Genomic DNA, 144,179 nt, shown 5'->3' with positions numbered 1-144,179 from the left:
CAGTTCCTGAATCAACCCATGCACGGGACAGCATTGCCCCCTTGTGGAAAGGCAGTTAGAGAGTTGGAACATACATATATTTAAATTGGGCATAAAACAGAGGTGCAGACGGACAAATAACAGTGTCATCAAAGAAGAGAAACCGTCACAAAAGAGCAAGTGTTCTCCAGTATGTACTGTACAGTGTAATGGATGTGGGTTAGGGATAAACCCTGAGCTTGGTGCCCTCAGCAAACAGACTAAAACTAACATCACAGACTTGGGAGTGATTTTAGACTCTGATTTAGATTTGAATTCTCATTTTAATAATGTCATTAAAAAATCCCTTTTTTTCATTTGCGCCAAAGTCAGACCTTTTTTAACTCAGAAAGATGCTGAAATACTGATTTTATTACAGTACTAGTCGTTGAGATTATTGTTATTCCCTTTTCACCGGATTACCGGCCAGAGTTTTAACTAAAACACATCACCCCACTGCTTAAGACGCTGCACTGGCTACCTGTATCTTTTAGGATCTGTTTAAAGGTTCTTTTAGTTGTTTATAAAGCTTTAAAAGACCCTTCTCCTTTCTTTCAGTCACTCTGCAAACATTTTTAAATGAAAGCTGAAAACCTATTTAATGTGGCTTATAATTAATGTCATTCTAATTATTACACACACATACACACACATACAAAATTGTGTTTATTAATTATTTTTGTATTTATTTTTTTATTGTTGTTCAAATGAAGCTGAGTTGTTCCTGTATTGCAGTTAATGCAATACAGGGAAAAAAAAAAAAAAGAGATATCAAAACAACATATAAAAAAGTCCCATTCATATTTATACAAAATATATTTTTTTTACATCATGTTTGATTAACAGTGTCTGTGTATTAGACATTTAAGTATTGTGTTCTGGTCTCTTTGAAGACCTTTTTTTGGTAATCCTTTCTTAAAATCAAATTTATTTTGAAAATATACTGTATTTAGCAATTAACTTAAACTTTGGGTTAAAGAGAAATATATTTTTTAACCAAGACTGAAATCACCCCAAAGCTTTTCTGCTTCCCTAAATAACAAAACTCTGGAAACAACAAATGAAGAATGCAGAAGCTGAATGATTTTTCTTCCTATAGTTGCATCATGTTAGTCCAACAGCATTTTAAAGAATGTGTGCAGTTCACATGATGTTTACTGTTGTTACTGTAGACAGATGCAGATGCATATTAGTGTTGAAATTATATGACTTACATGGTGATGGGCAGCTTACAAAAACATGTGTTCTCCTCTTGTTTGCCGTTTTGTCATCATGAGGGAGCTGCGGTGGTTAGTCTCAGTCCGCTGATGTGATGATGACCATGTGCTCTGTGACAAAATGAAAGAGAAAGCGTGATGTGGTCAGCAGCCAAGCACTGAAAAAATGCAGTCATTACCAGGAAGTAACTTGAAGAATGAAGAAATAACTCCATTCTGTTCCAATTAGTTGGTCACATAAGGAAATACATTAGATGTTATTTCATCTTTGATTGAAAAAAACAACATAATGAAATGGCTCATTATTTCTCCTTCTCTTCTCAAAGATTATCAAGACCATATTGAGAATGTCTATCAATGTTGAAGTAGAGCAGAGTAATTAAAGCAGCATTTAATTACTTACTAACATTACATAAGCAAGTCATAACCTGTTTTCCCCGATTCGTCCTTGGCCTGGTTACAACAGAGAGGTGTATGTATCTGTGTGGCTGTTATAACAGCACAGAACTATATTCAACATCCCATCCAAGTCCATTAAACATGTCTTATGGTTGAAAACATACTTTAGTCATAAGCAGTGACATAAAGTGTCACATGGTAGCACGTACGGCGTCCCGTGGTGACACATTTTTTCGTGACATATGGATGACATTTTGTGGCAGGCTCTTGTGACAGCTCAGTGGTTTCCGTGGTGACTCATCGACATTCTGGAAATCAGACATGGATGGATTCGGGAAAAGGTCAACTTTTGGTACAGCTGGTTCACAGTGAGCATGGAGGTTCTTTAGAAACTCTGCATTGTCACTGGCAACAATAGAGAGGTGCAGGGATGACGTATTTTTGTAGGTCAACCAGGAAGTTAGAATTGCCCTGGGTTCCCTCGACAAAAAGCCAATGGGATTTTTCCATTGTGTTTTGGATTATTGGAAAAAATAAACTCTGTGGCAAACAAACGTTTATGATACTTACAGGTTTTGTTCCGTAAGATAATCTTCACGAATGAACACCATTTTTATGATTTTTGAAGTGTGAATGCAATCACCAGAAGTAGAGAGCTAACGTTAGGCTATAAACGAACTACACCACGGTCGCATGAGCGCAAGTATAAACAACAAGGCTGTAAAGCTGGACGAGTCGGTGTGATGACGTTTTATAATCTCATTTAGATACTCTGTTAGCAACTGTCTTTATTAAGACATATTAAAGCTTCAAAATTCCCGAGTGGGATATTTATTGGCGTATATTATATTGTAGAACAAAACTTTAAAATCTCTTCAGCTTGTGTTAACCACAGACCTTATTTCAGGCATCTAACTAAAAACCCATTCAAAGAACCCATTGACTTGGAGATGAGGGAACCGGAAGTGCTAAAATGATAACTAATTTCCGGGTTTTAGGACTCATTCCTGCACAGCATTTTTGGCTGGACCGCAGAGGGCCAGCCCTACAAACTCAGTCTGTCAGTGAGTGACTGACTGAGTGATGAAGTTACACGATTGGTCGGTCATGTGTTGGAGTTTCCTCATTGGCCGTTGCTCTTTCAATATGAAAAGGCGGGGAACAGTCCTTTATGCAACTGAGCCCATCCAGCGCGACGTCTCTGGCTCACAGAACTTGGACCAAGCTGTCAAACTAGGCGATGTAGTTCTAAAATTAAACGAGATTCAGCAGTGGCATCGCCTATTTCTCGCTTAAAATGTTTTCAGAAGTAGATTTTGGTGGATTGTTTAGACGGAATAACAGAAATTTACGAGCAGGTCGCCATGGTGTTTCCTGTTTGAAACAGCAAGCTGAAAACCAGGGAGCAATCAGGTGCATTCCTCGATAGGGTACATCACCGCTTAAACAGCCAGTTGAGTGGCTCCTAGTATACTTGCCGGACCAGGTCGGACATGTAGCGCTGAATTTATCATTATAGACATGACCGTTGACAATTTAGCCACAAATTCACAGACTGACCATACACGGTCCAGACAGATACTCGGTTTTGACTGAGTCTTGTTTTTCTCTTATTTGCATACAGGGAGAATGATTACCATTCTCATCTAGCCACCCTAATGCCCCATGCATCACCACCATCATCCCACACAAACACCCATATCTCACAGCAGAATGCTGGGTTTGTTCTGGAAAAACGTTGTGGACTGGTCAGCTCACTGCTACCCGGCAGCATCTGGGAGTCGCAGGTTAACAAAGCTCTCCGGTTGAACCTGCTCCTGGATATGCCACAGACAGTCCACAAGTCTCCATCCTCTTAGAAATGACTGCAGAATGAAGAGGGGTGAACGCAAATAAAAAGCCTGCTTGTTAAAGTGTAAGAGAAGAGAACAGGGTGAACCTCTGCACACTGTAATGAATGTTTACAGGACTCGGTTGTATTGTCTTCAGCGTGTCTGCATTCCTCTGACTTTCTGCTCTATCTTAAGCAAAGAGAGTCCATGAAGCACTGGAATGTAACTGAACCACAGGCTGAATAATGAAGACAACCATGGTGGAATGTGTTACGGGTTCTCACATAGCACATTACAGTAACAGCCTAACAGACCATACCACCGAACATACAGTACACTTCACGGTAAATATGCCACAAACGAGGGGGAGAGAGAAATACCATTGGCCATTATAATCTCGGTTTCACTTCTGCCTTTCATCACTGGGAGCATAGATAGTGGCAGTGCTGCCTGGGTCATGGTTCAGTGCCCAGTTCCCCATGATGCACTGCAAATTCGTCTCTATTATCTCCACATCCAGAACATGTCCATAGTGCACAGTTACATGAAATCAAGATTTGTTCTGGAAAAAGATTGGCATACTTTACACGACATACTAAAGCACTACATTTATATCAAAACAGTACAAAAGCATGCAAAGTTTTCACTTAAAGGAACAGTGTGTAAAATTTAGGCCGCTCTCTCTCTCTCTTGCTTCACTACTCACTTCCCACGTATACACACACTCTAAGCACTCCACTCTTACAACAACTGGCTCTAGAGAGGGCTGTTCACGTTTTCGCGGCAGCCACATTAGTAATCCTACACTCTTGGCACATAGGAGAAGTTGTAATCTGCAACCTCACTGCTAGATACCGCCAGATCCTACACACTGTTCCTTTAAAGGTGCTTGAATAGACACACCATGTTTGTGTCTTACTTCACTTAAGGTCTAACCAACAGATGCTACACTGCTGTATGATGCCAGGACCAATACACAACCACAGACCCCCTCCACATGCACGCAAATACTGATATACATGGTGTGTGTTGAGGCAACTGTATTTGCAAAAGCTTCCTTCCCAATCTTCAGCAGTACCCTGGTATCTTTAGTAAGTTCCTCATTTTACATCATACAGCATTATAGATTCCTCAATATACCCCCTTTATCCTGTAGACATTAATGTACCCATAAGTTATTTAATTAAAATATAAACAGGGTACTTCTTATCAAAAACGTTCAAACAAAACTTTTTTCCAGTGTTTATTTTTTGCAGAGCATTAAAGTTTATTTTTGACCTTGAAAATTGTACTTTCACAAACAACAATCCCAACTCAAGGTTCACTTACTCCCGTTCTCTGGAGCTGTCAGCCATAGCACGCAGTATTCATGGTTCTTTATTTTTCAAATTTCCGCTGTTATGATTTCATCCACAGCACTCTTAGCACTTCTCATCTGTGTTGTGAAATGTCTGAAGAAAAAGTTAGTAAGTTGACCTTCAGTTGGTATTATTTTCTCAAACTTTTATCTCCAAGGTCAAGAATGAATTTCCGCTCAATCCACTGATAAAAACCATATGACATGGCTGGAGACTTAGGAAAGAAAACTAGCAAGTTGACCTTGAGTTGGGATTGTTTTATCAAACTATTTTTTTCCCTACACTTTTTCAAAGGAACAGTGTATAATATTCTAGGGGATCTATTTGGAGAAATGAAATATAATATTCATAACTATGTTTTCATTAGTGTATAATCACCTGAAACTAAGAATGGTTGTGCTTTTGTCAGCTTAGAATGAGTCCTTCATATCTACATAGGGAGCAGTTCCTCTTCATGGAGTCCGCCATGTTGCTCCGCCATGTTTCTACAGTAGCCCAGAACGGACAAACAAAACACTGGCTCTAGAGAGAGCCTTTTGCGTTTTTACGTTACCTGAAGGCCACCGTAGTTCTCCGACACTCTTGTGAAACTGTAGTAACATTCAATTCAATTCAATTCCATTTATTTTTGTATAGCGTCAAATCACAACAGAAGTTATCTCAAGACGCTTTATATATAGAGCAGGTCTATGACCGTACACCATAGTGTAGAGACCCAACAGAATCCACCAAGCGCGCTGTGGCCAGGAAAAACTCCCCGATTACTGGGAAGAAACCTGGAGCAGAACCGGGCGCAGGGCGGGTGGTCATCTGCCGACACCGGCTGGGGGGATAGATAGATAGAGAGAGAGAGAGAGAGAGGGAAGCAGCCACAATAATAGCCTAGCAGCTGTAATAGCTAATACAAGTAGGACTAATAACACAAAACCAATAGTGGTGGATGGAAAGAGTGATAATACAACTATCGGAATTGATGTCATTGGGTCGTCCTCAGACGGGCTTTCAAGCGGAGTTTCCAGGTGTCTCAATCCACCATACATCTGGCTAGCTCACCAGCACTGTCCAGCATCTCTCCTCAGGACGTCCATGTGTGTTGGTGTGGGACGTCCTTGTGATCGATGCCCGTGCGTTGGTTCCCGCAGCATCGGCATGCTTGCTGGGAGTTCTTGATGTCTTTTGGCAGTGACCGAGAAGTGAGCTTCAGAGTGTAAAACCGTGGTACCGCCAGCCGTCATCTGACTTCCGTTGCTCCTAAAGTAGTGTTATTATGGTAAGGATGGCCTCTGGGCGAGGCGAACGGCGTTACCACCGTTTTGCACTCGAATAGTGAGTGTCATTTATTTTTTCCTCTCTAGTAAACGGAAAATTGTCAACCCCTCTCTCCAAGCTGTCTTGTATTCTTTGCTTGTACGGTCGCTTTTTGTAATGGCAGGTAGGTAAACTGGTAAGCATTTCATTGGTGTCCCATATGTAAAAGTTGTAAAAGTAAAACTCAAAACACAGAGTACATACCACCCACAAAGCCTTACAAAAACATCCAGTTGCTCTTTTTGTGAACAGCTTTTCTTATTCACACAAAACACACACAGAGATAAAGACCCTGAAGAAACAGGCGACACAACGAAGTGTACCTCCTTTTATAACCCACTTAAACCCTTTCACTGAGGCTCATTAAAGAGAGGAGGGGAAGAGCTGCTTGTTGATTAACACCTCACATACTGTCCTGATCCAGCCAGATTCACCCAAACCTCTCACATGTTCTCACATGATTAACAGATTAATTAAAGAGGTAATATGGTATATTTTCAGGTGCATTCTCGTATTTTGTGTTTCTACTAGAACATGTTTATATGCTTCAATGCTCAAAAAACGCTTTACTTTTCTCATACCAGCTGTGCTGCAGCATCTCTTTTGTCAACCGAACCAAACTCTTCAGACTCCGCTCTAACTAATTTTGTTTGAGGGAAACTAGCCGCTAGGCAGGTATTATGCAAATGTGTTACTTGGTGACATCACCACCCTATCGAAAAGAAGGCGGGACTTCAAGCAAGGTGTTTCAGGCAGTTCAGGAGCAGTGTTTCTGTTAAAACAAAGATACTTTTGTACAACAGCAATGTCAAGTCCGCTCTGCTATATGGCTCAGAGAGTTGGCGAGTGATCAAAACCGAGGAGAGTGGAAGTTTTTCACAATGGATGCCTCTGACCAGATCTCTTGGCCAAACAAAATCTCCAACCACCAACTGTACAAAAAAAACGGTAGCCGGAGCATCACCAAGGAAATTACACACAGACGTCTGACATAGCTAGGCCATGTGCTGAGAATGGAGCAGGACTGGATCCCGAGAGTCGCCTTAAAATGGACACCACCAGGCAAAGAAAACCCAGGAGGCCCAAATTCACCTGGTGCAGAACTGTGATACAGGAGCTGGACAAGATTAACGTGTCTTGGGTAGAGGCCCAACATGCTGCCAAGGAACAAATGCAATGGAGAGAGCTCATTGAAGCCTTATGTCCCATAGGGGATGAAGAGGAGTGAGTGAGTTTCTGTGGGGGAAAGTAGCTCCCTTTGGCGTGAGCTTTGTAACTTTGCAGATCTTTTACATGCACAAAAAACTATATAACACACTAAAGGAAAGGGTAAAAGCACAATAGATCCTCTTTAAAGAAGCAAATATGTGGTGCATGTGTTTGTATGTGACAGTTTTTGTTATCTAAAAAGTCCATGTTTGTCTCATGTCTACACAGGTCAGCAACTTTTTGTTATCCCGTCGGCTACACACCGTGACAATTGTGTGGCTCTGAATTGATTTCCAGTGGGTTTACATCTATTGTTCTCTACAGTATATCCTGTTTATCCTTTAGTGTTGAAATCCTTATTGTGCAATACTCTAAATGGAAAAACCTACTAACCGGCTACAATTCTTTATTAATTTATTAAACAGCCATTGTACCGAAGAATGAAAGCAGAACAGCTCACCTCCAAATTGAACAATTACAGCCACACACCCAAAAAAAACGTTCTTAGATGGTACAAACCTTCTCGTGACATTCATAAATGTCTACATACTAAAAGTAGACCAAACCCAGAGCATGCAGTCACACTACTACTAACAATACAATACTAACAAATGTGCTTTGTTCAATTTTCTCTGTGTGCTTAGTCTTTTGTTGAGCACAAACCCAGTTCTTTTCTCTACAATAGGCTACCTTTTGACACATAGTGACTGAGGTGATGTCAACAGCTGGAAAGTTGGAAAGCACTGAGTTACAACTGGTCTGATTTGAAGACTAGGCCCATTTTTAACTGTTTTAAAAGTGTGATAGGGAACATACATAGAGTATGTAAATTGATTGTAATGTATGATGTTGTATTATGCATTTTTATTTTTTAAAAGTCTAACCAGGAACAAGGTCTTCAAATTAGCTACGGCTAGAAGTACATACATCGGTTGCACTTTATTTAAATGTAATAATGCCTACATACAGTATATTGTCCCTGTCATATAAATTAATAAATAAAATAAAATAAATAAACACTTAAATAGGCTACCATAAATACAAGACTATACATAGACACAAAAAAAACATCTTCCGAATGAAACATGGGTTATGTGAAGTTATTTTGTAAAGTGCACAGTCCTTATTTAGTTTATGTAATACAACTTTAGTGAAGCACTATTAATTTACTTAAATTTCCAGACAAACCCTTTAAATTCAGTAACATCAAGTTGAAGTATAAGTACAACTACATGAGAAAGAGGAATGCTCAGGCCTGTAGCTTTGATCTATATGGGAACAAAAACTACTGTATCTCCAAAATAATCTCAATTTCCCCCCGGGGATCAATAAAGTATTTCTGATTCTGATCAGATCCAGATGTAGTGATGCCTTTTCTTGGCTTCTCTACGTCTTTCATTTAAAAAAAAAAAATTATTTATATACAAATCAGTAAACTTTATACATGTATCAGTTAACTTTGGCAAGTCATCATAAGGAAGAAGAAACTCCAGAAATGAGTCCAGAAAGTTTTAACGACATTAATTTCTTTAATGCATCAATGCAAGTAGTGACATCAACTAGCTAGATACTGATATCATATGAGACTAGAAAACCTAAGGAATCCATTGGTACCAACCATGTCATACTAGCCCGTCGCGAAGGAGGCTAAATAACGCTCCGAACTTGCGCAAAATTTTGGCGAGGAAAAACTGTCATGGCCATTTTCAAAGGGTTGCCTTGACCTCTGACCTCAACATATGTGAATGAAAATGGGTTCCATGGGTATCCACAAATCCCCCCTTTAGAGACATGCCCACTTTATGATAATCACATGCAGTTTTTGAAAAGTCATAGTCAAGTCAGCACACTGACAGCTGTTGTTGCCTGTTGGGCTTCAGTTTGCCATGTTATGATTTGAGCATATTTTTTATGCTAACTGCAGTACCTGTGAGGGTTTCTGGACAATATTTGTCATTGCTTTGTGTTATTAATTGATTTCCAATAATAAGTATCTATACATACATTTACAGAAAGCAAGCCATGTTGATAAAAGTATTAAATACTTGACAAATCTCTCTTTATTTTCAACAGAAAAATGTGCGATTAATTTGTAATTCATTTGCGATTAATCGCGATTAACTATGGACAATAATGCGATTAATAACAATTAAAAAATGTAATCAATTGACAGACCTAAATATAGAATATAATATACTATAATGTAAATTACCACAATACAACATAATATAATATACATTTTTTAAGCATATGTTTTGCATAAAGCAAGCCATGTTGATAGATAAAACAAAATGTGCAATTAATTTGCGATTAATCACGATAAACTATACTCATGCGATTAATTGCAATTAAATATTTTACATTTATTGCCAGCCCTAATTATACAGTAAAACAAAATTACAGTGGGTCACCTCTAAGAAATGCTATCATTTATATCAGTGTTGGGTGTTTAACAAGCAATCTTCTAAAATAAAAAAATATATTTTTGTAATATTTGTGCTTTTTTCACATTGTTTTTTTCTTTATTTGACTTTGATATCAAAAATTAGTTGTAGCCTACAGTATACTATACATATGGGACAGATTAACTGAATCATCATCATATGATCTAGCCTATTTTGTTTGTTGTGGCTGAATAATGTCACATGTGGTCAACATATACATTAACCCTGCCTCTCCTATCTCTTAAGCAGTCATTGGCTGAGGAAAGAGCCTTATATCTTTATCTGCTTTGACATGTCATGTCCCCTCCCTCATTCACTAAAGTCACCATATGTGAACCATATGGACATAAATGACATTTAAATTCACTATTCAGTGCCATCCTGTTGTTTAAACATGCAAAGTTACAATTATAGCCTATAAAATATATATGGAACAATGGAAATAATGGCCATCGTAATATATTAAACATGAGTAATCATCTTCACCTGCCTTTTTACAAAACAGAACATGGCCAGTACTCCCTCAGATTTCGTGGTGTACAACTATGGAACACCAAAATACTTTTTATCAAGAGCTCGTTATCCTTAAAACATTTTAAAAGGAATTTATCATCACATTTAATTCATGATGTCTAATTATGTTTTGATATGTTTAGATACATTTTCTTTTTTTTCTGTACTGTTTTTTGTATGTATTTCATTGTTTTTATTGGATTGTTTTCCACTGTTTGGTTAGGTTTTTTCTGCACTTTTTGTGTACTTGTTGTTGTTGTTGTTGTTGTTTAACTTTTGTTATTCTTGAGAATAAATAAAAATAAATAAATAAATAAATGAGTTGTTTTGAAGTTTGCTTTTAAAAACATTGCACTAAGAGCGGAATTTATAAATGTATTTATTTATTTGCACATATATAAAACCGCACAAAATCCAGTCAATGGAAAAAAAAAACAAGAAATGTTTCAGGAGAGGTCAAGAAGCCACAGGCTTATACAAAGGACCTCCCCCCCAACCCCAGGAGAAAAAAACCAATAACAAAAAAGAAAGAAAGATCTAAACTAACATCATTTTAAAAATACAACAAAAGTTAATCAACAACAAGAAGTACACAATGTGCAGAAAAACTTAACCAGCAACTGTGTGCTACAGTTAGTTAGGTGCACACTCTCCACTATTACTGACTATTTCCAAGTAATTCTGCTATTTTTGTCTGGCATTTGAGAATTCCCCCTTTAGGTTTTTTAAAATCTCCCTCCTCCACTTTCGGTATCAGTTTATGTGTTTATGTGTGTTTATATATAAATATATGTTCTTGCCTTCTTCTTTACCATCATCGTTTAGCAACTTCTTTAAATCTAATTCTCAAATTAATTCACATAATACTAGACGGGTTAATCATCTTCACCTGCCTTTTTACAAAACAAAACATGGCCTCAGATATCGTGGTGTACAAATACGGAACACCAAAATACTTGTTATCAAGAGCTCGTTATCCTTAGAACATTTTAAAAGGAAATTATCATCACATTTGAAACATGATGTCTAATTATGTTTTGATATGTTTAGATATATTTTCTTTTTTTTCCTGTACTGTTTTTTGTATGTATTTCATTGTTTTTATTGGATTGTTTTCCATTGTTTGGTTAGGTTGTTTTTCTTGTTATTGTTTAACTTTTGTTGTATTTTTAAAATTATGTTAGTTTAGATCTTTCTTCCTTTGTTGTTATTTTTTTGTTTGTTCTGTTATTGTTTGTTTTTTTTCCTGGGGTTAGGGGGAGGTCCTTTGTATAAGCCTGTGGCTTCTTGACCTTTCCTGACACATTTCTTGTTTTGTTTTTTTCATTGACTGGATTTTGTGCAGTTTTATATATGTGCAAATAAATAAATACATTTAAAAATAAATGAGTTGTTTTGAAGTTTGCTTTTAAAACATTGCACCAAGAGCAAGGAACGTAAACTGATTCATTTCTGTTTGCTACAAGCCAAACGTGTAATAGCTTCAAAATGGAAGGATATTCTGAGACCTAACTCTAGTCAATGGATTAAAGAGATGTCTTCTAGTCTGGCATTAGAAAAACTGACTTTCATAGTAAGAGGTAAAGTTGAGGATTTGTATATGATGTGGAAACCTTTCATTCATTTTATGAACGGCCTGATAATATGTTTTTCTTATATCTATACTGGCTTATTTTATATTAAGATCAGGTTTGTTAAGTTTGTGAATGTTTGTTTTGTTGTTTCAAAATGAACAAAAAAAACAATGAATATAATATTGAAAAAAAACAACATTTTGTTTTGAAGTTTGCTTTAAAAACATTGCACTAAGAGCAGAATTTATAAACTGATACCGAAAGTGGGAGGGATATTTTAAAAATGCCAGCTGTCAAAAGAGAGAAAAATAGCAGAATTACTTGGAAATAGTCGATAATAGTGGAAGAGTGTGTTCACCTAACTAACTGTAGCACACAGTCACTGGTTAGGTTTTTCTGCACATTTTTTGCAATTCTTGTTGTTGATTAACTTTTGTTGTATTTTTAAAATTATGTTAGTTGAGATCTTTCTTCCTTTGTTGTTATTGTTTTGTTTTGTTATTTATTTATTTTCTCCTGAGGTTGGGGGGGAGGTCTTTTGTATAAGCCTGTAAGGCTTCTTGACCTCTCCTCACACATTTCTTGTGTTGTTTTTTTTTCATTGACTGGATTTTGTGCAGTTTTATATATGTGCAAATAAATAAATAAAAATAAATAAATAAATTAGTTGTTTTAAAGTTTGCTTTTAAAAATATTGCACTAAGAGCAGAATTTATAAATGTATTAATTTATTTGCAAATAAATGAGTTGTTTTGAAGTTTGCTTTTAAAAACATTGCACTAAGAGCAGAATTTATAAACTGATACCGAAAGTGGGAGGGATATTTTAAAAATGCCAGCTGTCAAAAGAGAGAAAAATAGCAGAATTACTTGTAAATAGTCGATAATAGTGGAGGAGTGTGTTCACCTAACTAACTGTAGCACACAGTCGCTGGTTAGGTTTTTCTGCACATTTTGTGTACTTCTTGTTGTTGATTAACTTTTGTTGTATTTTTAAAATTATGTTAGTTTAGATCTTTCTTCCTTTGTTGTTATTTTTTTGTTTTGTTATTTATTCATTGACTGGATTTTGTGCAGTTTTATATATGTGCAAATAAATAAATACAAATAAATAAATAAATTAGATGTTTTAAAGTTTGCTTTTAAAAATATTGCACTAAGAGCAGAATTTATAAATGTATTCATTTATTTGCAAATAAATGAGTTGTTTTGAAGTTTGCTCTTAAAAACACTGCACTAAGAGCAGAATTTATTTATTTATTTGCAAATAAATGAGTTGTTTTGAAATTTGCATTGAAAACATTGCACTAAGAATTTATAAACTGATACCGAAAGTGGAGGAGGGAGATGTCATTGTCAAATGCCAGCTGTAAAAAGACACAAAAATAGCAGAATGACTTGTAAATAGTCAATAATAGTGGAGCAGTCAGTGTGCACCACCTAACTAACTGTAGCACGCAGTCAGTCGCTGTTGCAGCAATAAACGTTGAGCTGCTGTACAGACAGAGAGAGCAGAGAGAGCAGAGCAGACCTACAACATCCGGGCAATAGGCAGCTTGCGCAGAAACGGAATGGCGGAGGTAAGTGAGCGAAAACGAGGAATGTAAATGCCTCAAATGATAAAAGAACCGGACCGAATTTAAGACGCGCGTCTCTCCGAACGGTACGCGAGAGTGTCGACGGTTCAACCGGCCGGTGAACTCCGGGAGAAAGAGGGAGACACGAGGGAGCATTTTAACCGGAGAGGAGAAATGGAGAAGCGTATCGCCTCTCTCTCTCTCTCTCGCTCTCTCTCTCGCTCTCTCCGCTGTTCTTAGCTGGTTAAAGAGCCATTCCCTCCAGTGCCTTCATAGTAAACTAGAAAACAATAGAGGAAGCACCGGTGGGGGGAACACTGAACTAGTTCAGGTGCGCAGAAGTGTGGATTGAGTCGGAAAAAGTTTGGGTTGAGGGGGAGAGATGTAACGACTTAGCGGAAATATTGAGAAGTAGTTTATTTCCTTCTTGTTGCTGGTTGGTGGTGAGCTGGTGAGCCGGAGAGAGGAAGAGACGTTCAGCACCAAGTCACAGGAAAGCGCCCCTGGTCAGACACAGAGAGGGAGAGAAGAGATTCAGGTTTACACTGGACTTTATACAACTTATTTACACACGAATGAGGCTTTAAAGAAGTATATTCAATGAGGGGTGCTACTCAATGTGAACTATAGGGTGGGATTGTGTAACATACAACCTACTACCAGACGTTTTTAGTGTTAAACTATTATGTGGCCTCAACTTTGCATGTCTTCATCAAAGACATGTGTCCCACTTTGACCTAATTCTTTCAGCCTTTATTTAAAATCACACAAAATATAAAGAAAGCTGTTATGTTTTGATTTTACAAGGTATATTATATTATATCACACCTTTATCTGTTCAAAATGTACCTTAAAGGGAGATTTGTCAAGTATTTAATACTCTTATCAACATGGCTTGCTTTATGCAAATATATGTATATATTTTTATTTTTGGAAATCAATTAACAACACAAAACAATGACCCTCACAGGTACTGCATTTAGCAGTATTTACACAGGAATGTGTCTTATTTACATAGGAATGTGTCTTTAAAGAAGTATATTCTAATTCAATGAGGGGTGGTACTCAATGTGAACTATAGGGTGTGATTGTGTAACACATAACCTGCTATACCAGAAGTTTTTAGTCTTAAACTAGTACTCAACTTTGCATGTCTTCCTCAAAGACATGTGTCCCACTTTGACCTAATTCTTTCATGCTTGCTTTATGTAAATATATGTATATCTTTATTATTGTAAATCCATTAACGACACAAAACGATGACAATATTGTCCAGAAACCCTCACAGGTACTGCATTTAGCAGTATTTACACAGGAATGTGTCTTTAAATAAGTAATTCAATGAAGGGTGGCACTCAATGTGAACTATAGGGTGGGATTGCTTGAGTTTTTCACTTCTGTGTTAAACTATTATGTGGCCTCAACTTTGCATGTCTTCATCAAAGACATGTGTCCCACTTTGACCTAATTCTTTCAGCCTTTATTTAAAAATCACACAAAATGTGCTGTCACTCCCATATAAAGAAAGCTGTTATGTTTTGATTTTACAAGGTATATTACATTATATCACACATTTAATTGTTCAAAATGTACCTTAAAGGGAGATTTGTCGAGTATTTAATACTCCTATTAACATGGGAGAGGACAAATATGCTTGCTTTATGCAAATATATGTATATATTTATTATTGGAAATCCATTAACAACACAAAACAATGACAAATATTGTTCACAAACCCTCACAGGTACTGCATTTAGCATAAAAAATATGCTCAAATCATAACATGGCAAACTCAAGCCCAGCAGGCAACAACAGCTGTCAGTGTGTCAGTGTGCTGCATGTGATTATCACAAAGTTGGCATGTCTGTATATCTTGAGGTCAGAGGTCAAGGGACACCTTTGAAAATAGTCATGCCAGTTATTCCTCATCAAACTTTAGCATAAGTGTTGAGCGTTATTTAGCCTCCTTCCTGACAAGCTAGTATGACGTGTTTGGTACCAATGGATTCCTTAGGTTTTCTAGTTTCATATGATGGCAGTATCGTCTAGATGCCAGTATCTAGCTTTAAAACATAGCCCGCCACAACCTCCTAAAGATTGATATCACAAGTTGAGAAGAGGAGACCCGTGAGTACCCATAGAACCCATTTTCATTTCCATATCTTGAGGTCAGAGGTCAAGGGACCCCTTTGAAAATGGCCATGACAGTTTTTCCTCGCCAAAATTTAGCGGATGTTTGGAGTGTTATTTAGCGCAACAGGTTAGGTTTTCTAGTTTCATATGATGCCAGTATCTTCACTCTAGTCTGCTACAACCTCAGAAAGATCGAATAGTGGCCGGGCCCGACGGCGGCACATCAGATTTTTAAGAGAGGTCAATTAAAAATCGCAAATTGCGTTAATGCGCTAAAGAAATTAGTGGCGTTAAAACAAAGTTGCGTTAACACGTTGTTATCATGCTAACGTTGACAGCCCTACTAGAAATATTAAAGTTACAACTGAGTGCCGCACATCGATTGCATAATATGATTCTTTGAGTGATACTTGTATCCCTATAGCAGGTCTCATAAGTTTAAAGAGGACCTATTATGCTTTCTCCCTTTCCTTTAGTATGTTATATCGTTTTTGTGCATGTAAAAAGTCTGCAAAGTTACAAAGCCCAAAGTCCACGCCAAGGGGAGTTACTCTCGCCCACAGAAACCTGAACTTCCTGAAACGCCTTGCTTGAAGTCCCTCCTTTTTCTCCCGTAACGTGGTGATGTCACCAAGTAACATATTTGCATAATACCTGCCAAGCGGCTAGTTTGGCACGCCCTCAAACAAAGCTAGTAAGAGCGCAGCTGGAGCAGAGTCCGAAGAGTTTGGTTCGGTTGAGTGGGCAGCTGACTAATCAGAGCAAACTGGGCTTTTCAGGTGAGGGAGGGGGGACAGGAGCTTAAACAGAGCGTTTAAGACAGAGGGTGAAAGAGGTGCTGCAGTACAGCCGGTATGAGAAAAATAATGTGTTTTTGAACATTAAAGCATGTAAACATGTTCTAGTAGAAACCCAAATTACAAGCATTAACCTGAAAATGAGCATAATAGAAAGGGTGGTTTAAAAGTTAAGAGTCAGCTGATCTGTAATGGGATGAGCCAGGATCAGCCACTATGTGATCCCTCATGCTGTATGTGTGTACATATGTGCACGTGCGCCGCAACGGATGCACAGAGGAATGTGCTGCCATGTTGTGGTGCATCCCCCCCATAGTGTTTCACATCACATTGAGTGTCCGTATTGTGTCCGCAGGTGGGTGAAGAGCCCCTGAAGAGGAGTGTGGAGGTTGTGGCCTAGTGGAGAGTGGATGAGGTACAGTGATGAAGGCCCTCAGCAGGAGAAGCAGAAGTCTGAAGAGGCCTTAGAGGAGCTGCAGGAGAAGTTTCGCCCCATGAAGATGGCAGCGCAGTCCCACACTGTACGGTCAAGTTCAGCCCTCGTCAGTATACATTCAATTTATTTTGCTGTATGAAAGCCACAGTCTCTTCAACAACATATTTTTCTTTGATTATGGGACCCTAATAGCTGCTGATCATTGTCACAGTATTCTTATTCTTACTATTAGAAATGTCTGCTTTGATTTGAATTTGCATTGTTTTCACGCAACTTTTTTATGGAAATTGCAGACAGAAAACCCTCGGACTAAAGTTGCATCTAGTCCGTAACAGTTCGAAAGCTCTGTCAGAGCCCACAGTAACACCTGTTGACAGGAGCCGCACTTACATACACAAAGTTGGCTCCACATAGTGTCACTGTCTTTCTTTTCTGTCACTTAACACTTCTGCAAATTAGTGTGCAAACAGAACGTGATCTAATCAGCAGCACAAGCCATAGTCCGTTTGGCTAGTCTGAAACAGAGTTAAATTGATACTTTTGGTTCATTTGGGTTTTTATTTAGTCTGGTTCAGTTTCACAGTGCACAAGTCAAAGCTAAAATGACTTGCCGAGGGGCGTGTGTGGAACAAATTTATCTTTTCCATCTTGCGAGCTGCCACTTCTATGCAAGGCATCGCGGACTTTGATGCTGTCAAAGTTTTTTCACTTTGACACGGCACTGATCTACTGTGAGCACAAATCCCTTTTCCTCCAGTTTATGACTTTATAAACGCCACTATTTTTGTGGACTTTATTTACCATATTCTGTATGTTCTCTTCGGCCCAGATGTCAAGCAAATGTCAGACTTCTGCAGAAGTCCAGGTCAGTCCTCTCCCACTCATGTTTTACCTGTGTCCATCTCAATAAACGCCCACACAGGCAGCCTAAGTCTTGGTTCGCTTGGAAACGGTCCGAGACCAGCTCTCGCAAGCGGTCTCGGTCCGGTTGTTTTGGTCCGCACCAGAGTGCGATTACTGCGTTCACAACTGCCCAAACGAACAACACCAGAGTTCAATTAAAGCGTACCAAATGTTGGCTTGTGAAAGCGCCTTTAAAGACATCACCTTGGACTTTGAGAAACTGGGATAGACATTTTTCACTATTTTGTGATATTTTATACCAAACGATTAATCGATTAATCTAGAAAATAATCTGCAGATTAGTCGAAAATGAAAATAATCGTTAGTTGCAGCCCTACATTTAAAGGAACAGTGTGTAACATTTAGGGGGATCTATTAGTAGAAATGGAATATAATATTAATAAGTATGTTTTCTTTAATGTATAATAAGATGATATGATAATAAGAATCGTTGTGTTTTTGTTACCTAAGAGTGAGCCGATTATAGTATATAGTTCTCCTACATGCTTGGCATACGTGAGAAGTTGCAGTTGGTTGCAATCTGCAACCTCAAAGCTAGATGCCGCAATCCTCTACTCTGCACCTTTAGGACAGTTGAAACTGTTAGTCCTCTTCCCAGGTTGCATGTATCAGAACAAACTTCCTCTAAAAACCAAGCTCAGGGAAAAAATATAAAACACACAGCTGTTGATCATCACATCTGCATCCGCTGTCTCCCTCTGCACCTCTCTGTTTGTAGGCCGGTGAGCTTCCTTTGGAGGAGCTGCTGGCTCTGTACAGCTACACAGTGTCAGATCCAGAGAAGGAGACCTGTCACATGGCTGCCAGCCTGCCGGACATGACACTGGACAAGGTGAGATACGACGGCAAGAACGCCAGAGAACCGTTGCTTTCTGAAATATTATTAGTGTATTTTGTGTTATGGTGTTCTTTACTGTGCTTTGCTGTTCTAATGTTCTTCATCTGTGTTATACAGGATCAGATGACTGAGGATCTCTTTCCTGGGGAGGAGGAGGAGGAGGAAGAAGAATCATCAGCTGATGATCTCACCCCCTCAGTCATCTCGAACACCTCAGACCTGCTCCACCGCCTACAAGGTAATTTACACGACTTATCGTGACTTTTTAAAGAGGACCTATTATCATTTCCAGGTTCATACTTGTATTTTGGGTTTATACTAGAACATGTTTATATGCTTTAATGTTAAAAAAAAACACTTAATTATTATACCCCCGCAACAACGTAGTCAGGGGTATATAGCGCTCCGCGTCCCCGTCCTTCTGTCCGTCCATCCGTTCGCGTGTCACACTTTCGTTTCTGTAGCAGAACTCGAAAGCTATTTAACTAAGGAACTTCAAATTTGGTATGATGGTTGACAGTGTGGTGTAGTTGTGCCTTTTGTTAGAAGTCCAGGGTGCCCAAAATCTTCGAAATTTTTCCAAAGGGGCAAAACCTTTGGCCCTACTTTAGTAGGGGTCAAGCAGTGAGCGGGGTATTGTGAGCCATGCTCACTTTTGCCTTGTTTTTCTCATACCGGCTGTGCTGCTGCACCACCTGAGAAGCCCAGTCTGCTCTGATTGGTCAACCAAACTAAACTCTTCAGACTCCGCTCCAGCTCCACTCTAACTAGCTTTGTTTAAGGGCGTGCGAAACTAGCTACTAGGCAGGTATTATGCAAATGTGTTACTTGATGACATCACTGCGTTACGGGAGGAAAGGCAGGACTTCAATCAAGGCCTTTCAGGCAGTTCAGGAGCAGTGTTTCTGCGGGGGAGAGTAACTCCCTTTGGGGTGGACTTTGGGCTTTGTTACTTTGCAGATCTTTTACATGCACAAAAAAAGCAATGTAACACACTAAAGGAAAGGGAAAAAGCACAAAAGCATAGTATAAAAGTAGGAGAATGGAGGGTTAGCTTCATAAATTCAATTCAAATGGAACAGCTTTCGACTTGTATGCACACTCAGGGCCTTTTTCTGATGAAACTGTATAGTTGTACTGAAAGAAAGGAACATGGAGCCTTTTGTTTTGGGTGGAATATTTTCTCATCATTCAATTTAAAATCAGAAACGTTGCTGAGACTGCAGCATGTTACTTACAGCTACATTTCAAAAACATGACATGCCAGACTTTAAAATGTCAGGAAATTACATGAAAGCTTTGATTTGTTTATTTCCGTATAATGTGATATGGGAACTTCCTGGTATGGCAGCATGCACTGCTTTATGTGTCTATCTCTATATGACTGAATGATGTCAAAGACACTCAAACCGTTTTGAACTGAAAGAGTTTAAATATATTGGTGGCAGTATTGGTGCTGAGCCCACAAAATATCATGAAAACAATATATATGGCAGGTACGCTGTGCTTGTCTCCTTTATGTTTCCAGGAGAGATTAACTGAGCACTAAAAGAGAGACGGTGCCCTGTTCTTCTTTTATGTTTTCATCTTTTCTGGCCATTGCTTCATCCTGAATTGTATTTTATACTGAGTTAGATATATTACGTTTTTATTTTTTATTATGTCCACACTGTCTCTCAATAACTTTCCGTGCTACCAACTGCTGCCTTGGGTGGGTTTTACATGAGAGATTTCTTTTTCAATAGGATTTACTTGTTGAATAATGGTTAATAATAAACTGGAAACATAGAACAAGTTTCAGAAATATTGTTTGAAGTTCCTGTGATTGGACTTTAAGATGGCACCAAGAGGTTTGACAAAATGTTTGACATGTAGTGCGCTTGCTGTCTTTGAAATGATCGCCTGGTCCTCCTCTGATTTTTTTTTTCTCAGGTCGAGACAAAGGCACATTAGTCAGCTCATCAGATGAGGACTCCGACGATGCCTCTACTCCCTCCAATGAAGAGCACAAGGTATTACCGATGGCTCCAACACACATCTCATGATCAGTGGGCCTTTTTTGAAACATTAATTTATTGGTTTTGATTGACCATCAACAGATGCAGCACTTATAAATATTTAATTTATGTAAGCCAGAGAATCCCAGTAGCTTGGACCTGAGACCTGGTTCTTTTCAGGATCTTGTATCTTCAAGTTGGCAGGTCTGCCCGAAGATCTCTACCACACAGCACAGATTTCAACAAAATGTCAGCCTTTATTATCATATATGTCCCATTTCAGAGCTATGACGGACTGTGTGTTTGATTTCATTCTCAGGAGATCATGGTCGGCTCCATGTACCAGGCTAAAATCCCTCCACTCAGTTCAGATACCTTCCAGGAGACAGGTAAGTCACATAAGATAAGGAAAATCTTACGTTGCCAGAGTCAGCCCCCACTGGAGGTATCAAAGAAGACACTGCCGTCTGTTTTTCTGCCTCTTAATCAGTTTCTCTTCTTCCTCCTCCCCTTCCCAACTCCTCCTCTTCTTTATCTGCTGCTTTCACTGCATTTCCCCTCATTCCCTCTACCTTTCTTTGGTCCTCTAGACTGCAGCAGTGAGGACCAGTTGCTGTGGAAGCCAGGTGTTCTGCCGGTGCAGGAAGTGGAAGAGTTCCTGCTGAATGCACAGAGACCATATGGCCAGGGGGGGGCAGCATGCACGCAAACACAAGGACACACTGTCCGAGACAACCAACAGGTATATCCCTTTAAATTGCATCCCAAAAGTCAAATAGTGTATTCCAGGTGTGCTGCAGACTGTAGTTACATGTATGTACTGCCCACTATCTGAAGTCGTGTACTTGCTGATTTAACACTGTCTTGATATTCAGTTGTACTGCTTTTGTCCCAAAACGTGTCCCAATGGTCTCAAGACTTGAAGAAACTTTTCATCTTTGTTAGTGGTCGATTTTGAGTGCATGAACATTAGTTCTTCTGTATTGCACTCAGTATAAACATAGAGATCAGATTTTGCAGCCTTTTCTTGTTGGAACAGTCAGACCCTTTTGGCTCATCCTCGTCCTTTTCTCTTGATTCTCAGGCACTGTATGAACTGGTGAAATGCAACTTCAATCGAGAAGAGGCACTGAGACGATTACGCTTCAATGTGAAAGTGTTCAGTGGTGAGAACCTTCCTGTTGTCCCACAGTACTTGCTATTATAATTATTTATAATCCACTCAATGACTGTGACAATGTCTGATAAAATATTTATCTAATAATAATAATATTGTTTTATGTGATTACATTTCATTTGCCAGTATAGTAGCATATTTCACAACATTATTTAGAGTAACTTCTCACAGCTGTAGAAGGAACTTATCCCTACTTGACTTCACGAGCAAGGATAAACCGTAACCGGAATCAATCCTCCCTGCAGCTATTGATATGGTATAAAGATGAAAGCTGTCCCCCTATCAGACACATATTGTGCATTTTATGCAACAAATAGCAAGGAGCATCTCATCACAAGATCAGAAACTGACATTTAGCTCTGTAGATGGATAAAATAACTGACAGGAACAATGGCTGTTTTTTTATATCATTGTCAGATTTGTTGTTTTGAAATTGGTGGACTGTTTGGGGATCAGCACATACAGGGCTTAGGCAATGGCTAGAAAGCTAGGGGGACTACCAAATGCTCATTAAGTGTGTTTCTTCCAAAGTGCAGTCAGTGGACGTACAGTATGATATAAAAGAGAGGCACTTGCATCCAAGTTCTGTCCCGTCTGAGTCCTGAGTTGAGCAATGACAAACTGTGGGATGAGATCATAATCTCTTTTGAAAAGAAGGGAATGAAATTGCTCAGTAGTTTTAAAGATAACATCCTCATGAAATGACAGGTTTCAGAAACTCAATTAACTAAATTTGCAGTTGCAGGGCACCAACACACACACCTTCCACAGCTTGTGGAATTACATCCTTCACACGGAAATTAGAAATGTGGGGGCAATGAGTAAGAGAGCAGAATGTAGACTCATTTGGGAGCCTGAAGTCAATCATAACTGCAGAACACATTAATCCCACGTGTGAAAACCCACATTTGAGGCCTACGAAAAAGCATTTCTGTTGGAGGATACTGCAAATTATGACTGTATCTGACACCCTGTCAATGCAACACCAGCTGCTGAAGCACTGCAGAGGAGTTCACATCATGACCTCATGACCTCTTATTCAGCAGTGAGGCTTCAGTTAAAGCCAAGACCTTCACTGTAGTTTGGATTGGATTGAAAAAATCTGCCCACTGCTAGGCCAGAGAGTCTTAATGAACTACAGCCCAAAGCTTTTAGAAACTATTTAGAAAGAAAATGATGATAACTATGAATTAAACTGAATGTGTCTTGCTAAAAATACTCCCTGTGCTTTCTACTCTCTTTAGAAGAGCTTTGTGCCTGGAGTGAGGAGGAGTGTAGGAGCTTTGAGCACGGCTATCGGGTTTACGGGAAAAACTTCAACCTCATTCAGGCTAATAAGGTGAGTGCTCAGTTGAATCTTCCCTGACTGATGCTATACCTGCTGTACTCTTTTAAATATTTGATAGAACATATTTTTTGTCACTCTTCCTCCTCCTCCTCCTCCTCCTCCTCCTCCTCAGGTACGAACGCGCTCCGTAGGGGAGTGTGTGGAGTATTACTACATGTGGAAGAAGTCGGACCGTCACGAGTACTTTACCCAGCAGGCCACCAGGCTCAGCCGCAAGAAGTTCAGCCTGCAGTCAGGGAGCATGTGAGTATTGCTGGAACTGTAATGACAAGATTCATGGTCTAGTCAAGCTAAATGTGTAGGATATATATATATATATACTGTATATATATACTGTACGAGCTCTTGTCAGTCTAAAAGTAGTACAGTCTAGAGTTGCTCTATATGAAAAGTGTCTCAAGATTTACACAATTTTACACGTTTACATGTTTACAACTGTGAAATGGTCTATATCTATCTATCTATCCATCCAGCTAGTGAAGATTTCCTGCATGTTCTCATCTGAACTTCTTAATAAACCCATAACAGTCCTATTCTGAGAACCTCTCTCAGTAACACCAGACCTTTTTTAAAGCTGTTTATTTATTAATTCTCATTAGTTGTATCTTTGTCAGCGTTATTCTAAGAGTAATCAAATTGGGCATCTTGTTATTGAAAATGTGGTTTGTTTGTTTTTTTCCATTGCATTGCTTTAAGCAGAAGCATTACTGTAAGCAAATGTTTTTGCAAAGTACCCTGTTGAAGTAAGGCCTCTTGACTGGAATTCATACTTATATTTGTATGGTAAGTGCACCTCTGCTGGTGACCTCACCTAAATTACAAAATAACACGAGCAAACACAGCAAAGGGTGTGTGCCTGAAGCCGGGTTCATGTTTGCTGTAGTGTCCCCGGCACGAGGGATGCGCGAGCCAAATATGACATCATCACGTACTGTGCGTAAAGCGCAAAATGACTGCCACAATGAGATAAAAGCAAATAACTTCAATTAAGAAGTAAAATAATTAATTAGAAAGACGTCCTACTTGTTTTTAAATGCTTTAAAAGCAGGAGATTGTAGAAATCTACATTTAAGTAAATATTTGCCAGCGGAATCAAATTGGTTAATTTGATGATAAAGTATGTCCATGAATATGAGATATGAATATGAGATACGAGTTTACAGTTAATTACAATTCCTCGTTGGTATCGAGGGATTTGGTTTATGGCGTTTTGCCGGTCAGGTTTCGGATAATAGTGCAACGAAGGGCGCCTCGGCCCCGGCCCCGACCTGTGGCCCTTTGCTGCACGTCGTCCCCTGTCTCTCCCCCTTTCCTGTCTATCACTTTGCCCTATCCAATAAAGGCAAAAAATACCAAAAAAATCATCTTGAAAAAAAAATAAATACTGCAATGAACGAGTTGAGCATGCTTGTACTTCGCGCTCCATCTATGGAGGCCCGCACCATGGTGCCTTGCGCGAGCATAAACAAAGCTGAAGGGCTTGTCATTGTTCTGCTCTTTGTGTGTTTAATCTGAGATTGTGTCTTGATAACTTCATGATGCACACTATGCTATGCTAACGGTAGTTGTGTTGTGTGTTGCAGGGAGGATGGAGACCAGGACGGGGAGGTCGGGGAGCTGGAGGGAAGCAACAACTCCTCAGGTTTGTTGTCTCACAGCACCATGGGCAGCGGACAGCTGGAGTCAACATTACCTCCCCAGTCGAGTTTGGATCTGGACAAACGAGGTAAACAAGCACATGATGTGGTAGCTCAGATTACGGAAACTGTTGCCACATGTGCTCTCTTATAGATGACCAACATAACTAATAGTGAAGCAAGTGTTACAGCCATAATACCATGAAATATTATTCCTATTATCTCATGTGTACAGAGAGACAGAACCGTGTGGAAAACAAGCACATGTCCAGTAAAAGCTGCTCATTTAATCAGTTTCATTTGAAGTGGAAGTTGGTCACAGAGCACTTAGCTCTACCATTTGGTGAATAGAGCACATAGTAAAACAATACCCCCACACAGTGTGCCTTGAAGGTTTAGTTTTGTTTCCAATAATGCTGAAATCAGAAAGAGCTGAGCATCTTTCTGTAAGCCATTTACATACCATGTCAGCCACATATTCCAAAATCACTTAATTTTCTGCTATCCATCGTGTTTTACATGCAGTTCTATGGATTTCATTTTTTTTCTATTGAATGTCTTATTTTGACTACATGGTTTGCCTTTTATTTTGACATCACATACTCATTATCCAGGCTGTTCTCATACACCGTTCGTAGCTATACCTACGAAAAGCAATGCACTGTAATTCGTGTATACCCCACAAAATCAATTCTTATGTAATCCACGTAATTGCAAACCAGGAAGTATAAAGAGCGACAAATGCTGCGTAGGGAGGAGGACGGGGTGGATGGGTGGGTCAAAAAACACCAGACATTCCTGTGCAACTTCCTGTGTTATTTTAACCCAAACCACGATCTTTTCCTAAACCTAACTAAGTAGTTTTGTTGCCTAAACCTAACCAAGTTGTTTCCTGTGAAGACAGAAGTTTATTTTGAAAAGACTAGAGCAGAAATTGACATTAGCGTCACGTGTTGCTGAAGATTCATAGGAAAACATTAAAAAAATGAGGAATAACTTTTCGTATTATATTATACGAATCTGTTGTATGAGGATACGTTGCATTATCTTATCTTCTGAATCATTTTTATGTCTCACCTCCTTTTGTTTTCCCCACCATTTTCTTGCTTCTTGTATGTCCTGTGTTGTGTTTGTGCACGTATGCTTGTCTGTATCTGTATGTATGTGTGTGTCTGTGTGTGTGTGCGCATGCCCACCCGTTGACATGGCGCTCCAGATGAGGAGAGCCGTCCCCGCCGCAGACGAACTCCCCGCTTTCTCTTAAAGCCATGAACTTGGTCCAGACAGGCCACTGAACGCAGGCTGGGCCTGCAGGTAAAGAAGGCAAGAAGAGAGAATCAGAGAGAGAATATGAATGATGTGGTGATTGGGAACAAATCTCATTAATCGTGGTAGATAATCAAACTCTAATTAGAGCCAATTAATGGAACAGGGCTACTGTATACAGCCATAAAGCCCCCTCTGGCTATTCAGTAACCACTGAATTCAACCTTTGCCCTCTTGACTTTTATGTGTTTAAATAAAGTTAAGGGCATTTGATATTTACCATCACATCTGCTCAAAGTGTAACTCTGTTTATCAAAATGAAACTTATATTCAAGATCAATATTTGTGTTGCAAACATCTAACCCTAACCCTAGTTTAAAATTCAATTCACTTCTATTAACTAAGAACAAGTTTACCGTTTGCTGTAATGGTTGCGGTGCATAACGACAACTTAGGCTGCATTCACACCAGGTCAGACATTGCATCAATTTGCCGCAGGATAGTGCGGCGGTGTGGGAGAGTTACTTTAATGGACCATTGCCTGCGAACATTAATGTGTTTTGTTCTCTAATGGCTGGGTTGTACCGCTCTGGATCACCGGTTACATGACGTCGGGTTGCGTTTCTCAAAAAGCTGATTTTGTTTCTACTTTTCCGCTGCTGCATTTTTTTTTTTGGCATCTCCCGCGGCCGCCGCAGCCACAGCCCAAACGCACTACCACCTTTTAAAATGAAATGGAAGACTGATCTGGCGTGAATGCAGCGTAACCCACAAACAGTACAATGTATAAGGAATATATAATGCAAATCAACAAAACCAAAGAAATAATCATACATATTGCTCTCGTGCTGAACGATTGAGCAGATAAATTGTTCACATGCATTTGGCAAGAGAGGGCAACTCACAAGGCGTTATGCAAATGAAAGAAATATGTGATAATTTAACACACACGTCAATTACTTCCACAGCTAAAGAGAAACTCACTGATGGCCATAATTTACAGTTTAAGTCATTCATTGTGCAACATTTCTATCAAATATGTGCTTTCATCTCAGTATCATAAAAGTGTAATAATAACCTTTTGAAGCAGCTGTACTGAAGTTTTAGTTTACTGAGAATATTTTGGATTAACTTAATTTTATTGGAAACATACAGTATGGGAACATTTCTGGAACACATAAAGCAAGATTACATGACTGAGTTACAGACGTTTAGTTGATCTGTCATCCTATGAACTCTACATCTGTCCAGATGGTGAGCTGGTGATGGAGCTGTCAGACTTGTGTGGAGACGGATGTCCTCAGCAGCTGTTCGGCTGTCCCTTCTCTCTCCCGCCCATGGACGACCTCGGGGATCCTGGCTCGGGCAGTTGTTGTCCCTCAACTCTAGTTCAGCTCCGGTCCCAGCCCTCCCCCCGGAGCTCCCAGTGGGCCGGCGGGAGCCCCCCGTCCTGCCACGACGACCATCGCCTACCAGGCTCCTGTTTTTACCAGCTGCACATGTGTAGTGGACCTTTTGTTTCCGAGGGCCCTGACTGTGATGCAGCGGGCGGCGGGACCGGCTCCCACCACGGGCTGCAGGTGGAGTTCAGCCTGCCGTCTGCCTCACCTCCCTCATCTTCTGTCCTCCCATCACACTTCCAAGCACTTGGCAGCCTGCTGCACTCCTCTCCCGTCCAGCATCCCCGCTCTCTCACACAGTGAAGGGAAAATCAGAACTGAGTGGTACTCTTCACGGTTTGTGCCGAGATCTTTGATCGGCGTTGGTATTTGAAGAAACCAGGACAAAAAGTGCATTTACCTGACTTTCATGACAAAGGATGGACCTACAGTACTACCTGTGTCGGGTTACTCGTCTGTCTGAAGCCTCTCTTTTTAAACTGAGACACTTGAACCCTCTGTCCATTGTGGAATGATGAGCGTTAATCACTACTTTCAGGTGTTGATCATGTGTTTATTAACAGTTTATTACCACGACCTGCACCAGGGCAGAGCTATTGATTAATACGTACTTGTGAAAGCACAGTGCAGGCGATGAGTGCTGCAGTGACCATGCAAACAAACCAGAAGCAAGTGGCTAGCAGTCCTTTTTTTTTTTTTTCTAAAACCAGATCAATGATTGACAATGTTAACCACTGTTTCTTTGTTTTCTTATTTATCAGGATGGAAAAGTTTAATTGCAACTCAGATTTCATCCAAACTTCTTCCAGCTCGAGCCAATCATGTGTTTCTTTAGGTATTTTCTGCATATTGCTCTTTTGCCGCTGCAGCCATGTGAGATCTGTCTCTGGATAGTTGCTGACAGACGCTGACATGGTTGCTGGAAATATTTAATTAAGCATTAAGTTTAAAGGGGACATATCTGGAAAAACTCACTTTTTCAGTGCTTGTGCTCATACATTTGGGTATCTGGAGAGTCTACCAAACCCACAAACTGTGAAATAAGACAACCCAGTCAGTTTTTTTGTGGGCTGTCTAGATCAGAAAACATGTGATTCAACAAGCCATTCAGATGTGGCTCCCCCTCACATGCAGGCTCATTACAATATATCGCCCACAGTTTGAGAACTACCTTTGCAAAGGTGCACCATATTTTTCTCTCAAGCCAATCAGAGCAGACTGGACTTTTTCAGGAGGGGGGTCTTAAAGAGACAGGTGCTAAAACAGAGCGTTTCAGACAGAGGGTGAATACAGGTATATTCAGACAGACAGTATGAGAAAAATAATGTGTTTTTTTAGCATTAAAGCATGTAAACATGCTCTAGTAGAAACCCAAAATACAAGTATGAACCTGGAAATGAGCATGATATGTCCCCTTTAAACATCAATTAAGTCTGTAATTGTCTCTCTTTTCGGTTCCTCATGTCGGTTTTGTTCGCACTCCTCCACTCCACCTGTCTGAAAACGTTTGGTGGAAGTGTCCGTCTCAAGAATTTTGTTTAAATATGAAGAGCTGAAACTAAATAACATTTTCTGAGGTTGAGATTTGAACATGGTCGGAGAAAAAAGGAGCTCAATATCTTTGCAGGTTTTCTTTTTAAGTTTTGCTTTTGTGGAAGTTTTCATCCTTGTTCTTCATTTGAAGATTTACATAGAGATTTATAAAAGGTGCAGTGCTTTGTCATCGTTTCTGATCACCGTTTCTATCATGTTGAATATTAAGAAACCATGTTTGACATGCAGAATAGGCTTAAAATAAATTGTGTAAATGTAAAATGTACATGCGAATATAGGTATTTCACTGAATGCAAACACACTTTCTCAGGTTCTGCAACTTTGATCATCCCCAACACTGTTAATGAGTGAGAGTCAGTCACAACTCTGGACAAACACATCAGGTAGGATCAGTTATTAGAAGTTTATTGGATTTAGACGCGTAAGAGTAAAAATGTATGTAACTAGAGGCATTCGAAGAGCGCAGACCTCCGCCAAGGCCGTTCCCATAAGTGAAAAGGAATGCGGGTGTCCGCCCTGTGATTCAAATCCACTCCAAAATGTAATGGGTTCTTCCTTGGTCCATGCTTCACCCGTCCACCAAGTTTCATTAAAATCAGGCCAGTAGTTTTTCCGTAATCCTGCTGAAAATCAAACCAACATACCGAACCGAAAATATAACCTCCTTGTTGGAGGTAATGACAGATGTTGGGGTCCAAAGATCATCCTAATATGGAATTTAATTTCTGCTTTTTCCCCCTGTACAACCTAGTAACGTCCAATCAGTGAACAAAGGTACATTAGTGATATGTTTAGTGTCAGAGTGGGACGGTTCCAAACTGCATTGTGGATTTAACAAACAAAATCTTTCTTTTTCCTCTGAAATGTTTCCTTCACTGACCTCTGCCAGACATAATGAAATATAATGATAAATGTCACATATGTACAGTAGATGCATTAACATTTCTAAAAATGATAATAATAATATATTTTACAGTGCAAATCTCTTGTTAAGAAGTGCATAACAAAGTCCCAACATTCTCTTGGCCCCGTCAATTACAGTTGTCAAACGCATATGAATTTTGAGGATAACAAGTTTTTATGATTTCACAGTATTTCATATATTTTCTAAAGCACAAATGAATGAATACAGATATAATTATAAAGGTTATACATACAGTTTCATATCTCAAATGAATCTACCAGTTCCAGGTTGAGAATCATATTACTTGGCTTATAGAAGAGATTATTGCAGTGAATATTATTACATTGATGAGCTTTAAGATGCCGCTCATTAGGAATAAATTCATTATTTTTTAATAATTCAGTCACAAAATCATGTGTTGATTTGTGTATCCATTCATATGTGGTATTTTCTTCTGCATGTCAGTATATTTGAGTCACGCTGTCTACAGAGAAGGAAAGGATTTATCCCCGTGTTCTTCCTTCCATCGGTCCTTCTATTTATTCCTTGTTTCTGTCTGTAAATGTTGGAGCTCTTCCTGTAATCAGATCAATGTTTGTTTTGTCTTTGTTTACACGAGAGGGGGGGGGGGGGCACGACGAAAGGCAGGAAAAGGCGCTGAATCACTGCCTTTTGTTAATTCTTTATTTTATTTTATTTTTAGCAATTTATATATTGTACTGCTTCTGTTATGTTTGTTTATAATTATTATATTTTGTAAAAAAAAAGAAACGATTAAAATGAAAGAGTGAAATATTGAAATACATTACCTTTGTATTCATTATTTTTGAAAGATGATACATCACCTGCACTTGTTTGTGTCATATAAACAGTGGAACTCTTGTGAATAATAACATGATGTTATGTTTGTTTACAAATACAAATTGTGCAATTTTGGCAATTAATTTAAAGGTACTGTGCCTTAGTTACCCATGGATACGTAATACCAACATGTTTACAAAATACCGGCCTGAAAAATGCATTATTTTTTTGTGACCACATTTTTGTTGGTTTACCTTTTTTCCCACTTTTGTATTCATTATGGAGAAGACATTACATGTGAAAAGCAAGTAACTGAAATATTGCGTTGACATTGCATGACAAATCTACATCTATTCACTAAGGTAATCACATATGCATTATACATATAGATATATTTACATTCACAGAGTGACATGGAATGAAATACAAAAATGAATGGTGTGAATAATTCTGAAAATACCCAGGACAACCCAGGATAATTAACTAATATAATTAATAACATTGGTGTGCTATGCCCTAGCCTAAACGTTCAAATATAATTTGCTTGCAGTTTATTATAAATTATTTTCCAACCTCCATTTAAAGAGTGGGTTAAGTTATAAGGTTTAAATGGATGTTAAAAAAAATATTTATTTTGAATTGATGTCATCAAAGTCTGAAATTGAGGTGTGAATGTCTGTTGATGGTTCAAATGGACTCTTGTTATGAAGACAGCAAATACGATTGCACCTGAAGGCACCATTACTAACCTAATGTAGGACTTACTGACACACTCCTCTGATTACTAACACACACACAAACACACACACATCTCATTAAGCAGCAATAAATGTTTGGAAAGTGGAGAGGAAAATTGGAAAAGTGAATGCTGAAAATGGATAAATTACCTTTTTTTATTTTTACTCTTTAATGATAATAAACTTTTTATATCACACATCAAAACAGCAAAAAATATCAAACCGATAAAAACAACGCCTTTAATGATGTATTCAGAGTTATGAGTGACTTTGTCACGATTAGGACTCCATACACAAACCACTATTGTAGCCTCCACCAACATTTTACCAACCCCAGAAGGTGGTGCTAGAGTATCATCCTCTTGGTAAAACTACGACTGAACACAGATGAACAGCAAAGAAGTGGATGCAACAACTGAACAAGTTGTTTGAGAGGTTTCTTTGGATGTTTAGACATTTCTTTCACCTACGTTTGCTTTTTACAGTGTTATTTCAAGGTGAGAATGTACTCAAAAGATACTAGAATCACTTAGTTATGCCATGTTGTTAAATTCAGGGTGAGGTTGGGTGTCATTTTATCTGTAATATGGATGAAATGAGGAGGGAAGTATTCCTAAAGAGGAGCAGGTGTTCTTCAAATCAGATAATTGTACAAATAAAGGATCTGGTGAGGCTCAGTTCATGTCACAGTTTTTGAGATTTAGAAACCCAACCACTGCAACTTGCTCCAGTGTTGCTCTTAAGACCTTCCTTACCAGTTGTGTTAGAAGTATTTAGATCCTTAACTTCAGTAAAAGTACTGTGAAAATACTAAACTACAAGGAAAAGTCCTGCATTCAGAACCTTACTAAAGTAAAAGTATGCATGAATGTGTAAAAGTACTGAATGTGCAGTAAAATAGTCCCTGTCAGTGTGGTGTTTTCTGGATTTATATTACTGCTGCATTCATGTGTATGCTGCATTTACTGCTGTAGATATTTAAGGTTGTGCTTATTTAACTACATTATTTACTGTTAGGTGATTTAATCTACAGCAATGCATCATATTCTATCATATGTTTGTAATATTTTGTCTCTATAATAAAAACAGGCCTGCTTTCAGCTTTGTGACGATGCATTTCCCCGCTATCAAAGAGGCTTTTTTAATAGTTTATTTAGTTTAAGAAGTAGTTACACTTAATCATTCAGTTTATCAGATTTCAAATTCAAAACACCAAATTTGGAGAAACGTGGTTTTCACTGGACAGCAACAAGTATATGATGTATAAAGTTGCATTTAAATGGAAATACTCAAAAAAAATTATATTTATATGTATATTATATGTATGTTTTATTGATAACATTTTTATGTAGACACATAAAATATATATTTAAAAAGTAATACATCCACAGAGCCTTTAGAAAGGTGCAGAATAAAAGTATGGCTTTTCCTGAAAAAACAATGTTATGATTGTGAATTAATCATTTTAAAAATGTTGGCGGGTCCAAAATGAATGTTTTGTTTATCTCTGTGGAAGATATCTGACATTTGGTTCCCACTTCTAACGAGGCTTGTGAGCCAATAGTAAAACAACGTTGGTATCACGTGGTATCTCTGATGGATAAATGGCTGAGATTGATGGTAAATGCCTAGCAACGACTTGTTGTGAAGTGAATGCAATGGAATGGGGGAGGGAGAATACGACATCTAGTGGCTGAATGTTATCAATATCACCGTTAAGTACAGTACTTGAGTAAATGTACTTAGTTACATTCACAATGTTCCTTGCTCCATCAGAGCTCCCAGACTCTGGCCACCTCTCCGAGTTCAGACTGCTTCCTCTAACGTCCACAGTCCAGGAACAGAAGCTCCAGAATGAACAGACCGTACCTTTTGACCCAAATGACACTTTATATTTGCTCTTGTTGTTCTTCTGCTAAAAGTACAGACAGTTCGTCTCTTCAGTATGTAACTCTCTCAACTAACTAATGTTTAACTGTCTTGTTATGATTTTAGTTTTCCTCAAACTAGTGGAATCAAATTACACAGCAACTCTGATGTAATCTTGTATTTATAGCCTGAGAAAACACATCAGATCCTGTGTCAGGCACATTTATAACGTTACTGAAATGTTATTTCTGTCCCCTGCAGAGTTCCTCTGGAGCCCCAGTCAGCAGCCCCTGCTGTGTCTTCATCGCCTATAATGATAAACTGATACTGGACACCGGGGAAGAGTCTAATGTGTAAGATCTATTAACCACTTTGTTTGACCATGTGCTTTGTGTTTTTCCAAAAAATGCTGATTGTTGATTGATTGAGAACTGATTGCTGTTCTGAAATTTGCAGTTAAGTAACAGAGAAAATAGACTTTTCCTCTCTTTTTCACCCCACTGCTTTACAGATGTGTCAGACAGCCCAGCATGTATAGTTTCAGCTGCAGTGCATTGACATTAATTGTGACTGTGCTCATTTATATTATCAATCTTAGTGAAGTAGCCCTTAACTGAAAACATGCAGTACTTTGAGGGCCTGATTCCGGTATGCTGAGTATATTTTAAGTATTTTAATCGTGTACTGATTAAACAAATCAAATAACTGTAGAGAAATGCAATCATTTCTCATTCACAGTTCCTCCAGAGCCTCTAATATGTCCTTCAGAAGGTGCATTTGGTCTCCAGAAAATTGGTCTTTCAGCTAGTTTTCATGTCATGTTGCCCTAGTGTCACTCCCTTAACTTGGTATTTCAGTTCTTTTACTCATATGCTTTTTAGCAGAAAATAGCAAAACAGCTTTTTTTCAGTTTTGATTCCTATTTATGAATTCCTATTTGCTGTATGTTCTTGGTGATAACTGATCCCAGATGGAAAGGAAAGAACAATGGCAGAATGGTCCCACATGTTTCATGAGGTATATTTAATTGTCTTGAAGTGAGAAAAACAGTCGAACAAGCCACGAATCACTCAAAATCATTGCCAGTACGTCTCATCGATAATGCCCACATTTTCCAGATGTTTGCAGTTACAGTTAGTAATAGTGATTAAAGTACATCCATATGAGAACCTTTCAAAGGAAGCTGAAACGATTCGTATAAAGCTGTTACAAGTTTAAGCCTTGACTGACTGTCAGCTCTATTGACGTCATCATTTGATGGAAAACGGTGGTATGACAACACTGTACGGATGACAGATGTTTTTGGTAATTGTCGGATGTAATTACTCCTATGACACATTCAACAATGAAAAACATCTTTGCACTTTTGTGGCCTTTGCACTTGTTTACAAGTTTCGCCCCCGTCCACAGCACTGTATTGTATTGCTTTGCACCGGTGCCGGTACGCCTGTCTGCTTCTCCAAACTGGGGGCGTGCCGACCGTCATCTACTGTTGGTAATACACTGACTATGGATAAGTACCTCACACAACCCCACTTCAAAACAGCCAAACTATCCCTTTAAGTGTTTTTAACATGAAGATTTGCTTCACCTTCATCAGAGAACAAGGGACACAGAAAATATAGTAATTACAGCAACATATTAGATGCTTTGCACATCTTTTTACTACATTTATTGGATGAACAACTAGTTAAAGAGAAATGTAACAAAACATATATACAAAATCTAATTCTGTAGAGCATTATCTGTCTATTGTTAATTCATTTGTTGCAGCACATTTATTGATCTCACCTCTCCCTGTCTGTCTCTGTATTGCCCTCTGCTGGTCCCAGGCTGCAGGTGAAGGAACAGAGCGGCGGTGCCGTCCTCCTGGTGGTGAGGGAGCCTCCAACTGTGGAGGAGCAGCACGGCTTCATCACCTGATACAGCCTGTCAGAAGGAGAACAATGCAACAAGTAGGTTTAAAACAGGGATACTCAAGTTGCTTTGCCTGGGGGCAACTTTTGCAAAATGACAGGAGGGCAGGGGCCAGTTAATAAACAAACATAAATAATATGTGTGAAGTTCCTTCATTTTTCAATGAACTATAAACTGAAATGACTGTGGTAGTTTACTGCTACCTCTAGATGTTACCATGTTACCAGCAGATGTTCCCAGCTGGTCCAACAAATACAACAAAGAGACAGTTGACAATAATGAGAGAGACTCTATTTTGAGTATAGTACAGCAGGAAAAGCCCTCATGTGACATAACTGCAACTGTCCCTCTATCTCCTCTGACCTCCTGTTCTCCAGGCCAGGTTTCACCGGCAGATTAGGAGCTACGCTGCTCATTATGCAAGCTATTACTATGACTATTCTACAGTCAGTTAACAGAAAACAGATCGTATACATTCCTTACAAGACAGATAATTGACAAAGTCGATTTCCTCCAGTTTCTTTTAATAAGTGCAATGTACGAGCAGAGAATTTTAGCAGAGTTGTCTCCACTAGTGTTTGACTGAGAATGTAAATATGTATAATCTCTCATCATTTTATCCGACTATAAAACAACACAGGGCTGGTACTGTTTAGCTGGCTAAACAATGAAGTATAGGCATGTTAAAAAAAATGTCTTCTCTAGAAAACCTGCATTCAGCTGACAATGGCCATTTGTCCCAAAGGTTAAAGTGGCAGTAGACAGTATGTTTTGGCATCATTGGGCAAAAATTCCATATTAACCTTTCAGCATATTATAATTCAAGTGTTCTGAGAGATAACTAGACTTCTGCACCTCCTCATGGCTCTGTTTTCAGGCTTTAGAAAATCTATCCCGTGACGGGAGACTTTGACCAATCACAGGTCATTTCATTGAGAGAGCATTCCTATTGGCTGTGCTCCGGTCACGTGACCGGTATTTGGCGTTCCTTCACCAAATTTCACAATGCGAGTGGCGTCACAAACTTTCTCATTTTACAGCTAAACCGTTCACTACAAGATGATTCTGAAAACATTTGATGGAGGAAATAGGCATTAACATAACATAATATTGATTCATATTTAATCAGCTTAGTTTGACCGTTTGGTCGGAGTTCGCGAGTGATTGACAGCCGGCTCTCATAGACAGCAGATGGACAGCAGACCTCAGATCAGCTCTTACTGCTTGTTTTCCTCCGGTCTGTGAAATCTTGCAGATGCCGTTAGGAGCCCCGGAAGACACCGGAGGACACCGGAGGACACCGGAGGACACAGAGGCACATGATTTTTTTCAGGTTACCCGTTTCATGTACTACTGTCACGATTTAGCGACCGTTTTATACGGTCCAATCTCGCCTACTTCAGCTTTAACGGACAAATGTGGACATTTTTTTGTCACAATGCAATTAATGTCCCGCTGAGCAAAACTTTACATGTCCAGACTACCCCTAAACAGTTTCTGTTTCTTGTTGGATCTCAAACTCTCAACATCAACAGATAACGTGTACTCAGAGGGAGCGGCTCACACTTCAACCTCTAAACTAACTAATGAACTGTATGATGAACAAGATTAAAGCTCAATGTTTTTCCTTTGCAAAAATGTATTTATTAAAAATGTATGTATAAGTATGAGCATGCATAGCTGAAGAACAGCAAGTGGGGTGCTTGGTGAAACTTTGTCTATTGTCATTTGTTTTTACTGTAGACCAAACTGCAAAGTTCTTTGTCCACAATTTACCAACAAACATCAGTAATAGCTTCAGTGTACATTCTGCATTTCTGTGCAGTTTATCTACAAAGATTCAGGCAATTTGCTAATAATAACGTTTCTCCAACCCTGTGTTTTCTATGACAGGGTAGTCTCCTTTTATGTTTCCATTCTTGCCATGACAACAGAAAACAGTAAATCCTGAAAGGAATATATTATTTTCATTTAATTATTTGATTTTTTTTGTATATTAATTGTTCTTTTGAGGACAGTGATACATTATGGAGAGTTTCCTGACATTGAACAGGTAGTGGATCATGCTGCTGAAAGAGGACACATCAGCTCCTTCTTAGTTTTTGGGGAAAAAAATTGTCAAACTTAAAGATATTGAGAATTGATGCATATTAATGGTAATGGTATTGGTTTAGGGTTATGCCATCTGTGCAGAATTGTGTGTGAATTCAGAACTCATGCAGCATTTTTAAATGTCAGGACCAGAGACTATTCTCTTGTCTGTGAGCATATTCAGGATCTTAGTGAACAGATTTGGGGCAAAAGCTTAACACTAACTCCAAAAGTAATTTACCGAAAGATTGTTTTATTTTATTTCACAAAGCAAAATGAGGTGGCTAAAGTAACATCTGTGAAATTTAGAGGCACTGTAATTGTGAAGCTCTTTCATGCAGAATATTTTAATGATTCTTGGGGGGGGAGCAAAGGAAAAAGTTGATGTTTGAGGAGATCAATCTGTCTTTCTACCAGAGATTCTGAGTGTCTGTTGAAATGAGCTTGTCAATGTTAGAAACCACCAGAAGGGGGCAGAGAAATCTCAGTTTTAAATGTATTCCCGTAGTGTTACACATCTCCATCCTGTTCCTTTTTCCCCTTTAGATATTCTTCTGCATGTTATTGATGTCTCATTTGACTATCATCATTGTAGTTGACAGCTGCACAGTGCTAAATAGAATTTTATTTTAGTGCTTTTAATTCAGTGCAGAAAGTCACAAAGCTGCAATTCAGAGTTTGTTTCACGCAAGATTATCTACTCAACTCAAGGGTGCTGAACTAATAGACTCGGGGGTAAACATGGTATTTGTCATGCAAACAGAGTTAACTGTTAATACACACAAGTGGCTCTAAAGTGCTCTGCACGTGGCCGGGTGCTGCCAGCAAGTGGTGACTGCTGGTGAGGAAACATCCTGACTGCCTGGAGCAGAAAAACAGAGTCATGCTGCTGTTAAGTCATGCTAATATTGCTACAGTCCCAGCGGGGCTTATTAAAGTCTCCCTGCTTTTTGTTAGGCTGGAAGTTTTGTCCTCTTGTATTTTTTAATCACCCACCAAGTTTTCCCAGTGTGAGTCCACCTCCCAGTGTGACAGGAAGGTGTTGACGAGTGTGTTTGCACCTTATTTAGAACCTGTTTGCTTTCTAGTCAGCTTCAATAAAAATCTATATATGGGAGAAGAGTGCACTCTAGGAAAAGTTTAAAGGGTCTGTATGTAAGTTTTTACACAAACATTTTCATTGCCAATGTGTGAACAGGTTGTAACCTAACCCAAAAAAAAATTAGACCTTCCACGACTTTCTGGGTTTCCTCTATCAACCTGTAGTCTGCTTTTAATGTGAAGAATGCAGGACGGTTTTTACAAGAAAATCCAACAGATGTGACGTCATGCACGATGCAACGATAGCTAACGTTCGGTCAGAAACGGAGTCCTCTAACGCCAACAAACGTCCAGCTCCCACCACAACTCAGACTCCAACACAAACTTCACGAAAGCACAAAAAAAACAAAGTTATATCAAATGGAGCCCGTCTTGTTCAGAACAGGAATCTGACCGAAGTCGGGGGGAAAAACTAGGATCAACATCGGCCGGGCCTTCGATTCATGGAGGGACTTTTGTTTAGTTTTGGGTATCAAAACGGACCCAGAGCTGGCGAAATTCCTATTGGATAGGTAAGCTAACATTACTGCCAAGCATGTGAAATATAGAGTGATATTGTGGTTTTAGATGTCAGTCACGTTCGGTCTTGTGTGTCGCCTCACTGTTTTGCCCAAATGCTCGCTTGCGTCTCCGCCGTGCGAGCACCAGGACGTGCAACAGGACGCTGACATTGACTTAAAGCTGCAGTGGGTAGAAAAGGAGCAAATATGATTTTAAAAAAGTTGTTTTCATAAAACGGTCACTATATCCTGACAGTAGTGCATGAGACAGGTAATCTGAAAAAATCTTGTGCCTCTGTGTCCTCCGGTGTCCTTTGGTGCTTCTAATGGCATCTGCAAGATTTCACAGACCGGAAGAAAACAACCAATCAGAGCCGAGCTGGAGTATGCCATCTCTGAGCAGCTGTCAATCACTCGCGAACTCCGATCAAACGGTCAAACTAGGCAGCGCTGATCAAATATGAATCAATATTCTGTTACTGTAATGCCCATTTCTCACTTCAAATGTTTTCAGAAACATCTTGTAGTGTACTGTTTAGCTGGAAAAGCCATGTTGAGATAAGTTGAGGAATTACCAAGCACCGCCCACCAGACAGAGCTGGAAAATGACCTGTGATTGATAGATTTTTTTAAAGCCTGAAAACGGAGCCATGAGGAGGTGCAGAAGTGTAGTTTTCTCTCAGAACACTTGAATTACAATATGCTGAAAGGTTATTATGGATTTTTTTGCCCAATGATGCCAAAAACATTCTGCCTGCTGAAGCTTTAACGGCCACAGGTGTCACTGTTAACGGGCAATTTCTAATTCTTACATACTGTATAGCCCCTTTAAGTTTCTCAACAGTTCCAGTGTTTGTCCTGTGGGGTTGTCATGGGGAAATGGGGAGTGCATGATGGGATGTAGGGCTCTCATCTTTGTGAGGATTTTAGAAATGGGGTCAGAGTCCTCAATTGAAGCCACAGACTTATTATGTGGAGCTTTTTAAATCCCATGATTGTGTGTTCTTCATTAAATCCAGATTACTCCAGATAATGAGGTTATGTGTAACGACAGGATATCACTTTATTCCTTCTATTTATAGTATTTATTATTATACTATTTATATTTTTTTACCTGACAGTGCAGTTTGTGTCACATTTACTGCTGCCAGGCGCCTCCTCTCCTCCTGCTCTGATCTGCACAGTGTTTCAGTCCTCTCTACTAAAAAGAAATAAAAAAAAATTTAAAAAAAGTTGGTTTGCAAAGCAGGGAGAAAAAAACTAAGCAAAAACCGCTAAGAGCTTTTTTTCTCTCTCTTGCTCTCTGCACGCCTGTGCGTAAAAGCTCGGAGCCTGGCGCTGATCAGATCAGCCACCAGAGAGGAGCCAGAGACGAGGAAGTCAGGAGGAGGAGGGACCAGTGCGGTGGCGTGGTCTACTGTGTGTCTGTATGTGGAGAAAACACTTTATACTGGATCCTCAGGACGACTCCAGCTTTGTGAAACCCCGAGGATCTCTCTCCAGTTCTGCTTCTAGTACCAAAAGAGCAGTAATGCGCGCAAAAGGACGCAGGACTCCAGCTGCAAACCAGTTTTTAAAGTCGTTTTAAAGAAAAGTTACACACCTTTGCTGTCAATGTCAGCAGCAGCACAGGTAGGGAAGGGAATCCCGGAAGAACTCGTAGTGCAGGTTACCAGCCTGTTTGCGCATCAGCCTGCACTTTTTTTTTTATTTCCAAAGCGAGCGAACAAAAAGTTTGTGATTCTCTCTTCAAAGTTTTGAGCGTGAATGAAAGAAGAGAAGATGAAGGATCTGAGGAAGAAGAAGCTGTACGTGCTGGTGGACGTGCTGTGCGTTATAGTCGGTGAGTAAATGGGCATTAAGTACTAAACTATACGTCAGCATAATCTTAAGCCTTTTATCTGGGAATGGCTGAAAGCATGAAGATCATATCTGTGTGGTGACAGCAGCTTCTTGCCAGTGCGTTTGTGTGTTTTTTCACTCATGACAGCAACTTAGGAATTCCTCCTTTATTTTTTAAAATGACACGAAGACACGTTTTTTTTTTTTTTAATGAGAGGAAAGCTCCTCAGGACAACACAGGAGCTGTTCTATCCACAGTCTATTTATAACAGTCAAATGACCTGTGTTTCCATGCATGAGTCCAATAATGCTATAAAAAGAGCAGCCTGTCATCCAGTTTGTTTATGCGGATCCCAACTTGCAATGTTGTCCAGACTGAAATGTGACATTGTGGTGAAACACAAGAGAAAATCTCCTTCTCCTCTCAGGCCTGCTCTGCTGCATGCTGCAAAAACTATACTCACTAAAAAACTACTGCTTGACTTTACAGAGTCTCAGGAAGCTCAATGTTTGTTTATGGAAATTTGATATGTGTGTGTGTGTGCAGCTTATTCCTCATTTTCTTCAATATTTTGTCTGCCTGGAATCTTCTCAAGAATTCTCCCACATCCCTCATACAGCACATTTCTCAAGATGTGACTTCCCATGTTACTCCACAGACTATTGTTTTACATTAACCTTTAGTTTTCCAGGGTTAGTTTGTTGTTTGTCATTGTTTTAGCAACTAGATCATCACCGTCCATGTGTTTGTCTCCCTCTCTCCCTCTGGCAATGGACAAACAATGAGATAATGTGGTTATAGTTCTTTTGCTATGAATGGAACTGAATGTGATATGAGATACGGAGGACCACAGGTGTCATGTAAATGGTTATAAAGCCTTCCATTAGCTGATATTGGAATTGAATTGGACAATAGAACAAAAATAAATAAAATATTTTACAATTGAACTAATGAAAATATAGAATCTGTAGGCAACGGGACAAGATTTTGTTATCGGAAGTATTCTGATTTTCGTTTGGACTCTTGAGTAGTATTGACCAATCACGATCACGCAGGCTTTGGTTGAATGCAGGTAAACAGTCTGTGTGGAGAGCAAAACAGGCGGAACGCATTGGCCGAAATGCAATCAAGGAACCCACCGGCTATCGTCTGATGATGTTTTAACTTTTTGTTGGTTTAAAATTAGCTTGTAAACTGGCTACTTGTGAAACAATCCAGTTGTAAACATCATTTCTCAACTCCAACTCCAGTCGCGCATCTCAAGTTGCTAATCAGACTGTAAACAATGAGCAGCGCATGGAAAAGGAAATTCTGAAAGAATATCCGCTGGCTCTTTTTTTAAATCTTTACAATGGGAGTGGCACATTTTTACACTTTGTTGACGAGGTGCTGAGCGTCTATTCTGCGCTGAGCGCTGCACGTATGGTGATTTAATTTTTTTGTGGTCACAGAGAGTTGAAAAATGTTAAACTTTAGGTAAAACTCCACAAAGACCAACTGTCACATCCTACATGTAGGCTACAAGTGCTGGACAACAACAACAACAATGGAGGACAAATTAATACACAAAGTCCGCAGGGTCCATCTTTTCTCCCTACGTGCTTCAGCCTTCCCTTCACCTGCCGACATTTTGATATTCCGTATCATAGCAACCAGACGCAACCAAAGCTCAGCTGAAAAAAACGCTGTGCCTCATTGCCCTTCTGAGTTCTGCATTTAACAATGAACAAGTATCTAATTAGTTTTAAAAATGTCATCTTTGTCATTTAAAAAGCAACAATATACCTAATAATAGCCTAACAATAAAGCTTATTTATATAGCACTAAAATCAGGATAAATAAAGTCATTTGCAAATTAAAAAAAAAGAAATTGCAACAGTTGGTGAGCCAACTATTATCACTGCAGAAGAGAACAGCCCTAGCGATGGGATCACACCCCCCTACTTCCTGCACCATTGCTCGGACCCCACCCATCTTCGAACTCTGCCTTCATTTTGATCTCAACTACACACCTGTAAAGTTTCGTGACTGCATCTTGCACAGTTGTGATGCTATCGTGTTGACAAAATCTCTCCACAGACAGACATACAGACATATAAACACCTGGCAACGTACTCAACTACCTGTGGTAGTTCCCACTACAATAGGCATCTCCAGGACTATCTGGCCATGATGACACACCCAGACAAACAAGGTGAAAACAACACCAGCCACAGGCTGTTGCGGCTGCTAACAATTAATAACTGCATCATTTATTTAAAAATATATTAATTAATACATAAATACATTTCAAAATCTGAATGCTTTATAACCATTTACATGACACCTTTGGTCCTCCGCAATAATAATAATAATGATTCTTCTTCTTAATTTTTTGATAATAACATTTCCATCACCAAAACCAACAAAAGTGAGAAGTTGTCACCACCATCCTCTGAATAAGCTGTTTTCAGTCTCAGAGATGGTGTGTGTGTATGTGGAATGTGCCACTGTGGTGGGACTTTGGTTTTCTGTATTAACACCACAAGCCCGTGACAGACGTGTGTTGCGTAATGGTCTGGTGTTTGGCGGCGTGCTCATCCCCTGTTGTGTCTGCTCTGGTGATAGTGGTGGAAGTTGGAGGGAGAATGCAGAAAAGGACGATGGCTCATGCATGTGTGGATCTGCTCTGCTGTGCAGTTTCAGCCCCCCGCTGGCTTTTCACAGAGCTTAGGGGTGTTTTTTTCCGTCTGTGGTAACATCCACAGACTGCTGAACTTGATAAGCCTCGCCATTTCGCTGTCACAAGTCTGGGATTAACGTCTGGGTCGGGTTGGTCGGTCAGGCCTGGGTAGCTGCATCCCACCCTTTTGCCTCTCCCTTCCCCTTTGCCACCCACGTCAGCCACCCAAATAATCGTCAAGTCAACCCCAAGCTTATGTGAGGTTGCCGCAGCCATGTAATAACTACATGGTAGAGCTTGTAATTATGCTAACCATTAGCCTACATGGAAACAGGGTTTTTCCTGCATTTGGGACTGTTTGCATTACTTATTGTAAAAATTGATTGACAACTGCTCTTATCTTCTTTAGCTTTTCTTCAACGGAAGCCATTTCTTCTCTAACTAATCCTCTAAATATTAATCTCCTGTTCTCTACTCATGCAGCGTAGTATCTCATGTATCTCTCTCTAGATCTCTCTTGTTATGTCATACAATCACAGAGCCATTTCTTTGGCGTGCTCTCTGTCACTCACACCCTGCCCTGCCCAGGTCAAACTAACAACTGTTGTTATGGATGACGTGTCTCCCTCTATGTTCATACCAGGCGGCAACCTCCCGGTCTGAAAGGTGAAGCCAATGCTGAAGTGCCTTAAACTTGCATTCTTTATAATATCCAGCAGGGGGCGACTCCTCTGGTTGCAAAAAGAAGTCTGATTGTATAGAAGTCTATGAGAGAATGAGCCTACTTCTCACTTGATTTATTACCTCAGTAAACATTGTAAACATGAGTTTATGGTCTCAATCGCTAGTTTCAAGTCTTCTTCAATACAGCATGATGTTCATTTAGTAAATTATGGTCCCATTTAGAGTCAAATAGACCATAAAGCAGGGTATGCTTTAGGGCGTGGCTAGCTTGTGATTGACAGGTTGCTACCACGGCGCTGTCCGTGTTTTTGTCTTAGAACCTTTTCACAGTGTTGTTTTCTAGGGCTGCCCCCTCTTAGTCGATTAGTCCAGTGGTTTTCAAAGTGGGGTCCGGGGACTCCCAGGGGTCCTTGAGGGGGTTCCAGGGGTTCCCCAGCTTAAAGAGGAATCATTTACTTTCAGTACAATTACACCAATAAGTAACACAATGACAGAATGTATTAATATTTTGGTCATGGTTTTCATACACTTTCTGTGATAAAATATCTAAAAGCAAAAATCCTGTCAAATGGGGGTCCGTGGTATTGTGTCGGTGTAGGGGTCCTTGAAGTTACAAAGTTTGGGAACAGTCATTTTAGTTGACTAAGATGTCTTTAGTCATTCTTTAGGCTTGTTTAATGCTGAATGACTTATTTCCAAGAAACTTTCGAGCTCATCTCTGGTAAACAAGATTTAAAGTGGCGCTTTTCGATCAATTAGTCGACAAAATCGTATGAGTGTTAGTCGACTAAGAATTTCTTTGGTCAAGGACAGTCCTAGTGTTTTAAGTTCATGAAAGTTAATTGTAACGTTTTGGTCGTCTGAAAATGTCTTTTTCAGCGTTCGATAGTACTTAGCTCCACCCTCTCGTGTCACTTCTGGTTCCAAAAAACCAAGATGGCGACGGCCAAAATGCCGAACTTGAGGCTTCAAAGCGGCAGTCCACAAACCAATGGGTGACGTCACGGTGACTACGTCCATTTTTTATATACAGTCTATGATTCATACAATGTCAAACACTATCACTGAACCTCTTAATGAAGAAATCTGACACAAAATGGCTGCTTAGAGCCAGGGAGTGTACTGTTTCCTCAGGTTTGTTGTATTATCTGTCTAGTTTATAGCTAAGAAACCTGTCTGACGCATCACGGTGGACATTGAGTTGTTTTTGCTATTCAAATATCTCCCTTAATCTTGAGTTTATTGTTCATTTTACGCTCTTGGCCTCCCTCCTTCCTCTCCATTCTTTCTTTATTGTATTTGAATCCCTCCCTTCCTCTCTCCTCCTCTGTCTGTGTAAGTCTACACTCGGCACAAATAGACGGTGGGTGTTGGCTGCGAGCACAGAGAGGAAAGGCCTGGGTTTAACCTCTCCCTGCCCACAGCTCATAGTCGTATAGGTGCAGCACTGCAGGTGTTGCTTCATGTAGCTTGTAGCGAGCTGTGTGTTTATGAGTAATGTGCTAGGAACTCCAAGTAATATGTGGCTTAACGGCCTCGAGGCAACGCATTGGAGCAAGACGCGCTCACGCACAACGTCGTTTTTCCCGTGTGTAGACTTTGTGCTGTAATGTAGGTTATGACAAACCAGTTCTGTTAAAATGTCTCTGATTATACACACGAACACGCACACACATGTCTTCATATGCAGAGGTAGCAGCTGAAATTAAATATTCCTGTCATTTGATTCTCTTTATTCATTTGCGAGACACAGAAAGATGACATTGGGTTATAGTATTTCTTTAATTAGTTTTGTGTACTCCTGTGGACTTGAGCTTGCAGCTAGCGGAGGTTTTAATTTTGTATGAGCATCTTGTTATTGACTGATTCATTACCTGATATACAATAGTTTGCTCCCAAAGCCCCACACAGCAGTAAAACTCAACGAGTTGCTACGCATTTCCTCACTTTATTTTCATCTTATTAGCCAGCGGTTGCATGTAAATATCCCCATGCTCTGTTCTTTGACCTCGCTGGATGCCGGTAAGAGTTTGTTGGTGCTGCAGCGTCTCCAGGGAGCCGGGCCTCTTATGCTGTTGTGTTGGGAAGACTGATCGCACCGAGTTCTCAGTGAAAGGCAGCGAAGATGCTTGATGGGAATTGTTTTCCTCCTGAGAGCTCTGTCATGGAAACTGAAGCCCTTTTAACAAACAGGCACGTCCTCCTGAGAAATATGTGCCTGGTTTATTTTCTTCTTTTTATGATCTTAATTGCACAAGGTTTTCTGGTAAACTCTTTTATCAATCATCCTCTAAAGTGGATGAGTATCTTCTGTGGTTGAAAAAAATCATAACCACATTAATTTTGAGACATTAGGGCCCAGACACACCAACCCAACATCAACTAGTGGCAACAAAGGCGGACCTTTGAGTCGCCTCACAAAAATGTGCACTCTAACACACCGCAAAGACTACAGCTGATGGCCAACTACCACGTACGTTCTGCGCCTGCATCAGATGAACTAACTCTCCACACCAGCAGGCGGCGGTAGTCTGTATTCATCATTCAAAAAGGGAAACCGGAAGACAGAGGATGGCGGATACACAAGCCGTTGTAATGATACGTACATGAAACTCTCACCCACCATTTAGCTTCATTCTAGATGGCCCTGTCGTTGTGAAAATAATGTATTGGAACGATCAGATGAGATGAAGATGAAAGATAAGAAGAGCCCTCTCCGCCAATCGGAGTGATTTCTCTCACTGACGAGCTCCGCCGCCGATTCAACATGCTGAATCGGCCGAAAAACCTCCAACACGGGCAGACTAGAGCTAATGGTGTGGGACATACCGCAAAAATTAGGCCGACAGACGCTCACCGACGGGCCCCAAACTGTTCGTCAGCTGTCCATCGGCTTGGTGTGTCGGGGCCTTAAAAGACACTTTCCTCAAAAGTAGAGTCAAGTACACAGAGGAGTTCAAAAAGTTCAATGGTGAGCTTGTTGAAAATTAAGGAATTTGAAGGAGATGTTAGGCAGGAATAGGCACTATTGTGAGTATGTCTGCCTCCTCTTAGTCAATTAATCGACTAATCTGTGTTTTTTGTCTTACTCGGCTAAGATTTCTTTTGTCGATTTGTTGTATTTTATGCTTTTTTCATGTCGAATGACTGATTTCCAAGAAACTTATAAGCACATCTCCGGTAAGCACAAGATTTAAAGTGGTGCTTTTAGACTAAGAATTTCTTTGATCGAGGACAGCCCTGATTGTGAGTGTACCTTTGATGTAATTCTAATAGTTATAATTGTATTTAAGACCCCCTCATGTTGTTTTGGGTTTCATGAGAAACTTCCTTAATTGCTTTGCACGTAAAACCAGTTAGCGCCTGCTGTTCTAATGCAGCTTTCCCGTGTCTTTTTAAAGGCCGATGATTAAAATGCCAACATGTTTATTCTCTCCAGTAAAGTTAGAGAGAAAACATGCATAGAGAGGGAAGCCCGAGTGAGCGAAGATTACTGTTTGATAGGGACCAGGATTTTGGAAAATGTGGTCCTAATTTGGAGAAACACTAACAATATCACTGGTGTCAGACAACAGCTAAACATAGACCCATTTGCATACAGTAATTATACAGAAGAATCACTATATTTAGCAATGATTTGCAGAAGACATTTAGTGACCTTTCGGAGAAGCTCAGCACCATTCATGATTTAACTCCTCCTGCAGACCTTTATGGTTTAGGTTTAAACCTGTGTGGCCAAGGTCTTTGATCCCGTCCTAACCCCAGACTCTTTGATTGCCACATTTAGCCGCCCTCCCACCACTCCTACGCCCTCGCCTGCCACCCTGTCTCCTTCTGCACTGCTTGGGCCTAAGCATGCGTAAATGATGGACGGAGCGAAACAGCAGGATTAAATATAAAGAATGGGCAGCAGCAGCAGCAGCAGCAGCAGAATTTGGTGTGACTGGTGAAGTTGGGCGTTCCTCGTGTGAATTAGAATTCCAGAGGCCAACGGCGGCGGAGGTTGTAGGCTCAGCACATACCTTCCACATTAGTCAGTCCTGCTTGGGGTGAGACAGTCAGAAGGAGGGAGCGTTTAGTTGTTTTTGTTTTGAGCCGCCTTGTAAAGGTCTGTAACATCACATATGTTGATAGAGCTTTGGTGCTTTTCTTGCTGTCATTTCAACAAGGCATGTTTGAATTGGAGGGAGGGGACAAAAGAGAGCAGAGAAGAAGAAGAAAAGTGGAAACATTGACTGCAGCTAAAAGAAGAAGAAAAAAAGCCTTCCTCTGTCTACATCCACAGTGGGAGGGGATGAGTGCTGGAGGCATAAAAGTCAGATGGAGTAAATGACTAAACATTGGCACATGGGTGAAATATATATAAAGAAGGAATGGCGTTAATGTGAGAGGAAACAAGGGCTATCAACAGAAGGAAAAGATGGATTGGAAAAGGGGGGGATAAATACAGAAAGAAGAAACTTGCTGAGTGACCTTGGTGCTGGAAAGAAATTAGGAGGAGCTGAAGTTCCAGCTGTGACCTTGAAGGAAAGTTTTAGCCCAAACAGGGCAGCCCAGGGGCATAAGAACACCCTTCTCACACTCACACACCCACACTTTAAACGCCTTGAAAATATGCATAATGAAAACCCAGACTGTATGTTTTTCAAATTGAGGAGAATAATTGTCCGGCACATGGTTTTGCAGGTGCTGCAGGTTATGTCAGAGAAACCTGGGAAAGTAGGTGTGAGGTGCTCTCAAACCCACTGGAGCCGACTTCCAGATGATCGTTGACTTTCCTTGAGTAGGAAATGTGAGAGAGGACAAAGAAAACAGAAAAACTGTGATAAAAAACCAACAAGACAGACAGGCAGAGAGAGGACGTGACGAGCCTCGAATCTCAGCCCCAGAGTGCTATTGTGGTCCAAATGGTCCTCCGTAATTGCACATCTGCCAGCTAAATAAAGCACCGTCCCGTCGAGGCCTCTATATTTACAACAGAAGGAGAAGTGTGTGGGAGGACGCTGCGATCAAGAGAATGACAGACAGAAAGACGGAGCTCTAGAGAGAAGAATGAATGACTTTGAATAAGAGAGAGAAAAAAAGCAGAATGGAGGATGTGAATCAGCAGCGGTGGAAGGAATGGAGGAAAGAGAGCAAATCTCCTCTCACACTGACATCTTTGTTTGCCCGTATCAGTTAATGCTAAATTTTTTCCGTGACGCTCCTCCGACTGTTTTATGCTCTTCAGTTCAGACCCTCTTGACAGTCATCATCAATTACTCAGCTCTCTGTTGCACTAAAGCCCTTTTATACAGGAGGGGGGAGACACTGAGGTGCCAACGCGGATGAATGCTAATTTGCGGGCAGGTAAATGAGAAGCCTTAAACTTCCCAGAATTCAACCAAAGCCTCTTCCTTAATCTGAGAGAGGAATACCCAAGCCTGAGCCCTGCATCCTGCTACTTCAAACAGGCTCCCATTAGGAGCTCAGGCAGGAGATTTCTGACTGGCAGCTGGAGATTAGCTTCCTGGCTACATTCCCAACTGGCAGCGTTTCCCTGCCTCCATCCGTAGAGGCAGGTGTGCTGTATCCTCAATAAGTACATCCACCCCCCTCTACCTTCCCTCCATGTACATTGTATGTCCTTTTGTGTTTCCTTGACAGATAAATCCGACATACATGTCAGAGGCTTGGTCTTTAAAGAGGCCCTATTATGCTTATTTTCAAGGGCTGTCAAAGCTAACGCAAATTTGCTTTAACACCACTAATTTCTTTAACGCATTAATGCAACTTGCAATTTTTGGGTTGTAGTGGGCTCATCATACTGGCATCATATGAAACTAGAAAAACCCTCAGGAATCCATTGGTACCAACCATGTCATACTAGCTCGCCACGAAGGAGGTTAAATAACGCTATGAAGTTACACTCAATTTTGGCGAGGAATAACTGGCATGGCCATTTTCAAAGGGGTCCCTCGACCTCTGACCTCAAGATATGTGAATGAAAAAGGGTTCTGTGGGTACCCACGAGTCTCCCCTTTGCAGACATGCCCACTTTATGATAATCACATGCAGTTTGGGGAAAGTCATAGTCAAGTCAGCACACTGACACACTGACAGCTGTTGTTGCCTGTTGGGCTTGAGTTTGCCATGTTATGAGTTGAGTATATTTTTTATGCTAAATGCAGTACCTGTGAGGGTTTCTGGACAATATTTGTCATTGTTTTGTGTTGTTAATTGATTTCCAATAATATACTGTGTGTGTGTATATATATATATATATTTTCAAGCATATTTGCCCATCCCATGTTGATAAGAGTATTAAACACTTCTAAATCTACAAATCTCCCTTTAAGGTACATTTTAAACAGATACAAAATATGCAATTAATTTGCTATGGACAATTATGTGATTAATCGTGATAAAATATCAATTTAATTTTGCAAATGTGTTACCTGGTGACTTCACCAGGTTACGGAAGAAAAGGCAGGACTTCAAACAAGGCGTTTCAGGCATTTCAGGAGCAGTGTTTCTGTGGGGGAGAGTAACTCCCTTTGGTGTGGACTTTGGGCTTTGTAACTTTGCAGACCTTTTACATGCACAAAAAACTATACAACACACTAAGGGAAAGGGAAAAAGCACAAAAGCATAATAGGTCCCCTTTAAGTAAGTGCAGGCAGCTCTGGAGCAGTGTCAGTTTGGGTTGTGGGCTTGTCTCGTGGTATCCCAGAGACCTATTTTGTCTGCTGATGGATCTTTTTTGAGCTGTGTGTCTGCTTTTCAAGAGAGTGGCTGGTTTGTTTCTCAGAGATGACCAACAGAGGCACCGCTCATGAGACACATCCACACACCTCAGGATTCATTCTTCCCATGACGGCAGTCCAGACTCTTTATTGGAGCGCTTTTATTTTCATTCAAACGTGTAATTTACGACTAACAAGTTAAAGTCATGTGTCAGCCGAATTAGTGCTTCATTTATTAGCACAGAAATGTTTACAAGCCAGAGGAGGGTTATTTAAGGCCAGGTGTCCTGACTTCACTCAGCTTGTGAAATGTGTGGCAAACTGGCAAAATCCATGTTTGTTTAAAAGGATTTAGTCAGCGCAAAAAGACTCATTAAAACCTTTAGCATGTGGCTAAACAGATAAATACAAACGATACTCACGAATGTAATTTATTTAGCCTTTTGTGAGCTTGTTGGATTGAAGAAGGTCGCTATGTTTCATTAGCTGCTGGCACTTCTCTTTGAAGCCTTTCCCTTAATTTTTCTTTCGCTCTGCTGTGATTAATGGCCCCGCTCTGGCAAGTGTTAAAAGCTTCATAAAACAGTTTGAAGGTACTATACCATGTGACTAGAAATAATTATGTCCTTCTGTCATTTTAAAGTGACATTTACCATGCTGTATTAAGTAAATAAACGTTCCCCCCTGACTTTGTCCAGGCCAATCTTACACAAATCTTTACAACTTGCTGTTATATAGTTATGATATGTGAATACAAGTCTTTCCTTTACTATTGTTTACACTTGAAGTTGGTGCTGAATGCAAACATTCCACACTGCACAAAAAGTTGGTATTGGCTGACATAACATGTGGATTAGAAACAGATTTTATGTCACAATGCCCCCAAATCTCCCTCAGCTATCGATTCAACCCTCCAACCCCAAAAGAAAGTATTTATTTTCATGTCTGATAATATTATGATATCAAATTATATATTTGACATGCTGTGTAAATTTCAATCACGTCTATACCATAGACTGTATATAAGAAGTGGACGTAGTCACCGTGACGTCACCCATTGGTTTGTGTACTGCCATTTTGAAGCCTCAAGTGTGGCATTTTGTCCGTTGCCATCTTGTTTTTTTTTGTGACACAAGGGTGGAGCTAAGCACAACCAAATGCTGAAAAAGACAATTTCAAAAAGGTTATAATTAACTTTCATGAACTGAAAACACACTGTGGAATGGTTATGACCGGACAACGCCGTGGTAACGATCTGTCAATCATGAGGTAGCCACGCCCTAAAGCATCCCCTGCTTTATGTTCTATTTGACTCTAAATGGGACCATAATTTACTAAATGAACATCATGCTGTATTGAAGAAGACTTGAAACTAGCGATTGAGACCACAAACTCTTGTTTACAATGTTTACTGAGATAATAAATCAAGTGAGAAGGAGGGTCATTTTCTCAAAGACTTCTATACAATCTGACTTTGTTTTGCAACCAGAGGAGTCGCCCCCTGCTGGCTATTAGAAAGAATGCAAGTTCCGAATTGGCTTCACTTTTGAGACCCGGAGGTAGCCCACTGGTCCATACTGGATATATTAGGAGTCTGGAAATGTTTAAGATAATATTTTGAAGATACTTCAGGGTGTCCTTTCAAAGAAACTGTTGATAGTTGAGAGTTTCCTATCATTCTCTTTGTTTTGTTTTCCACAGAGATTAAATATTTTTAAAACCAATCAATTGCAGAAAGATATTCAGTCCTTTAGTCACAATAATAACTGAATGACACTCTATCTGTTTGATTTAAGTCCAACCATGAGGTGATGTTGAGATGGAAAGGTTTCATGCCAGCTGGAAGCAGGATGCAGGATACAGATGCAGGCGCTGCCACCCAAAAGCCACATCAGTAAATCCGTATCGGGGGTCTCCCCTGAGGCGCCTGAGACAGGATGTTAGTTAAACACAAGAGAACATATTATTGTGCTGTGGTTGTCACAAACAGGATTTTGGTGGTGCTAAGAGGAAAATATGTTGATTAAGACTTTATACGCCGGGTTTACCACGTCCTGACATGGCTGGTAGATGTGATAACAGGGACCCAGTAGGCGTCTGGTGGTTGGTGGCCAGCGGGAATCTGCCGTGCAGGAACAGGTGTCATCCAGCTGCTGCTGCTCACAAGGAGACAGCGGTGTGAAGACGAAGGGGGGAAGGTGGAGTAGATGCATTAGACAGGTGGTGAAATTGGTACTAATATTAGTTAAAGATTTATATTTACAGCGTGTTGGTTAAAGCAAATAATTCTGCATTTTGGGAAGTACGCTTATTCATTTTCCGGAGAGTTAGATAAGAAGATTGATTCCATTTTCATGTCTGTACCCAAAAGCCAAATCACCATGAAACTTCCCCCCAGTTGATTATTTAAAGGTACAGTGTGTAGGATTTGGCAGCATCTAGTGGTGTGGTTGCAGATCGCAACCAACTAAATACCCCTCCGCTCACTCCTCGCTTTCTTGTGGGTATGTTTTCTTTCCACTAGTCTGAAAGACGACATGTTATGAAAGCAAAATGGCATCTAACATCATAACATCTCAAAATTAACCAGTGCATGGAAAAAACAAATGTTTTGCCTGCAGGGTGTCTTTTATAATACAAGAGAACATAAAATTGTGCTGTGGTTGTCGCAAACAGGATTTTGGTGTTGCTAAGAGGAATGTGGAATAAGACCGGTTAGCTTAGCTTAGCATAAAGACTGGAAACAGGGGGAAACAGCTAGCCTGGCTCTGTCAAAAGGTAACAGAGGGCAGATTTTATTTTGCATTTCACCTATAATAAAGCTGCCAACAACATATCTGTTTGATGGGGTAAACTGAAGGCCATTTTGGCTGATAAGACAGGTGTGTTTTTACTTCAACATCTTGTGTTGAAATATTGAAGTTGGGAGTGGAGATTCCTCCTTTTTTTCCAAATGTCATAAGAAGATTAGCGCTTTTTGTGTATGAATACTGTGTTGAAATCAACTATCTCTATTTGCGTTTCTTCCTTCTCTGTTTGTCTAAACCAGCTCCTCTAAGGTTGGGTTACCAGGAGTCCTGCATGTGCAATGATGTGTTTATCCTATAGAGCTCTATTGTTTATTCTCCTCTTAACACAAAGCGTCTATTTTGCCACTGCCCTTCCTCACTGAGCCAGTAAGACTCTTTGTCTATATGGTGTCTGTGAGGAACATGTGTGCAGTTGACATGTCACTAAACAATGTCCGTACTCATCTCATGTCACCTCGGATATCTGCGATGTCAGACACGAGGTAGACACACTGCCTGTCATTGTGTATTGTTGTTTATTATGAATTACAGTGTTTATTAGAGGAATTTCTCTGCTTCATTAGTTAATTAGTAGTTTATTACAAAGAGTCATAATGGTGTACCTATGTTTTTTTCTCGGAATGAGTTTAGTGTTACATTACAGGCTGTTTCCATACACCATTCATAGCTATACCTACGAAATGTATTTTGTGAGATATACACAAATTACAGTGAATCAGAAAGTATAAAGAGAGACAAACGCCGCGTAGGGAGGAGGTCCGATGGATGGGTCAAAAAAACACCGGACATTTGCCCAGGAGACTGGCGTTCATACCCCATGTGGAACCAGAAGTCAACATTGATTTTTTTCACGTCATTTTCATACTTAAATAACGTTACTTACATACTGTAGTTATTTTAACCCAAATCACGAACTAAAGTAGTTTTTCTTGCCTAAACATAACCAAGTTGTTTCCTGTGAAGATGGAAGGTTTTCTTTAAAAGACTCTATGCATGTAATGAGCGGAAATTGACACGTGTTGCTGGACATTCATGGGAAAACACACGAGAAATAAGGAATAACTTTTTGAAGGATATCATAAAAAAATGTTGTATGAGGATGCGTTGCATGTTAACATGTTATACATCCTTCTCTACATCTTTTTGACCTGCTCAGCCCACTGCTCTAGAATTCAAGAAAAACATGCCATGCATTTTGCTGTTCTTCATACATTTACAGTAGGCTGTCATTCCATATCCGTTTCAGGGTGGAGTTAAACCCGGTGTTCACCTCAGCTGAATCCTGATCCACCATCCAGTTGTATATTTTCCTTCAGTCTCGGTCTTCAGCGTGTGGACTCTTGGTCTCTCATCAGTCAGTCTCGCTGGAAGTCCTCCTGGAATTATGTCAGCTGCAGACATTTTTTTTGAAAGAATGGGAGGGGTCCACTGCTCATTTACACAGAAATGTAATACTATTGGTGAGAGCACTTTTCAAGTGTGTGCAGTGTTTTTTCACGTCTGTTTTTCTTGCCTTTAGTATGTGGCTGTATGGCATTTCCACAGTGGCCCCAAAACTGTCTGTCTGCCTGTTATGGACAGTGGTAGTGGATATCAGGTTGGAGGGGTGCATTCCTCAGTAGGGCTGCAACTCAAGATTATTTTCATCTATCAATGAATTCTTTACACTTTATACGACGTGTCAAAGAAAATGACAAATACCCATTACAATCTACCAGAGTCGATGTTTTAAAATCACATTCTTTTTACTTTTTCAAGTAAACTTTGACTAAAATAATGATTTAGCCATTTCTGTCTAGCAAGTAAGGTCTTTCTCACACATTCTGTATCTACTAAAGTCTTACTCAACCCAAAATATTTTGAGTATGAAACACTAACCATTGTGAGACACCACCAAAAGTTAAAGATTAAGGTCAGTTACAATGGATTCCAATCATAGACTGTATATAAGAAGGGGACGTAGTCACCGTGACATCACCCATTGATTTGTAAACTGCCGTTTTGAAGCCTCGAGTTCAGCATTTTGGCCGCCGCCATCTTGATTTTTGGCTGTCGCATCTTGTTTTTTTAGCAACCAGAAGTGACACAAGAGGGTGGAGCTAAGTACAACTGAACACTGAACAAGACATTTTTAGGCAACTAAAATGTTTTAGTTAACTTTCATGAACTGTAAACACACTGTGAAAGGGTTAAAGATCCAAGACAAAAACACAGACAACTCCCACACCAGACAACTCCGTGGTAGCAACCTGTCAATCACAAGGTAGCCACGCCCGAAAGCACACCCTGCTTTATGGTCTACTTGACTCCAAATGGGACCACTAAATGGACATCATGCAGTATTGAAGACTTGAAACTAGCGATTGAGACCATAAACTCATGTTTACAATGTTTACTGAGGTAATAAATCAAGTGAGAAGTAGGCTCATTTTCTCATAGACTTCTATACAATCAGACTTCTTTTTGCAACCAGAGGAGTCGCCCCCTGCTGGCTATTAGAAAGAATGCAAGTTTAAGGCACTTCAGCATTGGCTTCACTTTTCAGAACTGTAGGTTGCTCATTACAAGTATCGTTATATACAAAAGAACCTCTCAAACAACTCGCACCATAGTCCACTTCTCTGCTGCCCATACTGAATATCCTCAGTATGTTCAAAACAGTCATAGTTTAACCAAAATCTTCCCTCAGTCTCCGCCAATTCAGGAGTCTGACTTTAAAGAGAAAGAGCATCTGCATAATGTCTTCATTAGTGTTTATCAATACAAATCTGTAAAGAAAATGTGTCTTTCTACAAAATACAGTGAAGTGAGAGTGTGCTTGTGTGTAAGAGAGAGAGAGAGAGAGAGAGAAAGAAAGAGAGGTATTTCTGGGATGGATGTTTCCGAACATCTCAAGGACATCATTCGTGCACTCAGGAGCCTTGAGCAGCTATATTTGGTCTTATTTGTGCACACAGCCACATCAGTCAAAAGAGCTGCAGTTGTGTGTGTGTGTGTGTTGTCTCTGCAGTAATTTGTGTACAGTCTTGTAACTGTGTGTGTACACTCTTGTGTCTGTTGAGTATGTGTGACTTTTACATATGCCCACATGCCAGTGTATATAAATACTATTTTGCACTGTTTATTTTTGTGATTCCTTGCTACGCAGTTCTACCCAGACATTTAACGACTGCATGTTTTTTTTGCCCTACTGGGTTGTTTTCATCTTTATGATTTTAGACCTCGAAGTCCAGAGGGAGAGAGAAAAACAATTTAGCTACACTTAGAGAAACATTTTCATTTCCCGGCTTTCAGAAATGATGTCATGTCTGAAAAGCTGCATAAAACGGGGCAAATATGTTATTTCAAAACATTTTTTGTTAAATATTGATGTCCATTAACTTGGATCAACCTTGTTCCTTGTCTGCATGCCCAGTTATAATCTTGGCAGTGACCAATGCATTCATCTCATTTCACCAAAATCTCCAAATATAGTGAATAAATCCAACCCTCTCATCAGTTCCTCTGCTTTGTTTCGGCTACAGCGGCGCTGCCCTTCATCGTCATGACCATCGTGTTCAAGCCGTATATAAGAGGGGTTTACTGTGACGACGAGAGCATCATGTACCCCCTAAAACCAGACACCATCACCCATGGCATGCTGGCGGCCGTCACCATCCCCTGCACTGTCGTCATTGTAAGTTTCACTTCATCAATCTCCCCTCTCTTCTCACAGGGACCTTTATTTACATCTCACTTCATAGCCTGTTCACACGAAGAGGCGTATGAATGCCATGATAATGCGCAGGGCGTTTTGCGTGCAATAAGTACGCTTTTCTTGATTTCCGCGTGTCATTTGTACGCCATGTATCCTGTACTGACTGCAATGTAAACGCATCCTGCGGTAAGAGTTTGTGATGTCGAATGAAAACAGAGAAAGACCACTTATGGTGGATGGGTCCTAAAACTTCTGGACTTTTAACCAGGAGACCGGTTTTCGAGATCAGTGTTTTGTTTTATAAGTTACGTCAGTGACGTTTGCCACATGACAACTGTCACATGTTTTTTAGTGACGTTTGTGACGTGTTATAGTTGTAGTATATAGTTGTTTTTATGTATTGTACTTATTTTAATCCCTTCCATGATGTTTTTCCTAAACCTAACTAAGTGGTTTTCCTATTTAAACCTAACTGCAGACATTTGCTTGGCATACAAATGACACGCGATAAGGTTAAAATGCGTACCAATGACTCGCAGAATGTCCATGTATTGTTGTAGTATTTTTATGCCCTCCCTTGAGACACCTCAGTAAAGCCAAAATCATAGAAAGTTAATAGGACTTCACTCATTTCTGTGTTGTTTGTTCCATTACTAATTTTAGGAATTATGCAAAGTGTTAATGTATAAGGAGGAAAAGTAATTTCATTCTAATGATGAGAAAAATAGATTAACAAAAAACTCTTTTCCCTGTTCACCCTCTTCCCTCAGATCTCCTCTGGAGAGGCTTATCTGGTCTACAGCAAGAGGATTTACTCCAATTCTGACTTCAACCAGTATGTAGCTGCACTCTACAAGGTGGTGGGCACCTTCTTGTTTGGAGCATCCGTTAGCCAGTCGCTCACCGACCTTGCCAAGTTCACCATCGGCCGCCCGAGACCAAACTTCATGGACGTATGCCAACCAAAGGTCTGCACGGGATACATGCCGGTGATCAACTGTACTGGCAGCGATCTGAACGTCACCGAGTCCAGGTAGGAGGAGGATGAGATCACAGTATTATAGTGGTATACTTGTATCATTATGCTTAGAGAGGAAAATGTGTTTAAAGCTAGGGTTGGTAATGTTGAGAAACTAGCAAGAGTACGCTTGATGTAAAAAATTATCCAACCTAAAAACCCAACCCAGTGTTGCCAATCCTTTTCCAATGTTAGTAGCTAACAGCACTAGCTCCAAAAGTCTGAGAAATGATTGGGAGGCCTACCTGGACGCAACACTGGGCGATGTGGCCTAACACTTCTATCATGATATATGTCATTTCATATTGTGGTAACGATATATATCACTATATAGCATGTTTTCTGGTGAATAATAAAATAGTCTATATGAAATAACCACATGGTAATGCCTATTTTATACTCCTGTGTGAATTAAATACTTGACAAATGCAAAGTACTGAGTGTGTTCTCATTTTAAGAACTTGAGTGCAAAATGAACATTTTAAGTGAAATAATAGAGAAAAAAAATAAATGTTAGCCTAGCCTATATCGCGATAGAAACCATATAGAAAAATATATACAATAGACATTTTATATCATTTTGATGATATATATTGTCATTGTCAGAGCAATGGATTTATTGATTGATGTCAGGTTGTAAAGAGAATTTCAACAAATATAACATGCTTTTGAAGATTACCAACACTAGCTTTAAATTGAAAAATTATAAAATTAAATTGACACTTTAACACTAATTATCACATACCGGTGTTTTTACATGATAATAATGCCAAAAAGAATCTACAGTTTAAAGGTCCCATGTCATTCTCATTTCCAGGTTCATACTTTTATGTATTTTATGTTTCTACAAGAACATGTTTACATGCAGTAATGTTAAAAAAGAAAACTTTATTTTTACTGTCTGCCTGAAACCTCCGTTTTAGTGCATTTCATTGGAATTTCAACGGAACTGTGTTGCTATGCAACAGCTTGGGTCCATGTTTACTTCCTGTCAGCTGACATCCTGTCATTCACATCATAGATATAAAACTGTTTTGTTTTATGTCTATGAGTCACATACACTGCAACCAGAAATAAACTGGGACACATTTAGAATGTTTACCGTTGTGTAATGGTCTAAATATTGTACATTTGTGACATCACAAACAGAAATCCTGACAGCTTGTTTTAAAGTTACATTTTCTGACTACAGGATGTGTGTATTTCTCCATGGATTGAAATACTTTCACAGTATTTATATAGCACTTAAACCTGCTTTATAATAAAAAAAAAGACATGAAAATTTCACTTTTTACAATAGCGGACCTTTAAATATCCTGTATAACGCATTATATTTGATTCTGTCTCTTCTCCAGATTGTCCTTCTACTCTGGTCACTCCTCTTTTGGGATGTACTGCATGCTCTTCCTAGCGGTAAGTACAGCATGTGAACTTTAATCCATGACTAAAAGTCCTAAAACACTGTGTAAATACGGATCTCTATGTACAGTAAACATGGAAACGGATATCTCAGTGTGAATCAGGCATAACAGTCCTCACATGGACTCATCTGACAACAAGCTTACGCATTTGGATCTATACTCGAGGGTTAATTGTTGAGTAGGAGAAAAGGCCCATAGAGGCGGTTTGTGCCCGTGGACGTAAAAAGGACAAGGCGTTCAGAGTTGAGGGGAAGAATGTGGACGCTGAGAGAAATGATCTGGAGGCCTTTTTTCCCAGCAGTGATGATGATGAAGGCAAAGCATGTGCTGTGTTCTGTCTTTCAGGCCTATCCAGTTCATTACCCTTGGCCTCATCTCTTTGTGTTAAAAGCCAGGCACCAGTGCTAGACAGCGAGCTTCACGAGGCCAAGCAAAGCAGCACAGTTCACTTCAAAGAACATTTGAAAGGAAAGACAGAATACAGGACTGTCTCAGAGAATTAGAATATTGTGATAAAGTTCTTTATTTTCTGTAATGCAATTAAAAAAACAAAAATGTCATGCATTCTGGATTCATTACAAATCAACTGAAATATTGCAAGCCTTTTATTCTTTTAATATTGCTGATTATGGCTTATAGCTTAAGAAAACACAAATATCCTATCTCTAAATATTAGAATATTTCCTCAGACCAAGTAAAAAAAAAGATTGATAACAGTAAAACAAAATCAAACATTTGAAAATGTCCATTAATGCACTCAGTACTTGGTTGGGAATCCTTTTGCACGGATTACAGCATCAATGCGGCGTGGCATGGAGGCAATCAGCCTGTGGCATTGCTGAGGTGTTATGGATGCCCATGATGCTTCAATAGCGGCCTTTAGCTCATTTGCATTGTTGGGTCTGGTGTCTTTCAGCTTCCTCTTCACAATACCCCACAAATTCTCTATGGGGTTCAGGTCAGGGGAATTGGCAGGCCAATCGAGGACAGTAATGCCATGAGCAATGTCAGCTGCTGGTGTTGGTCCACTGTGTTTCATCAAGTCCAGAGTAAATGCAGCTGTGTACCAAGAGATTTTAGAGCACTACATGCTTCCGTCTGCTGAAAAGCTCTATGGAGATGAGGATTTCATTTTCCAGCATGATCTGGCACCTGCCCACAGTGCCAGAACCACCAGTAACTGGTGTACTGCCCATGGCATTACTGTCCTCGATTGGCCTGCCAATTCCCCTGACCTGAACCCCATAGAGAATTTGTGGGGTATTGTGAAGAGGAAGCTGAAAGACACCAGACCCAACAATGCAAATGAGCTAAAGGCCGCTATTGAAGCATCATGGGCATCCATAACACCTCAGCAATGCCACAGGCTGATTGCCTCCATGCCACGCCGCATTGATGCTGTAATCCGTGCAAAAGGATTCCCAACCAAGTACTGAGTGCATTAATGGACATTTTCAAATGTTTGATTTTGTTTTACTGTTATCAATCTTTTTTTTTACTTGGTCTGAGGAAATATTCTAATATTTAGAGATAGGATATTTGTGTTTTCTTAAGCTGTAAGCCATAATCAGCAATATTAAAAGAATAAAAGGCTTGCAATATTTCAGTTGATTTGTAATGAATCCAGAATGCATGACATTTTTGTTTTTTTAATTGCATTACAGAAAATAAAGAACTTTATCACAATATTCTAATTCTCTGAGACAGTCCTGTATAGTGTTCAGTCCTGTCAGTGGTTCAGTCCACGCTCTCTGTTTTTTATCCAAGCAAATGCTGCAAACAAATAGACTGAGCTGTGATATCCAGCCTGCAGTCCTTCAGTGTTCAGTGTGGCTGTATGACAGGGAGGGTTGACTGTGGTGTGATGCCAATTTTTACACCTTCAACAGCAGCCCAGCAGAAGTCCAGAGAAGTCTGTGCTGTTGCCAGGTTCATAATTTTTTGGCGTCTGCTGTTTTCCAGTAATAAAGGGGGTTTCAGTCCATAGTGGACATAAATTAGACTCGTACTCAGCACCTACAGTTAAATCCAATTTGAGGCTTACCAGCCACTGTTTTTGCATTAGTGAGACACCTACTCAGGCTTCAAATAAATGGACTTTTTGTTTCTTGGTGTTTGGAGTGAGATACCATCTACCCTGAAACCTTACAGTATATCAGGCTATCTATTTAAGCAAATGGATAGATGCAAAACAGAAATGTAACTGCTGCATTACATCACTGCTACGTAACCACATTACATGACATTTATATACAGGGTAGGGAGGGTTAGTTTAATAATGCAGTCCAAGTATTACAATATATATATATTTTCTTTAACTTTATTCAAGTTTCATTTAAATTTCAATATCAGTATCATTCAACATATAACACTGTTGAACATTTATATAGTCCAGTACGTCATAACTGGAGTCCATCTTTGTAGAAAAATGTCCATCGGCATTTGCGTTTTTGTGTCAAATTATTGGTTTCTTGAGTAAGTAGCCGTGCGATAAGTGGGATAATGTACAGCTAGCGGGTCATTGTTGTGAAATAAACCCCTTCAGGCGTCGTCGGGGTGCTGCATCGCCCTGTCTGGGTTTATTTCACAACAATGACCGGCTCGCTGTACATTATCCCTCACTTGTATCCTAGTTAGGTTACGGTGTCGTACTTTGTTATAACATTATGTCAGTGCAAATACTGTAGATGTTGGTTCACATACCATTTACATTATCCTAACCTTGGTTATGGTGTGATAACCAGGACCCCTTATAACATAATTTTTTCAGTGTAATAGCAAGTTGACAGTCTCTCTTTTCTGTCTTTTCTCCTTTCAACCCCCCAACGATCCACCACCCTCTGTTCTTCTTCCTCTTCTTCCAGCTTTACGTGCAGGCCAGACTGGAGGCCAAGTGGGCCAGACTTCTCCGGCCCACCATCCAGTTCTTCCTGGTGGCCTTTGCGGTGTACGTGGGTTACACCCGAGTCTCTGATTACAAGCACCACTGGAGCGACGTGCTGGTGGGGCTGCTGCAGGGAGCGCTTATTGCTGTGCTCAACGTGAGTCTCCACGACAACTTCACTCAAGGCCAAACATTGCAAAATTTAAGAATTTCCTACATGCTATTTCCATGTCATAACTTGTGGTCTGGTATCAAGATGCTGCGTTGCTCATACAGTGAATGGAAGCCAATTTTTTGGTAATTTACAGAAAGTTTGATTTTATACTGATGTCATCAGCTCAAAGCTAAATTAATTAACACTCGATATTTAATTTTTATGTGAAGTAGCTCCAGCCTCAGACCTGATGACATCTTAACTTTGAGTCCTGCGGTTTCTGGCTTTAGGAAAAGCAAACATGGGTGGGTCCAGATCATAAAATGGACATTTAATGGAAATCTCTCCGTTAGTGATACTCCCTTCAAAGCCGCTGAAGAATCCATATTTCAGCTTTATTTCAGTCTGGCAGTAAAAAAGGGAGTGAAGTGTGACAGCAGCAAAGTGTGATTTGATACAAACCCACACACTCACGCTGGCAGTTTCTCAGGCAACACGTCCGTTCTGCTCACTTCATCCAGCTGGGCGTCTTTATTGTTTGGCCACTTCCCTGTTTTGAGTGAGCCACTGTCAGCACCGCCTTGTGGAAATTCTGGAGTGGTAGAGTGTGTGTGTGTGTGTGTGTGTCCATGTATGATTAATTGGGAAGTGAGCCCGCGCTTTGGCCTTCGCAGCGTTGTGCGCAATTAGAGACCCTCCTGGGCATTTTGTTTTATGGCCTTGAAGGGTTCAGCTTGCTCTCTGTGTGTTCCTCTCAGATGTGTGTCAATTAACAGCTGTGCACAGACACACGTAATCAAAGTTTCCAGCCCAGCCCTTACCTCCTCTGCATCCCTGACATGCTTATACTCCCAATCTATGTGGGAAAAATATCCCCTAAGTCAGTGGTTCCCAACCTGGGGTCCAGGTCTCCCAAAATTATGGGCCGATACCGATGTTTTGTTGTTGTTTATTCTGTATCTGGGAAGAAATCTTCATTACAAAAAATAACTGAACTGTCTTCACTCTTAAAGTCATTCAGCCCTGAGCACAAATTAAGTTGTACAAATGTATGAAACAAGCTTTAGTATATCCTTCTTTCATATGATAAATAACTGCTTCAAAAGCCCCTTTAGCCTGTATACGACTACCTACTCAATGAGAGGAATTTATTTTTCAATACTTACATAGCCCGACAAAAACATTTTGTGAAACATTAATTAAATGTAATTAAATCAGCAGCTAAAAACACAAACATTTGGCCGGAACAAAATGAATCCAATACAACACATAAACGTCGGCCACCGCCATCGGTGAATGCCATTTTATTTGCCGATAAGCCAGTTGCAGTCAATGAGGTGAAAATCGTTCGATACCGATGCTCGGCCAATAAATCGACGCATCTCTGCTAAAATCGCAAATAACACATTTACTGGATAATTTCTACAAAAGTTTTTTTTTGCTACTTTGTGGCCACATTGTGTTTAAACCCATTATTTCTGCATCGGTAGGTGCAGATAAAGATCAGGCTCCACTAATAATATTATTATTAGTAGAATTAGATTCCAGTGACGGCTGCGAAGGATTATTTCAGACTTGTTTGATCCAAACATTTCCAATAACTCCAGAGAGTTTTAAAGTCCAAAAGACAACATATTTTGAAAAAAAATAGATGTTATCATTCGCAAAATTCACAACATGTTTTTATCAAACAAAATATTCTGCTTCGATCCATATTTGTTGGCGTTTAGCCTTTCAATAACAACTTTTTCAATGCAGTCAAAAACGGTTTGGTCTTCCTACCGCCCGCCTCACAGAGGGAGGCACTGGCGAGTTATATTCATTAAAGATAGTTAATTTATAAAAAAAAAGAGACTAACTCATTTAATACACTGAATCATTTTACTCAAAGTGAGGATTTTGTTTGAGGATTTGTAATTTATTTTAGGGTGATGACGCCAGAAAATAATTCAAGAAACACTGCTCTAAGTGACCAAAGCTAACATCCTCTCCTCTCCTTTTGTCTCCTCTCCTCTCCTCTGCAGGTGTGCTATGTGTCAGACTTCTTTAAGAAGCGTCCTCCACGTTGCACAAGGCCAGACACGGCTGATAGCGAAGAGCCAGAGAGGAAACCCAGCCTGCAGATTGCAGACTCCGAGCACAGCAACCATTACAACTATCACCACAGTCCAGGCCCTGTGTGACGGGGGCTGACGCTATATAGGGAACAGAGGCTGCAGCCTGCAGACCCCAAACCTGTGTGATAGGGTCCAACTCTGGGGCTTCCACCTTGATTGTGCAGTTCAGAGGAATAACCTGGGTCATCTGCGGTCCTGACTCTGTAGGCTGCCCGTTGTTGAAGCTATGTGAGAGGTCTTATAAGTGTGAGGTGTTAACTTTTAGAGTATTTATGAGTTTTGCAACCAGCCCTTTGTATGTCTGTTTGAAAGGATTAAAGTTGGGATCAGGTCTGTAGCTTGCAGCCTCCGAGCCCCCTGCTCCCTCCCTCTGTGTCAACCACTCACACCCCCCCTACTCCCCAACCACTGGACTGACTGAGGGGGCTGCATCCCATCGCCAGGTGCCTGAGCCCCCTCTCAAAGACTCCATGATGACCTCCTTTTCTCCTGTAAGAGAGAGAGGAGCATATTGTTTTTAATACATCATTGTTGATGTTAAAGCGTATGTGCTTAAAGCTGCATTAAGCGAAAGACTCCAAACCCACAGCAACAGCGCCATGACATGCTATTGCCTTATTAAGTGATTGTGGCAAATGAGTTAGCAAACAAGTTACACACACACACAGCAGAAACAGAGGAACATCCCAATGAGAGTCCTCTCCTGCCAACTGACAAATGTAAGTCTGATATTCACTCGCCTTTATGCCGCCACCTCCTGAGAAAAATAAGTTTTCTTTGGCTTGATACATGCTCCACTTTTTTTACTTGTCACTTGTTCATTAGTTCACTTGTTTACTGTTTTACAATGAGCGTACAATCTGTTTCTCTGTTTGCATGAAACCGCTGCCCACAGTTTTATATAATGGATCAGTGAGAGCGGTTGGGTTCCGCCAATATGGATTGATGAACTGAAGCAGCCTGAAAGTCTCACTCCCAACACGTCAAATACCGCCGATTGGGCAGTGCCGATTGGGCAGCGCCCCTTGGCATTGGAAACCGACGCATGGAGGCACCCTTTTAGCAACAGTATGTGACAAACCGGGCTTTCAACTAACTCCAATGTAAACCCACCCGCGACAATCGGAGCAAGTGACGTATTATTAATAGCGTGAGAGTCCACTCAAGGCAGGCGGGAGGGATGGATTGATCGAACAAACACAAGACTTTCAACAAGGAGACCACTGTGAGTGAAACTAAAAGTAACGTTGGCTTATTTGGTCACGTCTTTCATTAGTCACGTGAGTCGCTAAGCACATGAGTCATTAGTCAGAGACGTTAACGTCAACCACGACTGTTTCCTAACCCTAACTAAGTGGTTGTGTTGCCTAAACCCAACTTCCTGTGAAAACACAAGTTTATTTTGAAAGGACACTATGCATGTAACAAGCGTGTATTGACACGCCGTCCCCGGTCCGTCTCAAAGGTAACACAAGAGGGGTATCCCGTGCCGAGGGGCGCTGACCAAGCGGCAGTGTTTGACGAGTTGGGAGTGTGAATGTGTTGAGCGGGAATATCTGGGTGTTGATTCTCAGTGGGATTTGTAGTACTAGCAACTATTTTACTTACCAGGAGTTCTTTGATTTTACGTTAACATCAAATATGTCGCTTAATGTAGCTTTAACAATTTTCGTATGTATTTCTGTATGTAGAGAACGTAATTTGTTGGCAGCAATGAAAGAAATGTAAGAGGAAGAAAAACAAGGATGTTTGGAAATGGTGGTTGAGGCACAGTTTGTTGATTAGCTTCATTTTAGAGCACCTTAAACTGGTTTCACACTAGAAGAGTGTTGCAAATCATAACAAAATATTTGAAGTGGCAACCAGTTCACAGTTCATTTTCTCCATACAGTTTATCATGTTTGCAAAAAGGCTCACAAACTAAAAATGTCCCCTGCAGGCCACTCCAAAGCTGCTTTTAAAGGAGATGTATGTCGAGAAGCACGAGTCAGAGCTAATCCTATGATCTGAAATGATCTCTGCCAGCTCTCCTAACTGCCGCACAAACAGGTCTACTCTGACAAACAATATAATGTTTTTAAAAGTGACTTTACAGGCTTGTCGTGCCCGATGACTCACACTACATTGATCGACTCTGCTGGATTTCTACTCCCAGCAATTATTCTCAGCGTCATGTTGCATCACTGCCCCAAGTGTGTCCAGAGGAGTGTCTGACTTGTTGCATTATCTCGTCAGTGCCAATTAGTCTGAATCTGAATTAAGGGAAGGACATAAACTGAGTCTTAAAGGGGAACTACGCCCATTTTCAAAATTCAGACATGTTATTCCTATGGTCTGAGACAGTCCAAAAAATATTAGTAAACATGAACAACTCTCTCCCAAATCCAAAAACTAGAGTGCTAAAACTTTGTGATGTCATAGTGTCTAAAGTGTGGGGCTGCTCCATAGACATTGAATTGGCAAAGAAGCACCCAAGAGGAATGTTCTGAGTATATGGGTACACTACTGAGAACACTACAATAGAATAAATCTCATTTGGGTATAAAAAAGACACTCAAACACTCAAATCAGTCTCCCATTCATTGTCTATGGAGCAGCTCCAGACTTTATACTCTATGACATCACAAGTTTTAGTTTTAGCGCTGTAGTTTTTGGATTTGGGAGTGTGATCCATATTAACTAATGTTTTTTGGACTGTCTTACCACAGAAAGTCAGTGTGTCTACCACAGAAATAACATGTATGAATTTTGAAAATGGGCATAGTTCCCCTTTAAGGGCGTATTTTATGTCCAGACAGGGTCTGATTCATCCTCAGCAGTGGTGATGCTTTTCTAAAAATGTGTAAATTTAATGTGGAGTTTGTGAATGATTTTATGTTTCCCCTGTGTGATATGGACTGCAGAGGTAGAAACCATTGATGCAGATAGCTTTAATTTCTTTGTGTCATACCACTACTATATTGCCAATCAAATATTAAGCAATTTGGCCTTCTTCTTTCTGTTTTATTGTGTGTTTTTTTTATTTCTCAAATACGAATAATCAAAGAAGGATGAGACAACCATTTTTTGAAAATGGTGTTTTAATTTATTTTAAATACGAGAAGTTTTTTATTTACTCTTACAAGGGTTGGAAATGCCAGCGCTGTTTAAGGTTTTTGTGCAATCACCCCTGCTTGCCACTATGAGCCACAAATACTGTATATACTAACGCTATGAGACATGTTTTATGTTGCGTGAAGGATGTGTGTATATATATGCTTGTATGTTTTTATTTCACATGTAGGTGCGTTTTTAATTTCACCTGTACAGTGTGCTTTGGCCCATGCCTTCTCAGACTGGTGGCTTGGAGGAGTTGCCACACAAACGGATCCAATTCCAGGTCCAAACATAAGCCAGATGCCTTGGCAGGGCTTTTAAAGGGCTGTTGTAATGATAAAGGGTTACATACCCAACTGTGTTTTTGAAGCTAGTAACACCGCTCCGATCCCACTTCAAAGATCCGTCTCTGTTCCTTTTCCCCTTCCTGTGTTGATGGATGAGGTTAATTTGTGAATAAGGTCTCCTGTACAGTTCTTGTACGGCATGCAGAGCCCTGGAGGACTGACAACAGATCAGACGGACCACAAACCTGATAGAGGGGAGGCAGGAAGACGGAGGGAATCTCACCTGGTAGTGATTGTGAGGCCCCGTAGCTGAGCTGGGACTAGAGAGAGGCGGGTATTGGAGTGTGGGGTATCCCATGGTGAACCTCGGCCCCTGGGGACTCCTACACATTTAAAACACAGATTTACAACAAGAAACAGCTGGAGCTGGTTGCGGTGAAGTGCCGTGCGAGCCCCCCCGCCCCCACCACCACCACCCTCCCCTTCTCCTTTCTACATCTAAATCATCTGCAGCCAGACTAATAGCCCAAATGAGGATGAGGTTCTAGAAACATCATGGTGTGTTTGATGCCCCTCCAGCTTCATGGAAACCGAGGTTCTCAGCTGGTCATGCTCCATGTGTTATTATGCTTTATTGGATTAGTGCCTTAAAGTAGGCACTGGTTGGCCTGTTTATATGTCCACTTGTAGGTATGATTCACATTGTTTGCTTTTTTTTGTATATAGATTATATCTATAGGCTCTAAACCAGAGAATTTTAAATAAAGATATAATCATTCAGTTATATTGTTTTGTTTTAATTTAAACATTTAATGTCACAGATGTTACGATGGAATTACCAAGCTTTCTACATTGTTGATACAAGGATTTGAAGCATGATTTATTTCATGTACTTGATAGATGGTGATGGTAAACACGTGTCCCGCAGAAAGGAACTTTTCCCCCTTTTTAAGAAATTAAATATGATAAACTACGTTGTTGTTGCAGCATCAAGATGTTTTTGGCGAGGTCACTGTAATCTTGATTGCAAGCAATTTTTCATTGGAATGACGCAATTTTCAGCCCACAAGTCAGAAGGTCAACACACTTTGAAAATGGAGTTGTAACAAGGCGTGGAAGGCACCATTAGTTAAATTTAGTGTTTGTTATCTAAAGATAGTTTATTTTATAGTGAATCCACCAGGGTGACGTATCTGCTCTCCGAAACCTGATAACAGATTGGTTTGCCCAAAATACAGAAAAAAAAACACATTTTCTCACTGACCTCCAGTGCTAATTTGCCATGCAAAAAGTTTTGGTTTTATCAGCCCAGTTGAGATATCCATCTTTAAAATTACTGCATCCACCCCAGTTCAATGAAGGTACAAGAAATGTAGTTTGTGGTGCTGAAAGTTTCATGAAATACATTTTGAAAATTCCACAGTCAGAAACGGTGTCTGCGTTAAGGCTTTTGCACATTGCATATTTTTCGTATGCATTTTTTTAATCTGTCATCCGATAAAAAAACATTACTCATAGAAACCCTTACAAGCTGAGTCCAATGATTTTTGTTTTTGTTTTTCTATTCGTTGCGAAAATTCGCAGTACGAGACAAAACTGCATGAATTATGTGGCTGCGATGGATAGAGCCAGTCCCAAACGGAGCTAATGAATGAATGACATTAGCAAGAAGCTATCGTTTATCTGCCTAGAACACAATCACTACTGTCTTATCTTTCATACATCCTTTGTTTTGTGATCATCCCTGATTACAAGCTGTTCTGCAATCACCTGCCACAATCTTCCTTTAAATTCTGCATGTCTGTACTCTTTTATTTCTTAATCATAAAGTGCTTTGTGCTGGGAGACGTGAATCAGTTTATCAGATGTCATTTTGGAAGATGACGTTTGCACGGACGGTGGCTCTGAGTGGTCAAACAACCCTCTTCTGGCTTTTCGAAAACTTAAATGCTGGACAAAAGTTTCGGAGTCGGTGTGTAATTTTGATTGACACAACGTGAGGTCGTATTTATTTTTAAACGTGCGACAATTTCGGACGAAAGTTACGGCCTTGGTGTACAAAGGCCTTTACTCTGGTTGATCCACCGAGCACATGTGTTTCTGTAACTTGGAGTGAAGTGACCCTTTAACATCATAAACTTGCGAATTTCTTTTCCGTGCTCAATCAATCATTCCTTATAAAGCAACTTGATGGTTATGTAGAGCATGATGCACCATATAAAATGAAAATCCTTCACTCAGCAGGTTTATCTCTTCTGAATTAGAGAAGGTGATATTGTATAGAGATCAATATTGAATAAATTTGAATAATACAGAAGTGGGGAAGGTAAATTAAATGTTCCAACACATGTTTAGCGACAGATTCACATGTATAATGTATAATGGTTTGAGCATTCGTGCAATGCCTAAAGATTTACAGTTTTACCTCTGGAGACGTTCTGTCGAGTGACTGATTCATGACAGGACTTTCTTGTGCATTAGACATTTTTAAATAATCAAAACCAAGTGCTGAGGATTCATGAGGGGTTAATCAGGGCTCTCCTGCTGCCTGGCTGGAGAATGGACGCTGCTCCACTAAAATAAACTCATGTATTTATAACGAAATAAACACTGGACCCATGGGGACGTTTGTGGGAGTTAGGTTGGCAGCGGTATTGAAAACCACTGTCATCCCTCATTTGAAACAATATTACTCACATGCACGCTGTGAAAGTTGTGCGTACGAGGGGCTATTTTTTACTGTGGTGTCCAAACAACTAGGAGTGGAAAACATTAAGGTATTTTATTTACATGAGTATTTACCCTATGAGTCTTCTTCTTCTTCTTCTTCTTCTGCTCCTTCTGCTCCTTCTTCTTCTGCTCCTCCTCCTCCTCCTCGGTGATTTACAATGTGTGAGTTCATAGCTTTCTCATTAATATCTCCAGAGATGCATAATATACCCTTACTGAATATATTATCCTTAAGGCCTAATAGTTCATTTACTTTGTTATATTATGAGAGATGATCTCTATGGTAACCGGGGCATTACTAAGCTTGCTAAACAGCATATATCTGCCTGTGGTTGTAAATAGTAAGACTATACTATTATTTATCTGAAAGACATAATCTAACACATAATCTATCTGCCTGAGGGGTTAATGAGGCAGATGATATAGATACTCTACCTGGAGTGGATACATTCCCTAACTATATTCTATCATGACTTATTGTTCAGCACACTTATTTATATGATCTTTCATGAAAGGCTAATTATGGACCTTGTTTTAAGCCAACATGCAAATAGGTTTATGTCAAAAAATAATGTCTGATCTGTTGACAAGTGTCGACACAAACACAGCAAACCGATCTTTCCTTAGAAACCACCATAAATCATGAATGGTTCGGTCCACAAGGAAGGAATTCTGTGAATGACTCGGAGCCTGGTGAGAAGTGGCTCTCTAGATGAGCGGCTTTGGGAAAACCTCAGGCCTGGAAGCAGTAAAGCGTGACAGAAATGACTCGGCTGCCAGTATTTTTGATGCTGCGGTGCGGTATAGACGACGCTGAATGTTATATACTCGACCGTTCAGCCCACTTTGGTCAGTGTCCCAGCAGGGGACGGCGGCCATATGGTTTCAAGCTAGAATTTTGCAGGACCAGAAACGGGAGAGAAGGATAAATATGGGACAGTGGTGCAGCTAGAAAATCTAGGATCCTTGAAATCTCTGAAGCTGATTCCTGAAATAATGAATATTCGTAATCTCTGGCATGTTCTAAATTTTTGTTCCCAATTGAGCATTCCTTATGTGGCATAGATGACATTGGAGTAAAGGTGGGATCATGCGATTGATGGAAATTAGTGGGCGTAACAGCCAGATGAATCCTGGGTAACGACACTCAAACTGAGGTCAGTGTCCACTTAAGATTCCTGTAGGAACCGATGGAGAACATAGAGGCAACATAAGAAGTGAAGGGAATCAGGGGGGTTAGGGTGGTGTAAAACTGAAACAGACTTGGAGGAGCGCTGAACTGGTTTACATTATTAGAAGTGGATAAATGGGAAGCACAGCCATGGACTTGTTCTTCTGCCTGTGTCGAATTTAACTTTATTATCTTGCGGCTTCCATCGAGCTGGAACTGTTTACATCCCGTTTTCAGCACTGTGCCTCTGAGAAAGTCACCTATTAGTGCTCCACGGTCACAAACACCCACAGTGACACAGTCGATACTGCAGCCTCAGGAAGTACTGGTGCTTCTGACCCTCTGGACACACTTTCATTGATTGAAAAAAAATCAAAGGGGCAGGAGGAATGTAACTTTTACACGAGGGGCCTCTGGCTGAGCTGAGCAGTCTGAGCGGTCATTTCTTGTGTTTTTATGCGATGAATCGAGGGAGCGACAGAAGAATTTGTACAGATTACACTAATTTAAAGGTACAGTGTGTAGGATCTGGTGGTATCTAGCAGTGAGGTTGCAAATTGCACCCAACTGAAACTTCTCATGTGCCAAGCGTGTAGAACTACGGTGGCCGACGCGAAAACAGCTCATTCTAAGGTAGCGAAAACACAAAGATTCTTATTTTCAGGTAATTATTCACTAATGAAAACATACTTATTAATATTATATTCCACTGCACCCGATTAGACTGTTATCAGCTCATTAAATGTGCGTTATCAGTCGTTAAAAATCACTCTGCGCTGACTGTGCCTTTGTTTTCCTATGGGGAGAGCAGTGCCGCCCAACTAGGCGGAAGCACTATCCTTGGCGTGGCGCATCGCTCAAAATTGCCACCGAGCACTGCGCTCAAAGTTCAAATTATTTCAACTCTCACCTCGGTTGCTGTTGACCTTTCAAAGCGCAATCAATGAGAAGAGCTACAACTGTTGTTGTTAATGAAACTGAATGAAACATTATGTTTTGAACACAAACAAAACAGGACATATGGAGTTTCACGTTATCAAGCGCCTGACTTCTGCTTTTGCTCGTGTCATAATTACTCCATTCACTGTCGTCTTCTTTTATTCCTTCTTTTGGAGATCGCCCATGTGAATCAATGATAAAACCTACTAGTGGGTGTAGCATGCCCCTACTGGTCCACATCTATGATGCTTATAACCACTGATAGCGCCCATTTAATGACCTGATAGTAGTCTAACCAGCTGTCCATTTCTGCCAAGGATAGGATACTGTGCACATCTCACAGTGTCCTACAACACTACATTTTAAAAAGTTTGTAGAAGTTATAAGAAAATCTAGTTTTATGACCTTATGTATGTCTCATATACAGTATATCCGTGTATTTTTGACAATAATAACATTATTCTGCAGCATTGATTCAGAGGTGTTACAGAGAGCAGCTTCTGTCTTTCTCATGCTGGAGGCCAGTGGAGACATTTTTAGCTTGGCACTGTATTCTAGCAATTAAAATGCCTGCAGAAATGAGCAGCTAGTCTCTGTTGTTTTTCTCTTCCTATTATAGACAGTAGCTAGTCTTCCTATACACCACAGCCAAAAGTATCGCCTCTGCAAATAGGCACGCTAATTAACCCCTTTGCTGTAACATTCACACTCACTCACACATACCAACATTATTAATCCAGATTCGTCAGCCAGTGTCATGGCCTTGTGTAATTTGAAATAACAGTATGAATATGCTTTTTTTATAATTAAGCCCACAAGACTCAAATCTGATGAATTGTCTGCTCTAACCAGGGAATTATTTCATGATCAGAGTTTTATCATGTCTGCTATGAAAAACCTAATGAGGTTCAATGTGTTCGTCACACAGATTGCATTACAATAAGGCAGCTTCTACTGACCTTACATATTTTAACAATCTATTTGGTCCCAGATAGTCCACATCAATTTGTGCTTGAATTAATGTATCAACAAGAAACCATCACAGCAACAGTTATTTATGAAAAGTGTGCATGTTTATGGTGAGGGCGCATCATCCTTCAAAATACCCAGCTCATATTTCCACAGTTAGAGTGTTGTCATATACTGGAGACTGTTTAAGGGAGACCAGTGTTGGTTGTCACATTAGATCTCGCTCCCTAGAGGGCGCTGTCAAACGATTTTGGATTTCTTTTAGAATTAGGGTCAGAGGTCACCTACAGGGTCATTTCAAACACAACAAACACAAGGCTTTCATACAGGAGATCGCTGTTTGTGTCCTGTGCGTCATGTCATGTCACAATCAGCCCAACCATGTAGTTTTTTCCTAAAACTAACTGAGAAGCTTTGTTGCCCCAACCTAAAGTGACGCAAAGGGGCGTGACAAAGCGGCAGTATGTGACAAGTTGGGATGAGAATGTGTTGCTTAGGTTGTTGTAAGTTTGCCTCCATTTTTTATTTTTCCACATTAAATCAACATAGGGACAACGAACCCCATAGTGTGTGACAACCAACCCTACGATAGCAATGGTTGCCACAAGTGCACAAGACATATTTGACAGTCCATATCTTTTGAACAGAATAAGCTTAAGGAGAGTAAGGTCACTTCCTATCTGACACTTTATGCTTCCATTACACATTGAAATCAAATCTATTAACGATACAGTTTTTGAGAGATTCAAATGAAAGTGAAAAGTGTGACGACCAACCCCGTTCTCCCCTATATTTAATTAGTAGACAACATCCTATTTCCCTTCATAATTTACTCACTGAGAGCATTTATTTTTACTTTAATTGTTCCCAGCCCACTAACATGCAGCTGTTTGCCTCTGTAACTGATTCATGGATTTATTCAATTGATTTTTTTTGCTTCTATAATAAATGATAACAGCCCAGAGTGACCCTAAACCTGTCATTAATTTCAGAACATCTCTCCATAGCAGTGATTGAGGGGTTTACGGCAACTATAATTATGGGTATATTGTGAGCTGCCTACCTGATGAGTCAGCTGAGGGTGTATCTTTGAGAGATTGAGCCCTGTGCAGACTGCTGTGGTAGTGATCCCATCCGGCAACATGGACCCAGCTGACTCAAGGTCAGACATTGTTGAACACCGGCTGATATTAATTTATAGAGATCTTATTATTAAGGAGTTTTATCTTAAATGATCTTGTTATAATAACCTATCTTTTAATGTATTTGCAAATGTTGGTCTTATCCTGATAAAAACTAATCAGGGGTCAAACGTAGCTCGTTCAGGTAATGTTGTCATCCGGTACAGCCTCAGCTGCTGATAAAGTGAAAGTGGAAGAAGAGATTAGCCCCGTCCTAATCTCTAAATCTCCACTTCCAATATGCAGCTCACTGCAGTTTCCATGGACATCTCTGTGAGAGATATTCAGCAAACATCACACTGATTTCATATAATTATTATTGTCATATTTGTATTTTTCACACTAAAGGTGTGCTCTATACTGTTGGTTTTTAGATGTACTGTTCTGTCTCCAGTCAAATACTTAATTTGCCTTGAATGTGTTGAACCAAAAAGGATTCATCCAGTGTTGAGCTTTGGCCAGCTCCTCGGGCCACCAAGCACTAGTCTGCAGACTGTAGTCCTGGTTCCGTTAGTGGGCCCTGGTGTTTCGGTTTTAATATGAGGACCCTGGACATGACAGAGTCATTACTCCTCCCTGCTGCTGCCTTGGGACTACTTGGGCATCCCCAGGAAGAAGGAGGAGGAAGTTGTTGCAGAGAAGGATATTTTCCTGGATCTGCTCATCCACTTAAAGGACCAGTGTGTAACATTTAAGGGGTATTTAGTGGTTAAGTGTGTTTTCTTTAGTGTATAATCACCTGAAAATAAGAATCATGTTTTAGTTACCTTAGAATGAGCCATTTATATCTACATAGGGAGCGGGTCCTCTTCACGGAGCCGGCCGCCATGTTTCTACAGTAGCCCAGAACGGACAAACCACTGTGTTAACTTTTCCTGCTTGGGCCGGAGTCGATAATGTTACTCGCTCCGGAGTTAACCCCCGTCACTCCACTCAGCCGCCGGGAAACAAGACACGGGAAACCTCTGTTGGTCTTGAGGAGCTGCAGCATTTATTTCTGCACAAACTGCAACCGTCACTGTACATCCACTTGATATTCTCTGAGCTAAACTAAATCTGTCTTCTGCTCCGCTAGATCACTTCGTTGACACACATTTGCCACCGCTCTCTCTCTCTTGCTTCATCACTCACGTCCCACGTACACACACACTCTAAGCACTGACTCTGCTATTCTCCAAATGACCTAAGGTACTCTTACAACAGCTCTAGATAGTTTTCACGTCGATGACCGTACATTTTCTACCAGATTTTCTACTGGCACCAACAAACTGCAACCTCACTGCTAGATGCCGCCAGATGTTACACACTGGTCCTTTAACACCTGAGCTCTGACCAGGATAGGTGACTCAACACAAATTGAGGAATACGTGAGGAAAGAGTGTATTAAGACCAGTGACAAGGATTTTAAAGAATCGAATCTAATGAGAATGTCAGACTTTATGTGATGTATTATCTAAATCAGATTGCAGTTTGGCTTTTAGCTATAATGTTCTGGAGCATCTCACGTAATACAGTGAGCCAGGACAAAGATGCAAAGATTTTTTTAACCATTAGGCCACATTGATTTTGCCAGGCATCATATTATTCATGTCTCTTGCAATTTTGTATCTCAGAGAGGAAGTCTGAATTCAGCTGCAGTCTGAACTGCTGGAGGAGACTCTTCATTTCATTTTATAGAGATCATGTCTACACAGCTGGTGAGTTTTGCAGACGTTGACCTGCTGGAAATAAAGAAGCAGTGAGGAGAAGGCAGCACGGCAGGAGCAGCTTTTGGCCGTAGTGGAGGTGGTCGTAAACAGTCTGAGGAGGTATCTGAAGCTTTCTCTCTCGTCTCCAGCATCCAGTCTCCAGGCTCTTGGCCTGTGCATGTTGTCTTGGACAGCAGCTCTGTGCTCGGGGGCCCGGCTGTAGGGGCCTCGCTGGATAATGGCACATTTCTTTCAGGCAGCCAGAGAGAGAGAGCAGAAGCAGCTTATCTGGCTGCTAGCCATCCTCACCACCACCACAAGTGACCCTGATGAGGGATTTATATATTTATATATTTACACACACCATTCCTCTCGCCTCGGCCGGGGGCTTCACGTCGTTCTCCCTCGACCCTGTGAGACTTTATAGATTTATGGTGAAGGGGAAAACGTGTCCCGCTGTGGAATAGTAGCGACACGGAGAGGTAAACAAACCTCGGGCACGTCGCTGTGTGACAGGGCCTCTGTTGGGGAAACAGCCCGAGGTCCTGTTTCAGGCTGGAATGATGTCATGTTGAGAACCACGTGGATGAATACAGGCTGCGGTTATTAATGCACATAATCAGGAAAAGGCAGAGTTTTCTTTCTGTCGTTATGTTTACATAGGAAAATGACATACTAATAATATACAGCAACATACTGTAAAGCACTCATGCATGCTGGGCTCATGCAGAGACCACCCATCTCATCGCCCGGGGATGATATGCATCTCTGACACGGCTACGTATTTAACCCAGGACATTTTTATAATGCTGTTATGTTATGTTTAAGTTTCCAGATTTAGATTGCAGAGAGTTATGTATTATCTTATGGGGATACAGGTCTAGTGTGTGTGTGTATTTAACCCTTCAGCGAGCTCAACACACACAATCCAAAACCTCTAACTCAGCATTTTCACAGTTTAGGGATGGTATTTCACAAACACCAACATGTTTTCCTAAGTGACACTTTAACTACATTTTTGTGGAACCCAAACTAAACGGTGTGACTAGTTACTAAATCAGCTCCACTGAGTACACAGTCACTCACCCCCAGCTGGGTACGGGGGTGCTGTATATCCTTCTAAACTTGTTATTTAACACTCCTGTTTGCATAGTTACTCCAAATGTGGTCCGTCTTTGTCATAACATATTTTCCTGCTGATCATAAATCCCATAGCTGTGCTGGAAATTGCTTTAGGCCTCCAGCGTTTCATTGCTACATGATAGTTGGACTCAAAATTACAATATCTATTAACACAATAGCACCAGTAGCAGAATCTGAAGCTGTTGTTGTCGATGTAGCTGCAGCAGAGAGAGAGAAGGACCACAAGGGGAAGTGGGAGGCTTGGGTCTGCTCAACAGCCAGCTGGTCTCCCCTGGAAAATACGAGATGCCTTCCTGTGCCAGAAATCTGCAGAGCGAGAGGGAATAGTGAATGGAAGCAGGGAAAATGTTAGTGTGGAAGCTGCCGGCCAAGAAGGAGAAGATGGTTCATATTCCTAAAAATGCAAGTAATAATAAGAAGGTAAAGTGGTCAAAGAAAGACAAACAAGAGCTTGTGGCTGAGTTTTCCGATTGCATTATGAAAAACGTTTCATGAAGCATAAAATATTGAAAGTTTTGCTTTATTTGACTGCCATGAGTTAAACCTTATGGCTTCAAAAGTCCTCTACTTGACCTCATGATCCTACAGAATTTAGGAAGTTAAAAAACAGGATATAATATATGTATATATATATTGCAGATTGCAGGACCCAGACATGTCACCAACTACCATTTAAGTGACTAAGTTGATATACTCATGTACTGTCATACTATACACTATTACATATTGTACATGACTATACTGTCATGTACAATACAGTACAAATTTGAGGAGTTTTCATTTTTGTGCTACTTTGCACTACTTTTTACTCCACTACATTTATTTGATGCCTGAAGTTGCTAGAAACTTTGCAGGCTAACATTTTAAGTACAAAGCATTATGGTCAGCTTACTCAGATTTCGTAATTTGTGGGCTCCCTTCTAGACACAACCAAGAAGAAGACTGTTTTCAGTTGATGGTCTTTGGGCCTGAATAATCACCAAATCAAAGCCTGCTGGGATAGTACCTACCTTTGTATTAACTTGAACCACAAACCTTACAGTCTACTATAGTAGTATTATTATAGTGCTGCATAATCACATAGATTTTCTATAAGTTACAGGTCTTTTGTTGATGAAGTCATATGCAATTAACTTTGAGAAACAGCGTAAACATTTTTGACAAGACAATCTGAACCACTTTAACAATCTCACTGATGATAAAGCAGGTAATCATGCAAGTTTATAAGAGAGACCATGTTGTAAAGCAAGTTGACCAAACCCCCAAGGCACTTTTTCATTTAAAAAACAACTTGACATAAAATAGCCTATATTTGATAGGTTTTCAAAAGACAGCTTTGACTGTGACAGAAAATCTTTTTTTTTTATAACATAATAAATATTTGTGTGAATGTGTGAAAATATTGTGGTCTGACTGGGTGGTAGCCTATAAATAATTTAAATTCAGGGTATTTAGAGCTCTGTCCGCAGGCACCATATGGGGGAAGGGTACCAGTGAAGGTGCGAGTCAAGATTTAATTATTTTTTTTGTAAGCCATAATTGTTGGATTATGATTATTTGAGTAAATCCTCCCTACATGGCCCTCGGTAGGCTTCTCGTTTGTGAAAGCGGCTGTGAGGAAATCATATTCCCGGATTTAATTGCTTGTGTGTGTGAGAGAATAAGTCTCCATGGAAAATAATGTAATGCACCTGTGTGCTGACTAAACACACATGTACAGTATATATACTCCAGCTTCACACATAATGATTCCTTCTGCTTGAATACTCACTGACTTCCTGACAGCTCAGCATTTACAGTGTAACGGCGACACCGTGTGGTACAAAGCTATAATTACAGCCCGGAAAATGGCGTCTTGTAGCATTTATTGTCCTCCACCTCACTGCTTCCTAAAGACGAGGTAAAGTAGATAGTAAATATTTAATTTATCTGCTGTTTGTCAGTGTTAGTTTGATGTTTGTACCCGGACTTGTTTGAAGAGAACACCTTGTAAACTAGCAGGTAAGTTGGTTTTGGAACTTCCTCCTGAAAAGCAGGTTGTACCGACGTTTGTAGTCAGATCAGCACTTTTTCTCCCCCATTGAACAAATAAAACTAGTATTGGTATATACTGGCCTATAGTGTAGAAATGCTCTATTAAAAGTCCTACATTTTCCTTCAGTAAAAATGCAAAATATTATCTTCAAATATAGGCTACTTAAAGTAACAAAAAGTACTCATTCTGCAGAAAAATCTATATTATATGATAGTATTAAAATGATTGATGCATTCATGTGTTCATCACTTTCATATTGCAGCTTGTAAAGTAAGGTTGGAGCACATTTAAATGTCTTTATATACTGCTTTATTCTATAATAATGCATCATCATTTATTAGTTGATTATATTTTGTATTATATTTTAATCATCTGAATTTGTTAAGCAACTTAAGTTATTAAATTAATATACAATAGTTCCATTTGAGATATTGTAGGTGTATTAGCATACAGTGTTGACAATAATGTATTTATTTATTTATTTTTAAACAGAGTTTATTTCTGAATTTTTATAATACAACTCTGACAATCCACTGCACAAACCTGTTTGGACTGATAGCTATACCACCCACCCCCCACCCATGACAATACCCAGAGGGCACTCAAAAAAAACAAGTGTACAAAAATAAATATAAATAAATAAATAAATACACACAAATATACAAATAAAATAAAATAGTCATAGTAAAAAATAAGAAAATAATAATAAAAAAATAGTTTAATTAATAAAATAATTTATTAATAAAAGCACAGTATTGTGCCCTTGAGTGACAAAGATTTACTGTAGCACACCTTATTCAGTTTGATCTGGCTGCAGTACTCCTGTTGAACAGCAGGTGGCAGTATAATGCAGTGTTCTAGCTTGGTGCCTGTATGCGTTCAAGTAAAAACACACAAGAGGCTCTGCAACAACACAGCATTTGAGTTTTGATGTGGGAGTTTGTCTGGAAGGCAGATATCATTATATTGACCCATTTTATGTAAACTGTTTCTGCCTCTATCCAACAACAATGAAGTTAATACATTATTTAACATCTCACTCTTCACAAATGTGGCTAATTAGTGCTACATTAGTTGGTTTTAGGACCAGTGCAGTATCTCTAGTGTCATTATTTATTAAGAAAAGCCATGTGCTATTGTTTGTTTGTTTTTAATGCCAGTTAGCATTGTGTATATTTTGAATTTATTGATATTTATGATATTTATGATTTAATTATACTTGCAACTTTATTGATATTTTGCATTTGCACTCGTTAACCCTAACTTGGAAGGCAGATATCATTATATTAAATCTGTGATTATCGGTCTGTGAAATCTTACAGATGCCATTAGGAGCACCGGAGGACACAGAGACACATGATTTTTTTTCCAGATTACCTGTCTCATGCACTGCTGTCAGGATATAGTGACCGTTTTATAAAAAATAACTCTTTTTTAAATCATATTTGCTTTAATTCTACACACTGCTACTTTAAAGGCAGTTCTAAAAAGGTGAATTTGTGATTTATGATTTGAACGTGGACAGGTTGGTGCAGTTCCAGAGGGAGGGGGCAGCTATGGCGAATGCTCTGTCGCCCCGGGTCCGGTGCTTGGTTCTGAGTGGTGGAGACAGGAAGTTGGCATCAGAGGAGCGGAGAGGGAGCGGGAAGGAGTGTGATGGTGGAGCAGGTCGGTGAAGTAGGAGGGAGTCTGGCTTTGTGAGGCAGGAGGACATTGAATTGGATACGTTGTGGGACAGCAGAGTTCTGGATGTACTGGAGTTTATTTAGGACTTTGGATGATGAGCCGTAAAGAAGGCTTGTCTAATCTTATCTTATCTTATCTTATCTTATCTCATTTTGGAGCAAACTCTGCAAACATCCAACAGATCAATTCACTCTCTCCTCCATCCCTTGTGTGTAGAATTAATTCATGTATTCTCCTTCCTATTTTAACACACAAATTAACACCTGATCTGCTCTCTCCAGCTTGCCAGCACTCATGTAAAGTGGAAACCTGTGGCAGGGACTGCATATTTTTTTGCAGGGTGAGCATCGCTGGGGCTGTGTGAGATGAGTGACAGTGTACGCAGAGTGCTGTCAGTAGCATTTGCAAGTCAATGCTCAGATTTAACCTCTTCACTCTCCCTTCTGTGCCGATCGACTGCCTGAATTCAAAATCAACCTCTGAATAGATGCTCTTTTTCTCACTCGCAGAATGTGAACCGTTGTGTTGACCTTGTCTAAGAATTCACACATGAAGTTATCTTTTTCTCAACAAGACACCACGAGGAAACTATTTTCTAAAAAGTCCTCTTGCTTAATCATTACCTCTGTGACCGTGCAATTTTTGTATCTCATGGCCAAATTGTGCAAACTGATGCATTCTTAGATATTTGGAAAGTCTAAAGGAGATCTTGTTCCTCTTCACTGCAGAGAGACACAAATCATCCCATTGTTCTGTTTTAGAAAGGAAAAAAAATCACAGTGAAGAGGAGAGGTGTACATTCCCGCTTCCCGAGGTTATGATGAAAACAGTGCCCTATTTACAAAAAAGAAAGAACTATTAAGCAAATACCTCAGAAGTAGATGGTTCAGTATTGATCTCTTCAGTGGAGACTTTAGATCAACAACGTATACGACACTGAGTTCGAATTCCTGCGTTCCCACATACACATGGCCGTGGGCGTAAATGTGTCAGCGTCTGTTTTATGTGTGCATACGTGTACGTATGTGTGTCACAGAGGGTATTTATTTGTATCTGCCTGCAAGGAGGAAGTGTGTGTGTGTGTGTGTGTGTGTGTGGGTGGGTGTGTTTGTGCGTGTGCATGTGAGCGTAGCTGCTGCTGATGTGGGTCATTACCCCTTCTTTCCCCCAGGGGCCATGCAGCAGGAGAGGACAGAAGGGGAGGGGATGTATAGAGGTGTGTAGGAGGGGGGGGGGGGGGGATGGGAGAAATGGAGGGTGTGCGAGGAGGAAGGGGGGTGCGTGGATGTGTGTGTGTTAGGGGGATGGGGGGTGTCCCAGAGGAGTAGAGACCAATAAATCACAGTGCCGTCTCTGCGCTGACACCCAGCTTGTCTGATGAGGGACAGAGAGGAAGGGGTGGGGGCAAAGTGGGGTGAAGAAGGGTGGGGACGGAGGTGAGGGGGAGGGGGGGAGGATTGCCGGCACCACCATGACAACACTGTGGCCTTGTCTTCCTGTCACTCAAGCCCACGCTGGGGCAGGAGCCATTCTCGACCCCATCCCAGAGGCACTGGGGAAATTGAAGGGAGGTGGTGGGGCCGGGAAGGGAGGGATACCACAAAACCAAAAGTTTATGACCCAAAACCGAAGCACCTTCCTCCAATATCATTCTTTTCCCCATGGGATGCTTTTTTTTTTTTAATGAAGAGCTATGTCTGCTGTTGATTTGAAGAAAGCTGAACTAAAGGAAAAATCTACTCTTTAACTGGCTTTCATGGTGAGAGGTCATTGATTTGTGTTCCAGGGCTTATTTTGAAATTAAATGCATTTTTTAAAGGAACAGTGTGTAACATTTCGAGGGATCTATTAGCAGAAATGGACAATACGATCTCATCCCAACTCGTCACATCGCCGCTTTGGCGTCACTTTATTTTTTGCATCAAAACCACATTAATAAGCATGTTTTCTTTCTGAAAATAAGAGTTGTTGTGTTTTTGTTGCCTTAGAATGAGCCATTTATATCTACATAGGGAGCGGGTCCTCTTCACGGAGTCCACCATGTGGCTCCGCCATGTTTCTAGAGAGAGCCTTTCACGTTTTTATGTTACCTGAAGGCCACCGTAGTTCTGCCACACGCTTGTGAAACTGCAGTAACATGAGCCGTGGTACCGCCAGCCGTCGTCCTCTGATGACCTCTGAGCGAGGCGAACTTCCACTTACCATGGTTTTGCACTCGGTGGCTCACATTACCGCAGTTTTGAAAGGGTGCAATCTGCAACCACACCACTAGATGCCACAAAATCCTACACAATGTACTTTTAAGTAAGTTGATTTTGACTGCTTAAAGATCAATTCATGTTTTTCTTCATTTTCCTAAACCTTTCAAGAAAAGATGAATGAACTTGTTGCATTCGTCTGCATGTACAACCTACTGTGCATGGTGAGAATGATAGAGAACAGAATAAAAAACATTAAAACGTGGGCTTTTTCATGTCAAGAAAAGATGTAGCCGCAGCCCTCAAAAAGCAGCATGTCTTGTAGCTGCAGTGCATTGTGGTCTGTAGAGGCCATACTGCTATTGGAGGAAATAGTTTCCCTGCTGTGTCTACGATGTCTCCTACTGGTATGATTGTTGCAAAATTGTAGGTCTGGAAAAAAGGCCTTGCTCTTTGAACCTGATGCTTACCATTGATGTGACTGAACATATTTCATAAATCAAACTTGATTGCACAAGTGGTCATCTAATTTTGACCTTTCATCACTGGTATTAAAAAAAAAAACACTTGAAACTCCAAACAACAAGAAGGAGCAGGGAAATGCATCCGTCCACTCTACTGTGGATTTTTTCTTTGATTTTCAGAGTTTCTGCACCTCAGAGTGTATAGATGGGATTTTAGAATACAATCCTGCAACTGGCAGCGTCTAGACAAGTGAAGCTTATTGATCCAAGCAAAAAAATTTTAATAACTGCTCTCATCGTGCTGCCTTCCAAAGAACAAAAGAAAAGAGAGTTCATCTTCTTGACCGGATCTCTGTCCAGCAGACCTTGTCCGGTGTTATTGGGGCATTATTTAGTGCTAATATCATCGTCACAGTTTGACACTGATATCGCTCTTAGCAACCACAGAGGAATGAAGTCGTCTCTGAGGTTTTCATGGGAAGTGAGCTTGTTTTCATCACCTCATCGCTCCTGATAATTTGTCCACTGTACTGTGGATAGCCGGTGGTTTGGTTTCTTTCCCTCGCCTTAAAGCTGAATGAGGCAGAATGGAGCAAATAAGATTAAAAAAAATTGTTATTTTTATAAAACGGTCACTATGATGAGACAGGTAATCTGAAAAAAAAATCCCGTGCCTCTGTATCCTCCTGTGCTCCTAATGGCATCTGCAAGATTTCACAGACCTGTAATGCCTCGCCTCAAATGTTTTCGGAAACATCTCATAGTGTACTGGTTAGCTGTAAAATGAGAAAGTTTGTGACCCGGCAGCTATGTTGAGATCAGTTGAGGAAATACCAAGCACCACCCACCAGCCAGAGCAAAGTTTCTCATTTTACAGCTAAACAGTACACTACAAGATGTTTCCGGAAACATTTGAGGTGAAAAAATAGGCATTACAGTAACAGAATATTGATTCATATTTGATCAGCGCTGCCTAGTTTGACCGTTTGATCAGAGTTCTTGAGTGATTGACAGTTGCCTCTGTTGAATGAACAGCCAATAGGAACGCTCTCTCTCTCTGAAATTACCTGTGATTGGCCAAAGTGTCCCGTCACCAGCTAGATTTTTTTAAAGCCTAAAAGAAGAGCCATGAGGAGGTGCAGAAGTCTAGTTTTCTCTCAGAACACTTGAATTACAATATGCTGAAAGGTTATTATGGAATTTTTGCCCAATGATGCCAAAAACATTCTGCCTGTTGCAGCTTTAAGTTGGGATAATAAAGGGACGCTGCAGGCTCTTCCCACTGTATTGCCCTTTGAGACAGGTGTGTGTAGGTGAGCACGTGTTTAGTTGCAGTCAGCATACATGCAGAACTGTCTCTTTACAGCCTCACACCACTGAGCTAAAACCAAGAGCTCCTGTAACATTACTACGACCATTGTGTCCCGTCCAACTGTGGGGGCCACTTTGATGTCCCGTCGCTCTGAGCCTCTCTGTGGACGAGAGAAGGGCACTGTGGTGTATTTAATCACTGGAGCCCAGCCAACACACACACACACACACACACACACCTAGCACACTCCTTCATCTGACCTGCCAATAGCAATAATATGTGTCCTTCACTTATCATTTTCTATCATCTATATTATTATGCCTCCCCCCAGTAACGCAGCCTCATACATCCTGTGCACCCCCTTCCCCACCCTCAACCTCACCCCAACCCCCACCCATCCAGCCCAACACACACACACCCACACACACACACACCAACATGAAACATCTCCCCGTGCAGCAGCAGCAGACTGCAAAGCACTGCATTCCTCCTGACTTTTTTTTTTCTAATAAATGTGATCCCAGAATCCGGGAGGGAGACCAGCGCTGTGCATTAAAATTCATGGGAAAAAATGGCAATAAAATCTTTCTTTCTCTCTCTCTCTCTTCCCCCTCTTTCTCTCCTTCCCTCTCCACTTGCTCCCCTCACCCTTCCCTCTTTTTCATTCTCTCACTTGTCTGCTCAACACACGCACACACACACACACACACACACACACACACTTTTTTTTCATCATCACCCGTGTGCACTCTCCCTCTCGTTCAATCTCTAACCCTCCTACTGGCTCGTCTTTCTCAGCTCCCCCCCTGCTGTCCTTCATCCTTTATTCTCTTCCTCCTCCCTCCCTCCCCCTCTGCGTTTCCTCTCTCTGTCTCTTTCTCACACACACATATATACTCTCACACAAACACACACACACACACACATCTATATTTTCCAACTCCACCTCTGGCAGGTTGTGATTTCCACTGTCAGAAATTGCTTTTTCAATATCTCTCTCTCTAATTATGAGCCCCGCCAAAGGGGTCGTGCCACCAGAATACCAATTTTTTCCACCATTTCTCCCTTCTTCAACAGAATAATTCTCCCTTTTCCAGGTAACAACAATGCGCATATTCAATATAAGCCCATGCAAGCGTTGCAGCCAGGGCCAGTTTAAGTCATAGGCCATATAGGCGGTCACCTAGCGCACCACCTTCTGGGGGCGCTGGTCAGTCTGTGAATTTGTGGCTAAATTGTTGCATAAATAGTCAGTGGTCATGTCTATAATGTTAAATCCAGCGGTACATGTCCACCAGGTCCGGCGAGGACACTTGAGCAAAGAAAGTATATTGCCAAAAAGTTCCATTGCAACATCAGCGCCCGGCAGTAAAGCTACGCTTCCGCCATTCTGGACTGAAAGCGACTATCAGACGCCAGTTAAACGTTTGCCTAAAAGGACTGCTCCCTGCCTTTTTATTTTGAAGGAGCAACGGCCAATGAGGAAACGCCAACACTTGGCTGACCAATCGTGTAACTTCATCACTCAGTGACAGACTTTTGCGTTTGTAGGGCTGGCCCTCTGTGGTCCAGCTGATAAATACAGTTATTTATGAAAATAAAAATCTTAATTTTTGTCTGAAAACCATTGTGATGTCCGCTGTGTGTTGCGGTTTAGGACTAGGGTTCTGGAGGATAGAGAGGTGTAGTCGAGCTCCCTCCGGTGTACCATCACGGGGCCTTATTTCTGAAAAAAATATAAACGGTAGTCAACGATGTGAGACAAATATTTTTTTGATCCTGTTTGAATTGCACCATTAATCACACATATTTGTTCATTTAAAAGATAATTTTGCAAGTCACGAAAGAGGCTGTTTGTTTAAAAGCTGTGGAAGTATCAGACTTTGAAAATACGTAATTAGAAAGACCACACACCCAAAATTTGCGTAAGTGATGTCTCTCTCTCTCTGAAGTTACGATGTCTGTCTGTGTGCGACGGGTTTCGCTCATTCTTTTGCTCCCCGGCTGATAAAAAAAGACCAGGAGTCGCTGGATAAAACACATCATGTAAGATAACGTTACATTTGTGCTTGCAACATAGCTAAGTTAGCTAGCGGGTGTTGGTGAAGTATATTGTGCGAGAAGAGAGATGTAGTTCACTGAGCGGTTTCACACAAAACGTAATGATATTACGACAAACTGTGACTTTCTTGACTTTGCAAAATTATCTTTTAAATCGACAAATATATGTGTGATTCATGGAGCAATTCAAACGGGATCAATAGTCATCTCTCGCCGTTGACTAATGTACATATTTTATACCCAAAATAAGGTGCCATGGTGTCCACCAGAAGTGGAGGGACTTCACCTCTCTATTGAACCCGGGAAGCCGAACTTCGCCTCGGACACTAAAAAGAGGCTAGAGCCGGCCTTGGTTGCAGCATTATCACCGTTGTGTTTCTGCACCGGCTCTGATTTAGATGTATTTCATGTTTGGTCAGCTCCCTGTGGTCATGATTAATTTTTGACATCTAGAAATGAGCAGCAGAGTCTATTTATTTCCACATCAACAAGGACGAATTGGGGGGAAAGAATTTAAGATTTTTCAATGCATTGATGGTTTGTGTGGGGGGGAGAAAAAAAAAAGAGAAAACCACTGAATCTTGATACAGCTACCACACATCCTCAATCACTCCCTTCCCTTGCCTTGCTTCTGCACCCAGGAAAGGGTTAACCTCGCAGAGCAGTTGTAGCCTTGTTTGATTGACGTGCGGAGCGCTGTGCTACCTAAACCCTCCAATCAGGAAACGGTCAGCACGCCCCACGTGGGGTGTCTTCGACGCTCATTGGCTGATTTTACCAGTGTTTACCGTGCCGAGGCCGAGCCCCACGTGGAGATTTTCATTCAATCACTGAACAATTCATCTGAACGTTCTAAATTCTAAAACAAATGTTGCACTTTTTTTTATGGAATTAGAATGTGTGTGTTCTAATTACAATGTAACACTAAAAAAAAAAAAAAAATCATCAGACTATTTGAAGACTGTAAATTGATTAATTTTCTGTAGAAAAAAAAAGAGCATCACATTAAAAAAAAAATAATAATAATTTTAATAACACAAACTGAAAGGAAAGCAAGTGTTTAAAAAAAAAACAAAAAAACATTTTTACCCCCCCTCTCCCTCCTTAAAGAACTCATATGTTGTGTCCCATTGAGGATGAGAGGAGGGGGGAGTGTTGTGTATGTGTGTGTGTGTGTGTGTGTGTGTGTGTGAGTGTGTGTGTGAACAGAGTGCAGGCCAACCAGAGAGACAAAAGAGGCTGCGGCTGCATTGAATGTGCCGGCGGTGTGTCCGTCTCCTGAAGCCACAAGCAAACCACATTTCCCCCCTTCTCTCTCTCTCTCTCTCTCTCTCTCTCTCTGGCCTTTACGCACGGCGGCGACGACACATCGGAGAGGTGGAAAAACCAAATTGCGATATTGTAAATTCGCTGGAATAAGCTCTAAGTTGTGAGGACTTTTTGTTGGAGGAGCTCCCTCGCTTTTGCTAGGACCGGACCGGGGTGTTTCTCCTCTTCCTCTCCTCCGTCCTCCTCGCTGCTGCACGGTTGCACGGTGTGGTGCTGTGGTGTGTTGGAGATATAAACCCACCAGAACAAAGGAGAGTCTTGAAGCAAAGCAAGGAAGGAATGAGCGAGCCGAGACTAGCTTTGCCATTACCTTTGAAAGCGGGCCAAATGCCTCTCTGAGAAACCCAACAATAGTAGCTTGCTCGTATTTTCTCGACGAAGCCTTTCCGCCCCAAAAAGAGGGAGAGAAAGAAGAAGAAGAAGGACGAAAAAAACCGCACAAGCAGACGCACAAGTCGACAATGTTTCCTCAAAACCGACCACCGGTAAGTAGGCTGCTGTGTTACACATACTATACTCTATTGTCTTATATATCCGCATTAAATACAACGTGTGTAGGTTGTTTTTAAACCCATATTGAGCCACAATAAGCTGATATTTTTTGTCTTTGTCATGCTTTTACTATGCATTTCCGGGGACTCCTTTGTGGTGGAATTATGCTGCTCTATATACTATACTACATGTTGTTTTTTGTCTGTATATGAATGTGTAATCTTTGTCTGATGAAGGTCAGGCTGATTGCTGTCAGTCCAACTTTGCTGAGTGTCTTTGTGTGTGAATCTCATGTCCTTGGTGACCACCTCCACTACCACCAGTTTTTAGAAAAGCCTCCTTCTTTCTATTCCCACACTATTGTGGAGTTGACCCAGATGATGAAGTGTGTGTTTGTTTGTCCTCTTCCTCACTGCTGGGGCTGTGAGGGGGGTAGATGGAAATGGGAGTGAGTCAGCTTGGCTTGTTGACACCTTCACTCAATGGTCTGCCCTTCTCAAGTGCCACTCATTGTTTTCAAAAATTCATTATTTAAATCATATCAAGGGGGTGATTCATGCCCCCCCTGATTTACTGATTGATTGACTGAAAACTAGAAGCTTCCCCTTTTTCATATCCTAAAAGTCATCGATAAGGGTTCGTAATGTGGCTGTTAAAAAATGAGAGAGAAATTGTGTTTTGTTTTTTTAGATGGATCTCTGCGAGATTGGGAGCGAAATTCATGCCGCACGGCTTTTAATTTGTTTTAGTCGAGTTAGGTGGAGAGCCTTTTGAGCAGACTGAAATACATAAACACTGGTCCTCCAGCTGTGTGAAGTATCAATTAAGACCTGCTCATTTGCCTAACCCTCATCTACATTCCTCAGCCATGCCACCCTGCACCCCACCCCTGACTGTGTTTTGACATTCACGTCCCAGCCATTGAAACCAGATTTAAGCACACTGTGAACTTCATGTGTGTCTATTGTCACTTTAATTAAACCTGCAGTATATTTTTGGCATCATTGGGGCAAAACATTCCATAATAACATTTCAGCATATTGTAATTCAAGTGATCTGGGAGAAAACAAGACTTCTGCACCTCCTCATGGTTCTGTTTACAGGGTTTAATAAATCTAGACCGTGACGGGAGACTTTGACCAATCATTCATTCGTTCATTTCAGAGAGAGAACGTTCCTATTGGTTGTTCATTCAACGGAGGCGGTTGTTAATCACTCGTGAACTCCGATCAGCGGTCAAACTAGGTAGCGTTGATCAAATATGAATCAACATCCTGTTACTGTAATATCTATTTCTATGAGAAAGTGTGCTCCGGCTGGTGGGCGGTGAGTGGTATTTCCTCAACTGATCTCAACATGGCTGCCGGGTCACAAACTTTCTCATTTTATAGCTAAACAGTACACTACGAGATGTTTCCGAAAACATTTTATGCGAGAAATATGCATTACAGTAACAGACTATTGATTCATATTTGATCAGCGCTGCCAGGTTTGATCGTTTGTTCGGAGTTTGCGAGTGATTGACAGCTGCTCAGAGCCGGCAAGGCTCCAGCTCGGCTCCGATTGGCTGTGAAATCTTGCAGATGCCGTTAGGATCATCGGAGGACACAGAGACACATGATATTTTTTTTTCAGATTACCTGTCTCATGCTCTACTGTTAGGATATAGTGACCGTTTTATAAAAATAACTTTTTTTTAATCATATTTGCTCCATTTCTACCCACTGCTGCTTCAATTATTCTCACATATTAATTCGCACAGGTAAAGACCAAAACAACACATAAACTTTATAATGCATCAAGCATTTTATGTTTTTCAGCCTGTACTTCCGTTGAGTGATAACGGGATCTTGTGAGTCCCCTCTATCCAAACATCACACACACACACACCAGCAGCTGTGTATGTAGTGTAGCTGACTGCAATAAGGCAGGGCAGGAGGCAGACTGTGGGTCTGTGGTTTGCACTGTAAACCCAATCCCTCTCATCCAGCCTCTCCTCGCTGTGTTCCTGTGAGAGCTCCAAACCACATCTTAATGTATGGGCAGGCGTCCCGGGGTGAGAGGAGCAGACTGCGGCGGGTCCGGGGTGGAATGTTTAGGCCAGCGGCCCCGCTTCATTTCAACAGTACCATGTGAGAGACACCCGTCCTCAGAAAGTCTCCGACCATCAGTAGCTCTTGTTTGCACCTCGGAGCGAAGGGCCACTCAACCCGGCAAACTGTTAAATCTCTGAAATGCAGGGCTGGCAGTAACCTGTCATCGCTGGATACCGGTGTGCTGTGAAGGATGTGACCCATATATTATATAAACATGTGACCCGTATTAGCAAACGTATAGTTATTTTGTTTATCAAATGATAATTAAGAATTGTGCTACATTCATTTCACGCTTGGGTGCATTTTTATATCCTGAACGAGCAGCCCAGCCGCACAGCAGTTTGCGAAATAGACAGGATATTTAAAGCATTGATTCGTGTACATAAACACACGTGATGATTTTGTGATGATCAGTATGAAACCAACTCGTATTTAAACCACAAATTGTGAACCAGGAAGTATAAAGAGTGGCAAATGCTGCGTAGGGAGGAGGTCAGAGTGGATAAAAAAAATAAAAACTCACTGGACTTTCGCCCAGGACACCGCTGTTGGTGTCCCGTGTGTAACCAAAAGTCAATGTTGATTTATTTGTCATGTAACTTCCGTAGTTAAGTTACGGCACTTCCGGAGTTATTTTAACCCGAACCGCAATCTTTTCCTAAACCTAAATAAGTAGTTTTGTTGCCTAAACCTAATCAAGTCGATTTTTTCCTAAACCTACAGAAGTAGTTTTATTTTGAAAAGATTGGAGCAGAAATTGACATGTGCGTCACTCTTGGTAATATCTCACTTTAAATGTATTTTGTTTGCATTTCATCTTTCAACTTAAAATAGGATTTCTGTTGCCCTACAGATTAAATTGGATAGTGAGAAGGAATACCAAAGGCATTTTCAGTGCAAGCTAGCTATGTGTTTACACAGTTACGCAGGTGTTTCCTAGACTCAGGCAATAAGAAGTAAGGCTACTCATGTGGACAAAAATCAGAAGTGCTGGTACTCAGTACTGGTGAGTACTGACCCATTTCAGGCAGTAACCTTTGTTACATTTTTGTAGTTTATACAATTGTTCATACATATTTTATAGTAGTTTATAGTTTCATAATCTATCAGGGCAAACAGTGATCAGACAGGTTTCTAAAACGTCCTCACATTTGTCACATTATCTAAACCACTAATTCATACTGTCCATTGTAAACGTTCATTAGAGCTGCGCTGTAGTTGTCTGTACACGCTGATAACAGCTTGGGTGTGTTGGCCGTTATATTTTCTTCCAATTAAGTTTAATTACAGTTCAACTGGATTTGTTTGACTGTTCCGTGTCTCAATGGACTTTCTTGAAAAGCTAATTTTATGTGGCACAGTCTCCTTGGACTGCAGAGAGGCAACTCCAAAGTCAAAGAGATGTTTCTTGTCAACGTCTGTATCAAATGAACCTGTTGGCACGCTACGGACTCCAGCACTTAAAACCCTTTCTTAGTCGTATAATGGCTTAGCGTGACAGCGTCACTTCAGCTGTGTAATAATTAGTCAATCATGTAATCCAAAACCAAACTGAGCATCAATGCCACATTACACACTGAATGTTGTGGTGCCATAGTTCACGTTTTTTAACTGATATTCAAGTACATCACACCATGTGGACCTTAGTGTAGGGCTGGGCAAAATATCTATATTATATCCATATCATAACATGAGACTACATATCGTCTTAGATTTTTGGATATAGTAATATCGCATAAGTGTCTTTTCTTGGTTTTAAATGCTGCATTACATTAAAGTGATGTAATTTTCTGAACTTACCAGACTGTTCTAATTGTTCTATTATTTGCCTTTACCCACTTAGTTATTATATCCACATTACTGATGATTATTTATCAAAAATCTCATTGTGTAAATATTTTGTGAAAGCACCAATAGTCAACCGTACAATATTGTTGCAATATCGAGGTATTTGATTAAAAAAATCATGATATTTGATTTTCTCCATATCGCTCTGCCGTACCTTGGTGCACTGTACTCATTATTGCAATGCCACAACAATAGCCAGAGTGCACCACAAAACAAAGCCTGGGTCAGTGCCTCGGATCACTTGAGAATCATATGAAGTATTTCTTTTATTTTTTTTTTTAAAGATCCATATTTCAGTGATAAACAATCGTAATGTGAAGATCTGGTCTCTGATTTCAGAATAGTGCCCAATTTGAAACTCAACACAGTTCACAATTGAGCTTCAATATGTCGACCGTGAGCTGGTAGGACCTTTTTAGAGAATTTTGGGGCCATATGATAAAATCAAGAAATGTAATTCATTATGGAAGGGGGGCAAAAAATGTGTTTTCAACTAAATACTGGCCTAAATTTTCATCTATGTATGTCTTCTTATCATCCCAACATCTCCAAGGTGGTCTTTCTAAATAAATATCTAGTAGGGGTGGGAGGGAAATCAATACAGCATAATATCTCGATATTTTGCGTGGCAATATTGTATCGATACACAGACGTCAAGTATCGATATTTTATTTTATAAACTTATCTTAATCTGACAGTCGCTATTCTGTCTTTCAAAGATTGTAGTGGACTCAGTCTTAAAGCTAGAGTGAAGATACTAGGGATGTAAGAAAATATTGAGTGTCATGATATAACGTTTTGTGATACTGTTCTCAAAAACACTATTCATTTTTAATTAATAGTTTACATGCAAAGATTAACTCAGTAAAAACATTATTTAATTTTCAAAGAGATGCACCCTCTCAGTGTATGTGCCCTCTCAAATTAGTGTTGGATCTTACAGGGACTGATAAAGCAAATGCAGATCCCACTTTTCTGATTGCATTTTTACTCAAATTGTATGCATATATTCTGTATATTAGTTTTCCTAAAAATTTGATTTAAAAAATCGCAATTCACGCAGTATCGTAATATTTTGAATCATTACCCCTGTATCATGATAGCTATTGTATCAACACAGTTTTGCCAACACACAGCTCTAGCCAAAGTACTGGTATCATAAGAAACTAGAAAATCGGTTGGTACCAACCATGTCATGTTAGCTTATCAGGAAGAACGCTCAATAACACTCCAAAGTTATGCAAAATTTTGGCGAGGAAAAACTGGACATGGCCATTATCAAATGGGTCCCTTGACCTCTGACCTCAAGATATGTGAATGAAAACTCTGAGATGAACAGAGTGAAAACTGTATCTTATTAGATAAAACAGACCAGGTAATAAACCTCAATATATCGCAATATATTTTATCGCAATACCCAGCCTATCGCAAAATAATAATATAAATAATATAATAATAATCACAATAAGATCGTATATTGACTAAAGTATCGTGATAATATCGTATCAAAATGTTAGGTGGGAGACACAGATTGTTTTTGGGAGAGTACTTTGTATGAGTGACTGAGTTGAGGCCTTCTCCGTGTCCTCAGAGCTAGCATAAAGCCAGCCTCCACTCCCCAAGTCCTAGCATGCTTTTAGCTCTTTATCACCACTGTTGTCCAGTGGTGAGAGTGTGGCTATCGATCAGGAGCTCGCCTGCTTTGCTCAGCCACCGATTAGATGGAGAGAGAGAGAGGGGGAGGCAGGGAGAAAAAGAAAAGGCTTGAGAAAACGAAGGAAAAGAGGCTGAATGGATCTCAGGTTTACACAAGCTGTTGTGGAGGTGCGTCTCTGTGGAAGGAACAAACGAGCTGAGGGGGTTACCTAATAAAAGAAGGCACCTCCAGCAATTAAGCCAGCTGACAGGCAAACTGTGGCGCTTCGCTAATGTGGGCTGACAGCAGGGAAATTTGAATAACGAGGCTTGCGGGAGGGAGGAGAGAGGAACGAGGATGCGGAGGGGGTCGGGTGGGGGGGGGGAAGAAAACTGAGAAAGAAAGATGTGTGGCGCTAATGAAACAGGTGCCTGGCAGCCCCTCTAAGTGCAGGAATCATTGAGAGATTACTAGTGCGTTTCTCCAGCGCAGAGCCAAGCAGATAGCCACTTGATGGAAGGTGGGGGGATGGAGGTGGGGCAACCTGTGTCTTTTCTTCCCCACGGCAAGCCGCTTTAACAATGCAAATCACCGCCGAATGTTGACAGCCGTGCTTGAATAATTTGATATAAGAAGCTTTCACATCAAACGCTTTTGAGAGAGGACGGTGTATTGACATGTTTCATGGCCCTCAGAGACGGGGAGGTGTGTTTTTTAGGCGTGTGTGGGTGGATACACTGAGATACACATTCAGAAAATACTATTCTGGGTTAGACCTACTGTCACTGCGTCCTTGGTGGTAGTCAGATGAGAGAGGAAGAGAGAGAGAGCTCGGTGGGTGTTTACTCTGATGATCGACTCTGTGGGTAAGCAGTGTAATTAGTGGCCTGACTAATGGGCCGAGCTATATGAAGGGAGGCAGCAGCGCACCATCTTCCCAGCTAAAGCAGACAGACAGGGAGAGACAGAGCTCCGATTAAACAAATAAGAAACTGTAATCCAAACATTTGGCATGGTATTTTTTTTAGCCATGCCAGCGGCATAGCTCTAGGGATGGCAATGAGTTGGTCCAGACTGAAATATCTCAACAACTATTGGCTGGATTTAGATGAAATACATTGAATTATAATCACAGCGCCCAGTGGATGAATCCTAATGACATTGGTTATCCATTGGTCTTTCCTGTAGCGCCACCAGCAGGTCAGTGATTTCACTTAAAGGTGCAGTGTGTAGGATTTGGCGGCATTTAGCGGCGAGGTTGCAGGTTGCATCCAGCTGAAACTTCTACCGTGTGCCAAGTGTGTCGGAGAACTACGTTGGCCGACGCGAAAACGTGAATAGTCCTATAGAGCCAGGGTTTGGTTTGTCCGTTCTAGGCTACTGTAGAAAAATGGCGGCCATGGCTCATTTTAAGGTAATGAAAAAATTCTTATTTTCAGGTGATTATACACTAAAGACAACATACTTAATAATATTTTATTCCATTTCTGCCAATAGATCCCCCTAAATGCTACATACTGTTCCTTTAAACTGCGAAATATCTCAACATCCACCACACGAATTGGCACAACATTTTGTGACATTCATGGTTTCCCGTGCGATGATTCGTACTGACATCGGTGATGCCCTGACTCCTCCTCTTGCGCCACCATGAGGTTCACATTTATTTTTGAATGTCTTGACTGCTATAGGCTGGATTGCCATCAAATTTGATTTTAAATAATTCAGTTGACCCGCTGACTTTTCATCTACTGCCATCATTAGGTAACCTGATGCACCAGACGTTTTGTTACACAGAACCATCTGAGAAGCTGTTACTGGAAACTGTTTAGAAAAGGGCAGGCACTTTTAAAAAATACTTGGCAGATGACTGGATGAACCATCTGTCAATCAAACTCTTGCCGAAACCAGTTGGGAGAAGAGCGAAAACATCTTTTCCATCGAGAAAAGCCTTCAGTGCCGTTCTTTGCAATTCTTTTACTGAAGAAATACTCTCCAGTTCTGATAAAACTGATTCTATTGCAGCTACGCTAACCTCTTTAGGAATCGCCAATGTTGTTTAGAATGAAGAGTCTCCTCTCCTTGTTGCGTCGCACACCTAAACCACGACCATAGCTGCTAGTAGCTCCTCACAAAACGCTGATTGGTCTGAACCACTGTGGTTCAGACACAAACGCATTACTGGAAGTCTGACAAGATGGATTTTTTGCATGATCTCGTGATGATGCGTGAATCTAGCTGCCGTGCAAGGTGTAACATTTTAATCTATAGTTTTTGGTTTATGACCAAATACCTGTAAGACTAATGACATTCCCATCAGCCACAGCTGTACTTTGTGTTTAGTGCTAATTAGCAAATGATGGCATACCAACACACTAAACTAAAATGATGAGCATGTTAAGCATTTCGCCTGCTTAGCATCATCATCCTTGTGATTGTGTTAGCATGTTGACGTTAGCATTTATCTAAAAGCTCCACTGTGTCTTTGTACAGTCTCAGAGCGCTAGTAACATGTCTGCTCTCAGTCTTGTTCTTGTGTGAACAGGCCCAATTTATGTTTAATTTAAACTTATTTAGCTACGAGTGGAATCATAAGCTCGATTCTCTGGCCAAAGCTGGGCACAATCAGTGTTGAAGATTTGTAATGAACGCAATATGGCAAAAAAAGAGACAAGAACGTGGCAACCATAACAAAGTAGTGGGAGCTTTGTGTATAAAAGAACTTGGAAGAAGCTTGTCTTTTTTTTCTTTTCTTTGATGCTACACATGAAAAACGCATTGTCAGTAGTGAAAATTGCAAAAAGAAGTGAAGGAGAATGTGAGAGGTCATCCAAGACAAATCCATTTCTCCGCTCGTCCCCTGCAGCCGTACGGAGAAGACAGAGGAGTGTTCTTTTTAAGTGTACCGAATATTCTTATGGTCACACAACCACATAATAACACTGATGGGCCCCATCTCAGCTCCATTAGCAAATTACGTATCACTCTGTGGGTCAGTGTGGCCAGTGAGGATTGAGACACGTCTTGCGGATTCCCATTGATATTTGACGTAGGGGCTGCAGCCATGTGTGAATACAATAAAGTGCATGTGTGCTTGTAAATACTTGTGGGAAAACTGCGTCGTGCACACATCCACATAGTGTTTGTCGTGGGCGTGTGTGGGCGTGTAGTCTCGTCAATGCGTGTGTGTGTGTGTGTGCGCACATGTTGTTTTGAGGGTGGGGGGGTTAGAGCAAGGATGTGAGGTCATAGTGGTTTGTTGCTTGCGGTGTAATTAGCGGTAACTCGAAATGAAAACAGGAATGATTTCATTCAGGGAATGCCACGCTGTTAATGGTCCCTTCTCTTCAGAATTTAATGTGTGCGCTGATGATGTTTTTCTGCACCAGATTTTTTTTTTCCACATGCGTATGTTTGTTTGTGCATTTGCGTATGTGCATTCATGGGTTTTGTTGCATGTCACCTCGGATACGATGTTTGTGCAGACTAGAGCGTATAACCTGATCTGTTATGTCGCTAGCACAGCACTGTGGTTGGTGTTCAGCTGTTTCTCACCCAGTTAGCATCCTAAAAACATCCTTATTGGATTGTTTCCTATCCTATCCCGCTGAAGGGATGTCAGGTCTGATTTAAATTAGAGGTCGACTTTTAAATTGGATTTTTAAAAGGCCGAAATAATAAAGATAGTTTGGAGCAGGAAAAAGCAGATAGCTGATTAATCAACCGATATCTTCTTTACTTTTGCAGCAGCTTAGTCGGCTACTGTTGCATACACCTTTTTAATAAATCAGTTTTTTGTCGCTCTGAATTTAATAATTTGTAAGAGAACATCCTGAAGTGGGATTCGGCGGATTATATCATTGGAATAGATTGCTACAGGAATGAGTCCTAAAACCCAGAAATGAGTTCGCTCTTTAGCACTTCCGGTTCCCTCGTCTGGAAGTCAATGGGGTTTTAATGTTTTTTTAGTTCGATGCCTGAAATAAGATCTGTGGTTAACACAAGCCTAAGAGATTTTAACGTTTTGTTCTACGATCTAAAATACGTCAGTAAATATCCCACTCGTGAATTTTTAAGCCTTTGCATGTCTTAAAAAAGGCGGTTGCTAACAAGTGGCTAAATGAGACTACTAAACATCATCACGCCGACTTGTCCACCTTTACAGCCTCGTTGTGTATACTCGCGCTCATGCGACCGTGGTGTAGTTCGTTTATAGCCTAATGTTAGCTTTTTACTTCTGGCGATTGCATTCACGCTTCACAAATCCTAATCTTCATCCGTGAAGATTGTCTTGCTGAACAAAACGTGTAAGTATCATAAACGTTTGTCTGCCACAGAGCTTATTTTCTGCGATAATCCGAAATCCAATAGAACCAGGGCGACGCTAACTTCCTGGTTGGCTTACAAATATACGTCATCTCTGCACCACTCTATTTGTTCTATTTATTTACAATAGGCGATGCGCTGTTCTGTGGTGTCTGACTGGCCAGGATTACTTCTGTTGTGCATCCCATTACATTGTTGACCTCAACTTTATGCGAATAGGGAGCGGGCGACGTGACGGTCCGTCTCTCGAATCGCACCGTCACGCTACCAGAACGCATTGCACTGCTGCTTACATAGACAATAAATGGGAAGCGTGGAAAGGACGGAGCCTGTGTGTGGACACCTACCTTCAGAGTACTTGAATTACAATATGCTGAAAGGTTATTATGGAATTTTTGCCCAATGATGCCAAAAATATTCTGCCTACCCCCACTTTAATCAGCCAAACCAATTAATCGGTCAACCTCTAATTTAAATCTATTCCCATAGATGACTCATTCACACGCTCTCTCTCTCATCCCCTCATCATCAGGTCCTCATTTAATCATTGCAATTGACTTAGGCCTTCCAGGGCTAAGAGGGAGATTAGTGTGAACGTGTGTGTGCGTGCCCATACATCTGATGTGACGGGGTCATATGTGGGTTTTTCTCAGCTTGTGCAATAGGTGGCCTTAAACCCTCTAACTTTCTCAGCTCGCTGTCTGGAACAGGAACAGCTCACAACTTAACAACGCCGAGCTGTTCGGAGGCTTTTAAACACCTCCCCGCTGATTTATCTAAACAAACGAGTAATCAGATGATCTCTAATCATATCAGGGAAAAGCTTTCCTTCCTCATGCCGCACCAGACTCATGCAATCCTCCCCCCAGCGTTACAGAACCTGACTTTGTATGAGCCACATGAAGATCTAGTCTGTAATTGTGTAACAGCGATTTTCAGTCTATGTAAGCTTTGTTCAAGGGCAGACGGCGTGTCTCTTGTTTGCTTTCGAAGCCAGGACGCGGCCTAGAGGGGAGGGAATAACTGAGTGTAGGATTATCAGGTGAGGCTTCCAGCTCTAGATCCATTCCCAGAGGTCACCAGGTCAGCGCGACGACCTGACCTCTCACTTTAAAGCCTGCTCAGCTGTTTGCCTGACCAGGAGTTGGGACAGACTAATCGCAATCGTTTCATATGAATTGTAAGGAAAGAGGTTATGCGTGCTGGTATTGGATCTAGTGCTTTGCGTGTGTTTCCGAGACAGCATCTGTCTTGTGCGTCCAGTCTAGTCTGGTGTGAATCATCCATAACAACAAACCTAACCAGCAGTCTGGAGATGTGCGTAAGGTCCTGAGTGGCTAAGCCAGCACCGAGACAGTGGTTTCCTCTACCTAAAAAAAAAAAAATAAAAAATCTATTTTTCTCTTGAACATCAGAAAATAAGTCTCCCTTGCCTCATCCATGCCTCCATTTGTGAGGAAGATGCTCCCTCTTCCTCTCACCTGTCCTCTGGAGACACGTTAAAAAAGAAAAGAAGAAGAAGAAGAAGAACGGAGTGATAAAAAGGAGAGAGAAGAAGGATAGTCGCTTCTTTCTTCCTCCTTCCATCCTCCTTATAAAATGGCCTTGGTGCTCTTTTTTTCCCACTGTGAAGAGTAATTGCTCTGTGTGTGTGTGTTGTGTGAAAGAGGAGGGGAGCTGTGTGTGTTTAATCATGGGTTTTGTGTGAGAAAAGTGGAGTGTGTATGTGTGAGCAAGACTGACAAAATGTGTGTGTGTGTGTGTGTGTGTGTATCGTTGTGAGGATGAGTGTGTGTATAGTGGTGGGTTTGTGTGTGTAAAGGAAAAGCGGTGTGTGTGTGTGTGTGTGTGTGTGTGTGTGTTCTAGGAGGGGGATCTGGCCGACAGATTGAGAGCAGCTTGTTAGAAAGAGGAACAATGAGGCCACAGCCCCTCTCCTGTCTTCCTTTTTTGTTCCTTTCCTTTCGCTTGTTCCCTTTCTCTCTTTTTCCCTTTTCTTTCTTATTTCCATCTCCTTTCAAAACACTGTCCTCTCCTGCTTTTCTCTGAGTATTTCCATCTTCCTCACTTGCTTTTATTCTATCCTCTTATCTTTTTTTTTTTTTTTTTAGGGCTGTCAAAGTTAACGCGATAAAAACGCAAATTCGTTTTAATGCCACTAATTTCTTTAACGCATTAACGCAACATGCGATTTTTAGGTTGTAGCAGGCTCAGTTTTAAAGCTATATTGAAGATCACGACATCATATTAAACTAGAAAAACCTAATGAATCCATTGGTACCAATCATGTCACACTAGTTTGTTGGGAAGGAGGCTAAATAACGCTCCAAACGTACGCTACATTTTGGCGAGGAAAAATTGGCATGGCCATTTTCAAAGAGGTCCCTTGACCTCTGACCTCAAGATATGTGAATGAAAATGGGTTCTATGGGTACCCACGAGTCTCCCCTTTACATACATGCCCACTTTATGATGATCACATGCAGTTTGGGGGAAGTCATAGTCAAGTCAGCACACTGACACACTGACAGCTGTTGTTGCCTGTTGGGCTTGAGTTTGCCATGTTATGATCTTAGCATATTTTTTTATGCTAAATGCAGTACCTGTGAGGGTTTCTGGACAATATTTGTCATTGTTTTGTTTTGTTAATTGATTTACAATAATAAATATATACATACATTTGCATAAAGCAAGTATATTAGCCCACTCCCATATTGATAAGAGTATTAAATACTTGACAAATCTCCCTTTTAAGGTACATTTTTTTTCAGATAAAAATGTGTGATTAATCGTGATTAAATAATTTAATCGATTGACAGCCCTACTTTTTTTTCCTTCAACCTCTCCAGTCTATTCATCTCGGATCTCTCTTCACACTCTCCTCCTCTTCAGTATTTGCTTTCCTCTCCTGATAATGTTTCACCTGCTGAAACACCTCCCACGCTTTCGTTTTGTCCTTTTCTCCCTCTCGGTATGTCTCACGCTGTCACTTATCTACGCACATGTGGACATGCATGTTTCTTTCACACATACATGTATGTACTGTAGGTGCCGTGTGTGGAGGCACACAGACGCCCTGAACATCTTTCACACACTCCCCCCGGCGTTCTTTTTGGCACTGGAGCTGAGTGATGTTGTGATTAAGTGGTTAATTAAACATCATTAATGTGTGACAGACATCGTTGATGTGAAGATGTGAGATGTGTGTTGTTGTTTTTAATACAAATGAATCATTAGTGCTGTAATTCAGGGCTGCCCACATGTATGCCTACAGTTACTGAACTCAGCTTGTAGGATATTTTGTTGAGGTGGAAAAGTGGGCAGATTGTTTTTGGTGTTCCCGTGGGACATTTCAATGTGTTGTACTCACTGGCATGCTGTAATTTAAACCAAACCGCATTAGTGGAAGTGAATCCTAAAATAAAAAGCATAAAAGGGAAGGGGAACAGTAAGCAAAGGGAAAGTCCTCTTCCTTTACCCTCTACGGGAAAAAGTTACTGCAGGTGCAACTGTATTGTAACCGTGTCCACTCCACATAAAGCTGAAATGTTATCGGCAAATGTTACCTATCTGTAAGAATTCAACTTGATCTGTATTATGAAAAGCTCCCAGAAACTCAACAACATTACAGACTTATTCCTAGAACTCTTGATATAAAATCTGCTCTGCTACTTGAGGGATTTTATCAGCTCCAGTAGTCCTACTTGGCAAGGAATCCAACTATGTCCTTCCCTCTTTCTTTATACCTCCCATCACAGGCTGGAAAAAAAGAGTCAATGACAAGACTCTGACTTCTCATAAACTGACAGAGTCATAATATTAAAAGTAGTTTGTGCTTTCCTGAAAATTACAGTACGTGACTATCACTTAACCTCACCGTCGCACTTGACAAATGTGGAGCTTGTGAACCGTCTGTCCCGCGCCCCGTTGGCCTCTGCACTCTGTTATTTTGACAGAGAGCCAAATAGACTGACAGACGGACAGCCCCCCGCACCACCACCACCACCACCCTCCTCCTAGTCCAGCTCTCAGCCCCCTTTTGTCTGCCTGTCCCGCAGCATTACCCCTATGGTTGTAGTCTCCTAATTGCTCTGAACCCTGCAGAGATGGAAGACTAAAGACGGGGTTGGGAGGGGTCTTCAGTTATGATGGGGTCCTTTATTTCTTCCACTTTTCTCCCTCCCACCGCTCTATTTCTTTCTTTCTTCTACTCAGACTTACAATTATACAAAAGCGTGCTCATTTGGCTAAGAAGCTGTTGTACCTCTCCACCATCCCATCCAAGTCTTGGCGATGACGGCGTCTCTGTAATAGACAGCCCATCACAATGGTTACGCACATACATCTTGGTGTGCACGTACAGATGTGGTGCTCATCTAGATCTTTTCTTCCTGTGGTTGTTTTCTAATGTTCAGTTCTGCTTTTCTTTTACCAAATGAGTCATATTACACAGAAATGACTCAGCCATTGACCCTGGCACATTGACACAATTTTAAAATCAGATGTTTAGAATTATGGTAACTTCTTCTGTACTACTAAATGAGTTATCCTGTTATTAAAATCCCCAAGTTGGCTCTGTTCTTTTCTTCTCAGGCACCACTGCAGCCACCCCCGGGGTCATCCGCCTCAGTGGTGGCCGCCGCAGCAGCAGCAGCAGCCGCGGCATCGGGGACGCCCCAGTCACTGAAACTAACCTACCCAGAAACTTTGGACCGCATCAAGGAGGAGTTTCAGTTCCTCCAGACCCAGTACCACAGGTGGGTGTTTTTTTTTTGGTGTTTCCCTCTGTGTTACTGGGCATTTAGAACAAAAACAGCAGTGTTTAAAAACAATGCAAGAAAATATGATCCAGGAAGGGTTGGTTTGTGTAACCGATCCATGAGTTTGAAGGCTTATCAGAACACTGCACAGCGGTTTATAATACTCTGAGACAGGATTTTACAATTCCTAAAGTTATCACAGAGACAATCTTTTTATGCTCCGTATGGACGACTGAGAGGTAAACAGTAGACTTGAGGCCCGGACACACCAACCCAACATCAAAGAGCTAGTGGCGACGAAGGCCGACAGCTGCGTCACCTCACGTCGTCTTTGTCTTGGCCAAAAGTTGCACTCAAACACACCGCAAAGACAACAGCCAATGGCCAGTTAGCACATACGTTCTGCGCCTGCATGAGATGAAATAACTCTCCCTATCAGCAGGCGGCGGTAGTCTGTATTCATCATTCAGAAAGGGAAACCGGAAGATCGACAACTGCGGATATACAAGCTGTTGATGTCGTAGTGAAAATATCCGTGTATTGGAATGATCCGATGAAGATGAAAAATTAGAAGAGCCTTCTGTGTTTTCCTCTTGACTTTACTCGTTGGCTTGCTGTCCCCAGTTCCGTTTCTCTTCTCGTGCACTGATTCGCTTAAGGTGGACAGCCAATCAGAGCGATTTTATCTCAGCGACGAGCTCCGCCGTTGATTCAACATGCTGAATCGGCCGAAAAAACCTCCAACACGGGCAGACTAGAGCCGATGATGCGGGACAAACCGCAAAAACTACGTTGACAGACGCTCACCAACGGCCCCAAACTGTCCGAGGGCCGACCGTCAGCTTGGTGTGTCAGGGCCTTTACCTTGTTCACCTCACAAAGTAATCTACCAGGACTGTGCACTTGCATGTATTTGACGAATGCAGTGTGTTGCCAGATGACTTTGCATGTAGTTGTAGCAAAAGTTGAGTCGGGTTCAACTTTTTGCCAGACGGCACACAAACACACAATCTCTGAGATGATTCAAGGCTATGTGATGTTTTCTAACTTTCTTGGCAGAGGATCAATGGGGGGCGTATATGTTGTTTTTTTCCTTCAGGAAAGACGCATTCATACATTATCTTAAAGCTAGAACTGGTAATGTTCTTCAAAAACATTTGTTGTTATATTTGTTGAAATTCTCATTACATCCTGACAGCCATCAATAAATCAAATGCTCTGACAAAAAGGAAAATAATCCAGTATCTGTGGCTGTCGCAGGACTATAATAAACCCATCCAATCCTTTCATTTGGCCTGAATTTAATGATTGGACGGGCTACCTGTCTGCTTACCTGCGCGCATTCTGCCCATGCACTCATTTTCATATTTATGCGGGGCGACTTTAGATTAGATTTAGTGACTTTCGGAGCTTGTGCTGCTAGCTACTTACCATTGGAAAAGAATTGGCAACTCTGGGCTGCGTTTTTCGGTCGGATAATTATAAAAATGTAGCGTACTCTTGCTAGTTTCCCAACATTACCAGCCAGTATGAGAATGCAGGCTACTCTTTTTGCATTACTGTATGGTGTGTTGAATGTGCAGGAATGTGCCCAGAATGCCTTTGAATGTGGGATTTGGGCTCGCTGTGGAGTCCCAGCCTTCTCTCTCCCCTCTCTGTTCTCGTGGCACACCTTCACAGGGTCCCCCTCAACCCCCCCCCACACCCCACTCCTCTCCTCTCATCTGCTTTGATTTAGCCGGCCAGAATCTACCCTCCCTCCCTTTCTGTCCCACTTCAAACTTCTTTTGTACGGTGCCCCTGGCCAGAGCCCCTCTAACCCCTGTGGCTACTGCTGCTTCCCTCTACACACAAATGCCTGTGAGTGTGTGGGTGTGTGTTTTTTTATCCCTATGTCCGTTCTGCTCGTCTCAAGCTCAAAACTCAGTCAGACCAACACTGAGCTTAGAATGCCTGAATCCACACATACAGGTACTTTAATGTGTGAAACATGGAGCCTAAATTATATTTTGCAATGCATTAATATTTCCTTTATCATGTTGGCTCACTGCTGATATGTTTTTCCTGTTGGCTGAATTACAATTCAAGTGTAAACCTTTTTAATGCAGCAACAGATTGGTCAAAACTTAGATAGGACTCAAAATGCCAGTATATAATGTATATAAACATAATACTGAATAGATAAGCCCCATTGTCACCGATACCGGATCCAGCTATTTGAGTCAGTATCGGCCCGATATCCGATCTGGTGTCGGTGCATCCCTAGACAGAAGGCAGGCTATTTAATGGTCAAGTAGGCTTATGTCCAGGTAATTGCCTCTTCTATGTCTCTGGCACCTCATCAAATAATTAGCAGGCCTGTATTTAATAGTGATGCAACGGTTCAATAAGCCCACAGTTTGGTTTGTACGTCATTGAACGGTTCGGTTTTTTTTTTTCAGATTTTTTTAAAACAAAAACGGATTCATATTGAACAGTTCCTATGTAGGTTTATACACTTATTTATTGTATATTTTAATGATGACACTTAAAATTTGGTTAATTCGAACATGAATATGAATTAATTGTGACCTGATAGTGCATCCTATTATTTGATTGATTATTTAAGAATGACAAAGTATGCTTAAGTCGTGTAGTCTCACTCCACTATTAAACCTTAAAATTCATACACAAACAGTCCGGGGCCTAAGTTGGTTATTAGCGCAAAACTAAGTCACTGAAACGGTGACATCGTGACAGTGGCATGTTCAGCACCATGGACAGCGCTACACATCAAGCAAGCAAGACTACGACAGCGTGCAGCTCAGGGGACATTTAATTCTACTCTCTCACATATATATTACTCGATATTGGCAAACATACATTTCAATTTAAATAAACCCTTATTTCACCAAGTTAGATGTGAAAATATGCTGTCCAAAATAAAATTACAAACATCGCCCAAAAAAACAACCGCTGATGTGCTCAGCCAATCGCCGATAGCTGATATATTCGTCCAAACGCTAGGGATGCACTGATACAGGTACCAGATTGGATATTGGGTCGATATTGACTCAAATAGCTGGATCGGATATCGGTGACAATGGGGCCGATGTATTCAATACAGTTCTATTTTATATACTTTCATATATTATATACATTGTATACTGGAATTTTAATTCCTGTTTCAGTTTTGACCAATCTGTTGCTGTATTAAAAAAGTTCACACTTGAATTGTAATTCCTGTTAATCTTGAAGATTTTTTACTATGTTTTTGATGTGTGATTTATTATTTTAATAATAAATAACTATTCACTAAATTTGCATCTATGTATTTATTTGTTACATTTTGTTTTACAAAGTTATGAAAGCGATGTTTAAGTCAGGCCTGATGTTGCCTTACACATAAAAGAATGATCCCAGTCCCTTCCACACAGCGAGGCATACAGTTTATTAATTATACACTGGTATCGGATTGGTACTCGATATCGCCCGATACCCAAACCCCAGGTATCGCTTTCGGTATCGGGACTGAAAAAGTTGGATCGGTGCATCTTTACCAAACGCCCAACCCTATTAGCCAGATTTATACCAGTTGTTATACCGGTTCTTTGCTTGTGATGTTTATTGGTTTTTATTTGAAAAGACAAATTCCCCCGTGTTGCTACTGTGCTCTCAGGCCTACTTAGCTGACAACCTAGCTTTGCTTGACTTATTGTTGATGTATTACTGTCTTATATTGATGAGTTCACTGATTAGGAGGCCACTCACACTTAACTATTTGTCGCTATCCATTGGTGGGGGGTTCTGAATTAATGTTGTTTTGGTACATTGTGAAGACAGGGAAGGGCTTCTGAACGTCCGTAGCCCCGGGGCCTGAAGTAATATTAAGGTGCGACTGGGTGTGATCAACTCTACTGGCAGCGGTTCAACGTTACACCTCTAAACACCTGGAGTGTGGCCCTCCTGCCAAGCACTGGTGCTGAGAACTAGCGAGCAGGATAAACAATAAATGAGTGATGGGATTAAGAGCACGATGATTGTGATTCCATCTGCATCTTCCAGTTTCGATACCACGGCGGGCTGTTGTAGCAGGCCTGGTTCAGGTTTCCAGGAAAGCTTTGTTCAACCTTCCCACAAGCTCCTCAAAAGCCCAGAGGCTGTTCTGACACAATACCCAGCAGATTAATACACTGTATGCAACCAATAGCACGGGAACCAAACCTCATAACAATACCAACAATTATTGGAACAGATTGTGTTGTCAGACGACTTTTCACATATCTGTCAAATGGATTTAATCTGACAGGTAGGTACAAAGCTCCTAATTAGAGTGACTGGTTTTGCTTGCTTATAATTGCCATACAAACGGTGGTTAACATGTCATGTTTTAGAGAGACAGCAACAACAAAACCACCGCCTTTGATTTAAAACAAACTTATTTTGAACATAAACTATTGCTGAGGTAGGACTTTCAGTGGTGTTATGATGATATGATCACACAGTGTTCTCATCGTCCTAGTTAATTACTCAACATCAAGTCAAGAGAATTTTTTTTACATTCTTTTTTATTGATTTTGATTATCAAAAACAAAATAACATCTCAGCACCATATACAGAGTATTTCCATAATTGGTCCAGGAAACCACACAGAGCAACATCTAGTCACCAGAGCACAAAAGTATTAAAATACAGTGTTGTACATGAAGAAAACAATCCCTCAGCTCAGTCAATTATCTTCATACCAAACTGCACTTAATCCCGAGACGATTCAGATGTTTCTCCCATTTTCTTACAAAAAGATGAGTTCTCCCACCAATACGGTATCTCAACTTCTCATAAAATCTACAATTTTACAAAATCACAAATGAGAAGTTTTCCTCAGAGAAAGCAAAGTCAATTTAAAAACGAATACTTTTTGTTATTTTATGTTTTTGTTTTCCACATTTGAAGAGTTTTGTCTGATGTAAAGCAAAACTGTGGAATTGCATATATATTCACCATACACAGAGTTGCCAGTGTGTTAGGTACACCTAGCTAAAAGTAATGCCCTCTAATACAAACGGCCCTGCAATAAATCCTACGTTCATGAAGGTAATAATGTCCAGTTATTGTTGGCAGTTGATGTTGGTGTTTCAACTTTATGGTAATTTTGGAGGCTGTTGGACTTTTTTTTTTTATTAGAGAAGTGTGTCTAGTATTTTGTCCGCCCCATTTACATCACCAAAGGTAAACTAAATATTAGCCAGGTATACCTAATAATAAAGCTGCAACTGAGTTTATAAGCTAATATTGGACAAATGTTATGCTTAACATGTTGCCCATTCTTATGCTGATGTAATTTTAAGTGCACTTGCAGCTGAAATATGGATGGAAATGATTATATTACTTCACCTGGCTTTTACTTTTTGTGCTTGTGTGTATGGCAATCACCAAGCAGCCCAGTCATGCGTGTCAACTTCCCTTGAGCCATATGGTACTCTCAGGTCATAAAACCACCATTATGTTGTAAAAACAGGAGTTACCATTTAACATCACAAGCAGCACAGTAGACCCACTTGACTCTTTCCCCATAAGGGTCTGACTCTTAAGGCCTTTACACACCGGAGGCTCGACGAATAAATGACACGAAAATGCAAAATATTCGCCTGCGAATATTATAGGTCCAGGGCTTTTATTGTGAAAGGTAAGAAGGGAGGAGTGGAGCTGGTCTGCGCTGCCTTTGTCAAGGTTGAAAGGAGCAATAAAGTTTGCCGTCTTGGTCGGACTACCCAGCCTATGTGTTGTTGTTTCATAAATATAGCCGCAACTCAACCCGTTCTGCACAACGTGATTGGATGATGCCTTTATTCGCCGTGCGAAAGCTAAGAAAATCGACCTCGTTCGAGAAAAAAAGTGTTGCTTTTTCACCACGTTAACATTCACATTCTGTGTCAATTATTAATGTTCGAAAAAATATATTTATATAATGCATTTTTACAAGACGCGTCCCACACATGCACAGTAGATCACTACACTACGCTTCTTGCATAGTGGCCGCGCGGACCACTACGCAACAAGTGGTAGTGTAGTCGTTTGTTGTCACAACAGATTGGCGGTACGCGGATGTCCCCACAGAGCCTGTGTGTACACCCTCTGACAAAAATTGACGTCACGCCACCTGTCGCGGATGCGGAACGTATAACTTTGGCTTAAGAAGCTGTTAGATGTCAGTTTGCTTTCCAAACGTAACCCCTAAAAAAGTCAATTTTGAAAAGGTCCAGACAGACAGCGGTCAGCAGGATTAACAGTGGCCTCGTTTAGTCCTCCAGCAGACGGGTCGGAGCACAGATCCACACGGTTCAGCATCTGATTGCATGCTTCACCTTCATGTAATCAGACCCACTTGGACACTATTCACACTGTGGGGAAAACATGACCTGAACGCCCACAGAGCCAGACACAAACACACCGACCCGTTCAGGCAGACTCCCAATCTGGTGCACGTGCTTAACAAACACTTACACATGCACGGCCCTCCCCAATTATCTCCACACACAAATAGATGTTGTCTAAGAATAGCGGGGCTTAGTTGGTATATTTTGTCTTCAGTGAAGGTGGCTGGATTCTGATAGATGTTGGATTAGACGGCAGGAAAGAGACGGAGGGAAGGGATTAGCGCTGATGAGCTGCAACTGTGTTTGTGTGTGTGTGTGTGTGTGTGGGCGGGAGGATGGATGGGTGGGTGGCAGGGGGTGCTTCTAAATTTGTGTGTTGGTTTTGGTGCCATGTGTGCTTGGTATGAAGGGATGAGAGATTACTAAGGAAGCTAAAGAAAGAGAAGGGTTAATTAGTTAAAGGGTCATTGGCGGGTCAGCTGCTGTTTTTTTGCTGCGCGTGTGTGTGTGTGTGTGTGTGTGTGTGTGTGTTAACTATCTAAACGGGCTGTAATCAGCAGACTGAGGGGAGATGGGAGGAGCTGCTGACACATAGCTCTCATTACTGTAATTCTCTCTCTATAAACACACACAGGTTGCTTTGTGTGTGTGTGTTTGTGTGTGTGTGTGTGTGGTCTGTAGAGTAAGATAGGCTCTCCACTTGGCGCTAACACGCTGCCACTCATCACTCACGAGCCCCTCCACTCCTCTCTGCCCAAATACTACACAGCAGTAGTAACCGCCACACACACTCTTGAGCTTGTGTGGTGGTTTAAAATATTTGTCCATCACCGAATCAAATGCTACATTTTGCTGCAATAACAAGCAGAGAGACTGGTGATATTGGCCAGATGTACCTCTTTCAGACAGAACACATATTGAATTGTTAATCGATTAGTCAATTGACAAGAAAATGATGGTTGATAGTTTGTCATTTATCAGTCAAACATTGGCTGGTGTTAGTGATGAGCTGCTTCGAAGAGTCGGTTCTGAATAGAATATATCTTAAAGTGTGTATGCATCCAGAAGGCTGCGTGTGTTTATACTGTATACAGATATAATTACATAATTTGCCAGTTAAGTTTAACTGCCTGTCGTCTGTCACTCACCAAATTATGAAATTATATATTTGCTTTATGGACGGCTGAGGGTTTGTCGTTTGTTTATAGTTGCGTGTGCATTTCATTTGTGGTTTGGTTTGTGTGCTCCAACCTCTCCCTGTTTTAATTCTGCGTGTGTGTGTCGCTATCTGGCAGCAGAGAGGGGTTACAGTTGGCCTGCTATTGTGTGACAAGATCCCGGCTTTGTTTTGTGTGTGTGTGTGAGAATGTGTAGGTGTTTATTTGCTCTTGTACACACCCTTGAGAGATGATGAAAGAGTACACAGGCGAGTTGGGTGGGTCCCCAGTGTGTGTGTGTGTGTTTGTGTGAGAGTGTGTGTGTTTGAAGAGACTGGGAGAGAGGCTGGAGGTTTTCCAGTGGAGCAGAGAGGAAAGGTTGATCAATAGTTAATGTGATGTAAAGTGAACAGTCACATACCTGCAGGCTGGCGGGCTAAATGGTCCTGACACTGTAAAGGCACGACGCTAGTGCAGTCGCTACATGGCTCCCATCAGTGTGTGGGTGTGTGTGTATATGTGTGTGTTCTTTACTGGCTGGTTGCTCTGTATTTGTATAGCACTTGTGTCAGCTATGATGCCTGTTTGCCAAGACAACGACGGGCTCCAGACTGCAGAACAAGTTCAAGTTGTGAATTGAAGATGGAAGCAGACTTGGTAGCAGCATGTCAGGATTAATACGGATCAGAAGGTTTAGCGCTGACTGATTTGCCTGGAAATGTTTTTACACTGAAAATTATGTTTTATCAGGATGTATGCTTTGTGCTGTGAAATGTAGCACTTGAACGGGTTTGTCCTTTTTAATTGACAACAATTTTTGTAATAAATTCAGCCGTTCCAATGTGATGGTTTTCCTGCTTTTCTCTGTTTTATATCATTTCAAATTTAATATTTTTTGAACTGTTGATGGTAAGACAAAACATGTCTCCCCGGGCTCTGGGAACATTGATTGGCATTTTTCACTATTTTCTAACATTTCATAAACAATATTATTAATAGATCAATTGAGAAGATAAGACAGCATATTAATTGATAATGAAAATAATCATTAGTTGCAGCCTTCGGTGCCTCAGTGAGTTTGACCACTGATGCCAATCAATGTTGTTTTTGATACCATACTTTCAGAAATGTTTTTTCTAGAAAACCCTTTTAATTTTAAGAAAATAACAAAAATGAAAACTCCTCAAATTCATCAGTGTTTGATTGTGTCTTAGCACACGTTTTGTTTTAATAGAATAGTGTAAAGTTATCAAAATTATGATTTTATGATAATAATACATCCGATTTATATAGCACTTTTCAAAGTCTTCAAAGATGCTTTACATATGGTAAAATAAAACGAAGAATTCAATTTTTTTATTTTTCCAATAATATATGAGAACATATACAATAAAATACCTGGTCAACAAGACTGAGAATCTGACCGAGCATTTAATGCCAGTTTTCAGTACTTGTCAGTCTTGGTTTTTGGTCATGGTTTAATCTGCTGATTATTTTCTTGAGTCGTTGTTTGGTCTATTATGCCAGAAAAATGTGGCAAAAGCCCAAGCTTACATATTTGTATTTTGAACAACTGGTTAGTTAAAACCAGCAATGCAAAGTGACTCTCATAGAAGACTTCACTCACAAGCAAATATTCACAATTGTAAAGCTAGACCTCTGGGACTTTGGGACTTTTTGTTTAAAAAATTATGTAAACTAGGCTGTGGGCCCCACAAAGCTTGAAAAATCGGCCCCCTTCACGTCCCCCTTAGTTTACTTCTTCCTGGATGCCTATGGGATCATGATTATGTTATTTGATCCCATAGACGCTCAACAATTGAGCCAAGATAGCCTAATATTGCTGTTTGACATAACTTCAGACTACACCGAATGCATAAAACAAAATATCTGTCCTAAAGCTTTTATTAGTTTCTGACTGGGAAAGTGGGAAAAACTGTAAAATCCCCCAAAACGTGGAACTATCTCTTTAACCAAATCACTCACACGGTAGAAAAACAAGTACCGTCACATTTCAGAATTTTAGCATCGACTTGGTACCGAAGTATCGGTTCTCGTGACATCTCTACTCTGTAGTGTTTGTCTGTTTAGACACACCGTTAGCTGGTGGAAGGAGAAGATTAACTTGTTTTCCTTTAACGTGAATGGTTTGGGGTGCCGCTTGCCCAACGCTTGTAGCAATGTCACTGTAATTCTACTGTATACTTGACAGGAAAATTGTACAGCTGATTATTTGTCATCAAAAAAGAGAAATAAATCAGGTGGCACCGACTAATTTAATGATTCTGTTTCTGCAGCCCTGCTCATGCTGGTGCCTTTTTTGTGGAAAGAGAATCAATGTTCTTTTCTTGAATTATATTTATGTGAACGCAGAAACTCCTTAAGTAAAATAATCAATGAGGGAAAGTTAAAGTATTATTAAGAAAAACGAACGCTGGAAAGGAAGGCGTTGATATTTTTTCAATACCCAGTCGCCTGTTTCAAACATTGAGACTAAAAAGGCAGTCGGCACATTTCTACAAAGTACAGGATCTTAATTAGATGCTTCGTTGTCTGTAGGCTCTCGTTAGTGTGTGTGTGTGTGTTCATGCCTGTGTTTGTGTGTATGTGTGGGGGCGTGCATACTGCATGTGTGCTCACGTGTGCGTTTGGGTTCTGTGTGCCTACATGCCTGCAGTATATGCTGTAAGTATGTTGGTTTAGTATGTACAAGCACACGCACACCCACACCCACACACACACACACACACACACACACACACACACACACACACACACCCACACCTAAATGCTTCCATGCTCCGAGTGGTATGTCGGTGTGTTTCTGTGAATGTGTGTGAGAGCATTTGTGCGTGTGTGCGTGTGTGTGTGTGTGTGTGTGTGTGTGTGTGTGTTCAGTAGCAGTGCAGCACTGACAGAGCTGTCTGAAGGCTGGCAGGCTGCAGATTTGTAGCGCATTCGGCTGATCATCTTATCTCCTGTCACCGCCAGTGAAAGATTGGAGGAACCGAGCCCACCGTGGCACACACACATTTAACACGCACACACACACACACACACACACACACACACACATTAAACACGCACACACACACAGTCATATCTCCTTTTTTTCTTGCCGCTTCTTTCTCTCTCTCTCGCTCACTCACTCAGTCTTGTTTTTTTCTCCGTGTTGCTGTGTCTTTTCTCTCCATCCTCCAACCCTCCTCTCCCTCCCTCCCTCTCTCTCAGTAAATGGTGCTGAGCCAAAGACTAATTATTACAGGCAATCATTTCGACATGAAATACCCACTTCCTGCTCACCGCTCTCCTCCCCTCTCCCTCATTTTCTTCCCCCTCCTCTTTTATGCTCCTACAGTCACATAATGGCACACACACACACACACACATACACACACACACACACACAGAGTAATTTCATTCCTTGAAGTCCATTTTGTGGGGAATGGTTATTTCTTTCTGAGTGCGACCTTGGGGTCTTTCCTGTAAGCACAAGAAGTGTATATCTGCACACTGTGTGTGTGTGTGTGTGTGTGTGTGTGTGTGTGTGTGTGTGTGTGTGTGTGTGTGTGTGTGTGTGTGTGTGTGTGTGTGTGTGTGTGTGTGTGTGTGTGTGTGTGTGTGTGTGTGTGTGTGTGTGTGTGTGTATGTGTGTGTGTGTGTATATGTTTGCTATGCAACCTTGTAGTGCTATTGTGCATTTTCTGGAGTGCCTTGCCAAAAAACAGAGGACTGATTTTACGGGTATAGAGACATTGATTTTTTTTCTTGACTCTCCTTAGTCATATTTAATAGCACGACTGGCTGCTGCTCATTTGTTAAACAAAATCTGATGAGCCAGGTGGTCATTTTCAAGCTCCTTAAACTACACAAATGCTCTGACCTGCTGTGAATTCTATAGAGTAAGAACGCACGTATCCACGAACCATAAGTTGTCATTAAACATAATACATGGAGCTGAAATAAGTTAATAAATTGATCAGTGGATCTACAGAAAATGGTTCAACCACAATAGTTTCTTGTATATTTTTTGGTCATTTTATGGCTTTGTTAGATGGGTGAGAGTAGAGAGAGATGGGGGATGACATGTAACAAAGGTTCCTAGCTGGACTCAAACTGTAAGGGGTAGGGATGTCACAAGAACCAATACTTTGGTGCCAAGTCAATGCCAAAATGAAGACATGACGGTACTCGTTTTTCTACAGTACTGCAGGTATCATAGGTACTAGGATCAGGGCTCGAGACTAAAGGCAAAACGCAGACACGGGCAAACTAGAGCCAACGGTGCGGGACACACCGCAAAAACTAGACGGACAGACGCTCACCGACGGCCCCAAACTGTTCGTCAGCTGACTTTCAGCTTGGTGTGTCGGGGCCTTTACGGCATCCCGGGGACAATAGAAAATTTCTCGGATGAAGATACATTGTGAACTCTGTGTTGAAATCTGAGCTGTACTCAGTCAAATGAGTATTGGGTAAAATTTTGTTTTTGGCAAGAAACTTGAGGCGGATCATCAGGGATTAATAATAAATTCACAAAAAACAGTAATAAAACGGTAACAAAGGAAATGTGTGTTGAAGTACATGGGATTTATTGTTTTACTTTTGTTTTTTACCGTGGTATAGCATTGGGTATTGAGAACCGTGGAATTTCACTGGTATTGGTATCGACTACTAAATATATGTTATCGTGACATCACTAGTCAGGGGGACAATTGTGATAATCAATTAATTGTTGAAGTCGTTTATCAATCATCATTCTCTGGTTCTCAAATGTGAGGATTTGATACCTTTCTGTGCTTTATATAAACTGAATCTTTGAGGTTATGGTCTCATTTTCTAGACTAAAGGATTAAGTGACAAATCAAAAACAATAATCAACTGATTAATTGCTAATGAAAACAATCTTAAGTACAGTCCTAATCAGAGCAACACATTTTAAACAGGAATTCCACAACAATCTTTAATCATTATCTCTGAGCCGATCAATAACTGTTCATGTGCTATGTGTGTGTACGTGTGTGTGTGTTTGTGTGTGTCTGTCTAGTGATTACTCTGCTTCTCCAAGCTCATCCCAAGTTTATGTTGTGATGAACACACTGGCAGTCGTGCACACACACACACACACACACACACACACACAGTCGCATTAGTCCTCAGCCCAGCTGTGAGTGGCTTCTGCCGAGAGGCAATTCCACTGTAATAAAATCTATAGGGTGGTGGTGGTGTGGTGGTGGTGGGGGGGTTTAATCCTCACTACCCCACTCGCCCACCACCTCCACCGCCCTCTCTCCCACTCCTCGCCGTGCTTCTCTCTCCCTCTCTCCTCCCTCGTCCCTCTTCTCCTCAACTGACTGGCAATGATAAATGAGTCAATTATGTGTGTGTGCGCACGCGGCGCTGGCGAAGGGGAGCGGATGGGGCCGTTATTACCTGTTGCGGCTGGGGGTAATGTTGCGGTATTAATCATATTCTAATTTTCCTTCTCCGCCAAACGACCCCCCCACCACCACCACCACCTCCCTCCAACATCCCCCCTCACCACACCACCACACCACACCACAACCCCCCCTATCAATCTATCTGCCGCCCGCAAACAAGTTGGCGTAAACTGCCGAGGGCCCAAAATATACTACCTCTCTGGGGAGGGAGGAGAGGGGGAGTCGGAGGAGATGGAGAGAGAGTTGCAGAGGTAACAAGGGAGGTGTTTGTGTGCTTGGACCTGATATAACACATTTAGAAATGGATGTATGTGTGTGTGTGTGTTTGCAAATCCAGCCATTGGCATTATCCAGTTTTAGAGGACACCGGGGACTGGTTTGGGTGCGAGGAGAGACGGGCAGACACCGAGGATAGACAGAAATATGGGACACATGGGAGAGGTGTTTGGCTGCTATCACTTCAGAGATGTGTGTGTGTGTGTGTTTGTGTGTGTGAGAGCTTCAACGCCAGGTCTCGCTGTAGCTCTAGCAGCCTGACACAGACTGAAAGACATGCACAGGTCATGTCCTCAGCAGAAGAAGATTGTTAAAACAGAAAAAAAGGCAGATTTATTACACATCCAGACAGAGCTGGCACTTTTGACCCACTTAAAGCAGAAGCTTCGACTTGGGTGAAACTTGGCAGAGTGTGCTGTCGAAGGTGAAAGAAAGGGGGGGGGGAGCGGTCAGACAGACAGAGAGACAGACAGACTGGCTGGTAATTGGGGAAGCAACAAAATGAGGATGAGTGGAGGGCACATGGATAGATTGAAAATTGTCCAGAGAGAGAGACACCTTGGATGTGCGTGCCTGCAGTCTTGGCTGGGTTTCAGGCTCCAAGCGTGACTTCGTCTATTTCTGCTCTGCTCTGAGGTGATAATGGGCTGTCAGCACCCCCGTCACCCTGCTCCCTCCTCCCCCCACCGAGTGTGAGAGAGAAGAGGAGAGAGAGAGAGGTGACGACGGCGAGAGGGATCGAGTAGAGAGTAATTTGTTGTCATGTTGCTAATTGCATTGTGCATTTTTTTTTACTTGATACAACTGAAAACTCACCGTCTTTTTATTTCTTCTCTCGGTTGCAGTTTGAAAATGGAATGTGAGAAACTGGCCACAGAGAAGACGGAGATCCAGAGGCACTACGTTATGGTGAGACACTCAGAGGCCACGTCTCTCCACAACACATGCAGTGCCAAGTCCGCTAAAACCCTTTCATCTGCTAACAGCTGCCAAACAACACCCACCAAAAACCACACGCAAGACCACACACACTACCATACACACACACACACACACACACACACACACACATATATTTGTGCAGAATAAACGGCACTTACATGGGCGGGCAAACTTGTGCTTGTGTTTGCAAGTGTTTCTTTTTGTCTCCAAGATATGTACTCTGGGGCTATACCGAGCTGAAGTGTATCCACATCTGTCTACAGCTGTGTATAGAACCTCATACTGTTTTGGTAACAACCATCTTTTTATATAGTCTAAGGTACCAAGTTTATAGCACCGAGGATCAAACTCCAAGCGCTAAAAGCTGGCATCCAATGCCTGGTCTGATTCATACTCTTTCATACATATTCTTTGATCAAACACAAGAAAAAATGCCAAAACTTGGGTATCCTCTTGGTACAAGTGTTGATTTCAAACATTTTCACATGTTTGTTAGAGTTGGCTTAAAGTTATATAGTAAATTCACCTCAATTTAGTGTCCGTAACATTTGTGTATGAATCTCTCAAAATACAGCATTTAACAAAAGATCCTCTTCTTAAAGTGATAGTTTGGGCGTTTTGAAGGGGGGATGTACGAGGTACTTATTCATAGTCAGTGTATTACCTACAGTAGATGACGGTCGGCACACCCCCAGCTTGGAGAAGCAGACAGGAGTTACAGCATGGGAGCAAAGCAATGTACTGCTGTGGACAGGAGTAGCAGCAAAACACATTTTAGACACCTAAAATAAAGGCTCACATAAAAAAAAAAAAAAAATTCTGTTCAAATATACGCTATATTTAGAATATTTTCACAGCTTTATCTTGCCGACAGTCAGTCGTTTACGATGGTGAACTGAAGCTCTTGTATCCATCTATGTTCTCACCAAAGCCACCAGACTCCACTGAAAAAAAACTGTAGTTTTACCTAGCAGAACCTCTGTGACTTTGGTGCATCCAAACTAACCCCCCGTGTTCTGTGAGGTAAAAGTACTGGGTTTTTCTTCAATGGAGTCTGGTTGCTTTGGCGAGAGCATAGATAACGGCTTCAGTTCCCTGTTGGAAAAATAGACTGTATAGCTGTCTCACGGCTATAAGATAAACCATCGAAAATATTGGAAATATAGCGTACACCTAAACTGATGTTGATTCTTTTAGGTGAGCCATTCTTTGCAGCAGCAAAAATGTATTTTAGCCACCTATAAAATAAGTTTTTGCTGCTGTCCCCGTCCACAGCAGTACATTGCTTTGCTCTAGTGTTGGTACTCCTGTCTGCTTCTCCAAACTGGGGGAGTGCCGACCGTCATCTACTGTAGGAAATACACTGACTATGTATAAATACCTCATACAACCCCACTTCAAAACGCCCGAACTATCACTTTGAAGGTGTATAGTATCAATGTAAAGGCAACCTGTGGAGTTTTTGACCTCTAGTAGAAGTCCCAAAGTGTACTTGTTTCAGATCCTTTTAGTGAATATGCTGGTTTGTTGAAGTTAATACCTTTATGCTTTAGACTGTTGGTTTGTATAAAACAAGAAATTGTTTGCATTTGCATCTCATCATAGAAGTTATACAAGTAAAAATGTGACCATGGTTTGAATCATAGAAACAAACGAAGTTGGTACAGACAAAACTTAGCCTAACGTGATTCAATTAAATATGTATAGATGTCTGGATAAGCAATATCTGGCCACTGTGTTGGACGAGGGGAAGACTGAAGGGACATGTCGGCGATCAACCTTTATTTATTAAGGTTTCGTGAATCCTCAGGTTCAGGCAAGATCGCAAAATAATAATTAAAACGTGTATAAAAACAAACGTTTGTATAAGAGATGAATGCTTACGAACTTATCAAAAGTGCAATCCAAACATACGTCAAATTGCACTGAAGTCTGTGGGATTTTCTTTCCCCCAAAATGGGGCACGGCCTTGACATTTTGCGAAGTACCCGTATGTGCCGGTCCGATGTATATCGGGATAGAAGATTTTGGCCATATTGCCCAGCCCCAGTACCACGTGAGCAGTCCTTACCGCAGCGGCCCTTTGCTGCATGTCATCCCCTCTCTCCCCCTTTCCTATCTATCACTGTCTCTATCCATTAAAGGCAAAAAAAAATAATAATAATAATAACAAAATTAGATTAAATTGTGTTTTCGATAACATTTCGATTAATTGTGCAGCCGTACAGGGAAGCTGCTTCCTCTGCAGTCGTGCCATTCAGAGGCAACGCTGTGTGAATAATTGTGGCCATATGATTGTAAAGGATACATGATCAGCAGATTGTTTTTCTGGATGAAGGAAAGGCTAAAACTCTTTGTCTTTCTTTGTTTTTTAAGTCTGCAAACCTCCAGCCTTGATTTTTACCTGTGATCAGAACCACACACAACCACAGCTGACTGAGTGTCGGCTGCCCAGAACCCGCTGTGCCAAAAAAGAGCTATGTGGCAATCTTGGCACATAGCGGAGACTTCTGGGGGGGGAGGGATTGAAGTTTTAGTGATGGGGAAGGGGGGGTAGCTGGCATCAAGCACAGGCCAGGTCTCCTTTCCTGGCTGATGATTTGGGTTTGGATGAGTTTGGATGTTGCTAAGCAACAGGCGAAACTTGGCACACCAACTGCCAAGCAGAGCCGCAAGCTGCCAGGAAAGGCGTCTTTTATGGTGGCACACAGAGAACGAGTAGTGCACACACACTCGCAGAGAAACGTGCACACAAAGCACGTAGATACACACGCCTACACAGTTGCAGGCTTGTGCTACAGACACACACACCTGCACACACACACACACACACACACACACACACACACATGCGCGTGCTAACTGCCAGGAAAGATGTCTGGAGAGAGAGGACCCCTGCCATCTCCTCTCCCATCCTGCCAGCCTGTTCTGGCTGCCTAGCTGCCAATCTCCTCTCTCCACAACCAGCCACGCTGAAAAGCAAATGTCAGCCTGTCACTTTTCGAGGCATCTGACTTTAAAATGCTCCCCGTTTTTCGTCCATCTCCCAAGGTAGAGAGTGAGAGAGACCGAGTGGAAGAGAGAGAGAGAGGGAGAGCCTCACCTGTCTCTCTCTGTGGCATTCATCTGCTCCCGCGTTACTCGCAGCTCCTTGTAATTTCGAGTAAAAGCCAGGGTCAAATAGCTCACATTAGACATGATTATTGCAATAGTCTGTCACCTTCTTCTGCCCGGCGACAATTTCCCCGCCTCGCTTCGGGTTTCTGGCTTCCGAAACGCACCTCAGGGTCATTTAAGTGCCGTTGACTTTCAGCAGAGTCAAGGTGAAATTAGTGGCGATGTGCTTTTAGGGACATATGTGCACTTCAGAGTGCACGTGCGAGGGCTGGCACCGTCTGGAGCGAGGAGCAAGAAAAGATTTTAAGAGTGGCTCTGGGCTCACACTGTTGAATTTATTTGTGTAAAAACAACGACTGAATTGCCAATTTATGTAAATATAACATCACGCGTTAGTTAAGGTATAAATTAGATGTTTTGAGGCGGGTAACTCGTCACTAGTTCTTGTCTCGAAGAAAGAATATTTGTGGGGGTTTTTTTGTTTGGTTTTTATGATTTATGATATGATACTCTCTGACTTCCTTACCCTATCGGTTCTCTGAGGACGTTAATGTTTTAAAAACAGGTCACAAATGTATGGTTTGATTTCTTAAGAAGGTTCAGTGATTTCCAAAAACAGCTGGGCATGACGGTTTTTTAGAAAACTTAAATCAAACAGGAGTAAATAGTGTATTTGTTGGGGAATATTTTCAGCTGCAGATTAATACATCTTTGGCGTGCCAGTGAGTATTTTCGCCAACATGTCTGTGTGTGTGGGATTGACTGTAGGATTAATTCATTATTGTTTTGAGGCTTTTCGTGGGATTTGTTTCCAATAAGAAAAATACAGAAAATCACCAGACCTTTTTCTGTGTTCTATGATGTTATTATCATTTGTATCACTTGTGCATTTCATCTTTGTGCAGATAAAATCAAACTAAATAGCCCAACTGCATCTGTATTTATCTGCCGGGATGCAAATAATTCTAACAGTTATAGCAGATGAAAAATAATGTGCCGTAAATTCAAGATGTCAGTTTTGTGAGTCGTCGGGTGGTGTAGTGATTTAACTTTAAGATTTCTTTTTTTTTTTTGTAACTCTGTTTTTATTGATTTTTAGAGATACAAAATGAACAGAAACTACATAAACAAAATTGACACCCCATGAATAGGAAGACCTTTCAAGCATGAAAATGATAATAGTAATAATAAAAATAAAAATAATAAGAAAATTGAAAAATAATAATAATATTACCTTTTTAAGATTTCTATTTGACTTAGAAGACGCAGACGTTGTCATAACTTATGTTTTATGTACAGTATGCATTGAGTTTGGATTAATAATGCATTGCCTTGCTTTGCTTTTATCCCCATAAAGTCTATATTCCTCATTCAGTCTGTCAAAATGATATCCATATTCCTATATCTGCATGGGAAATACTCATTATATTATAATAATAATAAAAAAAAAAACTCCTCCTTTATGTACTCCACACATGAAAGCTTTTGCATGTCAGTCAACTCATATTCTCTATGTTCAATCATGCATATTAACTGATGTTCTTCTCTGTGTTTCAGTATTACGAGATGTCCTACGGCCTTAACATTGAAATGCACAAACAGGTGAGTGAACTCCAAGTCACTCTCTCTATATGTCTCTCGCTCCGTTCCTCTCATCCCTCCTAAAGCTTTGCATTATTCTCTTGGATGATTATCACTACCTCCGCCTCCTTTATCAATCAGCTCTACTCAAAGTAACTAATATTCAGGAAAGCCTGTGTCTCTCTCTTTCTGTTTTTGGAGGGCCAGCCCTACAAACGCAAAAGTCTTTCACTGACTGACTGAGTAATGAAGTTACACGATTGGTTGGCCGAGTGTTGGAGTTTCCTCATTGGCCGTTACTCTTTCAAAATGAAAAGGTGGAAACAGTCCTTCATGCAAACGCGCCCAAAACTTGGACAGAGCTTTCAAACTAGGCGATCTAGTTCTAAAATGAAGTGAGATTCAACAGTGGCATAGTCTATTTCTCACCTCAAATGTTTTCAGAAGTAGATTTTGGTGTATTGTTTTGACGGAATAACAGAAAGTTTACGAGCAGGCCGCCATGTTGTTTCCTGTTTGCAACGGCAAGCAGAAAAACCAGGGGACCAATCAGGTGCATTCCACGATCTGGTGCGTCACCACTGGAACGGTGAGAGACGAATCTCCAGTGTTTTGTTTTTTTTTACAACAGTTGCTGCTGCCATTTTGGACTGAAAACATGTATTATATTTATAATATTTTATTGTTCAATAAAGGCCATTGTGGTAGAATATGACAATAGAATATAAATAATTTTGTTTTACTTTTGTACGGCACTTTTTAGGCGGATGTTTTACCGGCGTACGATAGTCGCTTTCAGTCCAAAATGGTAGAAGCGTAGCTTTGCTGCTGGGCGTTGATGTTGCAATGGAGCGAACAACTGACTTTCACTTCTTGGCAATATACGTTCTTTGCTTATCCTTGCCGGACCTGGTGGACATGTACCGCTGCATTTAACATTATAGACCACTGTCTGTTTGTGTAACAATTTAGCCACAATTTCACCGACTGACCTCACACGGTCCAGCGATACACTTGGTTTTGAGTCTTTGAGTATTTGTTTTACCTCTGTGTCTCTTTACCACTGTAATGTCAATCCTCTCTCTGATGGACCTATATAGCGCCGTTATGCTTTGGAGGCGTTAATAGGATCCACAAACAGTTCATTTCTCCACCACAGACAGACAGACAGACAGACTCACCAGTCATAAATCCCAGTCTGCCTCTGTGCCCCCTCCATCCATCCATCCATCCCTCCATCCCTCCCCTGCTTCTCCATCCTCTATCCCTCTTTTCTCCTTTCCCTTCAATTGCTGTCTTACTTTGTCTTTTTTAATGCTCTTCTCTCTTAATCTCCATTTCTTCACCATCCCTGTCTCTGTCTCCCTTCCTTCCCATTGATTTCTCTTTCTCTCTCTTTATCTCTCTCTTTTTTTTCTTTGCACACTCCCTCCCTCCACCTCTGTCTCCTCACAGACATACAGTCCATGCTGAATTTCACTTTAAATCAGGTCACTGCCTTCCTACCGTCTACTCTTTCTCTCTCTCACTCTCTCGTTCATTTCACCATCTCAATCGCTTCGCTTTTGTCATGCCGCCACTCCATCCCCTCACCCCACCCCCCAATCTCGATTTTTTTTTTCCTCCCCCGCCTTCCTTCTGTTTCTTCTTTCTCTGTCTATTCCTCCTCTCCCTCCCACATCCTTCGTTCATTGGCTGTCATTTCCTCAACCCAATCTGCCCTTTTCCTCCTCCTCTCCCTCCTCTCCTTCCTCCGCCTCCTCTTTTCATTTCCACTCTCCCATTTTGTCCTCCCCTCTTTATCCTCTTTCTCTCGATTGCTAATGTTCTCTCTCTCTCTCTCTCGCTCCCTCCCTCCCTCTCTCTCTCCTGAAGATGTCATTTAGTAGTTGGAGTTCTCTAACAAGAAATCATTGTGTCTCCCTTGGGGTGGGGGGTGATGGATTCAGAGGATGGAGGGAATGGGGGAGGGGCAGAAGAGGAGGAGGAGGAGGAGGAGGAGGAGGTGGGGGGGGGAGCATGCTGCCTGGCTGAAAAATGGAGAGTGGAGGGAGGGAGAGCAAGAGGAATGAGAGAGAGAGAGAGGGAGAAAAAGGAGGGGGTGGAAGTTCAGTCCGGCATCAATAAATCACTTAAGAGAGAGAATGGGATGGGGAGAGTGTGTGTGTGTGTGTGTGTATTTGTACACACATCACACACACACATACACACGCATTCTCACACACGCTAGCGCACACACACACACACACACACACACATAGAGCAGAGTCTAGCCGTCAACAAGAAAAACAGCCTGCGGCCATAATGATGTTGTCATGATCTCTGCATGCATATCATTACTGGCCCTAACGGCCTTGTTGGGCCTGCCGCTCAACACGTTTGTGTGTGTGTGTGTGTGTGTGTTGGACATCACATGACGGCGCTCGCAACACTGATTACTGCACTAATACTGGGAAAGGAAGGGAGAAATGGAACGAGGGATGGGCGGAAAGGGCGATAAATGGAGTGTGATGGAAAGAAAGATGGAAAGGAGAGTAGAGAGGGATAGAAAGAGAGATGAGGAGGGAGGGAGGGAGGGAGGGAGGGAGGAGGAAGAGTTTGCTGTTGGCTGTGTAGTCGAGCAGATCGAGACAGACACACACCCACAGCAAGAATCACTGACCCCCAGCAGGAAACACACACACACACACTCAAGCATGCAAAATGCAAACACACACACAGACAAACAGACATGCAAGGGCACATGAGAAACACATGCACACACAACACACACACACACACACACACACACACACACTGAGAAAAGATGGTGAATCTTGCATCTTTTCTCCTTCACACACACACACACACACACACACACACATGCTCACTGTGTGGGCTGGCTGAGGCCGCAGCAGATGCTGTCCATGAATATTTTAGCCAAACTCCCTGGCAGAGTTTCCATTTGCATGGACCAAATGTAAGCAGCTGAAATATTTACCACACTGGCCCTGGGAGAAGCAGGCCACAGCCGCTCCGCTTGTGTGTGTGTGTTGTGTGTGTAACCTTTGCGTGTGTGTTTTCTTTTTGTTCGAGCTCAATCTTGGCTTTGCGAATGTTTGTGTGTGTGTGTGTGCGCGTGTTTATTCATCAAAGCAACAGTATCTTTTTTTTTTTCCCCTTTTCAGACGGAGATTGCCAAGCGGTTGAACGTGATCTGTGCTCAGCTCATCCCATTCCTGTCACAGGAGGTGGGACACACACACACACACACACAAACACACACACACACACACACACACGCAAACACACACACACTGTACTTCAGCCGTCTCTCTGCTGTCTGACAGCAGCCCACACAGAAGGCGTGCACATGCATATACACAATAAGAAATAACTCTCTCTCACACACACACACACACACACACACACACACAGATGGACAGAACTTCAATTGCTCAAATGATTCCCAGAGCGAAAAAAAAAAAATTCAAATATGCTGTTTGTGAGTGTGAATACTTTTTCACACTAATTAAGAAAAGTTACACCTCATTAATATTGATTCAGTTTACAGAGAGTTGAATTTTAAGTAATTGTGAATCGACCTGACCTCTCGGTTTGTTCCACAGCACCAACAACAGGTGGTCCAGGCCATGGAGCGCGCCAAACAGGTGACCATGGGGGAGCTAAATGCTTCGATAGGGGTACGTGGGCTCCCCCCTCTGCCTCATAGCGTGTGTACTTCACCCTCCCATTTATTTATTTTTCCTCCTTTTTTTTCTTTTACTGAGGCAAACATCCATTTGCCCACTCTAAAATATACAGATTTATTTCATAAAGATGGATGACTATTTTGAAATATAAAAAATTTGAGATTATTTTTTTGTATTTTTTTTTTTTTTTTTATTCAAGTGGGCTTACCAGCTACCTGAACATCATCAACAATTAAATGACGGGTCCTCTCAACTGTCCCGTGTGCTTTTCCAAATATTTTAAATGCAAATATGATTAATAGAGAATTAAAACTTTTAATAATATTTAATTTTTAATTTTTTTGTCTTATTATTTCCCATCACGCTGATTTGGCCGCAGAGCTTCCTCTCCTAAAGAGCCACCATTTATCCCCTCGTACACATCGCAGCACTTAGTTCCCTCTCTTTCCTTCCTCCTCGTGATCACTTCCTGTTGAGCCACTTCTTTCATTGCTTGAAAGTCACCCAATATCTCTTTTCTTCTGTCTCCTACCGTCTTCCTCTCTACAGCAACAGCTTCAGGCCCAGCACCTCTCCCAGCATGCCCAGGGTTTGCCAATGGGCCCGCACCCGTCAGGACTAACTCACCCCGGCCTGGCGCTTGGCGGAGGGTCCAGCCTGCTGGCCCTGTCTGGGGCTCTGGGTGCCCAGCTGGCTGCCAAGGATGAGAGAGCTCACCTAGAGGCAGCCGCAGCCGCCGCTGCTGCCGCAGAGCACCACAGAGGTACAGGAAACACTTTAAATTGATGCCTTATTTTTCTTTGTTTGTGTTCCTCAAAGCAGAAAGTGTAAAACTCTAGATGAGTTTAGAGCTGGGACGAGAGTTGGATTGCATTCTTAGAGATGAAAACGTCTCTCCGAGGTGGGGGCAGAGTAAACACTTGGCTCGATGGATCCTGATGATTGGCTTTGCTTTGGATTTTTTGGCAGGGCACAGGAGGAGTGCTGCTGATAATAACACTCCTCAGGGATATTTTCCCACTGAGTCATCAGCTGTAGAGTGATGTAAAGTGATGGCAGATAATGTTGCATTTGTGTGTGTGTGTGTGTGTGTGTGTGTGTGTGTTTGTGTCCTTATCTGCATTTGCTGTCCTGGTACCTGGATGTGTTTGGTGCTTCTGCCTGGATTTAACAGACCGTGAAGCAGGACCAGTGAGTACAAATTACTGCACAATAACTTCTATCAAGTACACTCACTCTTGTCCAACCGCTTGTTAGGCAGTTTTTTATAATGGGCAAATTCAGTGTTGTTCATGGGTATCTACTCCTCAAAAAGTTTTTGTTTTCTAAGGCTATAAAATAAACTAGAGAAAAATCCAAATAATAAGACAGAAATATGAATATTAGACATCTTTTTGTTAAGCTTTTATATATTAATATCGCATTTGACATACAGTAAAAAAAAAAAGGAAATGTATAAACCGGAAAACGTTTTTTCTTTTTTACGGGTCCGTAATATTTAAATCAATTTTCCTGGAAAGAGCTTTCTAATGTGGTACTAATTATAGGGAAAATATAAATTTCCTTGAAAAAGTACTCCATTTTAACCCCGAGTACATATTTATTCATTCTTTATTTATTTATTCAATTTTTGTTTTAGCATGCTTGCTTGTAGACATTGTTTTTTGCATTTTGCATGTATTTTCACTTTTTTGTGTTAATTTTGCAGTTCACTGATTTTACAAAACAAGGTTTATTGAGCAATAAGTAAAAATGCCTTCCCACTTAACTGCATGTATTTTTTAAAATATATATTTTTATTAACTTTTAAGAAATGCATCCGAAACTAATAACAAAAATGTACATAATTTAAAACAAAACAAACAAACAGGTTTTGGCAGCTTTGATTATTTTCCACATCTTGTTGGCTTAAAGGTATAATATGTAAGAATTTCCCAAAAAAACAACGTATAGACTGATACAAAAATAATCCCTCTCAATCAGTTCTCTTTTCTTCTTATTTTGCTTTACCCAGGACGCTTCTTGGCGTCTGCAAACAGCCTTTAGGCCCCACGTGGGGGTGTAACCCCCCAGCCAATAACAGCTCGCAGGGCGTGCAGCACGTTCAGGTGGTGAATTACCGCCGCTTTGTCACGCCCCTCGGCTTCTGATACCGAGGCACAAGTCCTTTAGCTCTGTTAGATAGAAAGCGGCCGTATTTCACGGATGAGAACGGGGTTGTGTTATGTGCATGTGTTCCAGGGATCCCCCTGCTCCTCTCTGTGCTGTGAGTGCAGCTGTGATCGGTGTGTAGTTTGACGAGAGCAGCGCTGAGCCACAGCCAGCAGACAGGAAGTCTGCATTTATTCAAAATTCGGCAACTCTGCATCTTTCCGCAGGATTATGCAGACTTGTGTGTTTATTTGTGCTTTAGAACATAACCGCCGGGAAACAATCAGAAAATAATGTTTCAATTCTCTGATTCGCTGCTTTGTTCTCACTAACGCCGCTCCCTCTCTTCAGTCACCCTATAGCTCGCTCCACCATCGCTGCTCTCTCTCCCTCTTGGCTAGTTGAGCCGAGTTGGAGGGGACAAATTTGAATGCTGTGTGTTTAAAAACAGCAACCAACAATGGTTACATATTATACCTTTTAAATTTAGCTTTCACACACTATGATTACAGTCACTGATGCTGATCCCTGTATGGCAACAATTTAGATTTCAACATTATATCAATACCACTATAAAATTGTGACAATACTGGTTTAAAAAAATGGTGCATCAGTGCCAAAACACAGACTGCTCCACAGTGTTTTCTGCTGCCTTATAGAAAACTTGAAGCATTCTCTTTCTTCCTCTCACTCCTACAGTGAGCCGGCCGATCGATGCCGGCTGATATTCTTTCACATTCATCTCGGCAGCTTATGAGCCCGACATGATTTATGCAGTCCCTCTCACCTCATTATCACCCTCTTCCTCCCTCTCTGCCCTCACTCCTTTTTTTCACTCCTTCCTTCCTTCTTCTCCTCTTTGTGCCCCCCTCCTCCTCCTCCTCCTCCTCTCCCTCCCCTCCTCCCCTTTGCTCTTTGCCTCACTGTCTTGCTCTCTCTTTTCTCACCCTCTCTCTCCCTCTGCAGAGCTCTCTGTCCAATGGGGATAAGGGTCGCCCAGCAGACTACCTCAGCAACGGCAAGAAGAGGAAAGCTGATGAGAAGGAGTTCATGACCGACTATGTGAGGCACTTTCATAACGCTCTTAAATGTTTAAGTAACTGGAGGAAAGTTTCACCCAACTCTGCCGGTCCTCGCCAGATAAGACCCGTGGTGTCTGTTTTTAGACAGTAATTGAAATATTCACACTCCCTGCTGTGCTGTCATCACTGTATTATTGGTGTTATTGTGGAAAAGCAGATACATTAAACTCTGTAAGGGATTATTTTTATTGTTCAGATAAATTAATCTCGGGCAGTTATTTTATTATCAAGTGCAGCATTATCGCTTTGTGATATTAAAAAACAGCAGCGCCTCAGAGGATTTCACCTCTCCAAGTTAAACATCTAAAATTAATTAATTACATTTGCACTGTCCATTGCATTTACTTCCAACCAGCTAAGATAATATTTTCCTCTATTTGCAGTGTAACAAATTAAAGCTCTTGAGACAAGAATTTTTTATAAAACATTTTTTTGTCTCAAGAAAAAAAAGTTTTATAAAAAGATTTTGTCTAGAATTTTTTTATTTTTTTTTAAACTGTTAAGTTACTCACACACACCTCTGTTTGCGTATGACTTTGTGGGCTGTATATTTCTGCATGTAATCTACATACATCAGACAGCAGAGCAGGAATATCTAATCTCACTTCCTCTCTTCTTCTCTCGCAGGGCAGCGATGCAGATAAGAGCGATGATAATTTGGTGGTGGATGAGGTTAGTAGGCGGCCGCCGGCCTCCATTGGCCTCACTTCGCCGCTTTCATCTGCATACATCATGTAAACACACCCAGCAGGACCGTCTGAATAATAATAATGATGACAATAACCCTCCACCTCTGCCTGTCCTTGTTCCACAACATACACAACACCCATAAAGTACATATGCATGCTCACACTCGACTGCAATTCATGATCTCTGCTGCTTTTATGTACAAGTCTGTAGGTACAGCTGTTTAGGTTTTATTAGTTTTATGAATGAGTGCAGACAAAATGGAGGTTCTAAGGTTGGTTGTTGGAAAATAAAGTTTGTTTCTCGTATAGATAAACAAAAATAAAAACATGGATCAGTGTTTTTTCTTAAAGCTATTATTAGGGCTGTCAAAGTTAACGCAAGTTCGTTTTAACGCCACTAATTTCTTTAATACATTAACGCAATTTGTAGGTTCTAGCGGGCTGTTTTAAAGCTATTTTCAAAGGGGTCCCTTGACCTCTGACCTCAAGATATGTGAATGAAATTGGGTTCTATGGGTACCCACGAGTCTCCCCTTTACAGACATGCCCACTTTGTGATAATCACACGTAGTTTGGGGCAAGTCATAGTCAAGTCAGCACACTGACACACTGACAGCTGTTGTTGCCTGTTGGGCTTGAGTTTGCCATGTTATGATGTGAGCATATTTTGTATGCTAAATGCAGAACCTGTGAGGGTTTCTGGACAATATTTGTCATTGTTTTGTGTTGTTAATTGATTTCCAATAATAAATATATATAGACATTTGTATAAAGCAGCATATTTGCACACTCCCATGTTGATAAGAGTATTAAATACTTGACAAATTTCCCTTTTAAGGTACATTTTTAACTGATAAAAAATGTGCAATTGATTCGCGATTAATCCTGGTTAATTATGGACAATCATGCGATTAATCACGATTCAACACTTTAATCAATTGACAGCCCTGTTAGTTTTTTGAATGAGTGCTGACAAAGTGGAGGTTGTAAGATGTTGGAAAATAAATTTTGTTTCTCATTTAGAGATTAACAAAATTAAAAACATGAATCAATGTTTTTTTCTTAAAGTTATTATATATACAAATATATTCAAACTTCCAAATGAATACCTAAATGTAAATTGTGCATGAGATGACAGTAACTGAGACTATACCAAGTTCCTGAAAGCTTTTCCATTGTTGGGTGGGTCTCGTTCGGAAAAAAACTCCTCCGGTGCCAGGAAGTGATTTCTTTTATGTTTAGTGTTGGCACAAGCAGTTAAAGGATGGGTTTCAGTTTTTCAAGTTTGTGGTTCAAGTTGCCCATCTGAACACTGAAACAGATTTTGCTCGCTGTAATCTTTCCTCATGTTCATACTGGCCATTAATGTGCTTCCAATGGAAGTGATGGGCGACAAAATCTAGAGTCCTTGTTCTGTGCAAAAGTGAACAGAAAGCCAACATGAGGCCCTGACAGACTGAGTGAGACAAATCAAGGGGGTATCTTCTTAAGTTATTGTTTTTATTATGAAACGATTTCTTTGTGTTTCCCCAGATTTGAATTAAAAAAAAGGAATTTCATACCAAAAAGACGGTAACTCTAGTCCTAAAACCTGGGAATGAGTTAGCGTTTTAGCACTTCTGGTTCCCTCGTCTGGAAGTCAATGTGTTTTTAGTTATATGTCTGAAATAAGGACTGTGGTTAACACCAGCTTAAGTAAGGGATAATGTACAGCGAGCTGGTCATTATTGTGAAATAAACCCTGACGGGGCGATGGGGCAGTCTGATTACCCCTTAAGAGGTTTATGTCACAACAATGACCGGCTCGCTGTACATTTTCCCGCTTATTACACTACTACTTACTTAAAAAATCAATGATTTGAAACAAAAGCTGTCCGCCAGAGTCTGATATCAGAACTGCGCCCATAGCAACGGTCTGATATACATAGCAACGGTCTGCTATAAAGAAATAACAGACCGCAGAACGCCATGATTGACCAATCAGAATTGAGTTTTAAACAAAGCAGTGTAATGGGGAGTATGAACAGGAGTGATTACAGCAAATAAAACCAGTTTCAATATTCATATTGGTACCTAAATTATAAAAGAAATTGTGAACCTATCCTATAAAGAGAGAAAAGAGTTAATACCCATGAGAGAAATAAGAAGAGACACTGATTGATTTCCAGGTGATCTCTGTGGCCTTCAGCACTTAAACACCAGAATGAATGAATAAATCACCATTACTTCTTGTTTCTGTCCCCTGCAATGAAGTTTTATATGTTTTGAATCCAGGACCCGTCGTCCCCCCGCAGTGTGCAGTCCTACTCGTCCAGGGAGAACGGCCTGGACAAGATGCCCCCTTCCCGTAAGGAGGGCCCCCCGCAGGCCAGCCCCGCCTCCCTGGCGTCCTCCAGCAGCGCCCCTTCGCCGTCTCGTGGCAAAGAGCCCCCACAGGTAGACCTCCACATTTGTATGTCTATTTGGACTGCACAAAGACTTAAAAAGACAAATATCTGAATGATTTTTGTGGTATTAATGTCACATCAACGCAGATATCCACGTGGAACACACATGGTATATTTCAGTACAGGATGCGCTGTATTCTGCTCACCTTTCATTCTAAATACATTTTCTTTTCTGCCTTTATTTTAAGCTGCAACGATTAATCAATTAATCGATTAGTTGTCAACTATTAAATTAATTGCCAACTATTTTGATAATCGATTTCTGGTTTCTTTACTGCTCTATGACAGTAAACTGAATATCTTTGAGTTGTGGACAAAACAAGACATTTGAGGATGTCATCTTGGGCTTTGAGAAACACTGATTGACATTTTTTCACCATTTTCTGACATTTTATAGACCAAACAACTAACTGGTTAAAATAATCAACATATGAATCGTCAATGAAAATGATCGTTAGTTGCAGCCCTACTTATTTTACTAACATATTTCTTTGTATTCTATGCTCTCCCAGAGGGAGAAGTCTAGTACTCCAGGTATGAAGCCAGGGACCCCCATGTCTCAAGAGTCCAACACCCCGGGACCCAGCGGACCTCCACAGTTCAGACCTGTCCCCGGCAAGCCTGGTGTCGACCCCCTCGGTAAGAACATCCCACGAGCTTGGTTTTATTCCCCAAGGAACATATCTTCTGTACTTAATTGTTAAAGGGGAGCATTGGACTTCAGAAAGCCTGAAGTTAGCGTGATGTGAAAGTGTAAAAGCATCACTTGAGACCAAAAGACAAATGCCTCCATCACTCCTCTCAGGGGACACAAACTTTCACTGCAATTAAAAATATGAATCTGCTGCTGCAGAGATGAGTTTTTTAGCCCGTACTCGCTTTGTTACATGTAGTGATTCTATCAGCATCAGGCCGCAGTCGTTGGTATGGGTGTCCGCCAGCTCCCCACCACCCACCACCATCTGGACTTAATCAGCAGCTGTGGGCAAAAATATTCAGCGCCCCTCACTTTTTAAATGGAAAGATTAGGAGGAGGTGATGGACTGTGACTGTGAGCTGCTTCATAATGAGCCTCCATATATTCCACTGTATCTCTTTCTCTCTTTTTTTCTCCCTCACATCACCTGTTAGCCCACACACACACACACACACACACCATTATGCATGCATGCGTACACGCTCGTAGATGCAGGTACATGCACAGACGAGGATGTAGATGACGTTAATGTGAGCACACATACGTATATAGACATACAGTCTCGCTGCAGGAAGGCATGCTGGCCAGCAGGGGGCAGTAGTGGTCTAGAGCTGCAGGTTAGGGATGTTGTGCTGCCTTTTGTATGGCAGGCAGCAGCTTGTTCACAGCCTGTCAGTCACAACTGTCTCACACACTGAGAGGCCCTGCAGTCTACGCTGAAATGAAAGATAAAAGCCTGAATGATTGACATTTCATTGCCTCAATCAATAATTTGTTCACTTACAAAAATCACAATGAACTGACGTCTTCCTCCCTCCTTCCTCCAGCTCTGGGTCTGAGAAACCCCCTGGCGGTGCAGGGAGCGTACCCTCCGGGGGCATTCGGCCTGCCTCCAGGGGTGAACGGGGACCTGGCCGGGGCGGCGGGTTACGGCGCCGGCCTCCACTTAGTCTCCCCCCAGATGAACGGAGCTGCTGCAGCAGCAGCGGCGGCAGCTGCCGCAGGCTACGGACGGTCCCCTGTGGTGAGCTAGACGCTCTGCAGATAATTTGTCTTTCCAGTGTCACTGTCATATCTAATGCCTCAGCATATAAACCCTTCACAGAGGGCAAAAAGAGGGATATATATATATGTGGAAAAGAAGGGAGCGTTTTAGAGGGAGAGCAGCTGCATTGTCATTTATCGTTAAGAATCTATGACCTTGGCTCTTGAAAAGTCTCTTTGCTTTTATATGATCTCATTTTATTCTGATCTTTCATCTGATAGTGTCTCTGTATTACCTGTTTTTATGAGTGAACTCTCCTCTCCTCTCCTCTCCTCTCTTCTAGTCTTCTCTCTTATGCTCTAGTCTCCTCTTTTATCCTCTAGTCTCCTCTCTTATCCTTTAGTCTCCTCTCCTCCAGTCTCCTCTTTTCTCTTCTCTTCTAGTCTCTTCTCCTCTCCTCTAGTCTCCTCTCTTCTAGTCTCCTCTCCTCTCTTATCCTCTAATCTCCACTCCTCTCCTCTCCTCTAGTCTATTCTCCTCTAGTCTCCTCTCTTCTCTCCTCGTCTCCTCACCTCGTGAGGTGTTTTTTTTCTCACATATCTCTTTCTGTTCCAGGTGGGCTATGAGTCTCCACACCCGCATATGAGGGTCCCCGGGCTGCCTGCCAGCCTGCAGTCAGCCGCCGCCGGAAAACCGTGAGTTTCCTCTCTCTCTGCCTGCTATCGCTCAAATCTTCACCTGTTCACTATTAACTGCAGGTTCTACTCAAATTTAAATTACAAAACCGGAAGAAAAGACGAACAGTGAAAGATGTTGAAGGGAAAAGTCAAGAGAAGCAACGGTTTGGCTCATACATCGAGAACTTTTAAAATAAGTATTCACCCTTAAAGCAAACAGTTGTTATCAATGTGACTTCCATTTCTGGCTCCACTTCACTTTGTTATCTGGAGAATTTTCAGATGAATGGCAGATGTAGACGACGTGACGTCAGTGATATTTGCAGAGCAGCTTCAATAGACTTGAGCACTTAAATACAGTATTTTTCAGCTATGCAGACGTCATTAGTAAATGTCAGGGTTTAGTCACTTAGTGTCAGTCTGTTAAAAGTATTTCTCGGAAATGCAGAGGTCACTAATTGAAGTAGATGAGGTAGGTTGAGGGAAAAAATGTCTACACTAGGGCTGTCAAAGTTAACACAATAATAATGCCTAAATGCAAATTTGTTTTAACGCCACTAATTTCTTTAACGCATTAATGCAACTTTAATTTTTTTTTTAGGTTAAAGTGGTTTTAAAGTTTTAAAGCTAGACTGAGGATCCTGACATCATATGAAACTAGAAAATCGAATGAATCCATTGGTACCAATGTCATAATAGCTTGTCATGAAGGAGGCTAAATAACGCTCCAAACTTAAGCTACATTTTGGCGAGGGAAAACGGCCTTTGCCATTTTCAAAGAGGTCCCTTGAACTTTGACCTCAAGATATGTGAATGAAAATGGGTTCTATGGGTACCCACGAGTCTCCCATTTACAGACATGCCCACTTTATGATAATGACATGCAGTTTGGGGTCAGTCATAGGCAAGTCAGCATACTGATACACTGACAGCTGTTTTTACCTGTTGGGCTTGAGTTTGCTATGTTATGATATGAGCATATTTTTTATGCTAAATGCAGTACCTGTGAGGGTTCCTTGACAATATTTGTCATTGTTTAGCGTTGTTAATTGATTTCCAATTATAAATATATACATATATTTGCATAAAGCAAGCATATTTTCCCACTCCCATGTTGATAAGAGTATTAAATACTTGAGAAATCTCCCTTTAAGGTACATTTTGAACAGATAAAAAATGTGATTAATCACGATTAAATATTTGAATCGTTTGACAGCCCTAGTCAACACTAAAAGTTCTGTAACTTTTTAGCAGTCTTATATGGTGCTCATCAAAGTTACACACTTGTGTTATTATTCCTGTTCACTGAATAGTTCTACAAAGTCCTCTTTTAGAAACAAAGACTGAATAATAAAATGTTTGCACTCTCTCATCTCCCGTTCCGTCTGATTAAATGTTTTTGCTGCAGCCTTTAATCTCCGTTATTCATCCATTTCTGTTCCCGTCTCTCTCTCTTCTCTGCAGCGCCTACTCGTTCCACGTGAGCGCAGACGGCCAGATGCAGCCGGTGCCCTTTCCCCCCGATGCCCTGCTGGGCCCGGGAATCCCTCGCCACGCCCGTCAGATTCACACCTTGAGCCACGGAGAGGTGGTGTGCGCCGTCACCATCAGCACCTCGACGCGCCACGTCTACACCGGAGGCAAGGGCTGCGTCAAGGTGTGGGACATCAGCCAGCCTGGCAGCAAGAGCCCCATGGCCCAGCTGGACTGTCTGGTGAGACATGAGGGAGGAGGGGAGACACTTAGACGGATGTTTGTAGACTCATATTTACAGTTTGTTGCTCATCTTGTGTCTAATAATGTTGCTTTACAACCAAAAGTGATGCTCTTGTTTTCCACACATAAAAACACACTTAAGATGATGAATCACCTTTGTGTTGTTGTCCTAAAGCCAAATCGTCCAGCATCTTTATTTATTGCTGTTCTACTGCTGTAACACTTTGTACCTTTGTATCCCCTTGTCATCAATTACCGCGTACTACAACATACACTATATCTTTGTATATAAATGTCGTTTTATTATGTCCAATCAGAACAGGGATAACTACATCCGCTCCTGCAAGCTGCTCTCAGACGGACGGACCTTGATCGTCGGCGGGGAGGCCAGCACGCTGTCAATCTGGGATTTGGCCACGCCCACTCCTCGCATCAAGGCGGAGCTGACGTCGTCCGCTCCCGCCTGCTACGCTCTGGCCATCTCCCCTGACAACAAGGTCTGCTTCTCCTGCTGCAGCGACGGCAACATCGTCGTCTGGGACCTTCACAACCAGACGCTGGTCAGGTGAGAGGAGAGGAAAGACCGCGCGTCATTTTAACCAGTTTTAGTAAATGCCATGGAAACGGGAACAGTCTCTGTTCTGTAACAAGAAGAAGAAGAAGGAGAGAGTAAAGAGAGGAGAGAGTGACGGAAAAGGAAGAGAGGCAATGGAGGGGGAAATGAGAAGACAGAGACGACTGCACAGACAGAGGAAAATAGTGTCATTTCTGAAATTTCACAATCTACACTGTCAATCATAAAGTAGAGCGAGAGAGAGGGAAAGCAAACATTGTAGATGGGAAACCAAAGCAGGGTGGATGAATACAGCACAGAGAAGGAAAAAGCATAATAGTTCCCCTTTAAAAAAGTAAACGGTAAGACATTTAGTCTTTTATCATTCATATACACATACACAAACATTTAGTAAATAGTTTATATTATAACACTATAATTTGGTTGTATGCAGCTAGAAGGACATTTTAAATGTTTATTAATGCAGTTGTTTTCCTTTATAGAATAAAGAGTAGTATATGAGTAGCAGGGAAAGAAAAAAACAAGCTTCAGCAAATAACAGATTGTAGTATTTAGGAATGAGATCAGAGAGGTCCAGCGGTACATTTGTTATTGTGTGCGTCTATCTCTAACACTCTTGTGTGTTTCCTCCCTGCAGGCAATTCCAGGGCCATACAGACGGAGCGAGCTGCATCGACATCTCCAACGACGGCACCAAACTGTGGACGGGAGGGCTGGACAACACCGTCCGCTGCTGGGACCTCCGAGAGGGACGCCAGCTCCAGCAGCACGACTTCACCTCGCAGGTACACACACTGCTGCAGTCCAGACTGAGGTGCATTCATGTGCTGACAGGCTGCTGATGATGATCGTTTTCCCGCTCTCATCTCCACACTTCTTTCTCTCCTCCCCTCTCCGTCTCCAGATCTTCTCTCTAGGCTACTGTCCGACAGGCGAGTGGCTGGCTGTGGGAATGGAGAGCAGTAACGTGGAAGTTCTGCATGTCTCCAAACCTGACAAGTACCAGCTGCACCTCCATGAGAGCTGCGTTCTTTCTCTCAAGTTTGCCTACTGCGGTACGTACACACACACACACACTCACACATACACACCGACCAGGGAAGCAGAACAAATCTTCTGCTTCTCTCATTATTCAGAAACTGTTTCCTCCGTTTCACCTCTCCCGTTCTTCTTTACAAAAGCAGCGCTTCCTCTCAGGCTTCTCCATATCTCACCTCCCCTGAGACTTTATCTGTTGATGGCTGTGTGTGTTTCGTCCTGTAGGTAAATGGTTCGTGAGCACAGGCAAAGATAACCTCCTGAATGCATGGCGGACACCTTATGGATCCAGCATATTCCAGGTAGGCTATAAAACGCTGCTTTTTATGCACAGCTTTCTGCAAACACACACACGTTTTTGTGATCGTGATTTCTGGTCTGGAAACAATTCAGTTGTCAAATGTAAAAAAATGTCCAAGCTGTTTTAAAATGTTCCTGCCTTTTCATCCTCTTAACATATAACTATTGGAGGGTTATTTTGGGACACAAATGCATCTGTTTGACTTGAATAATGGGAATTTCTGTGTCACTGTTTGTACAAAAACCTGATTCATTGACTGTTTGTGACTAATATGGCTTCCTCTCTGTGTCTCTGTTCAGTCTAAGGAGTCGTCGTCAGTTCTCAGCTGTGATATCTCCCCTGACGACCAGTTCATCGTCACCGGCTCCGGGGACAAGAAGGCCACAGTCTACGAAGTAATCTACTGAACTCTGATCGGCTGGGGAAAAAAAACTAATAATCAGGGGGCGGGGCCAAGGCTCCCTCCTGCACCAATGACTGTACAGAGCGTCGGTGGCATGGAAAACAAGAGACACTCAACTCGTACTTTGTTGTTTTGTTTACGTTTGTGAAAGAAATGAGAAAGAGAAGCAAGGGGGCACAAAGTCACATCTCTGGAAAAAAAACGAACTTTGTTTTTAATGCTCTGAGAACGCTGGTTAGTCTATAGCTGCGCAATTGTGGGATTCCTCCAAAGAACTTTTGCTTTTGTTCCTTTTTGTTCCTTTTTTTAACAAAATAAAACCTCTGTAGTGAACAAGAAATTAGCAACAAAAAAAATATTTTTTTAGCCTTTGAATTTTTCGCAAACAGTTGGACCGCATCGAGAGGAAAAAGACAGAGACACAGGACTGAGGATGTGTGGAAAGGGTTCAGGGAGGGCTGGGAACTGGAATGGAAAAATACAGTCCATATTCTCTGTAAAAAGTCCCAGCCTGGGTCAGCTTGGCCCGGTTTGGCCTGGTCCGGTCCAGCTGTGTGGCTGCACCTCGGGGCAGCAGATGCATGGCAGGATGGTGTGCTGTGAGGTTCCAGCTATTTTTCTTTTCTCCTGGCTAAGTTTCAGCAGCAACATGATTGTATCATCTCCAATACATACATGACAGAACAGGGCTCGGTTTTCTCTAAACTGTCCTGAGAGTTTGTCTTTGTTCCTTTTTTTTTTCTTTATAAAAGAATAAAGCCAGACTGTTTGTGGAGATGTTTTTGGAGGAAACCAGCCCGCAACAGAAAACCCAGAGGACAGAAAACTGAAACAGCTCACAACAGGTACTCTCCAAGTTTTGGGGATGTGGCCTCCGCTACGTCATCGTCATCCTTAACACTCAACATTAAATGTGTTTTTTTTATTGTATTTGTTAGGGCACATATAGGCAGACAGGTATTTTCACAACTGCATCATGAACCTTGAACCTTGCTATATATGGACATGTAAATAAAGTTCTCTAAAGGCAAACAAGGATGTCATTTGTGGCTTGGATTTGCTTTCAGAAAACTGATGGGAGTGTGCCGTTTTTGTCTGAGATCTACAGTGGATCTTTTTTTTTTTTTTTGGTCTTTCATGAGCATCTTCTCACAGAAGAAAAACAGATTGAAACAGCTCCTTGAGGATCAATGCAGGTGTGATGGTGCGGAGGGGAAGTATTGAAGAAGTAGATCTGGTGTGTGTTACACACTGCTGGCTGTCAAAATGTGTTTTTGAGCTGCAGAACCAAGTCAGATTCTTTCCAGGTTTAACTTAGATGTTTTAAACCGAAAAACAAATCAAAAGAAGCATTTGTTGAATATTTGTTTAAACCCTAACAGCCAGAAAAGTGTGTGCTCGCAGTGAGGTGCCAGAAAGCATCTTAGAAATATTTAGATAAAAAAAATGAAGGATGTGAATGAATGGTGAGTACGCACTCTGCCTCCGCTCTCCTGTGATGGAAACACTTCTCTCTCACTGAGGGAGCACAAAGCGTCTCTTCTCGTCAGTGTCGGCATCCACAGACGTACGAGAAAGTGTCTTGGGATTCAAACCCACGGCATGAGCAAGCTCCTCCGTGACTGGAGCTCTCTCTGTAAATAATGCAGCCATATAAGGTTGTGTTTTTATGCTGAGCTAGCTCGCAGTGTGGTGAGACAAAGATGATCTGCAGCACAATAGGCTGAGGAATGGATTATTATAGCAATAATACCCAAGTGGGAGTTCTAAAGTGATTATGCGTGTAGTTGTGACTGTCCTGCCAAGACAAAAAGCTTTAACTGTGAAAGAAATAAACTTGAGAAAATGAAAGTAAAGCATTTATCTCCTGTCTAGAGTAAATGATTACTGGCACACAGGTGGATAATAAATCATTCAGCTTCATTTCATTTCTTTTGTTGCGAAAATTAAACCATGGTTTTGGCCTTTTTTTTTTTTTTTAAATGATGCTGTTAATAGCCATAATTATGGCACGAAGCGCTCTCAAGGCTGCTGTTGCCTTTTGTACAGTTTCTAGCTAGTGTACACAGTGAATAGTACGCCATAAAAATATCATAGTATAGTATGCCATAGAAAATATCATTGTATAGTATGCCATAAAAATATCACTGTATAGTATGCCATAAAAAATATCATTGTATAGTATGCCATAAAAATATCACTGTATAGTATGCCATAAAAAATATCATTGTATAGTATGCCATAAAAATATCATTGTATAGTATGCCATAAAAATATATAGTATAGTATGCCATAAAAAATATCAGAGTATAGTGTGTCATAAAAATTATCATAGTATAGTATGCCATAAAAAATATCAGAGTATAATATGCCATAAAAAATATCAGTATAGTGTGCCATAAGAAATATCATTGTACAGTATGCCATAAAAACATATCAGAGTATAATATGCCATAAAAAATATCAGAGTATAATATGCCATAAAAAAATATCAGAGTATAATATGCCATAAAAAATATCAGTATAGTGTGCCATAAGAAATATCATTGTACAGTATGCCATAAAAAAATATCAGTATAATATGCCATAAAAAAATATCAGAGAATAATATGCCATAAAAAATATTATAGTATAGTGTGCCATAAAAAATATCAGAGTATAGTGTGTCATAAAAATTATCATAGTATAGTATGCCATAAAAAATATCAGAGTATAATATGCCATAAAAAATATCAGTATAGTGTGCCATAAGAAATATCATTGTACAGTATGCCATAAAAAAATATCAGAGTATAATATGCCATAAAAAATATTATAGTATAGTGTGCCATAAAAAATATCATTGTATAGTATGCCATAAAAATATCACTGTATAGTATGCCATAAAAAATATCATTGTATAGTATACCATAAAAAATATCATAGTATAGTATGCCATAAAAAATATCAGAGTATAGTATGCCATAAAAATATCATTGTATAGTATGCCATAAAAAATATCAGAGTATAGTATGCCATAAAAAATATCACTGTATAGTATGCCATAAAAAATATCATTGTATAGTATGCCATAAAAAATATCACTGTATAGTATGCCATAAAAATATCATAGTATAGTATGCCATAAAAAATATCACTGTATAGTATGCCATAAAAAATATCATTGTATAGTATGCCATAAAAAATATCAGTATAGTATGCCATAAGAAATATCATTGTATAGTATGCCATAAAAAAATATCAGAGTATAATATGCCATAAAAAATATCAGTATAGTATGCCATAAGAAATATCACTGTATAGTATGCCATAAAAAATATTATAGTATAGTGTGCCATAAAAAATATCATTGTATAATATGCCATACAAAATATAGTATAGTACGCCATTAAAAAAATATAGTATAGTATGCCATAAAAATATCATAGAATAGTCCAAGTATAGTATGCCAAAAAATGTCGCAATATAGTATGTCGCAAAAAATGTTGTGAAAAATGTCTTATTATAGTGTTCCATAAAAATCGTCATAAGAAGTGTCATAATATAATGTGTCACCAAAAAGTGTCAAAGTATACTATGCCATAAAAATGTCATAAAAAGAGTTAAAAAGTAAAAATCATAGTAAGCCAAAAAAAAAATCAGAGATTTTGCAAGTAATAAGATCAAATTAATAATATAATATAAAATGGATTTGCTTTGGTAGAAGGGTAAGAAAAGAAGAAAAAAAGAATCGGTAATATTAACTACTTTGTTCGGACTCTGTGAGCTGAAATCGTACATGGAGGTTTAAATTAAACTCCGCTGTCCTGTCGGGAGATGCGGGGATTCGGTGAGAGAGGAAAAAGTCTGCTAGCTGTTAATATTAGCTTTAAATCATCGAATAACGAGGAGCGACAACTCCCGTTAGCCTAACAGCTAACATTTACAATGTAAAATACCATAGACTTATGCTAGTAAGGTTAGCATGTGGTGAGCACACAGACATCTCGTGAAGGTCAAATGTTGCCGCTGTTAAGCCATGCTGTTTATGTAGATTATTGTAAAGCAAGCTCTGCTGCATGTTTGTTTAATTTATTGGTTTTTACCTTTTCACTGGAGTTTTTCTTCTCATATAAAAAAAGGAGTGGTTTGCTAAATGTTTACGTTGTGAATACTGTCAATTCTGCAGGTTAGTATTATTTGGATTTATTTAGCACTGAATTTAACTTTGAGTTTAAGAAACTATGATTTTTATATGATTTTTGTTGTACAACCAGACCAATAGACCCCTTTCACAGCAGCCATCTCCACATGTCCACTGGCGTGTTCAGGGAGTGGCCTTGGGTGGCACAGGCCACCCCAATATCTTACAATATGATTGTCTATCTGCCCAGTCAGAGGCGGGCCACGGCACTGAATGTAAACTGCACTCTTGTTTAGAGTTGCAGTTCCTTCTCAAACCTGAGAGGCAGAGATGCGCTAAAGTAGTATGTAGCCTGCAAAAAAAAAAAGGCGCGAAGAAGAAGAAGAAGTTTGAGCAG

The 144,179-nt window shown here is 40.9% G+C and overlaps 3 protein-coding genes and 3 long non-coding RNA genes across 9 annotated transcripts; 5 read left to right on the top strand and 1 right to left on the bottom strand.

The window, feature by feature from the left end:
• The first annotated feature begins 6,850 nt into the window (after window positions 1–6,850).
• Window positions 6,851–7,462, top strand: LOC119488038. Its single transcript, XR_005206854.1, has 2 exons — window positions 6,851–6,887; window positions 7,355–7,462. It is a non-coding gene; the product is annotated as an uncharacterized LOC119488038 (long non-coding RNA).
• Window positions 7,463–13,309: 5,847 nt separating this feature from the next.
• mier2 (mesoderm induction early response 1, family member 2) lies at window positions 13,310–28,470 on the top strand. Its single transcript, XM_037771039.1, is given in 13 exon segments — window positions 13,310–13,451; window positions 16,734–16,899; window positions 18,457–18,570; window positions 18,694–18,814; window positions 20,509–20,588; window positions 20,893–20,962; window positions 21,164–21,315; window positions 21,658–21,739; window positions 22,995–23,089; window positions 23,211–23,341; window positions 24,682–24,832; window positions 25,962–26,058; window positions 27,253–28,470. Coding segments are annotated over 12 exon segments (1,656 nt in total). The 5' UTR covers window positions 13,310–13,451; window positions 16,734–16,788; the 3' UTR covers window positions 27,705–28,470.
• Window positions 28,471–31,742: 3,272 nt separating this feature from the next.
• On the top strand, window positions 31,743–36,508 carry LOC119488615. Its single transcript, XR_005206993.1, has 5 exons — window positions 31,743–31,894; window positions 33,528–33,619; window positions 34,677–34,761; window positions 35,099–35,221; window positions 36,439–36,508. It is a non-coding gene; the product is annotated as an uncharacterized LOC119488615 (long non-coding RNA).
• A 3,404-nt stretch (window positions 36,509–39,912) lies between these two features.
• Window positions 39,913–69,057, top strand: plpp2b (phospholipid phosphatase 2b). Its single transcript, XM_037769173.1, has 6 exons — window positions 39,913–40,718; window positions 57,124–57,275; window positions 58,067–58,329; window positions 59,670–59,727; window positions 62,600–62,776; window positions 64,798–69,057. Exons 1-6 carry the CDS (start codon window positions 40,643–40,645, stop codon window positions 64,954–64,956), a joined length of 885 nt encoding a protein of 294 aa, XP_037625101.1. The 5' UTR covers window positions 39,913–40,642; the 3' UTR covers window positions 64,957–69,057.
• Window positions 69,058–79,953: 10,896 nt separating this feature from the next.
• Window positions 79,954–140,691, top strand: tle2a (TLE family member 2, transcriptional corepressor a). Of its 4 annotated transcripts, none has more exons than XM_037769172.1 (20): window positions 79,954–80,095; window positions 104,171–104,334; window positions 118,413–118,476; window positions 123,184–123,228; window positions 126,375–126,437; window positions 126,816–126,890; window positions 127,449–127,662; window positions 128,074–128,090; window positions 130,017–130,112; window positions 130,760–130,804; window positions 133,096–133,257; window positions 133,781–133,907; window positions 134,793–134,989; window positions 135,566–135,645; window positions 137,092–137,341; window positions 137,661–137,908; window positions 138,555–138,702; window positions 138,822–138,972; window positions 139,181–139,257; window positions 139,556–140,691. In XM_037769172.1, exons 3-20 carry the CDS (start codon window positions 118,420–118,422, stop codon window positions 139,661–139,663), a joined length of 2,160 nt encoding a protein of 719 aa, XP_037625100.1. In that variant the 5' UTR covers window positions 79,954–80,095; window positions 104,171–104,334; window positions 118,413–118,419; the 3' UTR covers window positions 139,664–140,691. The 4 variants fall into 4 exon arrangements, with proteins under 4 accessions (XP_037625100.1, XP_037625096.1, XP_037625098.1 ...); XM_037769168.1 differs by lacking the exon at window positions 79,954–80,095 and adding an exon at window positions 88,730–89,664 and having other exon boundaries at window positions 104,147–104,334; XM_037769170.1 differs by lacking the exon at window positions 79,954–80,095 and adding an exon at window positions 89,061–89,664 and having other exon boundaries at window positions 104,147–104,334; window positions 126,816–126,857.
• Window positions 87,215–88,615, bottom strand: LOC119488023. Its single transcript, XR_005206851.1, has 2 exons — window positions 88,137–88,615; window positions 87,215–87,817 (listed from the first exon to the last, which is right to left on the bottom strand). It is a non-coding gene; the product is annotated as an uncharacterized LOC119488023 (long non-coding RNA).
• Window positions 140,692–144,179: the final 3,488 nt, after the last annotated feature.

This window comes from Sebastes umbrosus, chromosome 5 (assembly GCF_015220745.1).
Source record: "Sebastes umbrosus isolate fSebUmb1 chromosome 5, fSebUmb1.pri, whole genome shotgun sequence".
Taxonomy (NCBI): domain Eukaryota; kingdom Metazoa; phylum Chordata; class Actinopteri; order Perciformes; family Sebastidae; genus Sebastes; species Sebastes umbrosus.
The sequence above is the reverse complement of the archived record's forward strand: the minus strand, read 5'-3'. Positions and strand labels throughout refer to the sequence as shown.

Excerpts from the sequence above, each read along its gene's own strand:
- plpp2b (XM_037769173.1), top strand. The coding sequence starts at position 40,643 with ATGAAAGAAGAGAAGATGAAGGATCTGAGGAAGAAGAAGCTGTACGTG. Across the intron at positions 57,276-58,066 it reads TCCCCTGCACTGTCGTCATT|ATCTCCTCTGGAGAGGCTTA; the intron begins GTAAGTTTCACT and ends CTCTTCCCTCAG. Across the intron at positions 62,777-64,797 it reads CGCTTATTGCTGTGCTCAAC|GTGTGCTATGTGTCAGACTT; the intron begins GTGAGTCTCCAC and ends TCTCCTCTGCAG.
- tle2a (XM_037769168.1), top strand. The coding sequence starts at position 89,641 with ATGTTTCCTCAAAACCGACCACCG. Across the intron at positions 134,990-135,565 it reads GCTACGGACGGTCCCCTGTG|GTGGGCTATGAGTCTCCACA; the intron begins GTGAGCTAGACG and ends TTTCTGTTCCAG. Across the intron at positions 137,342-137,660 it reads TGGCCCAGCTGGACTGTCTG|AACAGGGATAACTACATCCG; the intron begins GTGAGACATGAG and ends ATGTCCAATCAG.